The 144179-nt window shown below is 26.2% G+C and overlaps 10 protein-coding genes and 1 pseudogene across 15 annotated transcripts in view; 5 read left to right on the top strand and 6 right to left on the bottom strand.

The window, feature by feature from the left end:
* The window catches only part of LOC112680345 (ABC transporter G family member 23), a 21076-nt gene extending 7996 nt beyond the window's left edge, over positions 1 to 13080 (bottom strand). Inside the window, exon 1 of the mRNA XM_025550408.1 lies at positions 12329 to 13080. Within this exon, the coding sequence (XP_025406193.1) occupies position 12329 (1 nt within the window). The 5' untranslated portion in view covers positions 12330 to 13080. The remainder of the gene's footprint in view (positions 1 to 12328) is intronic.
* A 3198-nt stretch (positions 13081 to 16278) lies between these two features.
* Positions 16279 to 38038, top strand: LOC112680372 (methionine import ATP-binding protein MetN-like). Its single transcript, XM_025550455.1, has 12 exons — positions 16279 to 16325; positions 18142 to 18218; positions 23165 to 23298; positions 28494 to 28680; positions 28789 to 28943; positions 29249 to 29356; positions 29571 to 29759; positions 31246 to 31345; positions 31403 to 31534; positions 31599 to 31682; positions 32171 to 32253; positions 37931 to 38038. The coding sequence occupies exons 3-12, from the start codon at positions 23192 to 23194 to the stop codon at positions 37959 to 37961; spliced, it is 1176 nt and encodes a 391-aa protein (XP_025406240.1). The 5' UTR covers positions 16279 to 16325; positions 18142 to 18218; positions 23165 to 23191; the 3' UTR covers positions 37962 to 38038.
* LOC112680373 lies at positions 18455 to 19056 on the bottom strand (annotated as a pseudogene).
* A 3475-nt stretch (positions 38039 to 41513) lies between the features above and the next one.
* On the bottom strand, positions 41514 to 43835 carry LOC112680416 (zinc finger MYM-type protein 1-like). The gene is made up of 3 exons (XM_025550501.1): positions 42412 to 43835; positions 42060 to 42216; positions 41514 to 41906 (listed from the first exon to the last, which is right to left on the bottom strand). The coding sequence occupies exons 1-3, from the start codon at positions 43833 to 43835 to the stop codon at positions 41514 to 41516; spliced, it is 1974 nt and encodes a 657-aa protein (XP_025406286.1).
* A 1434-nt stretch (positions 43836 to 45269) lies between these two features.
* LOC112680353 lies at positions 45270 to 47340 on the top strand. The gene is made up of 4 exons (XM_025550421.1): positions 45270 to 45476; positions 45787 to 45957; positions 46064 to 46159; positions 46359 to 47340. The coding sequence occupies exons 2-4, from the start codon at positions 45801 to 45803 to the stop codon at positions 47318 to 47320; spliced, it is 1215 nt and encodes a 404-aa protein (XP_025406206.1). The 5' UTR covers positions 45270 to 45476; positions 45787 to 45800; the 3' UTR covers positions 47321 to 47340.
* A 9528-nt stretch (positions 47341 to 56868) lies between these two features.
* LOC112680302 (26S proteasome non-ATPase regulatory subunit 2) lies at positions 56869 to 62685 on the bottom strand. Its single transcript, XM_025550357.1, has 16 exons — positions 62505 to 62685; positions 62301 to 62357; positions 61770 to 62062; positions 61468 to 61668; positions 60946 to 61104; positions 60258 to 60402; positions 59961 to 60180; positions 59776 to 59882; positions 59589 to 59715; positions 59264 to 59518; positions 58915 to 59084; positions 58617 to 58838; positions 58374 to 58558; positions 57416 to 57621; positions 57206 to 57324; positions 56869 to 57110 (listed from the first exon to the last, which is right to left on the bottom strand). The coding sequence occupies exons 1-16, from the start codon at positions 62535 to 62537 to the stop codon at positions 56931 to 56933; spliced, it is 2679 nt and encodes an 892-aa protein (XP_025406142.1). The 5' UTR covers positions 62538 to 62685; the 3' UTR covers positions 56869 to 56930.
* Positions 62686 to 71249: 8564 nt separating this feature from the next.
* LOC112680335 lies at positions 71250 to 81657 on the top strand. Of its 2 annotated transcripts, none has more exons than XM_025550392.1 (9): positions 71250 to 71533; positions 75991 to 76305; positions 77398 to 77951; positions 79037 to 79256; positions 79327 to 79439; positions 79643 to 79923; positions 80095 to 81091; positions 81167 to 81357; positions 81430 to 81657. In XM_025550392.1, exons 1-9 carry the CDS (start codon positions 71521 to 71523, stop codon positions 81599 to 81601), a joined length of 2856 nt encoding a protein of 951 aa, XP_025406177.1. In that variant the 5' UTR covers positions 71250 to 71520; the 3' UTR covers positions 81602 to 81657. The 2 variants fall into 2 exon arrangements, with proteins under 2 accessions (XP_025406177.1, XP_025406178.1); XM_025550393.1 differs by lacking the exon at positions 71250 to 71533 and adding an exon at positions 71552 to 71866.
* Positions 81658 to 82243: 586 nt separating this feature from the next.
* Positions 82244 to 85887, bottom strand: LOC112680287 (epsilon-sarcoglycan). The gene is made up of 7 exons (XM_025550327.1): positions 85329 to 85887; positions 85055 to 85242; positions 84834 to 84979; positions 84089 to 84171; positions 83808 to 84005; positions 83459 to 83633; positions 82244 to 82511 (listed from the first exon to the last, which is right to left on the bottom strand). Exons 2-7 carry the CDS (start codon positions 85215 to 85217, stop codon positions 82275 to 82277), a joined length of 1002 nt encoding a protein of 333 aa, XP_025406112.1. The 5' UTR covers positions 85218 to 85242; positions 85329 to 85887; the 3' UTR covers positions 82244 to 82274.
* A 91-nt stretch (positions 85888 to 85978) lies between these two features.
* LOC112680285 (type I inositol 1,4,5-trisphosphate 5-phosphatase) lies at positions 85979 to 107166 on the top strand. Its single transcript, XM_025550326.1, has 14 exons — positions 85979 to 86442; positions 96199 to 96240; positions 96337 to 96437; positions 98942 to 99029; positions 99723 to 99786; positions 100579 to 100682; positions 100750 to 100866; positions 101117 to 101172; positions 101323 to 101407; positions 101491 to 101574; positions 101729 to 101806; positions 102768 to 102956; positions 105704 to 105778; positions 106195 to 107166. The coding sequence occupies exons 1-14, from the start codon at positions 86377 to 86379 to the stop codon at positions 106972 to 106974; spliced, it is 1929 nt and encodes a 642-aa protein (XP_025406111.1). The 5' UTR covers positions 85979 to 86376; the 3' UTR covers positions 106975 to 107166.
* Positions 107167 to 117378: 10212 nt separating this feature from the next.
* On the bottom strand, positions 117379 to 123687 carry LOC112680377 (N-acetyl-D-glucosamine kinase). The gene is made up of 8 exons (XM_025550461.1): positions 123095 to 123687; positions 122921 to 123005; positions 121396 to 121494; positions 121195 to 121336; positions 120961 to 121071; positions 120624 to 120753; positions 118858 to 119035; positions 117379 to 118232 (listed from the first exon to the last, which is right to left on the bottom strand). The coding sequence occupies exons 1-8, from the start codon at positions 123124 to 123126 to the stop codon at positions 117963 to 117965; spliced, it is 1047 nt and encodes a 348-aa protein (XP_025406246.1). The 5' UTR covers positions 123127 to 123687; the 3' UTR covers positions 117379 to 117962.
* Positions 123688 to 137310: 13623 nt separating this feature from the next.
* The window catches only part of LOC112680283 (probable serine/threonine-protein kinase DDB_G0277165), an 11435-nt gene continuing 4566 nt past the window's right edge, over positions 137311 to 144179 (top strand). For 2 of the 5 annotated variants that reach the window (XM_025550322.1, XM_025550323.1), the window contains exons 1-9: positions 137311 to 137921; positions 138270 to 138390; positions 140030 to 140150; positions 140230 to 140308; positions 140820 to 140940; positions 142655 to 142806; positions 142876 to 142941; positions 143159 to 143289; positions 143376 to 143497. In XM_025550322.1, the coding sequence (XP_025406107.1) occupies positions 140044 to 140150; positions 140230 to 140308; positions 140820 to 140940; positions 142655 to 142806; positions 142876 to 142941; positions 143159 to 143289; positions 143376 to 143497 (778 nt within the window). In that variant the 5' untranslated portion in view covers positions 137311 to 137921; positions 138270 to 138390; positions 140030 to 140043. Of the gene's footprint in view, positions 137922 to 137996; positions 138391 to 140029; positions 140151 to 140229; positions 140309 to 140819; positions 140941 to 142654; positions 142807 to 142875; positions 142942 to 143158; positions 143290 to 143375; positions 143498 to 144179 lie in introns of those variants that run through there. The other 3 variants (XR_003148291.1, XM_025550320.1, XM_025550321.1) reach the window with 2 other exon arrangements.

Genomic DNA, 144179 nt, shown 5'->3' with positions numbered 1-144179 from the left:
AAATAATTGTGTATTTACTCATCGCGCTGCGATTCAAACATTACCTATGGGATACCTCACCTTGTCGATATCAGCCTTGCAAAAATTATCAGGTCCGGTAACGACCGTTTTCAATCACATCACTTACTGTATTATAATACTACTATTTTAGTAATATATCTTAATGTATAATGAGATATAATGTAATATAATACTCTAATACAGAATGATCAAAATCAATTAATGGATAAAAACATGTACATACAATTATTATATGTATAATTATTATCCAACGCACATATAATTTATAAATGTTTATTAAATAGATGAAAACACCAATAATATAAGTTAAATAAAAAATTGCTAAAATTAAAATAATAAAATAATAATATTAAAATATTTTTATCGAAAAAAAAAAATTTAAATATCTTTGTTGTTTTACCATATTGTTTTTGAAATCAAGAAAGCGATTTGAAGTTATGAAGATTCATACATTTTTATCAGTGTAGAATTTCATTGTATACGTATTTATGAATTGAAATGTAAAGTATTAGCTTAATTAATAATTTTAGTATAGTATAAGATGCACAATTAAAGTTCACATAAATTAAATTTAGTTAAAAATGATAGTAAGACTAATACACAATGCAGGTTATTTAATAGGTTACTATTACCTACAATAATGACTATGTTCAGATGGTATATTGGGAGATATATTGTTATAATATGCTGCATCTAAAATGTACCAGTCATCCTTGAAAACACATACCCATTAGCACGTGTAAAAAAATCAACGTACAATGGGCAATCGCTATAACGTAGGTGAAGATACTAGTAATACAGTATGTAGGATAGTTACCTACTATTATTACTAGGTAATAACTTATATCACTTATATATTTGGGTTAAAAGAAAAAACCGAATTCCAACTTTGTGGTTTGTGCGTACACTCTAATAATAATTTTGAATTCACTTAAGACTAATTTGTTTGATAATTATCGAGCGTAAAAATCTAAAAATACTATATATATTTAAATATAGTAAAAACATATGATAAATAATGAAATACAAATAATGTTTTTAGACTTTCGAAACACACTAATGTCAGAATATTTAACTTTTTTAATAAACAAAGGAAAAATAAATGTAAAAAAAAAACAATATAAATAAAATTGCTGAAAAATAATGATATAACACCGAATAAGCTAATTAACTTATTTTAATTCGTTTATAGCTAATAATATTTTAGTTTTATTTATTCCTTGGTCTGCCTCTTGGATTTTGTAATATACGTTCTGATCTAGATGAATTTTAAAATCAAGGTTTCAATATATAAGATAAACTGACACTAGGTAATAAACATTTTACATTTTTTTTCTTTTTTTTTTTTGGGGTCAAGTTTATTTGCATACTTATTTGTTAGTTTGATAAAAACATAATTTCAGAAAATGTTATCTAATAGAGTAAAAATAAAAATAGTTTTATGTTTTTGTTAATGCTTTGTACATTAAAAATAAGATCAGTTCATATATATATAAATTAATTTCTTATTTCTTATTCCCATTATAATATTATACGATACACAATGAACTAGTAAATATATCATTTGAATTCATGAAATACTTTTAATAATTATTATAACTTTAAAAATGTCCTTCGATGCTAATATAAATCCGGGAAAATACAACAGTTAGTTGGTAAAATTACTATTATAGTACCAGCAATCGCTTATACAACTTATACAACGCTTATACTCGAATACATAGTGTATATTAAAAGTCCAAGGAAAAATATATAAAGTATAAATAAGCAATCTTAAACATTAAACATATGAGTAATATGTTTAATATTATAAATTAATTATATACAATTACATATGTTCAGATTAAGAGGGTCCAGCGGGGTCACATGGATCCTGAGCTCTCAAGGTTGAAAAATGTATTTAATATTATTATCACTTGAATATTTATTTAACTCAACTATGAATTGCTGAAAACAAAATGCAATACCCACATTATTTATTTATACTGCATATTAGCAGTAAAATAACTTGATCATAAATTGTTTTATTCTCAATTAAGACAATTTTTTGTCCACAAAATATTTATAAGATTTATATAGCGTTGTAGTTTTTTTTTAGTACTTTTCTGTAGTTTTTTATTGTTTTAAAATCCGTACTCTACTTATTACTAATTAAGAGATAAGCTTTTGATTTTGCTAGATTTATATATACCTCACAATTGTTTTACATTACTACTAAATGTATCAATGATTTAAATTGTATGCAAATATCAAGAGTGCAATATATTTATCAGACACAATTAAAGGGTATATGAGTTCTTAGAGTCTATGCTTATTAAGAAATATTTTATACATTCCTGTATCTTCACCACTAGTGATTAATATTCTATTCAACAAAAAAGTCGTCTACTTCGTTTTCTTTTCTATTTTCATAGACAGTTTTATATGCTTGTATTATAATCGCAAATTTTAAAATACAGGTTTTATTAAACTTATTTTTTTTTTTACAAATACTTTAAAAAAAATCATAACTACCAAGACAATTATTAGCTCTATCATATTTCAAACTTTGATATAAAACGACTTTAAAAAAAAAATTTCAAATTATCCTAACGATTTTTTTTTTTTTTAATTAACTTGCTCTTTATTAGAAATAATTATAGCAAAGCGATTACAATATGTTGATATGTTTAAAAAATGAAAAAATTAATAAAATATATAAAAAAACTATAAACTACATATTGACTTTAAATAAGAAAGCTAGCGGTATGAATGAATTGGATAAGAGAATGAATGATTGGAATGAGTCGAGAGTTGAGAAGGTTAGAATCGAGAAAGATATAGCCAAAAGAAGAAAGAAAAGAAAAAAGGAGTTGTCTACTAGTGATGAGAGAAGGGCAATTGAATAAGATATGATCAAAATCGCATATCGATTCATCGAGATGTCGTGTACAGAGAGGGGAAGATTTTAGATTAAGTTTAGAAGAATGGTGAGGAAGTAAACTATGACCAATTTGAAACCGAGTGTAAAATACAATTAGGTGCCTAGAAATCTCGAGGTCCTTAAACCATGGATGTTAAAATCCATAACGAATGCTACACAGTTTCAGTGGTTTTAAACACTTGGACCCTTAATGATTTATTTAACGAATTATATTTTTTCATAGGTTAAGACTTACGAGTAAAGTAGACTTTATCTAAACATTTTTAACGTCAAAGTGCTCACGTTATGTAGATTTTTAATACACCATGGTATTATAAATAATTTACAGTCTACAATGACAAGATGTTTTGTGTTATGCAAATCATGATTGTCGAGTAGGCAATTTTTCAAATGTAATTCAATATAGCTTATAATATTTATTGTTTGTCTATTCATTAGTAAATTTTAGTCAATGTTATGATTTATGGAAAGTAAATGTTTTATTCTTTTTTTTTAATACTGCAACGTGTAATATGAATATATGTTGAAAATTTAAGTATGTATCTATTTTGTTAAATTATAAAATTGATCATGTATTCGTACTGTACAGGTTTAACACTTCGATGACCGATGATTTACTTAAACATAATTGGTTTGTTTGGATGTTTATCGACCAGTATCATAGAAACTTTATTTAAAATTATAAATAATAACTATATACCTGTATATTTATATAGTAACAAAGTAGTCAGGGTCGGACTGGGTCAGAAATAAAAAAAAATAATCCACTTAGAAACACCAAAGGTATAAAAACAACCCTAAAAAAAACGTATATTTTCATATAAAATGATTGTATATTATTTTGAGAATTCGAACACATAATATTATTATTAAAAATAAAAATACCGTTTATTTAATTTTAGACAGTTTCTAAAGCAATCGCATTGGAAAATGCGTCTATGTCTGTCAGCATCATGAGCTAAACCTATAAACCTAAAAAAAAACTTCCTAACGAGCATAAGCGGCCCATCGGGAAACTCCCGGTATCCCGCCTACCTAGTCTGGCCCTGAAATTAGTTGGTGAGAACAATATTTAAATATAGCCGTTAACCTTGCAACGTTTTGTTTTTCCAAGATATCAAAATAATGTATTTACGTTCCATAGTTTATGCGTTATGCCTAGGTGTCCGATAATATTATAAACAAAAATAAAGAAGAAAAACAATAATATGAGATTTCGCAATGCTTCATTTTTGTGAAGTATGTAGTGTGTGTCTGTATTTTGTGTTGTGTATTGTTGCATAATGTGGATCATATTGTATTGTGTAGTAATCACGGCGGTCCTTATAAGAAAAGAAACTAAAATAATTAATTTGTCCATACCTGAACTGAGAGTAAAAGTGACACGATACATGCTTCAAAATAAAATGAAATAAATCAAATTATACGTCATATTCTATTTATAAAGCCAACCGATTACCAATTCTGAGAGCATTAAAAATATTATGGTAATCATGCTTTTATGAGAAAAATATACATGTACTTATACTAAATGATGAATCTTTATTTCTAAAATGCACACAGTATATATTAACTAATCATAAACGAAGAATTATATACCTACATATATGACCCCGTGTGGTTCTAAAAATGCCATGGCCATTGTAACCAATGATTTAGTTGACCGCAATAAAAATGAGAAAAAGTTAAAAACTTTTAATACACTGTAGAATAATGGAACTTTTAATCATTCTTTTCTTAATCAAGTCATCATAATTATATGAGTATCTGTATATCGGGAAGTATACCATTCTCGTGTGTGGTTATATATTGATATAGAATATGAATATTGCTTAATTACTTAGTAAATATTATATTTTTTATTTCCCATTTAATCCTCCATACAAAGCCACTCTACGTAATGTTTCATATTTAATTTGTACACCCATTAGAGAGTTATACAGTATATTTACGTTAATTATTTATACACGTTTGAACAATTTCTCAACAATATAAAAGTCACAGTCTGTTTGATGTTATACAATGCGTTAACAGTCGCTACTGTGTTCATTGATATAAAATTATTAAAATATTCAACATACGGAAAAACGTATGACTTTATTGTTTCCTATAGTTTAACTTTGAACAAGGAAATTAATTTAATTTAAATAATCTGAAGTAAATTGATTTTATTATAGTTTTGATGAGTCTCTTTCGGACTTTTAGTAATCTAATAAATTTCATGAAGATTATTTTTTTATTGTAATTATATTACATTATTTAAAGATAAAACATTTATTCGGGCATATGACTGGAATTTAAAATAGTATTTACAATTATTGATGTGATAATAAACTTTTGCGAAGTTCTAGGCAAAAAGAGTATAATTTTCTTATATCTAAATATATCGAACTATTCTAACTTAACCAATTGTAGGCCTCCGAATTTATTTTAAGTGCGAGTCCCTAGGGAATTGCCTAAGTTGCCGACCAACTAACGATGGCATTGCTTGAAAAAATATGAATTATTATTCACAAATTGACTTCCAGATTAAAATTATTTTTAAATTAATTCACTCGAACAACTCTTTTGATGACCATTAATCTACTTTTCTAACATATAAATCGTCAGTGAGCTTAAAGGGTTTATTCTTATATCTTTATTAATATTAGTAGAAAATCGATTTTAAGAACTCTATTTTTGCATCCAAATAAAAATAATGATCGTCCATAATGTACTTAAATTTTTAAAAGATGCCAAATTACGAATTAAAAAATCTGGTACTCTTCCTAAATATTTACATATTGTTTTTTTTTTTTTTTTGGTACTATGTTCTTAATATACAATATTGTAAAATAATCTCTCAAATATATTAACAGAAATTCATGTAGCCAATGGCCCGATAATCAAAATGACGATTTGACAAAAAGTACTATTATTCATTACTAAAGACTACGTGTGAGTGTAATTTTTTCATGATTAGAAAAGGTCATTGTAAGATTATATGGCAAACACGATGTATACTTTCATAGAACGCGAGTATGTTCTTTTTGAATGAAGAGGCCAGCCTGAAATTAGGTCAAGATCGGGAAGGATATAGACAGTAAACTCATGGAGCAATAAAAGTAAATTGATTTGAGTTCAAATACGGGTATAGTAAAAAAAAGTTGATAGTTTAGTGTTTTTCGTTAAATTACAAATATATACGCCACATATATATGAAAACATTTTGTTATTATTAATTTAATGTAATTATGAACCATCATATGGACTTTTAATATTACCTAATTAAATATTTTCATAATCATTTATCATTGTATGACGAAATTCGTCAATTCGTAGGAATTATGGCAACGGAGAAAAATGTCTCTCAATCTCAATACGAATCACCAATCAAGGACATAATAACCACGCGTCCAAATTACAAATAAATAATTCAGTTAGCTATAAATATTTTAAAATATTTTATTGTTAATTCAACTATAAATATTTTTATTTTATGATAATAAACTTCCATGGATATTTATATAAGATATATTATACTTCTTGTATCTATTGCGATATATTCCATGAGCTATCGTCACACATGACTTAACAAATTTACTTTTAATTGTCCTTAGTATAAATTAAATTCTTTCACTTATACTTCAAAATACTCACCCACGTGTGAATATTTATGTTATTTACACAAATGGTTTTAATATACTTTAATTTTCTTCCATAATATTATGGTCTTTCACTTTCACAACGATAATCCAGTATTAGGTACGATATTTAATAGAATTATTACTACGGTTTTTGACTCGGTGGGATGCGACCACGACGACCACGTTCGAAACCCGAACACATCGCATACGTGTTATGGTGTCTGTGTATATAATATTATGTAACAATAAAAAATAGTAAATACCATTATTGGTGTAACCACGAAAAAACTTAAATTTCTGGTCAAGGTTATTCGATTGAGATTGGTAACTAACAACTCATGTTATAATATTGTGCATTACCCGCAAGAAATACTTTTGGTACCTGTATAATGTGTATATTTGTGTCAGTGAGTCAGTGAAGTGTTATAATATAACATATCATATTATATTATATAAAATAAAATTATAACGAATTATAAAAAATCAATAAGATACCTGTAAGTGAAAAATCATTTTGTAGCAAGAAAAATTAGTTACTAACAATAAATGTTTGTTTAGAATGTATAAATGTTTATATAAAAAGAAGAGTTGAATATAATTGAATGATTAAATAACGGATTATGTTCAGTGACTCTAAAATTATTCAGATGATTATAGATTAATGCGGAAGAGTAATATATTTCATAATCACATTAAAACCCTAATGAATAAAAACGCGAAAAAATGATTCTTAGAATTTAGTCAGATGGGAAATCCACTCTTTTGCTCTGAGAATTTAAATTATATAATTTAAATTTTTTTTTAGTTAAGCTATTATATGAAATCATGGACCATTATTATCTGAAATACATTTATTATTAAATAAATTTAAATCATGTTATTCCGACGAGAGAAATACATATATCTATTTTTTAATTAGCACGTAAGGAAACGACTTTTCGTACAACTATGATTCAAATAAAACATAGACCCAAATTATATAGATAATACAACTCACTCTGCAGTAGTTTTTAAACTGTTGCGACGTGTTGTAAACATTTGTTAAATTATTGTAAAATCGTTTTCCCATTGACCTCATTACTTTATTCCAGAACTAATGCCTGAATGAATTATATTATGTTCTACTAGTTTTGTATTTTAAATTTACACTGTTAGAAGTGTCTAACGAATAAAATATTAAGGCTATATGTTTATGCGAAACGTATAGTATAATATACTGTGTACGGTTTGTGCGGTGTACATAATGAATTCGCAACGGCCAAAGCAATGGTGACTACAATGCATGTACGTATGATTTGGCGCATTTGCGACAAAAATGGTTTTATTTAAGATTAATTAATGATTGAACGTTTAAGTGTGTATAGTTGAAGATTTAAATAAAAGTTTTAAGTAATCCAGAATGAATTATTGTGTTCATACAGTATTACTTTTTTCATATCATTCACGAAACTTTTAACATAATAAATACAACGATGCTTTGAAGGAATGAGATGTATATATAATTCAATTTTTCATTTATGTGTTGTTGATTAAAAATATTTAAACAATGAAAATGGAAACTTTCACTTAATTTATTTTCTGATTTGTATAATAAAATATCAACTTTTTCTGGTAATATATTTTATTAAATAACACTAACCTATACAGACTACAGTTATTTTTTCACTTTAAAAATATTACACGAAAACAAATTGAAATTTGATTGAAAAATAATAATTAAGAACAATATATAATTGGTATAATAAGAAAAATGTAGATATGTAATTAACAATTTAAATCAGATAGCCAGAACAGAAGGAATTCCATTAAAAATGTATTTATTTTTTGTTGCCCGTATATATTTGCAAACAAGACAGTATAATATAATAACAATATTTTTGGTATTTATAACTAAGGAACTATTTTAAACTGCAGGCGATTGTTTACCTGAATTATTGTTTTGAAGTGAACAAAACAACAACAAATTAGAGCTTGATTTATTATTAACGTATTAAATTATTGTTGTTCAATTTTTGTACAATTTCACAACCATTAAATTTAAAATTAATATTAATATTTATATATTAAAATCATATATTATATGGCAACAAGAGTATATATACTATATACAAATATAGTAGTAATTAGTATATATACTATATAAAAATATAGTAGTAATTAGTATATATATACTAAGGTTGATTTTAAATTAAATAACGTTATGAATTGTTATACATTTATAAATTGAAATTGATAATATATATAATATTTATATTCGTGTTTTAATAACTATTTCAAAAAATACGCATGCAAATTATTACAGGAATGTAATATCTACAAAATACACACACACCTAACATCAATTTAAGAATAAATTATTTTTTTAAATATAATTGAATAACGACGATAAAAGCATGGTAAGTGTAATGATATTTTATCCCCGTATGCCTTGGTACAAATAATTATGATTCATTCTTAGATTTAATAAATCCAATGTTCTAAATACGTAAAATAAATAAATTGTTCTGATGCAAACGCTACCGCACAATGAGTTAAAAAAAAATAGTTAATATAACAATAATTATTGTCTAATAAAAAATTAAATAAAAATTAAAAATTAATAAATGATTTATATTTATAAATTAATATATAAATAAATAGTTTATTTTTAGAAATAAATAAATAAAAACTTAGCTTATATTATTTTTATAAAGTACGACAGGTTTCGAATAAAAATTCATCATAAGGTACCTCTATACACATTTAATAAAATTGTGACTGAATATGAAAAAATAAAATTTCAACTTTTTATTTTTTCATATTCAATCATAATTTTATAAATTTTGTATATACCTTATAGTGAATTTTTAATTTGAAACCGGCTGTACTTTACAAATATAATAATACTCCAAGCTAAGTTCTTATTTATTTATTTATTATTATATTTTTGTTTATTAGCTAATTAATTATTGTCTGTCATTAAAATATAATAATTTTATCTTTGTTAAAAAGTTATTGGAATATGAAAACCTTTATTTAATATATTTATATATATATTGAATTCATTTCACTAGAAATTTATCCATTATTAGTACATTAAAAAGGTATTCGTAACAACCAGCATGTTAAGAAATTGTTTTATGCATCAAGCTTAAATGGAGTCAACAGATTGTAGTCATTCTATAAAAATACGAAATTACATACACTACACGGGAAAACCGGTCTTGATCACCCGCACCCGCACAAAATTCAAGTAACTACTAGCTTAAAATGTTTACGAAATTAGTCATTGTTACTCGACATGGAACCATTAATTATTATTGTACATTTTATTTTGAGTAAACTTTTATAATGCTAAATCCTTGTTTTTTTGTAAAACACTTAAACGTTACAAAATCATATCTGTAGACTCCAAGAGCTATAGGCAAGAGTAACATTTACACCTGAAACTTAAAGTAACAATAAAAAATACTTATTTACATACAAATATTTTAATAAAATTATATTGTTTTATCTATAGTAATAAATTAATTTGTTCGCATTTAGCTTAATTTACATTTGTAGCTACTTTCGAGTATATCTAACTACCTAAATACAAACTGTATTATAGTTGTGTTACTTATTTTTTAATTTTTGGAAAAATGTTGACTAACTGAAAAAACGGGACAAAGCCTATCAGATGTTGATAAAATCTATCTTATAAACTGAGTTTGATTTTTTATTGTTTTATGAATAAAATGTTTTCTGTAATCAAATTTTAAGTTATGACACATATATTATTTTATATACGGGTTTGAAGATTTATAGTTGTAAATCACATACAATGCCTAAAAAAATATTTTATTAATTAAAATGGAGTTTTTAATTGTTTTATGTTAAAAAATTGCACCTTGCAAATGAGAATACCAATACAAGATTGACGATTATTAAAATAGTATATATTCTATGCATTGTTAAATAACATTCATTAGAATATCGTTTAAATAATAATCCCATTTATTTTATAATATTCTAAAATGTTAATAAAAGTATCATTGATCGTACACAGGAAAACTCATTTAGATTTTTTAAATTATAATAACTCTGAAGAACAATGATTATATTGTTTAATACAAGTTTACGAATTTACTTTGACTTTTCTGAGGTGTTTTTTAATATTACACTAAAATTGGCCAAAAAATGTACTTAGGATAACCTAATTTAAATACCTTACTCGTCAATATACCTACGCATGACATATAGATTGAATAAACATCAATATACGTTCAAAAATTAATCACGTGTAAATAATAAAGCAATGCAATAACCAAACGCAAAATACTTTTAACAATTTCTGTGTATTATAGTTTCTTAAATATTATATAACGTTATTCAACTCGAAGATGCTGTAATAGTATAATAGACACTAGGAGACTAGATAATGCAACCATAACAGTTGATGTAAACTTAGAGATTAACTTAATGATCTTAATATAGGTACTATGAAATTAACGAACAAGAACAACAATTAAATATCATGTTTAGTTTAAATAAATTTTGAATTTTATAAAATAAGGATTTAGGTCACTCATTTTATTTTTCCTCTTAATATGAATCTATTGGAAACCGGATTTTAAAATAACGTCATTAATTATGACATACATTTTTTAATATTGAATAATATACTTATTCAACATTTTTGAATCATTGTTTGGAGTAAAAAAATATTCCTATTATATCATAAATATGTGTACGTTATCCTTTAAACTTTCACCGAAATTAATCGATATTCGATTGATCTTGATAACAATTTAATCAGAATCATAATAATGATGTTGTTAGGTATCATTAAAAGGTTAACGATATTTCACTTCTGAATACAACATGCAATTCACTTATATCTACCTCATTTGTATCAACCCATCTTCCAAGTTTATAATATCCACAGAAAAGCTAGTGTTTATCGATATTTTAGTCGATAAATATATATAAAAGTATTTTTGAACAAATGTCGAACAGTACTCAAGATTCAGGAAACCGGTTTAAATTCTTTTAGCCATATTAAAGTAAGAAAAACGTGAAGGTGAATCATGTATCAGAACAAAATCGCTAGGTATCCATTGCAAATTGCAACTAGGTCTAGGTAAATATGTATGAAACTGAAGACACCATCATGATTGCAAGATTAATTATAAATTCTGATGGAACTACCAGTACTTTTAAAACTTATTTTATAAATCTGCATAACGACCAATAATCAAAATGCTACAAATAGTCTCAATACCAAGAACGGCACCTAAAAGTATATAATTAAAGAACTATTTACTATGAGATAAAAAATAATATAACCGTAGTACCTATTTGGTATCTTTTTTTCTTGTACAAACTAATAGATAAGATTTGTTGGATTATTTACATAAAAAAAATTATGTCTGTAGTTAATAATTTATTTGAAATGTTCGCATTGCAAAACGGATAGTACCAAAACAAAATTATTGAAGTACTCATGGAGAATGAAAAAGGTTTTGTAACTATCATTGAAGTAAATAAAATTTACACTATACTATTTACAGTTCATAAGTATAATACTTTCTATGAATTGTGGCTACTTTTTAAAAATGTAGTAAACCTTTTTGAAATACACCAAGCAACCTGTGAAAATTGTAAAAGCAATACGAATAACTGCGAAAAACTTTACGTACATAAAGCGCTAAAACAAAGTTCATAGACCGTCACAATATTGATCACTTTGGAAACTCAACAGGATAATGGATATAAAATATAAATTTCAAATACTTACTGAACTTTTATTTTACGAATTCTCCAAACAGTGTTGCTGTAGCGTTGTGTGGCACGTTGTAGGCTTGTTAGTCGTGTGAAAAAAATACATAAACAGGAGAAACGAAAAATGAGGAAAAATGCACGCCAGATCTCCGTGCAATTCAAGTCATTAAAAAAAAAACTGCGAAGTCGAATAAATAAAACCGTAAGGAACTCCTAAGTGTCAACCGACCGGTCGGAGTCGAAAAATGACGCGCCAACGACGCATTCAGCGATGTATGATAAAAATAGATACCGGTCGTTTTGTCGTACACAAATCAGTCGGTGTTCATTCCGGGTCGACGTAACACAATGATACGTATTTAACAACACGGCGATATTATAATTATTGTCATTAGTGCGCGCGGTTAGTCGGACGTGTAAAGTAGCAACGCGAGTGACGGAAACGCGTGTGATACTGATCGATGTGTATCGCGTGTCCACGGATCGACGAAAACGTAATGGCTAATATTTTTCGACGGTGGTACAAATGACGAATAACATAGGTAACGTAATACGGCGTGTCCCTCGGGAAGTGGCGTGCGCGCTGTGTGTGCTACAGGCGCACTGTCGTGTGGCGCAAGTATTCCGCCTGCCAGAGAAGGTACATACGGAGTCGCAATAATAATAATAATAATAATATGAGAGGCGATTAAATGAACGGAAGTCTACGGAACTTCGCGGGTTGTTGCGGTTGTTCGTTGTCGATTCCACCGCGACCGCTGTAGTAGTACAATGCAGGTGTATACGCACGACGGTCACCACCACCGTTACCACTTCTTCTCGTAACGTGTACAATGTTATACCATGTTATTAGTTATTACACCATCATCATTCTATGATCACTCTGCATTTTCTCGTAGTGCCCGTGACGCAGGACTTACAGGTTAACCAGAAAGAGGTGTACTTGTATATATATATATGTATGTACGTGTGTTGGACAAACCCGGTACACCTATACTGCCAATGACGTATAATTGGGTAAAAAACACGGACGTCATAAGAGAAAATAATACACTGGTGATTCAAGTTCATAAAATACCATTATTACCTCCTCCTACCACTCTCATAAACGTCAAATATTGCTTTTAATTTTACGAAAAAAAAGAATCAAAATTAATTTTTAAGTAAGCTTATACTGTTTTCCTTTAAAAATCACGTCCTTTATATTTGCCATTTCTTTAATTTAAATGTATATACAATATACTACTTACAATAAAATAAGTATAATTGATAATCAGTGTTTATCCAGTTCCTTATAAAAAGAAATTCGTTCCGTTCCTTGTTATTTTTTTAAAAAAAGGAATTTGTTCTTTTTCTTGTTCCTTAAAAAAAAGGAATTTGTTCCATTGTCGTTCATTTGAAAAATGAACAAGTCTCTTTTTAGTTCCACGTAAAATAAAATTTTTCATTTAATCATCAATGTTTTTTATTCATATATTATACTTAACTTTTTAATCATACATTTACGTACAAGTATTTATTTTAAATAGTTAGATATTAGTTATGTACTACCAAGTCCCAACCCGCATCATAAATGATTTTATTGTTCAGTGTTCGCTGTATATGCTATTTTCAGACGTGATGATAACGAATTATATTTCTTTATATATAATATATTAAAATATATTTATATTTGTTCTAAGATTTATATATTTATTTCTACAATATATATTGCCTATATTATAACTTAGAAGAAAAAATATTAAGCAAGTGACTAATGAATAATATATGTAATAACTTTATTGAAATGATAAGCGAATAACATTAAAGTTGATAGCCCACAACGATTACCTAATTGATAATACACACACTAAGAAAATATATATTTAAATTTTAATTAGGTATCTGTATAAATTGAAACTTGAAAGGAACGAAAAATGTCATTCTTTTTTCTTCGAAAAAAAAGAATCCGTTCATGTCTTCGTTTTTTTTCTATAAAAAGGAATTCGTTCAATATGCCGTTTTTTAAAAAAATAATTCATTCTAGGAATCTGTTCCTTTTGGAACTCGTTCCTTCCAAACACTGTTGATAATATACGAAGGAAAATAAGGTAGAAATTTCGGTTAGTATGTAGAAGGCTTTCGGTGAAAGGGCAGCAAAATATTTAAAATAAAAAATTGAAATATTATATTTATACTATTTATAGTAGTTTTAATTATTTAAATGTTTGAAGAGGGCAATATGAAAATCGTAAAAAAATTATAGGGGGTATCAATTTATTTTTATTATTTATGGTAACACTATCTTAACGGGTATATTTACCAAGATAGAATAATAAAATAAAATAATAATTAATGCAATGTAATATTATACATATTATAAATATTTTATGATGCGCAAAAGTCGAATTTAATATTTTAAAGTGGTGAGGCTAATTCAATGGTAAAGTAACTGGATGGCTAAGGTCTCTCTAATATATATATACACAATTATATAATTAATTATTATTTCATAACGGAATTCTAAATTTATCTATTGATTTACTAGATGTGTGTAGGTACTTTTATATACTTGAAATAATATTTCAAATATAAATTTTTATTTTAAATGTAAAAAAATATTAAAAAAAGAGTAATATTATAGACAATGGTTAAATAAATACAATAGCTAAAGTTATATTAGTCTTTGAGGAGTATCTAGGTTTGACCCTGTCCTTCGCACTATCGAGCAATGTCAATGTCCATCTCTATACAATGATTTTAAAGTAATGAGCATTATAGTCTAATAGATTATCTTACGAAATAATATATAAAATCATTAGGTCCATGTAGAATATATAAGTGCTATTCTAATGCTTTCTAAAGTGTCCATAACGACCATAACACTGGTGTATAATACGAATTTATCATATCTCATCTATATATCTTATATAACCTCATACGTTCAAATCATTATTATCCCTATATTAATATTTTGATTGTCTATATTATAAAAATAATAATACTTGCAGTTTTATAACACGGATGTATGAGATTTTTAATTTTTTGTGACTATCTACACAACGTCGTGGAGTTGGTATGGTATGGTATAGTATAAACAGTGCTCTTATACATACTATTGTTGTTTTTTTTTTATAAGATCAACTGTACACGAAGATTTTTCCCTTAATGGCGAATATTAAGTCGTAGTCCTTGAATCATTTTATAAATCGTTTCACCATTGACGTCATTCATCCAAAATAAAATAATTATACAATATTATGATTCTAGAACATGCCAACAAGTATGTACAGTACACACAGTAGGTATAAACAGTGTTTAATTATGTATGTAGTATATGCATTATCATTTTTTACACTATTTCTCACTAAACGGTTAACATTAATTTTTGAACTCTACGTACGTTATACAGATTGATGTATCGTTTTTATGGAAAGATAGAATACTCAAAAAGACCGAAAAAACCGAAATTAATTTATAAATGAATAAGTATCTATGTTTTAAGCTTTATTAATAATATTTTACCAACTTATAAATAATAGTTTCCGAGGTTGTGACGTAAAAATGAAAAAAAAAAATATTGGAATATACACTATAAAGAATATGTAATAAAAAAAATGTGTCCTTAAAAAAAATGCATAGTTAATTCTAAATATAATACATCGTGCTTAAATTTTCAACCAATTGTTCTTTCCTATTTTTTTTTTTTATACATTTGAACCTTTGACTAACCTTGACTAACCTTTGACTTAAATATTCAACTGTAACCTTAACATTAATGAATTAGTAGTTTTTTATTTATATTGGCTAGTTGTATTATAATTAAATAAACAATTATTTAAAAATTGTTAGTAAGACGTTTTTATACACAGTGTAAATAACGACAATTATATTTCATTATTAGTTACAAAAACTATAAAAACCTATATATAATTATAAATAATTAAATAATAAATTATTTATACATTATTGAATCATATCGCATCGCATCGAATTTATACACTACAAAACAGGCAAAAGAAACATAGACAAAGGTAAGGAAAATTCGTTGTAAAATTAAATATTACATTCACATCGCAATATTTTCCGATCTAATTGAAATTATTCGTAAAATATAAATAAATGATACTTTTGGATATAATATTCTGCTTTGAATACGAAGGCCATTATCATTAGACTTGTATTTTCCATTTTATACAATATTTGTATATTACATTTACATTTTTGGGAAGGAAAATGTAGTCGACATTGCAATTGTTGACAGTAAATGGTGTAGTATTTTAATTCATTTGAAAAATTATTTAATTCTATTACGTTACTTTTTTTGTTTGTATTTGGGCCAAGAATTTTTTTTTTTTTTTTTTTATTATAGCTTCAAGTTACGAGTAGAAATTAATCGTAAAGTACGAGTACAAATTAAAGATAAAAAATTACAAAATTACGACCTTTAAAACATAGATTTTATATAATAAAGTCAGCATCCAAAATAAACTTGATAATACACAGGGCCAAGAATTAATTTAATAAGATTGCTTCATGTTAAGTTCTTCTCTTTGTTTTTCATACTTTTTACATTCCTTGAAGCTATGTTTGATTGCAAGCATAGTCCCACATGAATGGTATATTTATTTTTACTATAAAATATTCATGTTCCAGTTTGTATGACTAAATAGTAGTAACTAACTAGTATACTAATATTTGGATTTCGTTTCTATATTTTTGATCTTTGTTTAATTTGTTTTAATTTGTTTGTTTAGGTGTCCTATTTATTTTTCCAGGGGGAGGTGGTGTTTTATTTAATCTGATTTCTTTATCTATTTTTTGTGAGTCCGATGAGCGAATTGTTAGCTTGGCTTGTTTATCTGCCTACTCGTTGCCAATTATTTTAAGATGTCCAGATTTAAATTATATTATTATTAATTTTACAGAGTTCTTTTATTATTATTTTTTTTTTTTTTACGTACCCCAACTCTATTTTTTCACTAGAATGGAGCTATGTTCACCCTAACAAATGTCCAAAATAATTGTTATTAAAATATGGATTTCAATTTACGTAAATTTTATAACGTATATTACGATTTATAATATAAAAACGTTGAGCTCCGCTAGTATTATCACTTATCAGTGCCCAGCCTATGTTAGCCGAAATTACGTTCGGTCGACTAGTGACTACGCAGCACGGTTATAGTTAAAACCGAGCGTGCAGACACGCAGTACGCGTCGAATTAGCGACTAGCGCGTAGCAATATACAAAATATATAATTGGTCGAAAATTAATTCGAATTATATTTACGCTTAGTACCTATGTAGGTACATGAGAAAATACATTTTCATAATAAAAGATTATAATATAACCATATTATGGTGATTATGATAAGCAACGGTTTCGTCATTTCAGGAAAAATATAAATAGTAATGTCTGGTATATACAGATATGATTTGGTATATACTTTATTCATTGTATGGTTTGTCATTAATATTATCAATATCAATATTTGGAATTTAAATATTTGTGTAACTGAAAATGGTATTCAAAATATATGTAAGTTTGAAGAAAGGGGTGTGGGGGTATAGCCCCTACGGGTCTGTGTTAAATAATTGCGCCCATGGAACGCAGTGTTTAAATCGCTGGACTGAGCTTCTCTACTTAATTTTTCCTAATTTGAGCACTGCTTACCTACTTATTCACTAATTCACTAATCATAGCTCATTTGGCTTTATATTTTTATTGCAAAATACTTAAATTCATTTTCTATAACTAGTAACTTTACTAGTAACTAAATAGTATACTTTAAAATTAAATAATATACTTACTAATTATTTTTATTAATTCAAATTTCGAATTTTAAGGTTCTTTGTAAGCTGTGGTCCTCAACAGATTTCTAATTTTTTTGGGAGATGATAAGTTCCCACACGAAGCATAGCAGGTAAATTTTTACATGCGTAAGTTCCGAGACGAAAAAATATACTGGTGCGTAAATTACTACACGAACAAAAATATACCGGAACGTAAGTTCTTACACAAATAAAAGTACAGCAATAAGCAACAGTAGCGTATCCAGGATTTTTTTTTTTTTGGGAGGGGGGCTGATCAATTACAAAAAAAACTATATTTAATATTTTAAAACAAAAAATTATTATTTTCATATTTTTTTTATTTTCATCATATTGTTAATTTTAGTCGTCTAGCTTTTCCACTGTTCAAAAACTTATCTAGTGTCATATCATCAATAATATCTACATCTCTGTGAATAGTTAATAGAGCTAGTACTACAAGTCCTGACTCAGATGTTGTATTTCGAAAATAATTTTTCAATCTCCTTAGTGTTGAAAAATTTTTCTCTGCAGTGGCTATTGAAACTGAAAGTATTGATATTATCTTCTAAGAAGTTCATACATATTTGAGTACATAGATGGATCACGTTACTATAGTGCTTCGATAGCCGCCAATGACCGAGATTCAACCAAGTTCAATTTTGACTGTCATAATTGATATTCCGCTTCTATAATGTCATCATACCCTTTTAAATCATCCTGATAAAATTTAACTGCTGTTTTAAGATTTGAATATGGTTTATCAACAATCATATTCGGTAAATCGTATAACAGAGAATTTATTATTTCATGATGTGATAAAAAACGTTCATTCAATGATAAAAGTATATCATCTAAGTAAGGTATAAAAACTGTTCTCCTATAAAATTCTTAAGTAGTTTGAAATGGAACATTTTGGCGATTTCTTTGAGTAATACAAATTCGTGGCATATTTTCTTCCACATTTAATACACTTCCTAAGCTATTGACTTCTTCATAAATATCATTAAATTTATCAGTTGTATTATCTCTTAAAATTTTTAGTTGAATTGTTACCTGATTTACTCTACCAATGGCATTAAACAAATTAATATTTTTACTTTGCAAGTATTCTGATAAATGATAAGTATAACTTAACAATTTAGATGATACGCAGATGGAAACTAAAAAGTTAAAATTATAGATGCTATTTAATAAACTAGTTGTTCTGTTTGAAGAATCACATTCTATTTGTTTAAGTGCAGCGACAATAGGTTCTAAAAATTCCTTAAACAGTATTACAGCTTCATGGCGTAAAATACACTGAGTTTCGCATAAAGACTTTAATTTAAACGATTTAGCGTCAGGTAGTATCTCTTTAATTTTATTTTGTAAAATTGTCGTTCTTTTTGTCGAAGAATGGAAAAAAGCACAAAAATCAGAAATGATACTTAACGAATTACGAATGGCTTGTGTTTTGACAGCATCAGATTAACAAAGATTCAGGGAATGAGAAACACAGTGAGTGTATAAAGCTTTCGGGTGACTCTTTTTCACTATTGCTTGAACACCACGAAAGTTACCAGATATAGTAGCAGCCCCGTCGTATCCTTGTCCATATAATTTATCCAAGTCCAAACCAAGTTCTATCAATGTATTTTGTAATACGGTTGCCAAACCAAGACCAGTTACATCATGAACTGGTACAAATGCAACAAAATCCTCTCGAATAACTATCAACTCCTCGTCTACATACTGTATACAAATTGAAAACTGTTCTATTTGTCTTTTCATCTGCAAGAACAGAAAAATACTTTGATTTTGAATTTTTTTTAATTATGTCTGATGGAATAAGTTCTCCAAAAAAGATAATAATTTTATTTTGAATAAGTGGACTTATGTACATGGCATTGGAAATACAAGTTTCTAAATATTTTTTTAGAGTATTATCTCCATGTTGTGCACAGTATCTCAAAAGACAACGAAAATTACCATCATTTTGAATTGGTTCTTTCATTAATATACGACCAGAATCTTCATGCCCCCTTAAAGCAAATTGTTGTCTACCGCACAATCATATAGTCTGAATAATAAGTTTAAGCATATTACGATTTTGTAAAATATCCTCTTTAAGTTGATTATTTAACTGAACCAAAACATTATCTTGTTTTTTGTTTAAAATTACAATAATATTATCGGCATTTAATACAGCAATACGGTGATAACTATAATTAGGGTAATATCTAAATGTTTCTAAAGCTTTTTTTAGATTTGTATAAGGTTTGGTAACTAATCCACCTAAAGATTCATGAGAACCTTTACCAACTTGATTTTGGTTGAGAAAAAGATCACATTACTTACAAAAGGCTCCTTCTTTACATTTAGAATATGCTAACCAGTTAAATATATTAAGCCATTTTATTTGAAATTGTCTTTTAAATTTAGCACAACTTTGAGTTGGAAAAATGAAATTAGGATCAGGTATCCATACATTATTTAAAATTGAAACTTTTTCTTCATTTGTTAGTGAACCAACATAATTTACATAAAAACCAATATCATATTTGGAATTTACTTGTATCTAATATAAAATATAAATAACATTACTCATTTTATGTTGAATTGTAATTATAAATTTAGTATATTTAAATAACTAATAAACTCAAATTACTTGGAGAATTTAGTACTAAAAAAATAGGTTCAACCACTTCAGATGAAGCTACATTATTACTTGCTTCACAATTGTGGTTAATCTAATCAAAATAAGCAAAATTCAAAAAAGTATAAAAAAAGAAAAATTAACTTTATTTTAACACAAAATATAAAAAATAACTGCATTTAGTAAAAAAAAAAATATTACATTAGCTTCAGTAATAAAAAAGTACTATGTTAAATTGTAGTTAATGCTAAAGCAATAGAGTAATAAGAAATAAAACAAATATTATAGGTATATTTAAAATACTTCTTATTTGAAAATTATAATTTGAATATTTTTTTCAGTATTTAAATTCATTTTACATAATATAAATAATTATTTCCAGTAAATAGATACTAGAATTATAGTAATTTAATTTCTTGAGATTTGTTAAAAATAAGATTAGCATTAAAATATTTAACAGTTCTACTGAATATTATATAACTTAATACATCATGTAGCTTAACAAAAGCAAAAGGCAAAAGCTATAGATTAGTTAAATGTATTAAGTATTATTTTTGTTTTTAATACTTACCCAGTAAAAATGATTAATTAGTTTTAATAATTTATAATTTAATTTTTATAATTTATATTGGTATATAAACAATTTAATTTACCTTTGTTAAATTAAAAATTTGTTAAACAACTGTTTATAGCAATTTTTATAAAATTGTGTTTTATTAAAAACATAATGCGAATGATATAATTTGAATTATTAGAGTACTAACAGATTTAGATTTTTTGCTGAAGAAGCTATACAAGTTACCTTGTGCATGTTTCTTATCACTCATTTTTAAAACTATAGGCAAACAATTAGTTAAAATAAGTTTGTTAAAAACAAAATGTTTAATAAATAAAAACGAGTGTTACACGTCTTACAACAATGACAGTAAATAGTTAATACCATTAATCAAATTTTATTATTGATTATAATTACGTAAATTATTATTTTTGAATAACTATGATAACAATGTGAATATGATTACATATATTTTATACGATAAAATAAGATCTATGGTCTATGGATAACATCGATACCGATAAGCATGACGTTGTACACGTTTTTTGTCTTTGTGATATTATAGTTTGTTCAGAGAAACAACGTATATCATACTGTCGTATGATGGTATGTAAATTATTTATTAATTTAATAATAATTTAAGATTTTCTGAAATTTCGGAGGGGCTGCAACATCCTCAGACCCCTCTCCCCCGGATACGCCACTGATAAGAAATATGTAGTAAGGGATACCGTTTCCATTTGGGTCATGCTTGGTACCGTAGAATTCAAAGCTTAGGTATAGCACAAAAGTTAAATGATGCAAATGACAACCTAGAAAATTGGTTGGTACATTTATTTGGTTTACCATTTATTTATCCAACAGAAGTTGGAGATTGTTTTATGTATAGTTTAAGGTCTGTAAAACCAGATAATATAAATATAATATAATAAAATAAATTAACTTTGTGATTATTTAGTGACAAATTACATAGAGAAAAATAGAACGTTTCCCCCTATTTGGGCAATTGCTAGTTCTTATAGAAGTCTTACAACAAATGCTAGTGAAAGTTTTCATTCAGAATTCAACTCAAATATTTATCATCATCATCCTAATATATAAAATATAATAGAATTTTTAAAAGTGCTTTAAAAATACAAATATCAAAACAAGAACATCAGATACCAATAGAGCTAAAAAAATAAACGAAATTATATGAATAACAGATTATTAGAATACAAATTAAAAAGTAAAACAGTATGATTATGTTAAAAAATTGAGTTTTCATGATAAGCCCTATAAAATTGTATTTTTATTATAATTATCATATTGAATATAGTATGTATAACATATGGACTACACATTATTATAAAAATATATGGACAAGATTCAATTAAAAATTGGATTAGATTTTTTTACAAAAAAATTTTAACTACATTGTCAGTCCTAAGTTTGAATAAAGTAGAAAAGAAATTTGTATTCGTTATACATTTATTTCGTGAAGAAACTTACGTATTGGTGTATTTTTCTCGTGTAAGAACTTACGAAGAAAAACACAAAGGTGATTTTTTAGAATGATTCGTCAATTGTTTAGCTACATGCTCAAGGGTAAATTTATATTTATACTGCTTATAGACCTGTAAAAAATCGTCGCCCTTAATGACTAAATTATAAATTTAATTTACTTCTTACCTAATGATCCATATTAAAGATATCAATCTTCCATCATCGATATCTTAAATCCTCTTCCAACTCAAAAGTTAAAACATTTTACGAATTTTAAATGTTAAATAAAACGAAAAAAGTATGGATATTAAATAATACTTGAATTATAGTAATTTTAGACTTTGATACTCAAAAATACTAAAGTATTTTGTGTTTTCTAGCTCATAGGTACTATTAAAATTGTATAGATGAAGAAAAAGAAGACTTATGCTATTATTGGAAAAAATATCGTATTCAAAACCACAAGTAAAATAATACTCAATGATTTAAATATCACTGTTGAAAATCAATCAATGTACGTATATAAAATAATTTATTATGTATTCAGTTTTAAATAAGATTACTAATAAATTTTTAGTATATATTTATAGCGTACTGGTGCCAAATGTGAGTTTTAAATATCCCAGGGATTTGATACAACTTATATCATATTTTTAAATGGATAATGAATGATGATTGTTGACCAAAAACTATTGAAATATTTATATACAGTATTAAGTTTTGTGTTTTCATAAGATATGAAGTATTAAAGTTGGTATATTTGACTGGTTATTGGATGTTTATTTATTAATTAAAATTAATTTTAATTAATAAATAAACATCCAATATCAAAATATCAATATTTTATGTTCAAGAATTATGTAGTTTTAGGCTTATACTGTTTGTCATTGAAACCTTAATAATAATAAAAATTATATAGGTTACTGTAAGTGTTAAAATACATTCATTTAATATCATTTTACTTTTTGTTTCATAAATATTATTGTAAGAAACTAAATTAAAAATGATTACTACATACATTTAATAAAATTTCGTTAAACGTTAACATTTTTACCTCAGCGGGCCACTTTGGTAAACAATTATTTTAGAGCAGGCCACCAAATATAAAAGTACGAATAATATCAATATTAATCTAATAATGTTATTTTGTTACACATAATAGGTTTACAATGTACATGTAGGTACATGTTGAATTTGTTTTCAAATATCTTATTGACTGAAAAGATTACAGATCGAGGTACACGCTGTAGTTACACATTAATTTGATCAGTACGCTATTTCAAGTACATGGGTTATTCGTGAAATTTATATTTGAAAATGCTCAAAAATAAAATTATTACGTTTTTGAAAAAAATGAATTTTATAATTTTTTTTTATATTGTATTTCATTTAAAAAAAAAATGTAATGGGCCACATTGATTACCTTCAAGGGCCACATGTGGCACGCGGGCCGTAGGTTGGGCACCACTGCGTTAAAGTCTATTTTATTTACTAACATTGATTTTTATACAATTGAGTTATTTCATTTTTATAACACATACTTTTTGATTCAACATTTTTAATATTTTAAAATCTCAAATATCGTTGTAATCTGGTTTACGTATGTTGTTTTGCTATTTAACAAATTTGATGGTATGTTTTAAGGTCAAATAATTTTCTTTTCATAATATTCGCTCAAGGTTTATAGTATAAATCATATTACGAAAATATAACTAAATGAATCGTTAAGTATATGTAATTTATTTATAAATATGTTCATTTCCTTCTTTCATATTTAGATGATTATTGAAGAAATAATATTTAATGTTTATAATATAGAAACAATATTTTGATTAGAGTGGTTGTAAATGGTATAGTTATTCATCAGTTTGTACAGTTTTATTAAATATAAATCATAATTATAGATATTATATTATTACATATTACATTTAATCTCATAGTACTCTACAATTATTAAAAAACTCTTTTAGATGGTATTCACTATAATATACTTTGACCTTATCATTGAAATTTAATGAACTATTTTTATAACCATGAAAAAATTTGCCTATGTATTACTTAAGTACATCATACATTCGAAACTCTTATTCATTTAAAGAATCTATCTAATATATTATTAAATTAATCAACAAAATAATAAAACAATTTAAAATTAAAAAATATAAAACATAGACGCTGGTGAACAATTAATTTCTGCTTAAAACAGCTGATATCTAGAGTTGAAAAATAGTATATTGATTTTATTGCTATGTAAAACAATATAATAAATATGTATGAATTATTATTAAATATAAATTCTATCTAAAATTAAGTTTAAATTGTTTATATAATTACTATATTTAATAATCTTTAGTAATCTTTAATAATATTTTGCACTCTTTCCTATGTTATTACATAATGTATGCAATAAAAGATAATTTTATAACTAAAGTTTTTTTATTATTATTTTATTCACTTTAAGAACTTAAACTTAGTGCCTATAATTTTATATACTTGAAATAAATTTTTTCATCTATTCCTTTCCTCCCCATTCTTCATTATTAGATCCGCGTCTGCCTTTACCGTGTGTAGTAGAGAAATCACATCGAATTACATTAAGTTATACTGTTTATTTTCGTATTTATATCTTTTGTTGCAAATAAATCAAGTATTCCTGACATGAAAAATACAGTTTCAGTTATATAAAATTTAATTATTATGCATATTTAATTGCTGAATTGATTATGTTTATGCTAAATATATATTATATGTTTCCGTTCTCCAAAAATATAACTTTTTATGAAGCTTGAAGTATTAGAAACTTAATAATTCTGTATTTAGTCACCTGTCCAAAACCTCGGTTATTATGTCAAATTTTACATTTTCAATACGTGATAACAACATGTATACGTGTGTAATTTTGAATCTATACTTAAGAAAATATGACATTTATTTATTAATATATTTTATCGAAAGTAATCGGCTATTCGTTGTTTTTCAAAAAAAAAAAAAAAAAAATCATATAAAAATAAAGATCAAGAATTCTCAACAATACTTTCAGAAATATTAACTATATATACTTGGGATGGGTAACTCAAAGTTACTAGAAAGCAGATTTTTAGAAAATTAAAATCTAGCGGGCTAGAGTATAGAAGAGAAAAAAAAAGGTCATTCAAAGTATGAATTTAAATAAGCATTTATATAAATGGAAATAATAAATTCAACACACACGACAGCACGATATGAATTATACGAAGAAACTGATATCAGTGACGGATTACGCATTTTTTCGCCATGGGGCAGTTTTTTTGGCCCCCCTCCCCCACTACTCCACTACACAACATAAAATATTTTAACTTTAACTCGACAGCTCGCCAAACTTTTGACTGCTGTTGTGACCTATATGAATACTTTTTCTTAAAAATGTTTTCAAAAAATTATTTTTAGTAACTTAAAATAAACGAAAATACAGTCAACCCATTGGTTTATAAGGCGCCCTTTTAGACCTGGCGCCCTGGGGCAGCTGCCCCGTGTTGCCCCGTGTGTAGATCCGCCACAGACTGATATAGTTTGGTACAAACATCTATGGTTGAAAGCTATACTTACACATAAATATGACATTTATAAATTTAATATTTAATACCAGATAACAATTATTATATTGATAAGTTATAGTATAAACTTTAAAATTGTATGATGTAATTTTAAAATATAGCACGGGCCAGATAAAAAAGGCTCACGGGCCACCATTTGCCCACCCCTGATATATACTATACAGTGACGCCGAACGCTTACTTTTATGGGACAGTTCACTCCATTTAACTATGGTGGTTGGTGTCTGTGGGGTAGATTGGATGGATAAATTTACACTCTAATTAGTAAATTTTAGGAATGTACCAATTAAGTGACAGTCGGTCTATAGATGGTAGGATACTATGATGCGATAAAGCAATTCGCCTATCAATACATGTCTTTATACCATATCAAGTATAAAGACGTACATTGATATTTAAATCTATTTCGCATACATAATGAACCTAAACGCCTCTTGATTGTCAGTGTTTAAAAGTGATTACACAGCATGCAAATACATCTTTTAAACATTTTAAGATAGTTACTTAAATTACCAATAACCCCGTGAAATATTTTTGAAACAACTTTTTTTTTAATTAAATGCAGTACCTCAGTTTTTTAAAAATAAAAAAATCAACTGTTTTTTGTTTTACATTTCTTTGATTTTAATAACGTATTTAATATTTAAATAATTTTAACTTATATTTATATACGTTTCAAATTGATATTAAGTGTTTTTTTCTAAAACCACTATGAAGTAGGTAAGCAATGAGTAAGGTAAATAGGTAATAATTAATATCTAATTTATAATTATCATTTTCAGTCTGTATGATTATTGATTTATGATAAAATATGAGGCATTGCAGTGGCGTAGCCAAGGGGGAGGGGCTAAAGGGGCTATAACCTCCCAATGGGCCGTGTTTATATGTATAGTATATCTTGAATATTTAATAAAATCAATGGATGCTCGTTTTAATCAAAGGCTTATTGATGTTACGCCAATTGAAGGACTTATTCCGGCCAATTTAAATATGTATGACGATGAAAATATTATAAAAGCTGCTAAAATATATGCCCAAGATCTCCATGTTGATACCTCATCTACAATCAGAGCTGACCTGTTCATATGGAGGCAATAATGGAGTCAAAATACTATTCCAAAACCGAATTCTGCTTTTGATTCACTCTTTCATTGCACCAATCTTCAACTTAACATTTAAATACTTTTACAATTATTCGCCACGTTACCAGTTACCTCTTCCACTCCGGAAAAAACGTTTTCTGCACTTAATCGCTGAAAAATTTTTTTAAGAAACGCCATGTTGGAATACAAACTGAATGGGTTAGCTATGGTTAATATAAATAAAAAATAGCAATTCGATGAAAGTGAAATAATAACTGAATTTGCCAGAAATTCGCCTAAGAGGATGCAGCTGTCAGAGTGGAGCAAGTGACTGAACACTGAAACCAAAATTATTATTATTATTATTATAAATTATATATTAATAAATATTTTTAAAACTATACTAAAATGCTTGAATTACATTTAAAAACTTGGTGGTAGGTGGTGCGTGGTGGGTTAAGGGTGAATTCTCATACCTCATACCTCTCTTATATTCTCTTACCTTACTTATCCAATTAAGTGATTAGCCCTTCCCATTTAAAAATCCTGGCTACGCCACTGAGGTATTATACTCGATTATAATTTATATTAATATTATTATGTGCTGTTTTAAGTGGCACATTTAACAATAAATACAATTGTATTCTGAAATAGACTTAATAGTGCGGGCTGTCGGTTATAACCCCTTACTCCCCTGGGTACGCTACTGCTGGATAGTACCTATCTAATAGAAGAAATTGGAATAATTAATTGCGAGCGAAGCGAGCAACTTTATGATGGTTAAATTTACAATATAATGATTCAATTATGTAACCCGTCATTATATTGCTCTAACTTTTTAGGTGATGGTATTAATAAATTGTTATATTTTGCCCCACCAAATAAAATACAAATCGGCGCCACTGATACTATATATAATATATTCATAACTGAAAATTAAATACTTAATATTTACAAATAATTTAAATATTATAAAATACTTGCTTACACATACAACAAATATACAAACATACTTAAAAATAATATGTTCATAGTTACGCGGTTTTGGGTGAAAATGATTCGGGCAAGTCTGTATTATTGAAGTGTCTAATAGGCATTTTAAAATTGGATGGCGGTGATGTAAGATTACCAAACGATGTCAGTAGCCATGACATAAGGAGCGTTGGTTGTAATAATGAGATAATGGCCGCAGGACGTCCCAACATCGGGTTTTCCTTACAGGTGTGTGTCACATGCAACAGTTATAGTTGTTAATGTTATTATAAACACTGGTTGAATCATTTTATTCCCTCCTCGTTCCTTCGCGACCATGCTGACCTATTACCGCAGGACTTCGACATTCCGGGACCAATGAAAATATACCAACTGTTGAACTACATCAGTGCCATCAATGGACTTCTCAAATACCAAACCATAGAACGATACCATACTATAGCAACGATGATTCAGATACCAATGTCCGACAACTTGGTCAGTCAACTGAGGTTAGTTCAATTCATAATCAGATATTTTAGATTATTTATAAATCCTCTTATTAATTATTAGTATGAATTAATTTTTTAATACCGTAATTCTGAAGACAATTTTTCAAATTTAAAAATCATAATTTCAAGACAAATTTAAAAATTATAGAATGTAAACATTTAAACATTTGAATAAATATATTATAAATTATAGTATATTTTTTTAATTATAATATACATTTTTGTTTAAATGTTTGTATGACCAAAATAATTATAATTAAAATTATGTGTTTTATGTTACATACAAAAATAATTATACCCTCAAGACCTTGGCAAAGGAAAGTTTTATCTCTGGTGTTAGCAATTATACACGAACCCAAGCTGATCATTTTCGACGACATCACTAGTGGCATGGATAATGAAACACTGAAAAAGTAGGCTAATTTTTAACAATATTCAATAATGTTTAATCGCAATAAGTCAACCGTCGAATAAAGTTGTTAATTAACTCGTCGCTTCGTTATCTACGTTATATTACCGCATATTCTTAAACTCTCATTTCGTCGTCGTCTTCGGGCGATGGCGGCAACCGGCCGCTTGTCCTCAACAAATCCACCGGAAAAATTAAAAAAAAACCAATGCCTCCAGATTACACAAAACCAATCAGGACTGGACCATAGCGCCCAACAACAAAGCATCTCAACGTAAAAAGGTATCAAATCCAACTAGTCCCACATCACCCACGCTACAGCAGATTTATAATAATCAGCCAGTTCTACATTTGTCCGGTCAAACATTCGATTACGATAATACGTTATTTCAGTCACCTAATAAGACGTAAGTAGACCCAACTCTACCAATTCTTGCATTGATTTATCTTTATCAACTCCAAACCTATTCTGGCTTTCATCCTGTCGTACTTTAGACGATCCTAACGATTGCAATAATGTACCAATTATCATATCAGTTAATTCTCGTATAAAACCTAATATCCCAACAAATAACAGACCAATTTCCATTCATTCCTCTAATTTTAAATTTAATCTCAACAAAACTGATTGGTCTCTTTTTTCTCAACTTATTAACTCCTCCATCCATTCTCTTAATTCTCAGGCATGTCCAATCGATGATTATGTATAGTTCAAATGATTTTAAATATCTCTGAAAAAGCAATTCCTATCATACACAATAATCACATAAATTTACTTCCCTCCCCCTCTATCGGGAAAATCTTCTTGAACCAAAGCCGTGTCCAATCGCAAATCCTTATATAAATCTTTACTCCGTTCAGGCTTCATTCAAGATGATCTTATCTACCGCAACGCCAGCGCTGCAACCATGCGTCTACTAGAAGAGTCTAAAAGACTGGTAAAGAAACAAGTTTATATGAATCTTAATCCTTTTTCATCTAGTGAATTTGGAAAAAATAAGCATTTTCTGCTGGCGTTTGGTGGGGATAAGGAAGTCAGATTAAATTAGGTTTATGAGTTAAATATTCAAATTACAAATTAACTTTTATTTTATATTGCAATACCACAAAAAGAAGTATTATACAGTCAACTATCGAAAAATCATAGTAGCACGGTTATTGATGTTTTAAAGTTGAACGAAACATTACAAGACGTTCCATATTGTCAGGTTATTATTGTTATCAATTATAATACAAATAATAGTTATATTTCATATCAATCAGCCGTTTTGCGTCTTCAAAATAAACCATTTTTTTTTTTACGTAGAATTTGTAAAAAGCTCAGAAAATTTTCGGGGGGGGGGGGGACAAACCTCAAACCTCACCCTTAGTTGCGCCACTGAAAGCAGTTATAAGGTCCAAACTTGACTATGGTTTATAATGTTGCTATACATGTGTGTTTGATTTCACCAAATGTATTCTCATACTATCAACCTGCAGAATATAATACATTAATATATAAATACACACATAAATTATCCGACACAGCAAAATAAATACCCAAATGTCGCGGCCCACCGAGTTTTGCTTGGTACCTCGCCTGGCCAATCCGGCCCTGTTACATTCACGTAGACACATGATTATATTTGTAAGATAGCCGGATATTGGTTAGGTTAGCATAGCATACAGTTAGTTATCCATAGTTATTCATATTTATTAATCCAAGATCATTAAAAAAACTGAATACATTAGATATTTTTATACATTTATAAATATTTTCATAATTATGAAAATAATAATTATTGATTGATTTAAAACTTAGAATCATTGGCCACTAGAGTATTGATTTCATAAATACATTAATGTATCTGTGTATCCATATATCGATATATTTTTATTTTACTCCTGTTTTAGTATATGGACACTTTTATCGTTCATAAATGAATCCAGAAAATGTACAATAATTGTGTCGGCTAACAATAATTTTGACTTTATGGAAACATCAGTTACTCATGTAATGATCAATGTTCATGTATTCTTATAACAATTTTATGATTACTATTAATATTAGATAGGAATATTGGTCAATGGTAAAATTGTAGAAGAAGACACGACATTAAATCTTTTAAATAAATATGAAGCGTCGAACATAAACTGTTTGCTAATAAAAATTATTCTCAACGAAGATGACCAAATCGCTATCGTATGTATCATGATCATAATTTAATATATAAATTGTAAATCAAAAGTATAACATTTGTTTAAAGTCGGAAAATACAAATAAGTCATTCAACATTGAAAGTCATATTATACTCAATGGTACGTCACCACTAAATTCCATGTTTATTACAGTAAGTATAAATTTTAATAAGAAAATAATATATGTTTATTATAGTGGCTATTACAGGATTAGCAATAATTACTAATCCTGAAATATTTTATGTAATCAATTTTTTATGATACGTAGATGACATGATACATGGATGACTTGTATTTATAATAAATCCAATTATTACTTTCGTCATTTATTTTTAGCTAATAAGTTTATTTGTGTGATAAATTAAATCCTTTTGTGTTTCGGATTCATAAATTAAAATTTCAGAGTATCTACTTATTATATATGAATTTTAAAAATTTGATAAAATAAATTTGTATTATAATTATTAATATAAATTATGTGCAAATATAATGTTTAAATAGGTAGGTACATAATACTATTGAAATTTACATTTTTACTATCATTATATGTGATATTATACTATAGAGTGTATTTTAAATAATTAAGTAATACAATAAAAATATTTTAGACATTCGTAACAAATTATTTTATTGATTTTAGGAAAATCATACATCTCAAAAACGAAAAAGCGTATTACAAACACTGATACTAAATCATTTTTGTCCTTTAGGTGAGATAAAATTGTAAGTAGTCTTTCAATAAATAGCATACTAGATTTTACATTGATAATTATTCAACTACAGCATATATTGTAATGCGTCAAAATGCAACGCTGACTTTTTACATATAATGAAATTTAAGTGATAAGGGTTAATGAAAATAAAAATCTTTTGTCTCTAAATAAAAGTTTTATTTTTTTAAATTAGAAATAGGAGTTTTATTAATAAAATATAACTATATAAGTTATAAATATATCTCGGATTTAAATGCCCTAAAAAAAGCTACAAATGTGTTTTAAATACTCCATGTTGTAACTTCGAATTTTTTTTGGTCATTTTTTGCTTTTTTAACGGATTTTATACTTTTTTGAGAATTTTTAAATTTTTTGAGACATTTGATTCCGAGCCCTACTTATAACTAATTATAAAATATCAGCGTTATCAGATTATATTTTAGCAAATTTTATTAAAAATGACAGCAGATATCCACTGCAAAGAGTAAGCTTTAATTTTCTAATGAAGTAAAAGAATTTTAATACGGTTTGATAGCCAAACTTAATAAAGCACAATATAAAGCGGCCCCCACCGTAAATTTTCAAAAAATGTCAAACCAAGACCTAGCCTTAGTATAGGGTTCGGCGCAACTGGTATCCAGGTATCTTGGATGCTGAGCGAATTACACTATATTCTCAGTTGTCAACAGAGTAGATAATGATTTTTGAGGACTTAATATTATGCTAACCACTTTTTGATAAATCAATATCATGTTGTAAATCATTTAAAATTTCTTATGTCTTATAATAAAATTGAGTTAAACTAGACGTTATAAGAAAGACTTCCTGAAGTACAGAATTATATTAAAATATAGGAATACTTTACCATAATAATAGTCATAATACAATTATTAAATAATGTATCAATAAAATAATACACAAAATTACTTAAATTATTTTACTAGTGTTTTTTGAAGATGTTATTTGCTGTATATATGCTCATATGTGTGATACTGTTAAATATTAATTAATTTTTAAGTACTTAAATTAATGTTTTACAAATCTTATAAAATAATGTTATCGTATTTTAACAGAATGTTCATTGCCGTAATGATGTGCATGATAGTGTTCCCTTTAACTGTACATTTTGCATTTTTTGCATTTATGTATCCAAATAATGAATACCCCCAACAGACAAATATCATAGCTGTATATAATGAAGAAGCGCGTGTGACATACACGACGAACGAATTGGGCGAATGCGATGCTTACCATCGAATAGAAACAATGAGTTGTATATTCACTGAACAGCATTTAACTAGATCATTTATATTAGTAAATATGATTTGTAAATAAAACAATTATTACATTTATACAAAGCGACTTTGGAACTTTGAAGAGTACCTATATTTGAAGTGTTTTAGTCTTGACACAATTTTACAATTTTAATTAAAAATAATTTATGTTTTTCTTAAAAAATTAATTTAACCTTATTTTTATAAAATATCAAGTATAAATATATGAAATCTATAGTCATTTTTTATCAAGCCATTTATACAATTTTCTTAAAAGTTACATTTGTAGTATCTTACACATATAAGCATTTAAGCATTGCTATTTATTTCTAATATTTATATCTATTATTTTTCTACAATGTAATTTTATTGATTGTTTTTAGCTATTCCAGAATACTTTTTTAATTAAAAAATATCTTACAACAAGACGTTTAGTATGACTATTGTTATTATTACAATTTATAAAGCATAAGATAATAGGTATGTAAATTTCGAATAATTGTGATGTAACATTACGAGGCCATATTAGGCTATATTTATTGTTGGTATTATCGTAACTCATGGCATTAAAAAAAACAATTAAATTTACTATTTTCAATTTGTTTATTTAAATTTAAAAATAAGTATAAGTGTACAAGTTTTATTAGTTACAATTTATAACTAATTTGAATAAAAATTACTATTAATAATAAATTACACATTCAATAATTATACTATTTACATTTATTTGAAAAATGTTACAAAATTTCAGAATTTTTGGAATTAAAACCAAATCGAGTTTATTATAATCAATATCTAATTCATTTGCTCTAAAAAATAACTCATTAGACTGAATTATATTGAATAAGAAAACTGTTTTGTATTTTAAACATTAAATTAAAATAATTGTTTATTCGTATATTATTAAAAACACAATAATTTAAGGATCAATGTAATTTTCAAGTTAGTCGTTTAGTTTGAAATAACATTAAACGTTGAAAAAATAATATAATGAAATTGTCTGTGACACAAAAATACCCTATTTCACTCTATATATTAAGAGGCTTCAATAAAATGTATGATAATATTTTTTTACGTGAAACTTTATCTATACTTAAATTAATTAGTCATAATTTAGTTCACCCATTATAATTAATTTGGCTATTGCAAGAAATCGGCTTGACAAAATACCCTGAAACTCTTAGTATATTTTTTTTAATTAGGATAGGTGACACAAATATAATCGTTAGTTAGTTAACTTTTTTCACCTTAGTTTGAAAAAGTTCATTCTTTAAATATATTAGATAGTTAAAAATTATATAACCTTGGCTATTCATATTTTTTTTACACATTATACTCATAATGTTTAAAAAATTAGTATTATGTTAAAAAAAACAACTCATTTATCTATGTATATATAATATACAACTAAAATATTTAATATTTACACTATTTTTACTTCGAAATAGGTATATGTAACCAAAGAAAACATCACCAATTACGGCGATGGTAATAGCAATTATTATTGTTTATTGCATTTTAATCGAAACTATTCGTCAACATTACGACTACGAATGGAAAGGAAAATAAGAAAAAATACAGATTTTGAAAACAGTAAATTAATAATTAAAATGAGTATAACCGGTAAATTAAAACTTGATTTTGAACAATTATTATAATCTCGATTAAACGTATAATAGGTAACAAAAATATAAAAATATTATGTGTATATATATATACATAATGTTATTATTATAGATATAATATTCAGAAATAATTCTAAACCCATGTCAACAGTATAATTATTTTACATTTATTTATATACGAAATTAAGTCATTAAGAGTAATATAACTAATCAACTAATAAAAACCTTTACATTTATATTATATATTAATATACAGCAGTCATATTGACAATAGAGTATAGAAAATTATAATTTATTTTTATTACATTTTTTTATTTAATAATATATTTCTATATCTATCTCGTTATTTTCAAATATTTTATAGTTAAAATGTGGAAGTTATCAATATATGATTAGAGTTATTGACTTTTATTGTATATCTTATTTTTTACTAAAATGTAATTAATATTCTAATACCTAAAATAAATACTAAGATGAAGTTTTTTATTTTAACTACGATATGATTTGGTTATCCCTTTCCGTTTTTTTCAAACAAAATGTTTCATAAATAGATTATTCTCGAAAGTAATAATGACAAAATATTTTATAAAAATTTACATTTTATAAGCTTTTATGGTTCATTTAATAAAATGTATATTTATAATTCTAGAAAAAATACCCAACCATATTATAATTTACATTCAGGAATCTTGTATTTTTTAACATATCTTTTAAAAAAAACCTTGGAATCTTAAAATATTATAACACAAACACCGATAAAACACTATAATCAAAATAATAGTAGTTTAGAATCATATTTGTGTCCAATGATTTTTTTTTTTTTGTTTTTAACTAAATATATCTTATACCAGTAGGGTAGTATATAAATATAATTACATGAATTGCAAATCGATAGACTATTCTGGTATTATACATATTGTGAATATAATGAACTTTTTTCTATATAATCGCTGCGGAATGACCAGTATGATACCTACTAAATATGATATTATTATATTCTGTCTATATAGAATAAAACAACAAAAACAAACACTCAAACTCTACATTTGTATCGAATTTTTAAAGCTAACATTTTTCTAGTTTTACATACATTTATTAATTATAATTATGATTATTTACATTTTTATTTATATTAATAAAATAATATAAAAATATAGTGCAGGTGCGACTCCACTCTCCAAAGAAAAGTGATTTTTAGTGATTTCGTATAAATTAAATAGTGACTGTATGGTGTATAGTGATATTATAGACGTAATTAAGAGGGTGCTCCCTCACCCTATCTATCTCCCTATAGATTCCCCCAGAAATTTATATTACTAATATTTTGCAATAATTTATATTTTATGCTTGTATAACAATTGCTTACATTGCTGTATTATATATAACATATTACACGTTCATGATATTGTGATTTTGTATTGCGTATTTTGTGAAATATCCATAGAAATTCTTCAGTTTGAACAGTACCTAGAACCTATTACCAACTGCAGTCATACATTTTGTCATTTTCTTCTTTTAATACATTATATACTTGTAAAACGAAAAATAAAAGAAAAAAGAAAATAGCGTTTTATTTTGCCAAAAAAATAAAATTAATCTGGCAATTAGATGTAAGATGTAGATGTAGATGTCTGGCAAGTAACAAAGTATACAAACACATATTAGGTCCAAATATCCTAAAGCACTGTATATTTATTGTCCAGCCCATTTCCATAATTAATACATAGTTTTAACTGCTAATAACATAAAATCGATTAGAAACTATTTAAAAATCAATGAAAAATTAAACATTTTTTTTTTTTAATACTCCTAAACGAAACACTTTTCTTCTATCAGCCATTGTTAGCAATTTATCCAAAAGTTAAAACTAAATTACTATGCGCAACGCATTGGGTACAAAAGTATGTGGCAGTTTATGATTTAACTAGCTTTTTAAGTTTGTAGTAGTTTTAGATTTCATATCAGAATGAAAAGATTTCTCAGTTACAGATACTTCATTACTTTTAAATGATTTGATTCAGAGTTTATTATTTCAATTCATAATGTTTAATTATTCAGGTAATGATTAATTTTATCAGTACCGTAAATTGGACTAAGTATTTACGGTTGGAGATAATTTGAAGGGCAAACAAACTTGCGGGGGCTTTGCCTATTATTTAAACATTACAATTATATTATGTTAATACTTTATTCTATATTTTATGTAAGTAAGTAAAATATAAATTTTAGTATAAGATATACAGAACACATTTCTGAAATTAAATTAAATAATACTAAACCTAATTAAAATTTCGCCAAATATGTTTTAAAAAATAACCATAATATATATTTTTATATCAATACAGATTTAGAAATATTAAACACTAAAAATAACGTTTACATGTTTTAAATTTCAAAAGAATTTTATAAATAATGAAATAAAGAAAATAATTTTAATAATATTTTAAATGTTCATACCGAATTTTAGTTTTATTTTATTATAAAATATAATTATGCTAGTGCTGCAGTACATCAACAAGAATTTAAACTTTGGTTCTTAAAATATAAATTAGTTTATTATGACATGATTGATAATGTGGTCTTTTAGTTTACAGTTTTCTATATTTCTATAGTTCTTCTTTGCTATCAATTTCACTAAAAATTTAAAATTTTATATGGTATCTAAATTCAATTGTATTGTGTTAAATTGTTGTAAAGGGCTTCACCCGTTAATATATATAAATAAATAAATAAAAGCTTTGAAATCATATACTGTTTAAATATAGAGATAAATTTTTTTTTTTTTTAGATTGGCAAGTCGCAGCTTACGTAAAAAATAAACTAATAGAACATTACAAAGACTTTTTGTCGGATTATACGCATAGACATAGTATGTTGACGGATATCAACTACGAATCTATTAAGGTGACATTAACCCACTGCAACAGTGATCTATGTGTATAAATTACTAATAATCAATTATTTTTACAGTACAACTACACGACAACATCCGACCACAACATAAATACTACTTGCAGTCGATTCGTGAATTCGGGGCTGATTGTCATGTAAACTATAAATATAAACTATTTACAGTGAAATCTTATTAAAGTTAAAAGTTAAAAAGTAGTCCTACTTGTGAAAATATGTATGGTCGGAGTAGTGGGAACGTAGGATGTGAATTAGCATTTGAATCCCATATCCATTTTTTATTCGACGCATTTCCCCCCCATACTTTCATCGAAATGTGTTCATCAAATAAATCAGAAAATAATTCTGCTTCACTGTACACAATTAAAAATAAGAATTGTCGTTCCGCAAATTATAAAACTAATGTAATTCAATTTATAAAAATATCGGGAATGTTTTTCAATTTCTTATACACATAGGCTATATATTTATGGCGTATAAATTTGTCATACTAAGTTCTAACTCAATATTTTATGCCAAAATCAGCAAATAATAAAATAGACTAATTCTGTTGGTCAGTGGTCGAAATGGCTCAAGATAAGTGGAGGGATGCCTTACAATTCAGATTTCCTGATATCCATAACATTCTTCACACCTTATGTACCTTAAATATTTTTTTTTTTTTTTTATAGTTCACATAAGGTATATTATCTTAGTCCGTGGCTCTAAACACAGGTATAATACGGATTGCGAAACGGCATATACTAAACAATACGATAAGCCGGGCGCACAGGCCTGAATGTTAAAAACAATTAATTTCACCGAAAAAAAATAATTTCTTATATATAAATATAAAAATGATAATATGCAGAGATTATTCTAAGGATTTTTATCAACTACGCATTTTGTTTAAATAAGCCTATCAAAATAGAACTATGATCTCAAAATATACTGTCAAATTATAGTTAAAAATGATAAAATGTGTAGCTTCTATGCGAAGTAATTTAAAATGTAATGTATTTAAAAGATATAAAACAATTTACATTCGTGTTCAAAGTATTTTTTAGTAAATTTCCTTTTTACTTTGTTTATAAATCATAATGTAATGTATAAAATAACACTAAACAACATCGAATTAAAAATCAATTACGCAAAATTTTACTATCAAGTGCACATATACTTTATCCAAATACGCAAAATAAGCCCAACTGCGCTTTAGAATAAGCCCTGATAAAAAGTATATAATTTTAAAATACAAGTCTTAGGAGAAATGCGTTATTCTAGACAAAACAAGTAGAGGAATGAAAACTGTAAATATAAAAAAGTTGAGGGAGACCATCCCTTTGTATCCTCCCCCACTTCGAGCACTGCTGTTGGTACCTATTTAACCACTTCGACCACTATGATTACGGTACAGAATATATATATGTATATTTATGGCTCTGTACTTAATGTATAATAAATCTGGCCTTTTTTATTAAATTTCGTGTACCTACCTACTTTCAAAATTACACTGTATAAAATTATATATTAACCTATATCTACCTAGTATTATTATAATTTTAATTAGAAAATCTCTTACATACCCCGTGCTTATTCTACACTAGTTTGGCGTTTACTTTTCACTCGCTGGTTGCCGTTCAGCTTCTGAGGATTACTAGCAATGATTATTGCACCAACGAATGGATACTATATCTATCACATCTTGCAATCCAATTACCAGCAGTCATTGTGTTCAACTTATTTACAGTAGCCTACATGCACGTACTGTACAACGTCAAAGCTTATCATGGCTACTTGTTTTTGTGTTTGTTATTCGAGAGCATCTGTGGAATAAACTTAGGTAAGAGCGATAAATTGTGAGGTCTAACCATCCGACAATAGGTTTATACTTAAAAAATTTACAAGCCGTATAAAAATTATGCCAACGAATCGTGGTTCAAAAAAATAATGATAAAGTCGTCAAAGCATTCGACGATATATTTACACAATATAGGTATCGAGAAAAATTAAAAAATGAAATACTTGGGTTACATAATTATATATTGTTATAAGTTTATCCAAAGTGTTTCATGGCGATATACCGTTGTGTTATCATTCGATTATACTTTAATTTAATCAAAAACTTTTATTTTCTTCACTGGTTAGTATAAATATGTGTACTAATCAGGGACTGAGACCTTAATGATTTAACGGTTCCGGTTAGGGTTCGAGTATTTAAAAAATTTTAAAAGGGTTTAGGTTAAATTTCGGGATTTCAAAAAGTTCAAAATTTAGGTTTCGGTTAGAACCGGCTTAATTTTAGATATTTATAGCTTAATTATAATCAATTGGTTAACAATTTTAGGAATTTGATAGACTTTGAGCAACAAGAACATTTATAATGTATTAATTATCTAAATTTTAATATTCAATTGATCAATTCCAATTTAAAAAATTAATTTTACTAGATAATTAAGGATAATGTTTCTCTCTCAAAATAAAATTATATCAAATAAGAATAGCTTATCTATATAATATGTAATATTTAATAGTCATTTTTTTATAGGTCATATCTTAAGTTTTTTATCAAAAAATTACCTCAATATTACTATAATGCAATATTTTCAACTTATAATATGCATCTACACCTCAGGTAAATTCAATACAACATCATCAATGGTAAATCATTATGTATTATTAATGTATTCTTTTACTAGGACTTTGGTGGCCAACAAGTGGATCATACAATTTGAAAAATATGATGATTAACTACTTACCGATTTCACTGGGCAATAATTTTATCAGGAATTTAACTGAAAATCAGTATTTTGATGTAAAATTATTATGTATCTTACTTTTTTGGGCAATTATACTTGTGATTATCACAATTATAAGAACCCATATTGGAAAAAAGCATATGAAGTTAACAAATCCAATATAAATATTATTTATTTCTCACTCCCTCATTTTATTCCTTATTATATAAAAGTATAGGGTGTCTCAAAAATAACGCAGAATTAAAATCTGCTAAAAATTAAATTTATTTCGTTTAAAAAAATATAACAAATATATCATTTTCTTTTGGAGAAGTTAAGGTTTAACAGTGAAAAACAATATCGGGCATATTACCATCCCTATAAGCCCTATAGGCAATTATTCTTTCCATAAATTTTATCTTCACTCAATCATACATTGCACATTAAATTCGTTGAGGACACGACGAATTTCTTGCTTAAGTTCCAAGACATTTCGAACCAGTGGCGTAACCAGAACTTTTAATGCCCGTGGCAAAATAATCCAATCGGGCCCTTAGTTTTATAAATTTGGAAAAAAGAGATATGAGGAATAGCCTACAAAAACTAACCACCTATAAAATTCTACCCTTTAAGGTTACAAACAATAAAAAGCATGTTTAGTGTAATATTATTTTTATAGTAAAATTGTAATAAACATTTTTTGGTTTAAAAAATATATACAAAGCAATACAAAAATTTAAATATTTAAAATTTCTTCTTTCTTGCTTTTGCTTCGGCAAACATATCGATTAAATTTTCAAAGTCAACTTCTCGGACTGTTTCTTGTTCGATTGAAATTAATGCCAGGCCACTTAAACGATCTTGCATCATTGTACTCCTTAAATATCCTTTAATAATTTTTAGTTTCGAAAATGACCGTTCCGCGCTTGCAGATGTAACAGGAATTGTCAAAAATAATAAAAGAGCAGTACATACTTCTGGGAAACTGGCTGTTAAAGAATGATTTTTCACCATTAAAAGTTGAGCAAGATCTCTAGTTGAATTAAGTTGACTTATTTGATTTTTAAGAGTTGATCTTACAGCTAAAATTTCACTTGTAAATGTTTTTGATATGTCTTTATCATATTTGTTTACCAACTTCGTAGCTTAATTTAAAAGCTCTAAATCTGTTGCTGATGTAAGAAAAGATGGTTGTAAACATGTGAAATTTAGCATTAATTCATGAAAACTTGAAAAACGTTTACTTATTTGATTTATTAATATATCCAACGTTCTATTAAAAATAGTTACACGAAATAAGCTTTCTGGACAAGTTAAACGCATATCAGTACATAGTTCATCGAAATATCTTTTTACAACTTTACGACGTTTGTTTTGAAACTCTGTAGAGATAGACCAACTTTTAGCAACTATATTTGCTTCTTCCAAGAGATCATTAAAATTACATCTATATTCTTTTAATTGTTCATAACAGTTTTTTAATAAATTGGATGCATTATCTAAATCAACTGACTTTGACTGGAGAATTTTAGAAGTTAGGTTTATAATTTGTAAAATTTTACATTGAAAAACTAAAGTGCAAATAAAATTATAATTTTCAATTTGTTTTTTAATCCCTTCAGCTTCATTTCGCTCATCTAACTTAGAGCTGCAAAGTATAACTTTTGTTAAAGCTTTTTGAATTTCAACAAATCTAATTTTAAGCGCAAAAACTGCTTCATAACGACCAGCCCATCTTGTGGGATTAAGTTTTTTTATTAATAATCCATTTTGACTGTTCGATTCCTTAATTAAATCTGATAATATACGCCATCTTACTATACTATGTCCAAAAAAAACAAAAACTCGTAGAACAACATCAAAAAAGATTTCCATTTCTGTTATTTCTTTCACAGCATCATTGACAACTAAATTTAAATTATGAGTAGAGCAATGGACATAAGCTGCGCTTGGCTCAATGTCTTTAATTCTTTTTTGTAGGCCATTATACATACCACTCATATTGGCAGCCCCGTCATAGCCCTGACCACGACACTTGGCGATAGACAATCCCTTTTTTTCAATATTCTGTAATATTAGTTCAGAAAGAGAAGAGGCAGATTGATCAACAACTTCATGAAATGCTAAAAAAGTTTCCTTAACACATACATATTTTGGGTTTCCGTATTCATCTTTTTCTATAACACAATAACGATAAATTTCACTTAACTGATCAACCTTTGAAATATCTTGCGTTGTATCAATTATAATGGAAAAAAAAGGAGCTTCTTTAATATTAAGTATTAACTCGTCTTCGACTTTATTTGAAATTAACTGTATTAGTTCATTTTGAATTTTAGGGCTACAGTAGTTTACTTTATTATTACCCTGATTAATAACTTTTTCTAGTACTGGGTCGTATTTTGCAAGTAACTCAATAAAACAAATAAAATTGCCGTTTTCTCCTTTTCCACTACCGAGCTTTTCTCTGTGGTCGCGAAAAGGTAAACTTCGCATAGCTAATGTAAGAGTAATATTTAAAATTCTCTCTAAAACCTGACGCCAAAATAATTTTTCTTTTTTTATATTCTGTTCTAGTTCTTCGTTTAATGTTTTATTTAAAAACCATTTTTCATATACTAAACAGGAAATGTAGTGAACGTGTGATTGCTCGTGTCTTTTAATACCATCTACTATGTGTTTCCAATCACAATATCCTGTAGTCCAAATTTCTTGAAAGCCAGTGGATGTGCGATCTCCAAATAGCCAGCATGACCTACAATACGCTTTTTGAAGTATAGTCGAATAACATAGCCACGAACGTTCGATTTTTAAACCAGATTTGGACACTGTAAAATAATACTTTTCAGAAAAAGATCTACCGTCTGAATTTTTAGCGAAAGGCCCTTTAGCTTTAGGTTTACTATGCCCATTTTCAATTATGAACCGTTTAGTTTGAGCATCTAAAACGATTTCTTTAAAATGTCCAATATCCGTCGGATCAGAAGAAGTTTCAATAATATTTTTAAAAACAATATCAAAAGATTCATTTTGATTCGTACCTTTATATGAACAGCATGACAACATTTCTGGGGCGGATTCTTCATTTTTTCACTATCTACAGAACTAAGTTCAACACTTTGTTCACTATTAACCTCGGTATTAACACTTAATTATTATTTCACTTTTATTTTCACGAGGAATGGTACTAGAAAAAAAACTACTAATTTTAGGCAATTTTAATAATTTTTCTTGTTCTTCCGTTTTTTTCTTACGCTTTTCATACCCACTAGGTATTTTTTTCGACATGATTGATCACAATACCTATACGAATACGAATCACTGATTCACAGCAGAAGGCGAAAACAAAATCGGTCTACGACACGTCATTGACTAACAAAATAAAATATAAATTAAAAGAACATAGTGTAACAACGACTAAACGACGGTCACTTTTTCCTTGAATAGTTCTAATCTAATCTAGTATCTAAATATAACATATAAATGTTACGTTCGGTTTCAAAGACAAGCGATTGCGATACGCTTCATTGTTATTTCCATTCTACAAATAACAATATCATTAAATGTATAATAATAATATTAATATCGACAATGTCGACGGACTGGTAAATAAAATAATCTATAAAAATAATCGTGATCAGTTATTAAATTTATTTTATTTTACAAGAATATACATATATTTTTAAACAGAATCGTATTTATAAATTTCACTAATGGTGATTTGTTTTTGAATGTACTATTTTTTTCTTGAAGGGCCCTCTAGAGTCGTGGGCCCGTGGCCCATTGCCCGTCATGCCACCCTATCGTTACGCCACTGTTTCGAACTTTGTTCTGGTAAACTCGTGACTTAGTGTACCCCTATAAGAAGAAATCACATGGCGTCAAGACGCAAGAACGTGATGGTTAGCTTTGAACACGCAACGAGATTAGTCTGTTCGAGAACTTCTCACGCAACAGAGTGATTGTTTTTCTTGAAGTGTGACAAGTTGAAACCAAACATTTTTATGTTCATTTGGTCCAAATAAAATTACTGGGCTCAGTAGGTATTCTCAGTGCCGTAGAAACCGCCGGTGCAGGCGATGCAATGCACCGGGGCACTTGATCTTAAAAGGGCCCTACGGCCCTACGCCCTTACCGATTATCTGATAATGTGACCTAAAATATACAACAAAGAAAAAAGAAAATTATCTTATAAAATTATATTAAATACTATTGTGAGATGATGAATAAAGGCCTTTTAATATATTATGTTGATAGACGCACAGACGGTAATAATTACATAATAATATGTAACTATATTACCTATAGTGTCGTTAGCATGAGACACGAGTTCGCTGAAACTTATGATATTTCTGGCTTGCGAGCGACTCTATCAGTTTCGGTTCACGTTATCGCGATTACCTATTTCAAAACGTGTATTTATAGATTGTTGTGTTGAACAGTGTATCTATAACCAATCAGATAAACATAACATTTGTGATTTGTCGACTACGCGTCGTTGTCATTCATTCCTTAATACGCATGGAATATACAGCCTAGCTCTAGTGTACGAGTATCACTTATTTTTATTCCAATTAAAAATGTCTACCAAAAAAACAATTAAGTGGATATGAAAAACGAAAAAAAAAATACAACAGGGAGAACATATTTCAAAGTTCCCTAAAATAAGTGGTTTTTTTACAAAAACAAGTGGATTGCCAACCAACGGTATGTATTAAATTATTATATTTTATAAATAAATATGAAAGATGCATAGGTACAATAAACAATAATACAATTTTTTTTAGTAAAACAATTCAGTAAATTATTATTACATATTTAGATACATTGTAAAATAATACTAAGTTATTTATAATAACAAAAATAATGTTCAGCCTTTTCTCAGTATTTATTTTTCAAGACTTTTTCACTATTATTTATTATTATTATTATTTTTACAAGTAATGTATTATAATATGAAGAATTTTTATAAATATTAATTATTATTTATTTTCAATATACGTATTTATTTATGTAGTTTTACCTGAACATATGGACAAATTTGTTCACTCTGACAAAAATTCGACCACAGAATTAATATCAAATGACACACACACAGAAAACAAGACAGGAGTGTTGCTCAGTTTTAATACTGAAACTTGTAAGTCAACTGATGAAGATGAAATTATTGAAAGTACTACTCTCCCGGGTAAGTTAACTTTCTAAATACTTGTACTAAAAGTATTTTGCACCTGGACTACTTCTCTGTTGGCGTGCCTGAGAACCATTTTTATTTATTTGTAAAATGTATGTAGTTTTTACTGAACATTTGAACAATTGTTTCGCCTCTGATGGAAAATCGACTAAAGAATCTGATACCACCGAATTTACTGAAAACGACGATGACTGTGGTGAGTGTTTAATGATTATTTTAGTAAATTAACATAAGATAATATTAATTTTTTTTATAACGAAGTTCAAATTTTTTTAATTTAATGCTCTTTCGACTTTTTCAATTGCTATTTTTCTTTGAATAAAATAACCAACAAAATTATCTAATTTATACTGACTATAAACCTTATACTATAATTTCAAAATATGAAATTACAGAACTCGATTTATCAGCAAGATTTCCAACTGACCGAGGAATGTTTAAAAATTGTATAAGCGATAAATTAAAACGTGAAATTCTGAAGTATGGGCCTTGTAAGCCAGAAATAGATTTTCCTCTTAATGACTCGAAAAGAAAATTTTCAAAAATATATTACTACGTGAAGTTAAAAAATGGTACACTTATTCCTAGACCGTGGCTTTGTTATTCTGTAATTTGGGATATGGTTTACTGTGAAACTTGCTGGATTTTTTCTGATAAAAATAATTGTAATCTTAAAAAAGAACGGGTAGAAGGAATAAATGACTGGCAACATCTCTCTCAGAAAATAAATATTCATGAATTTTCACTGTCACATTTGAATGCTATGAAAGTTAGATCAACGTGGACAAAAAATTTAACTATCGACAAAGAATTTGAAACACAAATATCAAAAGAAGCGAAATTTTGGAGAGATATTTTGACGCGCATAGTTAAAATAATATTGACTTTAACTTCAGGAAATACTGCTCTAAGAGGCAATGAAGGAAAACAATATTCTGAAGGAAATTTTCTTAGAACTGTAAAATTAGTAGCTGAATTTGATCCTATTTTAAAATCAGTATTTGACAATGAAAAAAAATTTAAAATTAAATATTTGAGCCCTACTATTCAAAACGAATTGATAGAAATTCTAGCTTCAAATGTAAGACAAATTATTTGCAACGAAATATCAACTTGCAGTTCTGGATTTTCAATAATTATGGATTCTACACAGGACATTACCAAAGTAGATCAAGTTAGCATCATAATTAGATATGTTATAATTGATCATGAAAAGCATGTTTTGCAGATTAAAGAATCATTCATAGGATTTTACAAAATAGACCAACATAGAGCACAAAATTACGAAAACCTAATTTATAAAGTTCTTTCCGATACCAATTTAGATATAAAAAAAATGCAAAGGGCAAGGGTATGATGGGGCCAGTGTCATGAAGGGTATGTATTCAGGAGTTCAGAAACGAATTATTGATAAAGCTCCAAACGCCACTTATGTTCATTGTTGTGCTCACAATTTGAATTTAGTAATATGTGATGCCGCTAAAAGTTCTTCAGACGCTCTACAATTTTTTGAAACAATACAATCTATATTTAATTTTTTCAGCTCAAGCGCACCTCGTTGGGCACTTTTAGCTTTTGGAAATGAAACCAATGATATTCGTAAAAAAACACTTAAAAAACTTTGTCCAACACGTTGGGAAGCTCGGCATAAATCGTTATTTGCTCTTAAAGAAAAATTTGTAGATGTTTTAAAATCACTTTCAATGATTTTGTTAACTAGTCATAAGTCAGATGAAAAAATTGTAAGTAAATCCTTAAAAAATTCAATGGAGTCTTTTGAATTTGTTCTTATGATATGTCTATGGGAAAATATTTTAAGGTCTACTCAATGTGTATCAAAAATGTTACAATCTAAAAAAATAAATATTCAAAGTGCTTGTACTTTTCTAGATCAAGCTTATCAGTCAATTTCGAATCTTAGAGATAATTTTAAAGATATTTTAAATACAGCAGAACTAATATGTTCAAAATGGAATATACCTACAGATTTTAAAACTAAGCGACAGGCATTTGCTAAACATTATTTCGATGAAGTAGATGGAGATAGACGTTTAAATACAACAAAAGATAATTTTAAAGTCAAGGTTTTTTTTCCAATTATTGACACCGTTTTGTTTCAAATACGTAGACGATTTGAAGGATTATATGAAGTTGCAAGTACGTTCAGTTTTTTAAATCCTTCTTCATTAAAAGAAAACAATGAAGCTGATATCATCAAAGCATCTTATGATTTTGCTGTAAAATACGACATAGACATTAGTTCTGATTTTACTTGACAAGTATTGTCTTTTAAATCAATTATTAATCAAATTGAAGAAAAATTTTAAAATCTAACACTAATATTCAAATTAGGTAGTTAATACAATTAGTATTAATAATACTAATTTCTGACTTATGAAAAATATAATTTCGATAATTTTTTTTTATTATTATTATTATTATTATTTACAAAGCTAAATTAAAATAAAAGCCATCAAACCTATAATTATTAATAATATGTAACTACATTTTTTTTTTTTTTGAAATTTGTACAAAATACAATTTAAATTATATGTACCTATACTAGTTTTTATAAGATAATAGTATGCATTTTGTTTTAATTTTCTATGTGAGTATAGTATACGAATGAAATATAATATAATCATTATCATAAGTAATCTAATAATTTTAAATATTCAATACCTAATATAATCTAGTTATTGTTATAATATACCTCTTAACGTTTTCGATGTTAACTTATTAAAATTCTTTGATATTACATTAAATTATATAAAACTTGTGTAAATTTGTTTGTCTTCATATATTTATTCTAATATATGGTACACTATAAATGGTGTACACTATTTATGGGGCACTTATACCATAATTTGCACCGGGGCACACAAGTATCTAGCTACGGCACTGGGTATTCTTGTATAGTTACAACAAGATTGCACAACTTGATACACTTCATTATACGGCACCGTGTAATTTCTTCTTATAGGGATACACTAAGCCACGAGTTTACCAGAACGAAGTTCGAAATGTCTTAGAACTTAAACAAGAAATTCGTAGTGTCCTCAACGAACTTGATGGCAATCTGTGATCGAGCGATGGTAAATTTTATGAAAATAATAATCACCCATAAGGTTAGTAGGGAGGGTAATATATCTGATATTGTTTTTCACTGTTAAAACTTAATTTCTCCTGAAGAGAATGATATATTTGTTAGGTTTTTATAAAAGAAATAAATTTAATTTATAGCAGATTTAAATCCTGTGTTCTTTTTGAAGTACCTTATAATTTGGATTTTTATAGGATTTAGGTTAAAAGATGATCAAAGTATTTTTGTAACTGATTATAGTGGTGGAATTAAGCATTTTTACGATAGAATTAAAGAACATGAAATGAGCAAAACCCATATAAAAAATTTAGAATTATTTTTCATATTTGACAGTAATAAAGACATCATAAGTTATTTCAGTAAAGCACGAGAAATAAAACTCAGAGAAGTACAAAATAATAGAAATATTTTGGAACGTATTATTAAGACAATCAAAATGATAGGCAAAAGGGATCTTAGTTACCGTGGTGCTAATGAAGCATCTTATACTTTAGATAATGATTCATTAGATCATGGAAATTTACTCGAAATATTAATGATAATTTCTAAATTTGATCCTGTACTAAACAACCACGTGCAAAATCGCATCGAAAAAAGAAAAAAATGGCTGGTACCGAATTGGTTCCCAAGCTCCAAACCCACACACCAAATTGGTTCCCGCCTGAAAAAGTTATTTTATTAGGTATAGCCGAATTGGTTCCTGTTTGAAAAAGGTATTATATTTGGTATAGCCAAATTGGTTCCCGTTTAATTACGCACATTTTCCTTCTTAATTTTATAGGCTTAGGACTGTCAACTTAAAAGTAGGTTTGATTGATAATGTGCGTTAATGTGTGTTAAAAAAAAATGATAAAATATATACAATTTTAAATCGTTGATTTGGAAGTCAACTAGTCATCACTTAGGTATACGAAGTACAAATAATAAAATATAATAAATACAATTTAAAACCACTGATTTGCAAATTTGAAGCTAACTTTCTTTAAATATTCAATTCTCGTAATTTTCTCATTAATGTAATCTGTCATACAATTTTCCAAGTATTTGTTATTTCTTTCCTATTTGCTTGTAATTTGCTAGTCTCTAGTAATCTATAGTCTTCTATATTTCTATACTCTATCTTATAGATATAATAATTGTGACTATTATTATGTCATAAATATAGTTTTTAAAATTTTGTTTTTTACTCTTTATGCACTGGTCCGCTAGATTTAAATTTTTAACATTGTAAGTAAATTATTTTAAAAATTAAAATTGTCCTTATTTTACCTGTACACAAACGGGAACCAATTCAGCTATACCTAATAAAATGCCTTTTTTAAACGGGAACCAATTCGGCTATACTTAATAAAATACCTTTTTCAAACGGGAACCAATTTGGTTACTCCCAAAAAAATACACGACAAACAAAGTAACAAAGGACGAGGCAATCTTGTTAGTTTTTTGTCGAAAACTACTGCCAATGTAATAATTGAAGGAATAACTAAATTAATAAAACAGAAAATATCTGAGAAAATTAAACAAGCCAATTTTTTTACCATACAAATTGATACCCCACAGGATATCAATGTAGTCAACCAGTGTTCCGTTGTAGTTAGATACGTAAATAACCAAGTTAATGAATGAGTTATAAGCATTGTTAATTGCAGTGCCTGAATTGATAAAATTAAAGAAGGGGGACTCTATTTGCTATAAGAAAAAGAGCGTCCCCAAAATTTGTTAAGCGTTATAATTATTACGTAATATTACGTTAAAATTTCTGAAAATTAGTTGGGGTACTCCGTCCCCTTGCGCCCCTCCTCTCAAGTCGAACACTAGTTAATTGTAAATTGGGTAAAGGTAAAGATATGCACGAACTTGTTTCAAACGAGTAAAAAAAATTAAATTTAGATATTACAAAATGTATTGGGAACTCAACTGATGGTGCAGCTAACATGCAAGGCCAATATAAAGGATTCACTAAGTGGTTAACTGATGATTCACCCAAATAACTTCATGTATGGTGCTATGCACACGTACTAAATTTGGTTATATCGGATGTAACTCAGAAAACTAATGAATCTATTTCACTTTTTAGTCTTTTGAACAAAGTTGCAGTATTCGTTCGTGAATCATATATACGAATGCATTTTTGGAAAAATACGACAGAAGGTAAAAATATTAGTTTCATAAGTACGTTAGATGAGACAAGATGGTTATCGAAAGAAAAATTGCTAAGAAAAATTTTTGGATCTTTAAATGACTCTCAAAATTCAATCTTTGTTCAAATATGTCAACCGTTGTTTAATATTTCGACATCAGAAAGTATGAACTCTGATACACAGTTTAATGCTAACGTGTACTTAAAAATGTTAATAAAATTTGACACAATTATAACGACACAATCATTTCTTCTTATTTTTAAAAGTACCACTCTATTATCAAACTATTTACAAACATCAGGAATGGATTTGCTACAATCATACAAAATGGTAGAAAACACAATAAAAACGTTAAAAGATGCAAGTAGAAAATGTATTGATGTGTTCGAAAAAGTTAAATATTTTTCGTCTGCTATGAACGTGATTTTTGAAAATGAAGATACAAAATTCAGAGTTGAAGAAGATTTTAAAAAAATTAGAATTAAAAGAAAACTAAAGTTTCACGACAAAATCATCCTTACGGTTGTTCTGGAAAAAAAATATGAAATTTATGTTTATAATATAACCTTGGATACTGTTATTGAGAGTTTAGAAAATAGATTTGCAAAGCATAAAGAAATACGTACATTTGTACGTAGACTTTGAATGGCTACATCCTATTAACTTTAAATTAATAAAAAATTTACCTGAAATGCGATGAATAAATTAGCTTAGCTTTTGACAGACTTTTCACCAAATATTGATAAAAAAATATTACAAGAACAATTAATAGATTTTGCCGGAAAATGGGATTCACTTTCAAAAACATTACTTGAAAAATATTACTTTATGACATTAGATCTAGAAAAGAACGATGAAGAAGAGGAATTTGAGTTAGCCATAGAACATCTTGTACATAAAAAGACATGTAAAAATTATATATTTTGCCGTTATCAAATTTTATGGAAGTATAATTTGTATGCTACAGCATATATAGAACTGTTTTTAGCATACAAGTTTTTGTTAACATTATATATAACTCAAGTTCAGTACGAAAGAACATTTTCGAAATTAAAGTATATTTTGAACAAATTAATAAGTAATTTAAGTCAAGAACGTGTGGAAGAATTTATTATAATGTCGTGTGTGAAAGATATACTATATTCTTTACAAAATGTAGGTATAATTGAATATGTTGTGCAAAGCAGTAACTTAATGAAAAAATTACTAATTGGATAGATAAATAATTGATTAATATATTTTATTACATAATTATATAACAATAATAATAATAATACATAATTAATATAGCCTATAGAGGTACTACGTAGGTAACTATGTTTTTTCTTTTATTTACAATTAGTAATTAGTAAGTACCTACAATAAATATTGCCATTATTATTATTATATTTAAAAATATTTTTTTAATCTAAAAATTGTATTTAAAAAAAAAAAAAAATAACTTAAAATAAGTACTATTATAATAATATATGATTTTTATTTAATAATTATTATAGAATTATATGTCTATATCTATGTATAATAATTAGTCGACATTTAATATTTTATTTTAAATAAAGGATTATTAATTTTTTATCGTTTAACTAAACTTTTAATTTTTAATTAATGTAATAAGTTCAATTTAGAAATAAAAATGGAGATTTGGTGTCTTCCAGACCATTTTCTCTATTGTAATACGAATATAAAATAATTTCACTTTGGTAGGGCTGGTAAAATTTTTTAGCCTGGGTCGGTTTAAAGACCCAATCCAATCCTGTTTGTACGTGATATAAATCTCTATAATTTTAATTACATAATTTTTACAATAAGTTCAATAGATAATAGATTATAATCAAAAAACGACACCAACATTATTTTGCAATTTTACAACCTTCTTGGGGCATGTGAAGAGAGTAAACATAACCAAATTTAACTCAAATTACTTTCTTATAATAATTTATCCCAACAAAAACACTTCGTCGAACTCCGTGTAAAAAATTGCTAAGAAAAAAAAACTAGTCATCTATAAGACTTCAGCATTATAAAGATGTGATATCATTCATAAATGCTAAGTTAACTTAAATTTAAAAAAACTAGTAATTTATATGACTTAAACATTATAAAGATGTGATATGAATAAATGCAAAGTAAATTAAATATACAAATAAATTTATTCTATCTCAATCATTTATTTACTTTACGAGAATTTATTTTCTTTATAAATTAATAGTTAAGACTTTTTTATAAAACAAATTTAGTAACATTTGTCATGGAAATTTGTTAAATAGTCCAGTCATAAACAGACATGTTTATTTGTCGAAATAAATAAATTCTCTCAAAGTAAATAAATGATTGAGAGCGGATATACACGTCTACAATAAACGTCGCTAGAAACATGAATGTTGATAACAGAAATGACGAATACGATAAGCGAAGAAAGAGATAACGGCGGGAACCGCAAATCGCAACCGCTGCCCAGTAACGAGCGCTTCCCCGCAGTAAGGCATTTGACTGGCTTATCATAGTTTTATAAATTTTTTACATTTGATGAATATAAATTATACTATCTCCTAATGTATATGGTAGGTTGGCAGTAGAGCAAATGAATAGTTGTAATGGAGACTGGAGTTATTAAATATAATTACTTTATTACATATTAATTACTAGAAAAATGTAGTTATTTTTTTACAAGAATGGAATTAAAGGTTTTAACTCTTAATATAGTATATAACATAATATAATTTATATTCATCAAATGTAAAGAATTTATAAAACTTTACATTATAATATACCTAATAGTATATTAATATATACCTTTTAAATTAAAAGAGATCTTCTAGCTCCTACATTTTACATTTTACATTTACATTTACATTTACATATACATTTACATTTTACAATTTGAAGTTATGATAACGTTCTTTTATGATAAACCAGCCAAATGCCTTACTGCGGGGAAGCGCTCGTACCCAGTAAACCACCGCAACGTAAACGTATACGGAATAAAGGGGATAATATGGTCTCGTGCACTGCTTGCGTGAAACGTTATAACTAAAAACGGTCGAGCACAATATCTTTTTGCTTCAAAAATACTTGACTTTTTTTGCTAATATATTCGGCATTATTCAACCAATTTTTTCAAAAATGACAAAGGTATAATCTACAAATCATGCCCGATCTATTGATACTACATACAGACCAATCCGTTTATTAATTAGGTCTGTAGCCCTGGCTAAAGAAAACGGGCAAATTTACACACATTCAATGGGCTCTTTGACACTTTTCACACATTCAACTCTGGCTCGTGTAATGTAATACGGTAGTAACCGCTTCGCTTTTTTTTTTTTTTTTACTCAGCTTTACGTCACTACCGTCGCGCTGAATTTATTTTACATTTAAATGTAAAATACGTAAAATACGCCTATTGACGAGACATTGCGAAGGCAGGTTAGTTTATAGAACACATCGCGTTGGGTGAAGTTACAGTTATTCGGTAGATCGAAACATGGTATGTCTAAATTACAGGAGTCATCAAAAATTGAGGATTTAGAGTATACTGAACTGAAATTGGTAGCAAATAAGTTGACAGACTTGCTCTGAGGAGCTGAGCACACCATTCAAGGATAGAGATTTGGGGACAGTATTATCTGAGCGATTTTTACGAATAAAATCACAAAATTTGTTCAGATCTTTAATTAGAAAGTTTTCTGTTCACTTTACAAAAGATCTATGACATTGTCTAGACAAATATTTACATTCAGCACGAATAAAAGAGAAAGCTTTGTAGTCAATAGGATCAAATGAAGATTTAAATATGATATGAAGTTTATTCTTATAGCGAATTAGATTAATTAATTATTTAGAGACCCAAAAAGGAAAATTAGATTTCCTGTAGTTAACTTTAGGAACAAATCTCAATATTGATGTATGCAGGGCATCTATAAATAAGTTAACTGATAAATTAAAATTACAAGGAAGAAAGATATCAGTGGGTAGTTAGCTTTATGGAAGTTGTGGTAAAATGGCTTCTATTGAACTGATTTGAGCATGAAATATTGCCAAAAGATAAACGCAGAGGAGGTATATTATATGGATCAGGAGTGACAAATGGGTCAGGTGAACAACTAATGCTAAGTTTATCAGTGTAGCTGAAAACAAGGTCCAATAATGAGTTGAACCTATGATAAAGTTTTTTTGGTAAAATCCATAATATGCGAACGTTTCAGGAACACATAGGACATGGATAGAGGAACGTGAGGAATAATGTAAGCCGTGTGCATCGTTAGCCCAGTTAATATCAGGCAAATTAAAGTCAACAAGAAAAATATAAGTGTGGTTAGAAAACTGGAGGATATTGATCTCAACTGAAGATATGTATTGCTCATATGTTAGAAGAGTGGAATTGGGATGAATATACACACTCCCAATTAAAATATTTAGAGAACTAATAGTGGCTTGTGCACCAACATGTTCGACATTAGAAATAGGTACACTTATTAACTTAGATGAGAAATCTTTTCTTATACCTATGAGGACACCACCACCCCTTAAACAATTACTAGTAATATTATTCCTATCATATCTATAAATATTATAATTAGGTAGACCCAGCTCAGAATCAGAGATTGAATCAATTAACCAGGTTTCTGTTAATATAATAAAAACATAGTTTACACTAGCAACATTACAATTAAAATTAAATAGTTTGGTCCGAAGACCATGGCAGTTTTGATAGAAACCTGATATTTCTTCAGCTTTGAGCACAGAGTTTAGGACTGGATATCTCGACGGCGATGCAAAAACATTCCGTTTTTTGACTTGACCACTTTAGGCAGACTATTTAAATATTTGATGGATAGATTATTTTCACCATCTTTATATCTCTGATCAAGTTCAAGGTGACATGACTTGAGCAGTGTACAGAGGGTTTCTGACAATTCGGAGGTCAGAAGAAAAAACCTTACTATCAGTTTTGGCATAGTAAAAATCCCGTAGCAATTTAGTTGCAGCTTCTTTAGTTTGAAATATTATTTTCAGTGGACGAGTATTGTTTGAGCTCTACCAAGACAAAATAATTTTAAATTAGAGAAGATTGTCCGTCCAAGAGGCTCAATAAGACTGGAAAAGGAGACTTTATCATCGGATATACATAGTTGTATAGTATATATAGTTGGGTAGAGGATGGAGACGACTCAGGTATGTTATAGGCAGGAAGATTGTAAGAACATCTCTCGCGTTCAAAAAGCTCTTGCATGACTTGGGTAACGATAGCCGAGGGCTGAGTATTCAACAACAAGGCTTCAAGGGTTGTTACTTTAGTGTTAAGTTGATCAACATTAAGAAGTAATTTAGCGTTTTCAGTTTTGAGACTGATTACGAATTCAGATAATTATATGTAGTCATTTATCAGTTTGTTAAGCTTAGAAGTTAAGGTGTTCGAGAGCGTACTGGTAGTAGATAAGGATTCATCATGAAAGTTATTAAGAGCTGCCATAAGATCACTGTTTGATGGTGTTACCACTGGATGAGTTTCCGGTGAAGTAATCTTGGTGTTAGCTCTATATAATAATGAAAAATATGAGACGGTGAGAAATCAAGTTAGTAAGTTAAAAAAAAGGGCCATCCTAATAAATATTAATATATTTTTATTTAATATTTACAAATAGTTTTAAGTTTTATTGACACACATATACTAAATTTTTGTAAAAAAAGAAAGAAATACATATAAATAATGTAAAAAAAAATTATTCATTTTCTTGCTTTTTACGCAATATAACAAATCCTTCCATAACTGGTGTAAGACATTTGTATTCATCCGTAGCGAGTTCTGCTCTTTCACCTACTGCTAAGAGAACAGGAGTCGTGTGTGTGTGTACTCCAGCTATAGTTTTTGGTGTACCAGCTTTTCCAATGACATCAACAGCCTAAAATACACAAAATTGTTTGTTATTTAATAGTTAGTCCAATAGTTATTATTACACCTTAAAAATAAATCAGATAAATAAAAATAAAAGCTTACTTGTCCAACTCGAACTGACACAGGGAGAGGCTCAAGGTCTTCATCCAAAGTCACCAGCCATCTAGGGTACATGGCAACCACCAATGTATAGAGTAAATAATGAGACTTTCCCAGGATAACTACAAAAAATTTATTTCATTTTTTACTGCACATTAAAGCATTAAGACATGAAAAGTCTTAAAAGATATAAAACTGAAAACATATACTTACTGTTACGAGTATCTAAGAAACTGAATAGAGTGATAAGAAGACCAGATACAGCCACAGGATTCATAACCTGTCGATCAGTATGGAAAGGTGACAGAGACAAAGTGCCTTTACCCATGTGTGTCAAACCTTGTGCAATGCGTACCATAAACAAATGACCAGTGTTTTTAGCATGATATTGAGCTAATTGACGTAACATGGTAGCTAACCTAAAAATAACAACTGGTTATTAATTATTATTATTTAAATTGGATAGAAATATAGAAATATAGATTTTTTTATGATATAAAATGAATAATGCCAAAAACTGAGTATCAGTAAATTTATTCACAAAAATCATAATACAACAAAGGATGATATATGAACTTCAATTAATATTTTTAAAAAAAAACTGTAGGCCCATGATTTTGAATATTCTTATATTTAAAATCTCTTAAGTAATTAACAAACACACTGTAAAAAGCATAATATTGAACTTATAAGGAATAAAATCATAACATAAAAATGTTCAACTAGTGTGAATATATTTTTATAGATTAGTCTAGATTAATGCAAGTATAAAATATAATTGACTACACCTCAGTATTAAATGTTAATATTTAAGAAAAAAACTAATAATAACATTAAACTAAAATCTAATTAAAAATTCAAATTTAAATAATTTGATTTATTATTATTTATCATAACAATTAATAATGAGTATAATACTGTGTTGCACTAACATAAAATGTATAAAAAAAGATCAAAAAACTTGATAATTTTTATAATTTCAAGTACCATAAATGATGAAAATATTAAATGTATCAAATTAATGATTTGTATTCATATATTAATATGCAATATTCAATAACACTCAATAAAAAACATTAAATCCATAAAACTTAACCAATTCAATACTTAATTTCTACATTATTTTATTCTTAAAATATAAAAATCATAATTTCTTTTTTTTAAAAATTACCTTGCATTATTAGTTCCAGCTCCAACTAAACCTAATGAAAATATAGCATTATGTGCTACTTCTTCATCTAAATCATGAGAATACTTATTTAGAACATCAATAATATTCATTTGAGGGTTTGATATAGATAACAATGCTATAGCTAATGGAACTGCTCTCCTGACAGGTGGTTCACCGTACCTTCCCTGAAAATAATAAATTAATTTTAAATATGAGTAATACATTTCAAGTTTTAAATCTTACTAATTGTCCAAAAATACGAGTACACATTTCAGAACCAGTATCTTCCCCCATAGCTACAACTGCTACAGCTAAAGCTGCAACAGCTTGCATTGATGAAAGATCTTTAGTGGCTGTTTCTTTATTTTTTTCCTTTTCTTTTTCTTTTTCAGCTGAATTAGTCGTTTCTTTCTTTTCACCATCTTTATCTTTTTTGTCACTTTGTTTCTTAGAAGTTTCTTCTTTCTACAAAATAATTACAGGTCAAACATTTTAATTTTAAAATCTTATTAATAAAAATAAAAGGAATAATATTAATTACAGGGGCTGGAGTATAATGTTCACTGCAAATATGTAATAACTTTTGAATAGTCATTACATCACCAGATCCAGCGCAAGCACACATTTTGACAGTCATTTTTGCCATGGATTTAAAAGGATCACCCAAAACATTTAAGTCAGCATCAAGTGCATCTGCTTTGTCCTTAAGACCTAAATATTACACTTATAGTTATTACACTATTACAGCAAAATTATTAAAATTAATAATCAAGAGAAAAAGGTGCCAATTAGTTCATAAGATATTTTTCTAGAAACAAAAGATCATTGTAAACTTTAAACTTATGCAGTATGATAAATAATTTAAATCAATATGATCAAATAAAAAATACCTAGATAACATAATCCTAAAGCAAGAGGTAAAAATCTTGAATAATGACCATCTTGTAGTTCTGAGATTGGTAAATCTATCAAAGTTTGAAGAATCGTAGATATAACTTCTTGATTTGCAGCTCCTACACTAATCATTCCACAAGAAAGAGCAGCCAAAGCAACAACTTCAGATGTAGATTTAATATTAGACATAACTGGCAACAGTAGTGTAATAACATCTTGTCGTCTAGTACCAGCATAGGCAAGTCCCAAACCTAATAAATATACATTACATATTTAAAATATTTTATGATTAATTTCATTTATATTTCAAAAATATGTTACCTAGAACAGCTCCAATTCGAAGTAAAACACTTTCATGTAAAACATAATCTGATAAAAGTGAATAAGCTGGATCACATTCATTACGGACTCCAACATTTACTATTCCCAAAGCAAGAAGAGCACCAGCCTAATTATATTAAAATTATTAATACGATTATTCAACAAAAAACAAAAATTCAATATTTACTTTAATATATTCTTCAGATGTATACAGATACTTGTCAATTGGAGTCAATCCTCCATGGACATCCCACAAATGAATAAGCCCAAGAGATGCGGCAGCACTTAACATGCCTATCATATACATTTGTTTTAATTAATATTATTATTTAATTTTTTTAATTATTTATTTAACTAGACAAAACTATCTACCATGCTGTTTATTTTTGTACATCCATTTATTTCCTTCTTCAACAGACACCAATTTGTCTCGTGAAAATCCGGCATTGACAAAAGCGTTAACAAAAGTTGATGCAAGATTGTGACGAGCTGAATCTACAGGTACATCTAAATTGTATGATGGACGTAATACTAGACCTTCCAACCAAGTTTTATAAACATCATCTGGTGTTTTGGGTTCCAATATATCCAACTTAAAAATTCATAAATATAATGAATAAACCCAAATCAAAATATAACTTATAGACATTTTTTTATAGTAAAACTTACTTCTCTTGCCAGGCTATTAAAATGTTCATTAATATGAGAATTGGACATAATATTTGTAAGATCTGCTTTATCTTTTGGTTCATCATTTAATTCCAAACCAACATATTGGCGTCCTAACATATATGCCAATTGTTTTCTGACAACTCTGTTAATAATTGAAATTTTTAAATTAATTAAAATAATTTTCTTTGTAAGTATAATTATTATTATTTATAGGAATTATGAATATTATGAAGTATGATTAATGTAAATATACAAATATAATATATTATTTTTATTACCAAAACCATATTAAGATATAATAATTAAATATACTTAGTCTTCATAAAACTGAAAACCTGAGTGAGTCATGCAGTTTTAAAGAAAATAGAATACTATGGTCTTCTATAAGACAACATAAAAATATTATATCTGAACAGATTTAGGGCTGCTTATTCCACACCATTCCTCTAAGCAAGCTCACCTCCAACTATAGACCTTTTAATCTATGAAACTATGAATCTTATTCAAAAACTATTCAAGTAATTCATAAGAGATCATAAATCAGCAAAGCCAAAACATTAGCTGGTCTATGAATTGTTAGAGGACTACCAACACCAAAACCTCATTCACTCAGAAATCCTAAGCAAACTCTTAAATATCAAATAATCTAAAGTTACAAATATTTATTATTGTTTAAAAAACTTACGGATCTTGACAGGCAACAAATATTTTTGACATTATATCAGTATCATTAACAGACATAGCCAAACACAATGCTCTTGGGTATTCTTCAAAATTCATATAATGTTTCATTACTTCATTATAGATATTAGTTCTCTCTGGTTCAACAGCATAAATGGAACAACTAAAAAATAAATGTTTATCACTGTTAACTTATTTGATATTTAATAAAAAATGTAATTAATATACATTAATAATTATACAAAGAAAAATAAGTAAATGATGATATAAAAAGATATTTCTAACACATTTTTATAAGTATTAATATGTATATAAATTATTTAAAATAAAAATTAGATGAAACTGATAAAAATAATGAGTATAAATGCTTAATTTTTGTCAAATATGGTAAAATATCTAAGAATATAACTACACATAAGAATTTAATTGACAACAGCTACTGAATATTTCGATAAAATTAACTTAAGACGGCTTGAAACAAACTTATTAGGGTTTTAAATAGTTATTATGATTTTAATATACTTACTTTATTAAATAAAGACACACTTTTAGATAGTTAGATTTATCTACTTGCAAAAGATCCAGTCTATTAATCTCCATCAATAAATCACAAGCTTGTATTTCAGCATTGTGCTTCATATCAAAAGCTACTATACTTTTAATCAATGAAAGTAATTTGTTGCCTTGATCATTAGTCCATTCTTCAGCTATCTCAGCTTCTAATTGTCTAATTTATAAGAAAAAAAAATTATAGTTAAAACATCATGTCAAAAAATTCAGAATTAATATAATAATATTTTTTAATATTGATAAAGTATTATTTATTACCTAACATATTCATGTCCCCAGTCTCCAACATCTACTTCTCCAGCTCTTAAGCAAAAACGTAGTGTATCTCTTAATTTCCTATCTTGCCCCATGGCTAATATAGATACAACTGAACAAAGTAAGGCTTTTGTTTTTTCATCAGTTTCAATGGTATCACATCTTTCTTTTAAACTTGAATAATAGGTGCGTAAAAACTTTAATGGTAATGGTACACTAGTCATAGATGTTGTTGATGTGCGAATTAATTTACGTAAAGTTTCTAATGCAGGACCATAAAGAGAAACATTTTTATCCTGAAATATTTAAAGTAACAATTGAAACACTTAGAATAATTGGTAAGATAATTGAAAATTATAAATTAAAAATCAAACAAAATCATTAAAAATTTCAAATAACAATAAAATAAATTTACAACCATAATTAAAAAAAGATTTTTTTATAAAATATTAATTTAACTACTACATTGAAGAATAAAACAAGAACACTTGTGAATAATAAATGTAAATAACAAAAAAAAAAAAAATAACTCACTAATATTCTTTCCACCAACATATGCAGTTCTTCTTCTAGTTTCTTGTCCTCCTCGGACTAAAATAAATGTAATAAAATATATTATTTTTTATCGTTTAAAAAAAAAACATAACTGCACGTATAATTTTGAATGTTTGAATACAAAACACATATTAGTACTTTTAACGAAACAAAACTCGTATTAATATAAAAGATAATTCTCACCATCTCCTCGGTCTTCTTCTCGGCCTTCTTCATTATTTTATGATTATTAAATCCAAATAAAATAAAAGTTAAACAGAAATGTAGTTACTAACACGAACTAAGATGACAAACAGTATTGTATTGATATTGTTAAAAAAACACCTATACAGTCAACGCAAAGAACGGATGACAAGCAAAATAACATTTAAGCAGGTATCTATCATCCCCACTATGGATGGTTTGACTAAAAAATGTTAGGTTATTCAATACCACGGTATTTAAACAGTAACATTTGATATTGGTTAAAATATAACCATCTAGAGAGCAGCACTACATTTAAAATTACATGTTAATTCTTCCTATTATTTATTTTTACTTTATTTATATTTACTTCTTTTGATTAATATTATTCTGGTTTTTCATTAAGTACTATAAAGTAATTTAGTTATGATATTTGCGCTATTACCGTAGATAAAATTATCCAATTACAAAATGGGTACAAGTTTAATACTAAACCTTAAGCCTTACGTTACACCTGTATATCAAAATATTGGTTTTCTAAATGAAACACGTAACAAACGATAAAAATAACACGAAACAATAGTTCTGAAGGTAAATCCTGCCACAGGACTCCTGCTTCATTGTGTTTTGACTTTTGGAGTTAATCGTATTTAGTTGAAGATATCTAAAAAGCTATAAATTATAAATCGATGCATTCGTATGAGAAACAAGTCTAAATTTGGAATGAATGCATTTTAGATGAAACATAATAATGTGTCCCACTCAGACGCGTCACTAGATAGTTTTAAAGGGAAATGAATCTATTTTAAATCAATAATTACTGATATAATACAAATAATAAAAAAGTAGGTACAATTAATTATATAATAAAATTGGTTTTTCGTTTATTTTTAGCAAATCGATCAATAACACTATCTAAATTTATATGTATGTTACTGTACACATGCATTAATACCATCCTATCAATCTATTTTACCCAATTTGGTTCCTGAACTAAATTTTTAATCTAAAAAACATAAAAAGCAAAAGTAAAAAGAAATAAAAAGCAAACAATTAGGTGAAAGTTAAACTAATATCTATCATTATTGAGCATTATCTAAATATAGCAAATATACTTTTGAAAACTTGAATAATCATGAAAAATAATACTCATATTTTCATATTTATTTAATCTCATATTCTTCATAATAATAAAAGAAATAATTATCTTAATATATTAATTCTAGGCCTGACGCTCGATAGACACTATACCTGGTCTCAACATCTTAAAAATAAAAGAAAAACAGTAAACTCCAAGCTACATTTACTCCACCCTTTCTTGAGATCCAAACTAATCACCAACAACAAACTTTTAATCTATAAAGCCATCATCAGACCAACGTGGTTTTATGGTATCCAATTACGGGGCTCTGTCAAACCTTCCAACTTAAGAACCATCGAAGCTTTCCAATCAATATGTCTCCACCAAATCGGCTCTGCCTCCTGATACATCAAAAATACTAACCTACACAACGACCTTAAAATTCTAACTTTATCTAAATTAACTAAATCACATTTCCATTAATTTTATAATAAACTAACTCAGCATACAAGCCCGCTAATAAATCGTCTTTCCTCCCTCGATAATCCTATCAACCCCCTGAGAAGGTTAAATCAGACCTGGCCAAGAGATCTATTAAAATAATCTGTCCGGTGGCATTACTAAGTGTGTTATAATGTATAATAAAAAAAAATTACTAAATGTACAAATTTGATATAGATTGTAATTATTCTTTTTATCATTAAAAAAAAAAATATATGTTGATACACATGAATTAATAATAATCATTCATCGTAAAGGATCCTTACCGAAAACAATCCTGTCCTTGTCACTTTATAACATTCAACAGCTTGCTCAAGACCATGACCCGTTTTTTTTTTTTTTTTTTGGAATTAAACAAATTTTAAAAGCACTGCTCAGTCTTTCGATTTATTATTAATCATTCATAAAATTAATATTTTTTCTACGTTATTTTTCACCCGATCAATTAATCTTTGGGTCTGAGTGGCCGTACATAATAATGTATTCAGTGATATTAGTACGAGTCAGGGTTAACAAATTATCATAAGTAATAAAATTGGTTTTTGTTCAGCTATCTACGATTATTACAATAATTTAAAAAAAAGAAAATTAAGATAGATAAATAAAGTAAAATACTGAAATATCTAAATTTACATTTTACTTCAAAAATCAAAAACTATACCTACCTTAAGTCCTTTAAAGGGGCTATCACATGAGGCGATTTTATTCGCTACAACCAATAGCAGCGACTTCTCGCCACATCAAGTCGCTGCGACTTAGTTGTCACACACAGGGCTGGACGAGACAGCGAGTAGCGAGTAGCAAAAATGTCGTCAATCGTATCACGTCGTACCATTTTAAGACGAATAATTCGCCTTAAGTGTGCAGAATTAGCAGAACAATTAATTTTTCTTAATCTTACTTGTTATTCATCATAAATAGAAAAATAAGTAGACGAAAAATTAACAAATATATAAAAGTTTATTCATAAAGTATATTGATTGATGAAATAAAGTTATAATATTAATATAATAACAATAATAAGATTGATAAAAAAATTAATATTGATATACAATAGGAATAACCTAGTTAATAGCGACCAGCAAGTGTCAATGTCATACGGGGGTCTACGATTTTTAGATGCGAGAGGATCACGTGACCAGCATAATTGCGCGTTTTTAGCGAGTAGAATTGAAAAGTCCGGCGCAATAATGAGATATCTTTATGAAACTGTTTGAAATTGTTTTTTTGAAATTGTTCAGGGGACATAAAAAGCAGCTTACTAACTCCCTTTTGATCAAATTACTTTTTAAAAACTGATTTTCATGCTTTAGATGTATACATAACAGTAGGTACACAAAATCTTATTGCTTTGGGATGAACTTAAATAATTTTAATTAATTATAATTAATTAAAATTAATTAAGTATAATTTAGTGGAGATGTATGGTTTTTTGCCCCAAAATTAAAAGCCATGTTTTTTTTTACATATTTCAATGATACTCGTAACATTTACACTAAATAATTTCAAAAAAAATCAACAATGTGTAATAATATCTATTATTATAACCATCCTACTAATCACAAACTTTCATGATAATTAACTTAAAAAAAGGAATTTTTTCCATCGTTAGTTGTGAAAATAAAAGCAACTAAAATAACCTTCATTATCATAAGTTCAGTTACAGAATACTTAAGTTATTTAAATTATTTTCAATGTTTCTGTAGTAAGCTTGGTGATGGAAAATGTTTGAAAAAGGTTTTAGTGCCACTAATTCCCTTATCATTATCGTTATTTATTTCATGTTTTCATCGACAAATTATTTTTGCACAGAATAAACTTGGGAATTTCAAAAGACTAATAATGTTATTCTAGTTTTATTGCAAATCAATACACCATGCGTCCAAAATATAGTTAAATGAAAAATTAATATTAAGTAGAACATTTTTATATTTTAAAAATATATAATATTGGCCTGCATTTATTTATATTTTTTCGCTGTTATAAAATTAACCCATCTTTATTTCAAAATCATGACTAAGAACCTAAAAATTAAAAAAAAAACCTACTAAGCAGTGATTCTTAACGTTGATGATACTACCTTTGATGATGTCCCTTTGGGACATATTTTATTTTCAGGAGGAGTTTTATTGAGGCGAGTCTCCTGTTACTCACGTTTTTATAAGGTATATGAATCATTTCGATTAAAATAAAAATGATGTACTCAAAATTTTTGGAAAAAGTAGAGTTATTAATTATAACTTTTCCATCGAAATAGACTTTAGTATGGTTCAACAACTTCTAAAAAAACCAGAAATCATTTGAAATATATAAAAAGAGATATTTAAGACTGTTTCTGAAATTAATTTAACATATGATTTCATAATCATTTTTAAGTAAGTATTTGGTATATAATTTTATTATATAATATATAAGTAATTATAATGATTTTACTAGAGTCAATTTGATAAATTTTTAGGAGATATTTACACATATAAATAAAAATTGTTTATGGGATAAAATTAATGTTTTTTTAAATTTAATTAGGTGACCGATTATAAAAATTAAACTATCATTTTTTTTAACGCTTTGGGTGTTTGTGTGTGTATGTGTAGGGGGTGCATAAGTGCAATTAGGGTAAAAAATCTTTGGGGGGCTACAGCCCTCTTACCAAAACTTAAAATAACCTGTGAATTACCCCACCTCTTATAAATCATGTTAATATATTTTAAATTCTGAGTTAAGTTGGATTTACTGCAATGTGTCTTTTTTTGTATGTGACACTTTTGTGAGTTAAGTATGCTATACGTCTTATTACATGTATGACATGGAATATTTATGGGGGGGGAGGTTAAATATTTGTCAGGAGGAGGGCTAACCCCCCAACCCCCTCTCCTTCCCAAGTTGCGCCTACGGTGGGGTGAGAAAGTTTTGAAAATCTAAAGGAGGCAATGATTAAAAAAAAAAATGGGAAACAATGCTATAAATTGTAGGTACTCAAATATCCTAGATTTTTTTTAAACTGAATATCTAATAAGTTTTTATTTTAAATTACAACTTCATAATAATTTTCCTAAAACTATTAACGTCTTATATTTTAGTATTTATTTCAGATATTTGGAGAATTTTTATTACATAACATATCTGATTCATTAGAGACGATTAACTTGAGATAAGTAGTAGTAGTATTTATTTTTGATCAAATTTGTCATTATTATTTGTTACCTACAGGGTTTAATTGAAATAAAGATAAATGTCCATATTGTATATTATAATTTGTGGTAAATTATATATATTTTTTGTTTAAATGTATTTGTTTCTCAAACTTATCTTATTTTATGTGTATCACTATAAATTCTTACTTATTAATATACGATAAACCTTATAACTATTGAATTGTTAGATATGACGAAAATTGCATAGATTCAAGTTCTATTAAATAAAAGAGAAAGTTTAGTAATATTATATATCAAAACATGATTGTACTATTAATTTTCATACCTCAACATGATAAATCAGTTATAATTTAATCGGTATCATGTTTTAAACAATTTTAAAATAACATTAATTTGATCGAATTATTATGTTATTATGTAGGTAGGTACATTATCTGTAGGATTTCTACATTTTCCCAAGATATAAGTATTACTAACTCTACAAACATTAAATTTAAACTTTTAACTACAATTCTCAACATTAAAAGGATTTTTTGAATATATTAAAACAATTGTAATTGCAATTAATACTTAATAACTCGTATATTAAGATATTACATATATATATACATGTATAAAGAATAATATTATAAAATATATTAAGAATATTAAGATACATTATATTTTCTATATATATTTTTAGTACTAACTTTTGAAATTTACTTATTTTCTTCTTATCCTTCGCCTTTCTCCCAACTATTTGGGGTCGGCTACCCTTACCCTAAACCTCCACTCATCTTGATTTTCTATATCCCCTACGCATACACCAACGGCTCTCATATCATTCACAATTATTTCAAACCATCTCCTTTTTGTTCTTCCTCTTCCTTTTTTTCCTTCAACGTTCATTTTTATAATAACTCTTACTGCATTCGTTTTCTCTCGTCTCATCACATGTCTAACCATATCAGTCTATTTTCTCTCATCTTGTCCACTATCTAACGCTACACCAATACTACCTCTCACATATGCGTTCCTTACCCTATCTTCTCTTGTCTCTCCACTCATCCATCAAAGCATTCTAATTTCTGCAACACTCATATTCTTTTCTATCCTCCTGTCTAACCTAACCTATTTTATTCAAAAATTGTGAGAAGAATATGAAATACCAAGTAATATATTTTTCATAATATAGCCAGTGGGGAGATTCCAATAATTGAATCAAAATGGAGCGAAATATATGAGTACAAAACTTAAGTTACTCAGGCTCAATAGTCGATGAATGCGGAATTAATCATGATTGGTAAATCGGTAAACATAACACATAAGATCACAACTCATATAATTACATATAAATAAAGAAAGTGCATCATTATATTGCAGCTATGATATTTTGAATATGATAACATAACTATTGGTACTTAATTTAAGTGTAAACTTGTTATACAATGATATATAAGACTCGTACTTTAGTTAATAATCTACCTAGATAAATAAAAAATAGTTGAATATATTGTGGGTTATCGAATTCATCAAAAAATAAAAAGCTTGACCATTATATATTTGGTAGTGCTTTTGGTTTGGTACGTGTATTGATATATACATATACACGCAGTCCATTAAATAAATAATACACCCGTATATAAGGTCTAGAAGTTTTTATAAAATTTATAATATCGTCGTGTAATTCTGACGTACCTACTAAATAATGCCAATTTTTTTTATTGAATTATTGTATATATTGTAATCGTCCAAAAATTAACATTTATTAATATAGATGAACTCTTTGTGGCATGGCAGTCAAAATCTTAAGTTTTTTCATAAAGTTTTAACTGACGATTCGTTGACCTTGAAGTAACTTTAACGAGTACTAAATCATAAATTTTAAATAGCGATGATAAACACATTATCGCAAATGCAACGATAACAAAAATTGGGAAGAATTATTTTGAGTGATTTATTTTAATTCGTATGTTGTACATTGTCATTTAAGTATACATTATTTTGTTATTTATATTTAGTGAAAAGTTAAGTTTGAAAATAATCAAAATGTATGTATAATTGTTTTAGATTTGTCATAATTTTATTGTTTTTTATATGACGGTTACATTTAATTTGTGAATATCAAAATGTTAACTATTTTAAGTATAATACAATTCTCATTATTACTTTTTATTAAATGTTAAATATATTATACGCCAATATTCGTATAAATAAAAAATAAAAATAAAATAAATAATAATATTATAGTATTATGTATTGGTTTTCTTTAAACAACATTAAAGATGCTATCATGCCCCTATGTCATCAGAACATGGACTTTAAATACACGTCTCATGGGTACCGGGTACATGGGCTCTAAATACACGTGTACACGTGTATTTTAATTAGATACACAAACTTTACCTCCGTTTCCATAAAAACACGTACATTCGTGTTCTTAGATACACGTGAAATAGAGAACCCTAATATTTTGTAATAGGTTTTAATAAATTTATAAATATCTTTTCAAAGAGATACTACTTAGGGTGATCCCTTTATAATATATTTTTAAATGATTAAACCCATAATTGAAATAATGCATATTTCTATTAAAATAATTTGTTTTTGATAGTTTGATGAAGTCATGTCAAAAATCAAATAGGAGTCAAATAATAATGAGAAAAACTGTAGATCAGCTGACCTCCCAAACCCCTCTAGGTTCGCGCCTACATAATGTTCAAAGTTAAAAACATGAAATAAATTTACTATATTAGCATGGCTTTTTGAATTTTCGTCTAACAAGGAACACGTGGCACAAATATCTCATATTTACTTTTAAATATAGCATCAATTTGAATCAATTTGATGGTAATTTTAAAGAATAACACATTTTGGAAAAATTTAAATTTTTCAATGCATTCATTACACTTAGGTACAACTATGGTATATTGGTATATAACGTTCATGTTTTATACTGCTTATTTTTAAATCAATCAATTCACTTCAGATAATTAATATTTTATTATTCTAAATATTACTCTTTCTTTTGAATAAGCATAAAGATGATAACATTCTTAAAGTATTTTTTTTTTTGTACGATACATAAATACTTGAAATTTTCATGTTTTCTTAGATTTATTTTGTAAAATATTTATAACATAATTTTAGTTCAACAAAAGATAGTAAAACAGTTCTATAGAAGAGATGGCCAACATGAATATATGTTCATTAGCCATATGGATAAATGCAATGATATCAAAAGCCAAAATGTTTATAAACACATTTTATAATTTTTATAAAAATATTTATATTATTATTAAATAATAAATGCAGCATTACATTCACTCAGAATGATTTTTCGAATGCAATGATAAATATGAATCATTTAAAGAATATAAATCCGTATCTTAATAGATATTTAATACCCATACTATATGGATTTCAGCAATCTTCTTATCAGAAATATTAATGGAACATGAAATAAAAATGAAATCGAAGGCGATCTTATAGTTTGTAATTATCATGAATGATTAAGGATAGCAATTTTTTTTTTTTGGTATTTAGCGATGAATATTTAATTTTCCAATCTTTGTGACGAAAATTCAAAAACAAAATAATGAGACATCGTGAACTTCATGATGTTATAGGGGTAAGAGTAAAGGTTGACATTTAGCGATCTCGTTCGATTTAAAAATTAAATAACATGAAAACATTTCGATAAAACGTACAACTGATGGTATTTCTTTTCGTCACAATATCATAATATACGTTAATCGCGTGAGTAATAACTTTTATGAAGTCAAGTCATAGTGTACAATTAATAAACGAATTGTATGTGGATAACGTTCTATCTGTATAATTTGCGCGCTCATGTCGTTATTAACATTATCAAGACGATTATGACGCACCTTCGCTAAACATAGACGATAAACTGTCCGGGAAATCCCTCGCGTACCCAGTGCGGTCGTCGTTGGATGCGTTTCCATTGGACCCCTTCCCCCGTGCCGGTACCAATAGCTTGTCACGACGCCGCGACAACCGCAGCTTTGGCCTTTTGGACCGTCGAGTTCCTTTGAAAACGCCGTCACGAATTGCCGAGTACCAACTGCTGTCGTCTCATCGTCACCGCAACAGTCAACGATAGATTTGACGCTGGGGCCGCCGCTGCCGCCGCCTCCGACAATTCTCCGTTCGCGAGTTTGTTTAATATAATATTGTTATTATATTACATAACGTGAACACAAACTGTATTTATTTATAACGCTCCGTGTCATTCGAGAGCGCACAATTTTATCTCGGTACCTAAAGCCGGCACATCATGGGCAATTCCCGTAAGTATCCATTTTGACTTACACCGTGGTACCGTTTACTACCTGCACTCGCCATCGTCTCTGTATTGTGTCACATTCGCTTCTCGTTTGTACAGTTTCCGCGCCCATCCGTCAGCATCACCTCGAAGGGGACGAATTCGTTTTTCTTTCCGAATCGCGTTTTCACGCGAAATCTGCTCACGAGTAGTAGTTTCGAGTAAATTTTTTTTCTGTTGTCTCGTCAAAATTTATTTCTTCTTCACTTCGCTGTCGAATTCTAATTTTTTCTCTTACACGCTCGCGTTTAAAAATCATTTGCACCGGACGGCCGCAGCGAAAAGATATCTTCTGACGGTGAGTATTTCTACACACGCACAAACATGTATCTAATATTCACATCCGCACATTCGCCCCATTGACTTATTACTATTCCTCATCGCCCCGCTGCTATTTTGGTGAAATGCGTCAAGATTTCGACCAGCCGTTCGCGATCGCATCTTTCCGTTTTAGTCTATCCCCACCCCTCCATCATAGTTCACCCCACTGATTTTCGTCGATGAAAATCTGCTCAATAATAATTATAATAGGAAAAACTGATTTGCATTAAATTAACATCAGGTGTAGAGCTGTCTTCTTTTACTTTTCCGTTCCAATTAAATTATATTATAATCGAAACACTTAAAATTTTCTCGGCTCAATGTTTCCTAAACAGGTATTCCCATATCTATTATTAGTATAAATTCTTAATTAACCTCATTTTTAGGATTTAATTTAAACTGGAGATGAAAGTCTTTGGTTTTCAAGCTTTGCATTTTATTTAAATTGTTGTCAACTTTAATTTTTTACATATTCTTTTGACGTTATGACGAATTTAATTTTGATTAATATTATTAGATTCTAAATTAGAGTAATCGCGTTTGGTGTGTTGGATGAATTGTACGACATATTTTGGGTTAAAGTATTTTTAATATTTATTTGGTAAATTATTAACGATCTTAGATTTTATCATATTTCTTTATGAATGTATCTATATTTATTTTTTTTTTGAGGAAAACTATATTTATTCTTTTAATTTATATTCAATATGCATTTTATCATTACTATAGTTAACATAATTAATATCTGGATTAATAAAATAACGATTGGTTTTAAGGATAGAACATGATTGCCTAAGACATGTATGTAACATTGTCAAATTTATTAATTTTATAATCGTCAGTTTTTAATTTGGTAAAATAATTTTTAACTTATACAACTTATACAAAGTAATACAATTATTAATAATTAAATGAAATCGTGAATAAATATATTTGAATTCCCTGACGTTTATAACCTATTACTTTTAAATATTGAATAACAATTTTATGAATTTTATACTCATCATAAGCTTTTATAGTATTTTGAATTCTATTTAAGTCTTTTTTTTTGGGCGTATCCGAATTGGGTCCTAAATAATATTTATGATAAAGATAAAGAACTAATTGGATCCTATTATAAAAATGATAATGTACGAATTTGATTAGACTATTAAAAACCATAACATACTATTTCGGTCAAACAACTACGACAATAAAACCTGTAACTTACAATTGACACACTTGATAATGTTAAAAATATAACATTGAAAATTTAATAGGTTTGAGTTTGTCAAAGCACTTAATTTAAATGTTTACTAATTGTAAATTTTAAAATTTTTAATTCATTTTATTTATTAATTTACCATTTACCAGTATTCTAATTTTCAATTAATAACTCTATACCATGTATTAGAAAATTTAAAAAAAAAATCATACCTGTGTTATAAATTTATATATTTATATAATTTAATTATATAATAATTATATAATTATAATTATAATTTATAGATAACAGTCCTAAGTTTGTGAAAATGAGAAGGAAAATATAGTATAATCGATCTTGTCAGCATTTGAGTTACTTTAAATATGTGAATGACAACCAGTGGCACACACAGGATTTTTTTTTCGGGGGGTGTCAAGTTAAAAATATAACACATTTTACAATTGACAAAATTATGCAAATCCTTAATATATTTTGACTTAAATAATAGTATTGATAATAGAATAAGCTATTCTATAATCAATGATACTAGGTATTCAATACTAGCTTTTCATATTTCAAACTTGTAAAATTTGTAAATTTTAACCTAGATGTTGGATAACATTTTGGAGGGTTTACAACCCCTTCCCCCCTGTGTGCACTATTAATGACAACATGTGTTGGAGGAGGTGCACTATGAAATTATCTGTTATAAGTTATATGAAAACTTTTTGGTCTATTTGTGGTACTAAAAATGATAAAATAAACAGTCAATAATATAAAAAGTATATATTGTATATTGTATAAATTACTCACAAAGAATTCTGGAGGAAATAGATAATCCGGTTTTATATATGTTTTTATTACATTGTCTAAAAAAATGTGATAATAGTTTTTATTTGGACACGTTGCTATTAGTTCAAGAAAATCATCCTTAATTTCAGGAAATGGTAGATAAATATGTATATTGTACAAATGTTATTTACTGGCATGAAAATTAGCAAAAACACTTAATAATTCATACACAATTGCATTGTTAAAATCAGGTAACATTGTACACATTTGTGTAGTTTTAAAAGGTGTTATCGATTACAAATATATGCAATTGTGTTTTTCCTGATTTTTAAGCAATGCTTCTAAAACTGTGAGTCATGAAGCATTAGTGTATTTAATTTTTGTTTATAGTTAAGATCAAAACTTCTCCATTTTTTTTTTAATAATTTTGATGACAAAAATAAATATATATTTAGAGTCCATAACAATTTAACATTTTATTTAGGGACCCACATTTAAAAAAAAAAAATATATATATGTATTATGTAATATTGTAATATGTAGGGCGAAGGACTATTTGTAGTTCTTAAAAATCAAAAAACATGCAAGCACTTATGCATTTAAAAACACTTTAATAATATTATTGCATATTATGCTCTCAATATATGCACTTCAATTTTTTTTTTCTGTGATAGTATTTAAAATAAAATAACTAAACAATTACCTAATATTAATATATTTTAGGCTATTGTCAAGTAAATAAAATACATTTTTATTAATTATTTTAATTAAATATGCATTCAGCTCACTGGGGCGATGATGTGGTGTCAAAAACAATTATTTATTAATTAAATTAATTACAGCTAATTAATATTATTGTTTTATTAGTGATCCACAACTACTTCTAGGAAAAATGTGTACCTCAAACAATCATAAACCATATTATACGAGAAAAATTAAAAATAAATACAAATCTTTTTAGTCTATTGTTTGAAACAAAAATGATAGTAGGAAAAAAATTGATTTAAGTGAAATATGTCTCAAAAAGTAAAAATGTCGTATAAAAGTATTATGCCTTAAAAATATAAAATACACAAAATATGTATTTATATGCAAAATAAAATTTCAAAACTAGTTTTGTTAAAGTATGAAACATATTTGTTTCGTACTGTGCTATTTTTGTGACTGCAAAACAAATATGTAAATGCTACAAGTCCTCTGCCCTAGTAATACAATATAATAAATATTTTATGTAATAAATGTAAAGTTAAAGCTATTTTACAATATAATACATTTATTTGAATATCTGGCTTAAACATGATTTTCAAATATTTACATTACATACTTACAAATAAGGAAGATAGTATATATACATATTATTGTTTAATATGTTCATTAAAAAATAGTGAATATTTTAGTATAACTGCTGATTATAAAATAGAACATTCAGAAGAGAAAAGTTTATAATTTCTATAATTTATGGTATTACTATACTACAGTAGAAATTAAGTGAATTTTATCAATTAATTAAAAAAATAAATATATATTTTTTGTAACTATACAAAAGTTTTATTATTGGCTTACTTGAAAGCTTTTACTTAAAAAAAAAAAAAAACATTAAAGTAATGTTTATGGTATCTAGGATTGTTTGTAATAATGTTTGTAATAACTTTTTATATTGATTTATTATTTGTATTATATTACAACTAACATTTAACAAACTTTTCTATAATACTGGAGCTAGTTTAGTGGCATATAGATTTTTATGTGTGTTACATGCATTTTTTTAAATGGAAAACAACATTGCTTTTACTTTTTAAAACTTATCAATAATTTAATTCAAAGTTCTTTAAATTATTACCTTTTATGAAGAAAAATTATTAAAATATTACCTTATTTAAATGTAAATAATTATTTTATTACAAAATCAAAATATTTAGAAGTAGGGTACTAGTTAAAAAATAATATTTGTTTTATTCTTTATTTTTTTATATACACAATGTATTAAACTGTTCCATAAAAATTAGTTATAAAGATAATGAAAATTGTATGTAGTTGGTAAATTTTTTTAATTATTTTTCATGATATTCATGCTTATTTTCATAAAACTAAACTACAATTTTAAAGCTAGTTCTTAATTTTATTAGATTTACAACAGTTTCCTGACGAAAATTTGCAGTTAAGAAATCCACCCAGTCCAAAACTTGTAGTTTCCGGAACCATGAGTCAATCAAAGACTGGCTCTCCAAAGGGCTCCAAATCACCTGATGATAATTCAAAATCTGATGGTGTTTCTACTCCACCTAAGTCTGTACGTTCACCATCTTCAACTAAGTCAAGTCCATCAAGTAATAAGTCATTATCTCTTGCTGAAAGACTTGCTCAGTCAACTAGAGGTAAATCAAATCCAACATTGAAAAGCCCAGTGTCAAAATCATCGCCAGCAAGTCCTAATGCTTCAAGTTAGTAAAACATATTGTAATACTGTAAACTTTCATTTAACATTGCCTTGTTTAATGTTGTTACATTACTATAGTGTATTTTAAACCATCATAATTTATAATTTATTTTTTGATCCTATTCAGTAGTGTACCTAATAGAGCCCTGTACGGGCCATGCCTATCTTGGTGTCACCCGAACTGGGTTCGGTCTGGGCCTAGCATTTCACTTCAGTATTAGTTGTTCGGGCAAGGCCCCGAACCAATACATTTTTGTTTAAATGGGTAAAGCAGGGATTCTTTATGATATTAATTAATAAATTATTTCATTTAAATATATGTGTATTTTGTATTTTAATTAAAAAAGATGATTAATTTAGTATACTGACTAGTGACTGACTTGCCTACTTTTTTTTTTTTTTTGTACACTTTATTATTTACTTTACACAATGTAGGTTGTAAGTACTTGGTAATGGTGTACACTGTACAGCAGTGGTTTTTTAACCATTTGAATATTAGGTCAAGGTCAGATATTTTAGTAAAAATTCAGCCTGGGTCTGGCTATATAGTATATGTTTCAGTTATACGTATTGGACTTGGCTGAACTGTATATATAAGAGAAATGAAATCGGGCTGATCCGAGCCGGACTATAAGTGGGCGGACCAGGCCTAACTTAACCGAGCCGGGTATCATAATATAAAATTGTATTTTGGACGGGCTTGGACATCAAAAGTTAGGCCCGTGTAGGGCTCTAGTATCTACTAACATTTTGGAACTAACACTGGTTCTATTTTTAAAGATAACAGTCACTTATAAAAATATTGAGATATAGACTCAGGCTATTAAGATGTCTATTTTATCCAAAAACTAAAATAATTAAGAAAAGCTTAAATCAATTTAAAGTATATATGAGTATATAAAAATTACATTGTGGTTGCAGTTTTACTACAATATTATTGAACTATGTTTATTATTTAATTATTTAACTAATATCAAATGATAAATTATATTAGATTAATATTTGCTAATTCGTATGTTTATGAGAATTCTATTAAAATTAATTTTTATTCTGGTTATATTGTGTTAATGTAATTAAATTGATGTGTTATCTTTAGCTTCTAAAATTGCTATATCCAAAGAATCTCCAGATTGCTTAAAATCAGAGGATACCGAAAAAATCAATATGTACAATGGTTCTGTAGAGATGAAAATAGAAAATTCTCAATTTTCTGATGAACAAAGTATAACTATAGTAGAAAATAGAACAAATGAATTAAATGAAGGTAAACATGACATTGACAAAGAATCGAATGAAACCGAGACTAAAGAAAATGGTTTGAGTAATGTAAAGGAAAACATTGCACAAAATGATTTGAATGAATTTATAGTAAATGAAGACTTAGAAAGTTTAATTAAACCACAATGCATTGAAAACAGTGCTATTTTAGAACTTAAATCCAAGAAAGAAGTTCGTCAAAAAATTTGGGAATTTATGGAAGAAAACTCTCTAGTTGTTTTTCCAAAACCTTGCTATAATCGTATACCAAATTTTAAAGGATGTAACATAACATCACAATTATTAGAAAAATTGGAAGAATTTAAAAAAGCTAAAACTGTTCAAGTCACTCCTGATAAGGCTCAAGAAACAGCACGTTTTCTAACTCTTACTGTAAGTTAATTCTATTAATACCAGTACTGTTAAGTTAGGGTTTTGTGTTGTGAAGTTGTTAGTCTTAATTTATCCATTTCATTAAATTATTTATTATAATATATTAATATATAATATAATAATAATAATATTATATTATAATAATGTTTAGAATACATTTTATTCTCCTTCGCCTTTCTCCCAACTATTTGGGGTCAGCCACTTTAGTCCTAAACCTCCACTCATCTTGATTTTTTATATTCCCTATGCACACCAATGGCCCTCATTATTCACAATTGTATCAAACCATTTCCTCTTTGGTCTTCCTCTTCATTCTTTTCTTTAAATATATATTTTCCTAATAACTTACTGCATTCGTTTCCTCTCATCTCATCACATATCCAAACCATCTCAATCTATTTCTTCTCATCTTGTTCACTATCAATGCTATGCCAATACTACCTCTCACATATTCATTTCTTATCCTATCTTTTGTCATTCCACTCATCTATATAAGCATTCTTATTTCTATAGCACTCGTACTTTGTTTTATTCTCCTGTCAACAGTCCAACACTGAACCATACAGCATAATATTTAATTAATCATATATTAATATTTCTTCTTCAGCTTATCAGCCCATTAAGTGCCATCGCTGCCATCACAACACCTCTCCATTTCTCTCTATTGTGTGCGTCATCAAAAGATGACTCCTCTTTTATGTTTTTTTATATCTTGAGCGATACCGTCCATCCATCGGGTCCTTGGTCTTCCTAATGGACGTTTATTATTTATTTTGTTAACTAACACTTCTTTTATTACTTGTCCATTCGCTCTCCAAACATGGCCGAACCATTCTAATCGCTTGCTTTTTATATATGAAATAATATTTGACCTGTTAGTTGACTCCTGTAGTTCTTGATTTTTCCTTCTTTCGTATGTTTGTGATTCTGCATTGAATTTCGGGCAGTATATATTTCTCAGTACTTTTGTTTTGAAGGTCATTAATCATTTGCTGTCTCCTTTGGTCAGAGACCATGTTTCACTCGCGTATGTGATTATTGGTCGTAAATAGCTATGATAATATTTGTAAATTATATTTTTTCAGTGGGGAAAAAGGTTATTAGTCCCATTGCTTCGATTGAAAGAAGGACTTTTACAAAATGTGTCTCTGCCATTTGCTGAACCATCAGCTAAATTGTTAAGATCGGCTAGTACTCAGAAAGGACTTCGTAAATGGGGAAATAAATTAACAACTTTGGACAAAAATAATGATAGTCATCATATAGATATGATTATTTTAGGATCTGTTGCAGTTGATAGAAAAGGTAATATATTGTAAAATTAAAACTATTTTGATTCTTATATACCTAATGTAACTTAAATTATTTTTATTAGGTCATAGAATTGGTATTGGAAATGGATTTTGTGATTTAGAATTTGTCATTTTACGTTCAATAAACATGGTAACTGACAAAACTGTAATAGTAACTATTGTCCATGAAGTACAGGTAAATTTTATTGCAATTTATTTTGATTTAGTAAAATTGTAAATATTGAATCATATTTATTTATATAGTTTTAACTCTAAAATTGTCAATTTTATTATATCATAATTATCCTAATTTAAAAATTATAAAAAAAAATAATAATAATAAAGCTGAATTAAAATGTATTTTATATTACATTTAATATTTATTGCTTTTTATTATAGGTGTTTGATATTCTTCCGACTGAAATTTTCAAACCATATGATGTGCCAGTTGATATTATTATTACATCTAATGAAATTATAAGAGTTGAAAATCGTCTTGATCGTCCTAAAGATATATTTTGGAATTATATTTCTAAGCGTAGGTTGTTGGAAATGCCACCATTACAATTATTACGTGCTAAACAAGAAAAAGATAATGAATTTGATTGTACTCTCAAAGATGTAGATAGTGAACCTGAAGAAATACCGCCTTCTCCCAAAACCTACAAGAAAACCAAAAAGTAATATTTTAAATATTATTCATTAAGATAATACATTGTTCTTTGTTTACTGTGGGTGAGAGTAAATTTAATATATATATATATATATAATTCTTATATTGTCTTAACAGTATAATAATGTTAATTAATTATTTTTATTAATATATGGTGTATTTAAATTTTTTATTTTAGATATCGTCATAAGCGTTCATATTCTACTCGATCTGATACCAATGATTCAGTTTTTAAAGATTCAATTGTTTCAAAATATCATTCTTCTTCTAAGAACTCATCAGTACCTACTTCTAAAAATTCTGATTTACAAAGTAAACGTAATCGTGCTAAGTCAACTTCCAGCCAACAACAACGCAGTACCTCAAGTGATAAACACGCCAAACAAAATGATAAAAAAGAACATCGTTCTTCTTTTAAAAAACCTAATAAGCGTCGAACAAAATCAGAGTCTGCTAAAACTGCTGTATCACCAGTAGCTGAAACTGAATCTAAGAATTCTAATAACACTCAGGAAGATTCACCTTCTAGTGATACTCCTAAAAATAAACGACGATCTCGTCAAAAACACATTAGTTCTGATATCGAAAAAGAATCAATTCATCAATCTCGTTCTAAATCAAATGGTAGTACCAAACATATTTCTCGTAGTAATTCTCGTGCTACTAGGCGTGATTATATTGATCGTCCAGATTATGGTCGGGATATGTCTGTTGGGTGTAATACTCGTAAAGAGTATTACCCAAGTTCAAAAAATTATTATTTAAAAAATCATCATAGCAGCTATTCTCAAGATCGATCATCTCATTCTTATATAAGGTCTAGTAGCCGTAATCAACGATATGATTCTAATAGATCAACAGGTATGCAGTTAAATAGATATCCAAGTGCTGCTATTCCTGTTCGTCAGACTAGATATTTCAATGGATCAAAGGTACATCATAATAACTTTAATGGTCCAGTTTTACATCAAAATAATAGCAACAATCATCATGTTATTCGTCATAATAGTTATTCAAACGATTCAATGTCTCATCAAAATAACTATTATGGTGGAATAATTTCTCGTCGTAATAGCTATTCTAAAGGCTCAGCTATTCGCCAAGATAATTACACTAACTCTAGAGTTTTTCGTCCACCACACTATCGCAATGGAATTGAATCACAAACTGATGAGGTAAAATGTAGAAAATAATTTGTGTAATTAATTTAAAGTTTATTTAAGTGAATCATTTTAATTATATTTTTTTAGAGAGAGTATGTACGAGAATCAAGACCTCGATTCAATAACAATCGCCCTGGATACTTCAATTCAAATGAAAAACCAAGTTATTCTAGATCTATAAGTGATGATGAATTCATTCTTAAAGTTGGAAATATTGCAAATAATGTCAGAGTACGAGATTTAAAAGCGGCATTAATGGAACGAGGAGTTAAGCCACTGTATGTCTAATTAAGTTTAATTATTGATATTTATTTGCTGAAGAAATAATTTGAATTAAACATTTTCTTTAGACATATTACTTGGAGAGGTCCTAGAGGTTTTGCATATTTACGTTACAGTAATGCTGTTGATATGAATAAGGAAAATATCATGGGATCACTACAAAATGTGCGTATAAAACCAAATGGCATTGAAACTGCTCAAACTCAGACATTAATTGTAACTGAATGCCAATTTTCTTAATATTTGACTTTTCCTTAATAAATTTAATTTTTTTTAAAAAAAAAAAAAAAAAAAAATGCACTTATTTTAAAACTTTAAACAATTAAAAATATATATTTTAAATGGATAACGATAATTTTTAACCTCCATTTTATTTGTATCTTATTCTTTATTTTTCATTAGTGCTTTATAGTTAAATATTCTTAGTAGAAATTGTATTAAAGTTTTATCAAAACGTTTTTGATGTTAGCTTTTTTTTTGAAAAATGTAAGCACTCTTGTTTCAAATTTAATATTTATAGTTTGATTATTTTAGTTTTTGAGATAATATTATTCTTAACTTTACAAAAATATGTTATGTATTAAAAACAACTTATTGTTAATTTTTACCATAAAGTCTTAGGTATTAAAACAAAAAATTGTATCTAGTTTTATTATATCCCATTAATATATACATATAAGTTAAGTTCAATGAATTTGTAAGAATATTTAAAATATCCTAAATTTTAACACTTTATAATGTTTAATTTAGTTTAATGATTAGTGTTTGTCTTATAACATGTCATGCTCATATACACAATTTACATACAGATCTATCAAATATATGCTATCAAATTTATTGTTATATATATTTTTAAAAGTTATCTATTTAAAAATAAAACTATTTTAATGACTTGAATTTTTATTTTATATTTTCATAAAAAAAAAATAGTTTGTGTATAAAATCTAAAAACCATTATGCTTAGGACAATCCCAATAACAAAAACTATAATAATAATTATAGCAACATTAAATGTATTAGTAGCTGCATATTTGGACTGACTGTTGTATTGCAGAGATTCCATTAATTCCCATTTATTTTCATGATTTGTGCTTGATGTTTCATTTTTTTCATTCTTAGTATGGTTCTTGTTTAAGATTTTTAACTGCACCTAAAAAAAAAAAAAAATTAAACTATAAAATGTATATAGTTAAAATATTGATTTTTTTTATTTTATATTCACTAAGTGTGTGGTATGATACTAACTTATTCACATTAAGAAAAATCCCAGTTGGTAAATGAGGTATCAAGTAATAATTTTTAGGGTTCTAACTGATACCATAACAATTGATTACTATTAAAATAAGTTAAGTAATTAAATGGGTAATATGTACATTTCATTGCTCATTCTTTACATTGAATGAGATGCTAGGATAATGGACAGGTGTTGGACTAATAATTTTTACTCTTTAAAATCTGGTTTGAATAATTTTTATATATTTTTTATTTAAAAATAATCAAGTAATTTTGGTCATAACACCATTTGAGTCTACTGAACTTCACAGAACATTAAATTGCATATATATTAAAGTAGTATTTATATAATTTATAGTTTATTGGATCCTATTTTAATTTATTAATACATTTTAGTTTAGTATTCATAACTTATTTGACATATTTGACATTGATGAAACTTTATATAAGTAATTTAGGATCTTTTCCGTTAATTCACTACCGCTTGATAAATGTTCTATTGCTCTAAAAACTATTTTATCTAATCTAAATAATATGTGTATGTAGATTATTATTATTATTTTACCTTTATACAAATATTTTCTACCTTTCATATCTAAAACAGTGGGGTACCTACCGAAAAATACTAAACAGAATTACTTGGTAGTAGAGTACATGTAGCATAAATATTATGGTCCTTAGAATTGAAACAATGTTACAACACAGCACACTTCATACCCCCAGAATCTAAATAATATGTGTATGGGTTATTATTATTATTTTATCCTCTTAAAAATATTTTCCACCTTTCATACCTAAAACTAAATAAAGTTTTCTAATAGTGAATTAACAGAAAAGGTTTGTAATTTATAATATAGTACATACTAGTTTGAAGCTGCACCAATCCAAATTAAAGCCATTAGCACGGAAAAATCTTTCAACACTTGTTCTTTTAAAATCTTTAGGACATTTATTCATTTTTTGTAATGGACTAATTTCTTTTTCCAAATCATATAATATGGTTGAAAAATTGGAATGACTTCCTAAATTGACAACAACACTAAAGGATGACATATATTATCAAAATTATTTATGATATTTTAATAAAAACTAAATAAAATAATTTTAATTTTGAGAAAACCATTAGTAATCCTTGTTACAGTTTATTAACATAAAATTCAATTTTACTTTGAATTTGATGAAAAACAATATTAATAATTTAAATTATATTTACCCTTCTGTATCGTTTGGATCTAGAGGTAATCGTTGTCCTAAGTCGCTAGCAGATGCTAGAAATGTAACGTACAAATTTTGTTTACTATCCACCCACAAATATTGTCTGAATATATTTAATAAATTTGGTATGTGTTCTTCTTGAAACATATCTTCCACATTCAAATTATTAATTTTAAATCGAATTTCATTTGTTGCAGATTCAGTATTACATAAAATAATAAATTATTAAAATTTATGTAAATAAAAACAAATTTATTTTTAAATATATCTAGCAATATTTACCAGTTTTTTTCTAAAATGTTAAGTTGGATAACTTGTCTGGCAGTTTGGTATGTTTTTTTGTTCAATCCAATGATATCCAACTAAAAAAAAAATATATATTTATTTATTTTTTTAGAAACCTATAATTGAAAATATGATAAAAATATGTTTTAAATATTATACAATAAGTCAATAAATATTTAAATGAAATAAAAATTACTGATCTGTGTTGCAATTAAATTTAATATTGAGTATTTTAACAATTTAAATTCAAATAGTAAATTTGAATTTCACAAGTATTTGAAATAATTATACATAGATTAGTTGAAAAAAGGAAATGAAATATATGAAAGCCTTCTGTGTGCAATACCATAGCTATTTTTCTATAAATATATATATACCATTATATATTTTTATTTATGTACATCTATAGTCAAATATTTTAAAACAAATGTATTTCAGAGTTTAGACTTAGAATTTACTTAGATATATAACAGTTTCAATTCTTTGGTGGCGAACTCTTATAGTCATTATTTTTCTTTGGAAGAAATTGTATTTTCTTGTGTGCTATAGATCACTAATTTGAACCAAGATCGGATAATTTTTTTTTTTTATGGAATTTTTTGCTCTAGTCCATTTTTAATTATTGTTTGTATTGCAATGAAATTTTTATTTTCTCATTGTCTTTCAAGAATTGTTAGCAAATAAATAGTAAAAATATGATTATATGCATCCAGTTTATAAAATGTACAAAAACGATTACTTGAATCAGCCGTTCTGACGAGTCTGCAGGCGGAGTTCCATACAAATATCCATGTCTATTTTTAGTATTGAATTTGTAATGGATCCAATGCAGTAAATCGGGGTAATTCTGTAAGGACGGCGTGTAAACGAAATTGGTCTCGACATCTAGACAAAATTGACTTAAGGATAAAACAATTGGAACGATACGAAAAGCGGATTAACATGCAAATATCGAAATACCGTTCGTCCAGTTGAATTGCTCCGGTCGTATTTCGTAATAGAACATTTCGGTTTCATTGACATTTTTATTGACGGTGGTCGACTCGACATCACGGATCAGAGCTGTGAGAATGCATACGACGAACACGGACGGGAGAACAACGGCGGTAGAGCAACGGCCCATTGGGATGGGGATCAGACTGCGACGACTGAAAACAAAACGAATAAAATGTCAGACACACTATTTTAATTTTATGCTCTTATAGTATATTTTTACGATTTTACTATTTAATACCAATTACGCCGTGCCTGAAAGTTGGTTCGTGCGTTTCGGTGCCAACGTGTACGATTAGTTACATACCTCGAACGGCGCGCATTTATTTCGCTAGCTATTTATTACGCGTCCTGTAATAACGGGCTTGGGGCCCGTTCAATATAAATTTATTTATTTTTATTTTTTCCATTTAAATTATCATCGGCGATAAAAAATGAAAAAACTAAATAAATAAAACGGGAGTTTTAAAACGATCGTCGGTGGAAAACGCATGTAGCGCACATGTGTATTATAATAATTGTACTATCGTCTGGTCTGCGGTTGCTGTTTGATCAGCAGGTCGATGCGGTGCCTGCCGAGTGGGGGACGCGCTCATGTTTCCGCCGAGTATTTGTTTTGTCCGTGGCCGTGTTCCAAACCGGTGTCGGTGCCGTGACATGTGTGAGGAATACCGTCAACGTTTTTTTTTTTTTTTTGTGTTTCACGTGCACACACCGAACGCTACAATAATATTCGACGGCACGAGCAGTGGTGATGGAGCGCGGGCATAACGTTACTGTATATATAGCATGGCGTGTTCGGGTATTCGTGTATTGCTGAGACGAGACACATTGACGTCAGCACGTGTGGGCGTGTCGTCTTAATCACCTTATCAATAATGAAATAATCATAATATTGTATAGGTACGAGCGGCGGCGGCGACGGTTCAGCTTTTCAACCGTGCCGTGTGCGTGTGTGCGTGTAACACAACTAACGAGTACAACGGGTTGTGTTAGTAGTACGTACAACTGCGCGCGAGTATGTATGTCGGCGGACGCGCACCATTGTCGTTACGATCGAACGCCGTTAGCGGTCCTATGTCGGCGGGAACGCCGTCTCGTATTCCGCTGTAGTACGTGATTAATCGCCGCCGCTGGTGCTCCGTGAACGCCGGACCCGTTCCCGTCGAACCATGGGAAATCGCGACTGAGTAACTGTTGTAGCTGCTGCCGCCGCCGCCGTCGCCGCACCACATACCACTGTATATCTGTTGCTGCAATCGATTACTCGCCAGTGTTTCGGAATCGACATGGCGTGCGAATCGTCCACTCGCGTCTTGTTGGTCACCGCCAACATTGGTTCAATTTTTGAAAACGTGAGTCACGACTATAAAATATTATTACATTATGTGTAAACCGACAATCTGATAATGTTCGATCGAGCCTTACTATTCACCGGCAATCCGCTGTTCCGTGTACTGCTGCGAACTCGTGTGAAATGCTACACCGCCGTTTACCCGCAGAGTCGTTTAAACTGTGACTGTATCGTCGTATTATAAATTATATTATTCCGCTAGTTTTCAAATAAATCGTTAATATTGAAAAAGAGTAAAAAATATAATTTATTTATTAGTTAATAAACTAATAGTAGAATTGTTCAGTTTTCATTGCTGATCAATCAAAACTTCTCAATTGTTGGTATTGAATAATTTTTAAATTCAACTCTTATTCATTTCTAACTTAACAAATAGTTGAAGGAAGAAATCTTTTTTTTTATTTATGAAATAATTATACATATATAAAAAAAATATTTTGATATTATTTAATAGTAAATTAACATTACATATACTATACCTGTTTATCATTTATAACTCCTCAAATTTTAAAATATCTAAATTTAGAAACTCAAAATTGATAACACATTTTTAAAAATGATTGTTTTTTATTCTGTTAATTTTTGATCAATGGGTATTTTATTTTAGTTGCACTAATAAATACATTACCTAATGCAGAAGCATTCTGTGACTGAACATTGTTCTTACTCACTGTTTTTTTTTTTTAAATTTAATTTATGAAAAATTAGTTAAAATGTTTATGAGTAAAGTATGCTTAAATAGATTTGTATGTCTTGAGATAATATAAAAAACCTAAACTACTTTCAACTACTGAACCCGGGTTAAAATTTAATTTAATATTTAAATTGCTCCAAAAATTACTTCATGTCACCTATATCTTAAGGGCCTGATTATTTATATTATATACATTTTAAATTTATTATCTAGATATTATGAAATCTACTTTGATCAAAATTCTTCAGAGGAATAAAATGATTTTATCCATAACTTTTACTTTACATGTAACTAAAATTATCTTTATCATTTTGTTTTGTATCTGTACACTTAATATGTTGCTAATTTGCACAGAATAATTAATTTTTTTTTTTAATCAAATATCAATAGGTGAAGATTGGTTTTTGTATTATAATGCACATTTTATATATTGAGTAATTCATTTGTACCAAATATTTATTATACTTGGATGTCTACAATTAAATATGAATTTTTTTACAAGTTTTTCTACTGTTGTAAATTTTTCTAGTTTACCTTTAATAGTTTGATAATTTAAATTAATAAAAAATAAATTACTTTAGAATATTATTTTATTTATTTATTAGATAGAATAATATGTACATGTGTAAAAATAAAATAAACGGATAATTTTTCTATTGGCAATTTAAATTGAAAATATTTAATAATGAAAATGAATTAATAAGTAAATTAATTTTTTATGTTTGTTATACTTTTTATTTTGACCTGTGACATGTAACATGTTACATGTACTATTAAATTAAAAAATAATTAATTTACAATGAAGGTCAGGGGTGGATTTAAGGCACTGCGCCCTATGCGGCCGCATAGGGCACAAAATTATGTTGAGTATTTATTTTGTTTTTGTAAAATCAGGTACATAATTTTTAAAATTTTATCTATCACTCCGAAAATCTTTAAATTGTGGATTTTGTATTCGTTTATTTTTAGCAAACTAATATTTATATTTTCCTAGGAACTTGTCTACGACAACGACGATTGTATTTTATTATAGCTTATCTTAAGATACAGCTATATATGACATTACTGCGCCCATTTATAAATTACGGTGCGGAAACATGGCCACTACGGAAAGAAGATGAAAGAAAGCTGATAGTATGAGAAAGAAAAGTTCTAAGGAATATTTATGGAACGATGAAAGATAATAATAGCACTGAGTAGGGGAATAAGAACGAATAATGAACTAGGATTACTTTTCCAGAAGCCAAATATATTAGAGACAATAAGGAGTAGAAGACTATAGTTTGCTGGACATGCTTGGCGTAGTTAGAATCCCTTGCTACGTATAGTGTTAGAGAAAGATCCAGCTGGGAAACGACCTTTGAGAAGACCTTGTATGAGGTGGGAAGATCTGGTTAAAAAATATGTAAGTGCCTTAGGTGGAGGATCAGATTGGAAAGAACGAGCATCCGACAGAGATGGCTGGAGGAAAAGATGTTTGACGGGATGGTCCTAGCGGCCGTTTTACCCGAAGAAGAAGAAGATAGATAAGAAGATCTTATTGTTTATGAAATGTCTCGTAATACTATAATAAAAATCTATTAAAAGAAAAAAAACAATCGCCATGGCGAAACTCGAGATGGACTAGTAGAAATATCAGCGAAAGTTAATTTTAGAATTAATACATTCTATATTATACTTGATAGATTAGCTAGGTACTGAATTGAGTAATAGACGAAAAGCATATGAAATATTCTGCAAACCGTTTGATTTCTTTACTAAACTTTATACATTGGAAAACTCTGAAGTAAGGGTTAAAGCAAATAAGTTATGTTGCATATACAAATCAGACTTAGAAAAAAATGAATTTATTAATGAACTACTACATTTTCGTTCTCATCAAATTACAAGATTTAATGAAAAGAAAATGACACCATTATTACTATTGCTTGCAGTGGCGGAGCTACATATAGATAAAGGTGTAATTTCACATGGGCCTCAGCATAAGAGTGGCCTCAACGATTTAACTTAGAAAATTATAAACATTAAAATATAAAAAATTAACTAATAAGCTAATAAAAGTTTATTTTTAGTTTTTAGCTTTCCATTTATTTTTGTAAGTAAACTATTGCATAATTAGTTATGGAGGTTCAGAATAATAGTAATTTAGCATGATCAAATAGTTACTAAATCTTAATATAATATGAAGATAGGTAGATATTTATGCATTTATTTGTTTTAAATAAAATATCCTAGAAAAAAAAGGAGTTATAACTATACTAATGCAGAATAATTATTTTATCACATAAATAAATTATCGGTTGTAACTTGTATCCTACTGACATTTAATTCGGCAGAATTAACCAATCAAATCGAATCTTTTAGAACATTATTTGCTTTTGAGCTCGAAACATTATTCAATCTTTTTGATATATATTGAAAATAATAATCTAATGACAAACTTCTCGAAATTACTAAAGGCATTTTATTAATTTCTCATTTTACCAGTAACTGTAGTCAGTGCTGAGAGGTCGTTTTCAAAGCTGAAGTCAATAAAAGGCTACCTCAGAAACACTATGTCTCAAACACGTCTAAGTGGTTTGGCCATGATATCTATTGAAAACGAACGTGCAAAAAAATCAAAAATGTCGCCATTGATCAATACTTTTGCATAAAACCAAATCCGAAAATAAATATTCACAACTTAATTTCAATATTTACCTATTTATAAATATATTATTAATAATAATATATAATATACAGGTAATATAATATATATATGTATTAAAGAATAAAGATGTTACGAACAAAATTCTTAGTTTTTTTTTTAAATTCTGGCTTAGAAATTCGCCATGAAAATTTTTTACACGTGCCTCCAAGAATCTAGTTCCGCCACTGATTGCTTGTAATTTATGAACGTAATATGAAGGATCTATATCCAAATATTGAAATTGCCCTTCGAATATTTGTATCAACACCAGCTACTAATTGTACTGCCGAACAAGGGCATACCCAAGGGGGGATATTTCGGATCTGGACCTTCCCCCCATTGAAATTTCTACATACTCAATGATTTAATAGTAAATAGTATAATAATAGTATATAGTATATTTTAATTTCCCATTATCAGATAAAATAAAAATTTTGGACCCCCTCCAAAAAAAAAAAAAATCCTGGGTACGCTCTTGCAGCCGAACGTTCGTTTTCGGTGTTAAAAAGAATGAAAAATAATTTACGATCAACATCTCGCAAGAAAGATTAAATTCCTTGGCCATATTAACTATAGAAAGTGATTTAACGTCATCATTAGCGTATGAAGACATTATTGATGACTTCTCAATAATTAAATCTAGAAAAAAACCTATGTAAACTGCAAAAATTAACTATGAATTAAAAATGTAAACATTAAAATTAAATTAAATGTATTAAATTAATTAATATAATTAATTTTTTTTATTATAATAATTAAATTATGTTTTTCTTTTAAATATTGTTACTTTAAAAAAATAAATAGAAGATGTTATTTTTGAATCAGAATTTTTTTAGTTTACTTAAATGAAAAAATAATTTCATATTAGGTGTTGAAAACATTTATTTATTTGAGGATATTTTATTAAATAGGAGTTTAAAAGTTTTTTTTTTGATGGGGGTGACAAATTTAATTTGGCATAGGGGCGAAAAATTGTTAAATCCGCCCCTGATGAAGGTTTTGATTTTCACTTATATCTATATACATATTTTTTTTCTTTATTGAATATTTTAAATTTTAATATTCTGATTAATGTTTTAGCGTGTAATTTAATTTTTAGCCATTATTATCTGGGACAAGTTCATAGATTTTTCTCTTATTAGTTTTTGAATTAATCTTATACATTTAATTAGTTATACACACAGTTGTAGGTCAGTAGGTCTTATGACAAAAGATTTACAGTATAATAAAACCTAAAATAAAATACTAATCATAATTGAAATATTTTATACATTTTACGACCAGATAATTGTCTAAAATATGTGACAAAAGATATAAGAGAACTAAAAATAAATCTTTAAATTTTATTCCAGGATTCTTATTGAGTCATTTTATCAAATTATTTTAGTATTATTTTATTATTCAGAATTATAGATGGTTTGACTTTAATTTTATTATTTGGTCTTGCAAATAAAAAACAACTAATTTAAAAATAAAAAATAGTTAATTTCGTGAAAAATTTTATGTCTTCAAAATGTACATAGTCAGTGCTTATAAAAAAAAAGACGCGTATCGAATTCTGAGTTTTTTTAAAATTAGAATTAGAATACAATTTGAATAAACTTGGGTTAATTTTAAGGAAAAATTTAAAGAAAATATGTAATGTCGTTTAAGAAAATAATAACCGCCAAAAGGGCCACACTTCTACAATTATTTCACTCAAAATTGAATAAAAATAGGCAAAATGTAATTTGTCGGCTTTTTTTTTTTATCGCTCTGAGAAGTTTGATTTTTAGTAGTAGCTTACTGAAATAAAAATTAAAAGACATTAGCATTTGATAAAGTTTTAAAATTTTGATGGCATGAAAGATATAATAAATTATAAGAAATATATTTCTTCGTTCAACATTTAATACATAGGTATTATTATGTATAGAAATTGGATATTTATTAAAAAAATGCTGTTTGGGATATTTATTTAATTTCTTCATGATTCTATAAATACGCCACTTATATAGGGCATCTATAGACTATAGTTTATAAGAAATGAAAATTATCAGAAATAACGTAATGTGTTAAAAATGTTAGGTTATAATTACTTTACTGTATGAAATGAAAAATTGTTAATAGTTAAAATAATACATAATTAAAAAGAAAACCATCATTTAGAGTACATTTACTTAATTTATTATTTTCGTTAGAGGTTATTATATTCTATTCAAAAATGAAAGTTTTTTCATTGAATATATTAATTTTTCTATCTATGAATTCTTATGAACTCATTCCTAAAGGAATTTTTAATCAATTACTACTTTTAATACTTTTTCGCTTAGAAGTAATCAAGCTAAAATAATAATGCTTGATATTTTTTAAGATAAATCAATCCTTCTGCAAATTAGATATTCAAATATAATAATACTAATATGATATGACTAATAATTAGTCTAAACAAAAATTAATGTATCTTAATTTAAATGATGTAGTCTGAGGTCATAATGATTATTTATATTAATATGTTGAATAATTTATATTATCTACTCTTGGTTCTCATGTACATTAATTTGATTATTATATGTATGTTATGAATATTTTTTAGAAAAAAAAGTATAATGCATAAATCGAAATGATTGTCATTGTTATTAATAAATATTGTTTGAGCATGCCACAAAAAATGTATTTTAGTAGTTTACACCTGTTATGGTTTGTTTTGCGTATTCAGTTTTATAAAATAATAATTTATTTTTCCGAGTGTCTGTTACATGTTACAATGAACGATGATTTACAATTAATGAATGTCGTTTATGCTTCTGGAAAACTATATTTTTATGCATTTTATATAGTTAGCAAATTTCAAAAAAATATAAAACTTTTAAATTATTTTTCGATTATATTCACTATTGAAGTTTAATATCGATTTACCGATAAGCAGTTATTTCCAGTTAAATTATTAAATTCTATACATAATGATACCGATATTATAATAGGATCTTCCATACAATTTTCTATCATACTAGTATACGAGTGTTAAATTTAATTCCTGTAACTGTATTTTTTTTGTTCTCTTTATGTTATAATTAGCAAATATTTTTAATTTTAGCATTATTGACATCATTATGTATTGACGTATTATATAATCATAGAATGACGTGTGTAAATCGTGTAGATACGTCATACATTAGGTTTAGTTAAAGTTGTAATACATTTTTAATAAATTTGAAGTCTTTAACAAATATTACTAAATAATGTTTTTAATTAATTATTTATAATTATTACTAAAATTTGTTGGGCTCAAAGGTGTTATTATTTATTATAATAAAATTAATTCGGCAATTGGATACACCGAACACAATTTATATTAATTCATCTTACCAATTATCTGAGGCAACTTGAGTAAATTATATATTTTAGAAAATAATTCTAATACATTTTTTTTTTAAAAAACATTGGTTGGTCATTTTTGTATGATTATCTTATTAAAAAATAGATGATTTGAAATATTTGAATAATTCGGAAATATATAAATTATAAGTATTAAAACCAGTATGTATTTATTACATCTTACGTTTATTGGTACATAATAAGTTTCAAAATGATGGCCGTTAAGTTCAAAAAATTGTTCCGAGTAAAGTTATTTTTACAGTTTTCTAAAACAATGGGTATTGTCTCTTGATGTCGCAAATACTTATTTGAAGTATAATCAATATTCAATTTTCAATTTAATGTATACGTCACATAGTTTTACATTTATTTACTTACCACTTTATTAACTGATAAAAAAAAAACAGAAAATTCATAATTTTTCTTGTTTAGTACAGAACCTAAAATCTAAAATGTTTTCTAAATGCTTATCTGAAATACTAACCTTTACAAAGGCTGCATGTCTACTGATCAAAGATCGTTAAGTGACTTGTTTTGACCCGTATTAGACGTAGGAACCTATTCATATAACCTGTTTATGATTTTTATTAATAAATGATTTCCTGTATTTTACTATTTTTTTCTGATGTATATTATTTATAATATAACTGTTAATTTTTTTTTAGCTATACTTTACATTTTAGACATTAGGTAAACGCATTTACATAGTATTGACATGATTAAACTTAACATTGTTATTCTAGTTTTTTGTTTTATGCATACGTATTGTGGACTTAAAAAGTTTACCCTAAATAATAATAATATTTTTAGATAAATGTTTATTTTTGAATTAAAAATTTCTATTGTGAGCATAGTGTATTGTTATTTCTAAAAAAATAATTACTGATAACTGATATTAGGACGTAACATAATATATTAGGTATTGTATACTTATTCCTTATTAAGTTAAGTTTTATTTTTAAGGCTTCGTTTGTTGGGATTATATAAGAAACATAATTTGAAATAATAGATCTTTTTAATATTCAAATTTAAAATAAAAAGTAAAAATGGTAAATCCGAGAGTGAATTTAGTACAATTCGTGACTTTATTCTTTAATGTTAAATATTTTAATATATATTATATTATAAGATTATTTACATGTTATAAATATAAACTGTATGTTGGACTCTGTATTTTATTATTATTATACTGACAAAAATAATTAGGAATGTGAATATGGTAGCCTGAGCCATCATAAGGATTTTTAGGGCTCAGGGTAAATGAATTCAGAGGCTCCTGAATCATCACATAATATATGAGTATAATAAAAATTACACACCAAGTTTGCAAAATGTTGGTAAATATAGTTTTTATTTAAATTGTTATTTAAATACATAGATACAATTAATTATATTTTAATAACTTCTCAACAATATGCTCTAAGTTACTACGCATAATAAAATTTTTATTTATTTCTAAATAATTTATATAATAAACAGCCATAGAAAATAAAGATTTGGATGTTGTCACGTTATTACTTACGTTAACGAATTTCTACGTAAATTTGAATAACATTATGTCATTCTTCACACTCTGGCAATAACCATAATAAATTGGAATTATAATTATTTGAAAACTAAAATAATTGAAAATCTAATCTATATACTAGCGCTTAAATATAAATTTAAGTTTTAATTTAATTTAATTTGAGTATTTTTAATCAATTTGGACTTTAAGGGGACTCCCTTTACACTTTTCTAGACTAGGCCTGGAGCAAAATTATTTTGTTTCCCACCTTGGCGACTGTCCTGATGGTACTTACCAAAATATTTATATTTATATTTATTTATGAACGGGCGGGGCCCTATACAACAGTTTCACAGTATACAATTTACAAGTTAAATAATCAATACAAATAACACACATTGATTTAGACAACATAGTAATACAATAATTGTTAAAGTATAATAGTAAGTATTTAGATTATTAAAGTAATACACCTCATTTTACTAGTCTTGATAAATGGTGCTCTCATTGACCAACCTTATCATGCGGTGTAAAGGATTATTTCTCCCATAACTTGTAGTTTGTATAGGAACTAAAAAAGGAACGTATTGTGTAGTAATGTGAGAAGGAACTTTGAAATTAATCGACGAAAGGAGTGATGGAAAATATAGTTTTATTATTTCTCTTTTATTTCGAAAATGGCCAGAGCATTTAAATAATTACAATTTTGTTATTCCAGATTCTCAAATACTAAAACACTTTTGAATGTTTCGTAAAAATAAAAGGATATTACATATTATGACGTTGTTTATCATAATAGTTTGACTTCAATATGAGATTATTATTTTGATTTTTATTGTTTGAAATCCCATTTAATTTAATGCACCAATACTATAGGCAAGTATACACACAAGTTGTTAGTAATTATGATTTGGTTATAAACTTGAATGTTGAAAATTAATATAATATATTTAATATTTTATTATTTTTATTATAATAATAAATATTTTCAGTTAGCTATATAATTAGAAAGATAAAGCTTTTTTCAGTGTGTTATATACACCATTGCATTTAATTGTGTTGCCAATCGTACCCGTACTCAAGTATAAGTCATTATGGTGTGTACAAATGTTCAAGAGTATACAATATTTTATTAAATAAATTAACAATTTTAGTTTTTTATCCACACATTTCAATAATTTAAATCGATTTGTAACTAGCAAATAATATTATTATAAAAGTTAAGAATGAATAAAAATGTTGTGATAAATATGGATATATAGGTCATTTTGGTGATCGTTCATAGTTAAAATATTGTTAATTAAATAACATCATAAATAATTTTATCTATTCTTGTGCATCGAACTAAAAATAAATAATAATAAAAAATGAGTATTTTATATTGATAATATTAATATTTCTTTTTTATTATTTTTGCACAGTAGGTCTATTATTGACTATCATTGATGATCATTGACTAAAAACTTTTCACAATAATTTGTATCCTTATTTAGTATTTCTTGTTTTTCAGCCAAGTGTAATGTTAAAAATATGGACTGATGAATTTTTAAACGTAAGTTTGAGCATTGTTGTATTTCATTGTGTTATACTTGTTAGTATAACCAAAATAGTTTAGATATAATTTAATTTTCTATAATTTTAATTATAGACTGTAAGCAGATTGGACCCATATTTTATTGCTTTGCATTGTCAAGAAGTTGGTGGAAAAAATTACGAAGAAAGCATGAAACATGTCGATTTTTTCGTTAGGTAAATATATTATTTTTTAAATTTTTTATTGATAACATGTAATTATTTACATTCATTAACCAGGGTAGTCATATACTCATTTTTTCATAGTTTTAAGGATGCCACTTGTATGTATTAGAAAACTTCTTCAACAACTTAAGTAGCTCTACATCTCATATTTGTTAATGAATATTCACGTAGTCTGGGTTTAATAATTTTTAGGCTGGTCAAAATTTAAAACGAAGTGTTAGTACTTCAGATTATTTTTAAAGAATCAAAAGGTGTATGACTGACATAGTTAACAGTAAATATTTATTGCGTTGTAAATTAATTTTACTACATATGCATATGGAATAACATATTTATGCTCATTATTATTTTTTTTAAACCACTTTTGTAACTTATACGTGATAAATATGGGAATATTTGGTTAGTTTTCATACACTAGTATTTCTTGTTGTGTTACTATGCAACAACGCATTTTCGTATAACTGCCTAACCTGACAGCATGTACTCGTTGACAACAATTATGTTCATTTTTTCAATTCAAATTAATAAACTTGATTCACACCATATTTATTTAATGTGTCTACGTTAGTAATGCTTGTCTTGGTGAACCAATCTACAAAATTAAGATACAACTAAAAAAAATAAAGGTCTGGCAACTGATATAATTGTTTTAACATATTTTTCATAAATTTAAGAACGTTCTAAATTATTTACAATTAGATGTTTGAAAGGACTCCCGTAAGATACTTTAAACTTAATTTTATTATTTCTATAGGTTTTGTGTACTTACAAGTTACAGTTATTTCAGTTATTACTTACAAATATTGCGTACGATTGTCAACTGTAATGTCAATTTAAAATTAGTATACTTGAATTTTTAAATTACGTTATTGTAAATTTATTGAGCTTTTTTAAGTATATAAATGTAAAACATATTTTCTTTAAACATAGAAATATTAATTAATAATTATAAATATTCTCAATATTTTCTGAATTAATTTGCTCTAATTTTTAAGTAAAATAATTAATAATTTTGATAATTAAAAAAGGAAATATATGTAAATTGTTCTCTATTAGTAATTACCTAATAACATTTTAGTGTAATGACAAATGTTTAAACCTAGAATTTATTATGATAAAATCAACAAAATATTTATGAGCGTCAGTTAAAGAAAGCAACAAAATGTATTATACAAATTATAAATCAACTATTTTTAACAATTTGAAAACAAATCTGAATTTAATAAAAAAATTACTTGTAGGTACTAAATTATTTTATTGTTAAAAATACTTTTGTATCAACAACCATAGATCCACGGTTTTAACATACAGTATTATAGTATAAAACTAAAAATTATTAGTTTTCACTATAATTTACCCACCAAAATATATCGCATAATTATCCAATTTTAGTTATTAATTAATATAACTTAAAGTTAACTTTTATTCATTTGAATGGTCAATTATAATAATTTGTTCAAGGCTAATATATGTAAATATTTAACTGTTATTAGATATTATTGCTATAAACATTTAATTTATAAAAGTAATAAATAATAATTTATGTAAAATACATTTTTAGGATACTATTTTTAGAATATTAAGACCTGTAATGTTTTTCCAATTATTTTCAGGCTTTATACTGCAAATAAATGAATTATCGAAGGGTGGATAATTTTCTGCATTGCCTATTTAATATGATATTGACGAGCACAGAAATTGATTGTTGGGTTTCGGATTCAATCTTCAAATAATTATTAACTACTAATTATTATTTTATCTGCTGAAAACATAGTTCTATATTTTCCACTGTTTTCCGAGCATTTCGTCCTATACAATTTGTCTTATACTTTTCAACAACATTGCTCTAGTTTATACACCGCTGGTATGACATATAAAATATAATTAAGTGTTAAAGTATATAATATATACGTTTTAAAATATTTCTGTAGATTTTCTTTGAAAATGTATATTATACATGGTGTGAGTTTACAACTTATGTTTAATGTTGCTTTGGAATAACTCTATATTATTTTTGGCTTTATTGTTCTACATAACCATAATTGAAATTTACATGGCTTGATATTAATCTATGTGATGATGCTAAATGTTCGTGTGTGAAAAAAGGGTGTACGACTATTAGACCATGTTAAATTTTTAAGAAATTCCTACCAGACCAAAGTCCAATAATAATTCTTATTAATTTAATTTATATTATATAATTAATAATATATTAATGGATTTAAACTTTTAACTTTAAACTAAGAATTTATTTATTTTAAAGAGTAAAAAATGTATTTAAAATTTCGTTCGAATCTACTGGATAAAAGGAAAATCAATTTCAAACATTTTAATTGAGACATTTTTAATTAAAAATTTCAAAGGGAAAATAGTTTCTGATTCCCAAAATTTAAAATTTGAATTTAATAAAATTTACTATGATCATAATTAGTACATAAAGTTAATAATTTTTATAAAAATATTTTAATAATTAATCAAAATTAATTTGATTATAGTTTATTGATGTCAAGCAAAGAATTACGGATCTTCAACAGAGCTCAAATATTTCTTGATGAAGAATTTACTTCAGCAGAAAATTTTACAGTAACTAGCCAAATATAATTGTTACGGTATATTTTTATTTTCGATTTTCAAATGCAACTCACTATTTATGACAAATTTTTAGTTCAATTGAAATAATTTCTTTAAAAGATTTTTAAGTGCTTGTATAATGTATATACTATATTCATGCATTTTAATTAAAAATTTTTTTTTTCTGATACATATTATAAATTATATATTCAAATTTATTGAAAATTATCTTGTTTAATAACAAAGCACAACATAGAATAACGAAAAATTATTTTATAAAACAAAAATTTTAACAAAATTCACTGAATGTATTATTGATATTATGAATGAAGGTTTCTTTCATTAATTTTTGTTTATAATTAACAGCTTGGAGTAGAATATATTTTTATTTTTTTTTCGTGTTATTAAACGAAACATTTAAATTAAAATTTTTAATATAAAAAACCTTATGATGAAAAATTTTAAATAAAGAAATAAAAATAGTGTGCTGTTTTTGTAAAAAAAAAAATTAAACGCTTTTATTTTTTGTTCATTAATATAATTGTTCAAGAATTAGTGGCGTCATTTTTTTTGAAAGAATTCTGTTTTCTGATGTTAGGTGTTAAGAGCAGCTACTCAGTTCCTTCTAAATGACGCTACTTCTAAGAAATTTGGTTATGCGGGCTATTAATTTACCTATATAATATTGTTTTTATTATTTTACAGGCTTTGGGGAATTTTTATTTTATACATGAAGCTATAAAAGAAGTATCTTTATGGGATTTTAATGGTAATTAAATTAATTTATGACATGATTAAATAAAAATATTGAAATAATTTATTTAATGATTACAATTTTGGTTATCATAAATTATAAAAAAAAATATATTAATTATTAAAACAATGTTTTAAACCCAAATGACTTTGACTAAGTTAAAATAAAACAGGTATACTTATAAATAATCTCATCCAAAGATCAAAGTTACAAAAACTTAAATCAAGACTCAGTATCTTATTTTTTTTAATTGTTGGTACCGTATCAAAGTTTTATTTGTATGTTAAATTTTTCAATTACCCACATTTAAAATAAAGCAACTAGGTTTTATTTGTTGAGGTCTATAAAAATGAAGTTTGTATGGTCTAGCATAGTAAGGTCACATCCTGTGTTCATACTGCACTTGTATGTCCAATTTTTTGATGACTTATTATCTAGAAAAATAATCTTTAAACTAATATTTTTGTCATTAATTATTTAATATTTGTAGTATGTAACAGCAGTTCTCAATCTTTTTGATTCCATGACCCCCTATTTGTTACCAAGATTTATTATAATAAAATTAAAAACTAGTGATAAATTAATATGATTTATGTATAATGTTTTTATTGAAAATCCTAAACTTTTATCAATTGTAATTCTCAACATTCATTATCATGATGATATTTACAAAAATACCTTACTAGTTATTTTATATATTGGCGACCCTATGAAGATTGCTGGTGACCCCTAAGCAAGTTGTGACCTCTAAGCGAGATGCGACCCACTGTTTTAGAATCGCTGGTATATAATACTTTGTTTGTTTAGATAAAGAGTTTTTATCTGTCACTGAAAAATCTAAATATTCTGGAAATATTGAACATGTTACCACAAAAGAAAAGTCCAAATTTCCCCAAGAATTTTTCCCAGAGGTAGATATTATTTTTTTACATTATTCACATAACTATTTTTAAATTATTGTTATTTATTGATTTGTAGTGCAAATGGTCCCGAAAAGGATTTTTGAGAACTAGATGGAAGCTAAATGGTACAATATTTGATCTTGTAAATATTCATTTGTTTCATGATGCATCAAATTTTACTGCAATGGAATCTGTAAGTAACTTTTAGATTATTAGTAATTCAAATTCATTAATTACAAAACATTATTTCTTGTAAAATATTCTAACTTATAAAATAAGTACTTAATAGACGTACTATAAAGTTGTGAGAAAGAAATGTCATCGCTTTTGATAGTTGTATTAGGTTCCACTAAAGTTTAAGATTAGATTATTTATAATGATCATATTTTACACATAAATATGTCCTTTATAACAAGTATTAATATTTTAATTTTTATTTTTAGCATTCCTCAGTTTATTCCATTATGAGACAAAAAGCACTTGAATATACTTTAGAACGGTAAGAAAATAATCTTAATAAATACCTAATGGTATTTCAGTAGAATAATTTTGATGTAATTTATAAGTTATAAATAATAAAAAAATAAATATTTTTGAGCATTATATACAGCTACTTTTATTTTATCATTAATAGATAGTATGGTTTTAGGTTTCGTAATTATGAATGTGGATTTGCTCCATTTTTTTTATTTGGAGATTTTAATTTTCGAACTGATACTAAGGCTGTTATAAAAGTAAAAATATATATTTATATTTTTTTTTACATGGTTATTTACTTGTTTTAATTATTTAACTCTTATTATATTTTATTGTATAGAAACTAGTGGAGGGGTTGGATATGGTTAAAGATGACGTAGATAAAGATAATTTAGTTTTTCAATACACTGATAGTTCCAAGGAAGTAAGTATTCATAAAAATGATTACTAAATTGAATAACATTTTGAACAATTTGGTTGTTAATATGTTCATATTAAGTTTGATTTTAGTATTATTTATATATTTATAAAGTATACATTATGTTTTTGACATTAATAGTATTTTATTTATTTTTTAGGTTATTTTTACTTTAAGAAAAAAAGAATTTTGTCATCTAGATCATCAAAATACATTTGTTTCAAAATCTGGATCATGGGTAATATATTTTACTCATAACCATAGGTTTTATTCTTAGTATTTTTTATTAATAAAAATAACTTAAGATTAAAAATCCTATTCGAATGAAAGTATTGTAATATATTATTTATATAAAAAAAATTTAATATATAGATACTATATATTTAATACTATTCAATAGATTACAAAATCTCAAATTATGTTCATCAATGATTATAAATTATAATAAAAACAAGATGAACTATTGGATTTTAATTCTATATTAGATGCTATATAATTAAAAAAAAAAAACATTTTTAACTTAGTAAATAATACAATTTTATTATATTATATATTTATTTATTATGTATATTTATATATAATGAACAATAACAATTTTAGTTTGGATTAATTTCCAGTTTTGAGGAAAATAAAAATATAGATTTAATGTGACAGAATTAATTGTACATGATTTAGTTGTTGTATGTTTAAATTAAAAATTATATATTATTTTATTTTTTAATAAAATTGTGCATAAATATAACTATATTATTAAAATATATTTAAACAATATAATATGTTTAAAGTATTTTGTATACATATTGTATAGAATATTGGTCAGATAAAAATCAGTGATATCTATCACCATATGTCCTCTGTTATAAATATCAATTATATATTGATGTATAATAAATAATACTATGGTAAAACGAGAAAAAATCAAATAACAAATACTTAAATACATTTTTGAAACCTTTCTCTAATTATAAATTGACAAAAATTATGATATTATAGATCACATAATATAACATTCTTGTATAGCTTCCAAATAGAGCATCAAAATTTACAAACTGATGCTATTTTATATTATTTATATAAATTGAATTTAAAATAAACTGAAATGTTTAGTTTTGATAAATGAATATTAATGATTTTGATAATTTAATACTGTTAGTACTATTTCATATATAAATTTGAAGTAGATATTTTTTTATTTTCAGTTAAAAGATTTTGATTATGAATTAAAATCCTTTAAGGATCAATTATTTGAATTTCCTATACATTTTCAACCAAGTTATCCATTTGAAGAAAATGAACATGAAGGGATGAACTATATGAAAACCAGGTGTCCAGCGTGGTGTGATAGGATTGTTTTGAGTACTGGAGCTAAAGTTTTAATAAATGAAAAGGTAATTTTTTTTTTAACTAAAAAACTTATTCAAGAATATTTAAGTTAACTATTGATTTTATACTAATCTATATGGTATATAGTATAGAAATTTAAAAACATATGAGTCATGACTCATATGCATTTAAAATTTTATAAAATATCCTTCTATAGTTATCATAAACCTTTAATAACTTAAATTATTATTCAAATCCAACTATTTATTTTTACAGTAAATTTTAAAATAATAATTTAATATCAAACTTAATGAGTCGCTAAACTGTTAAGTACTTTCTTAAAATTAAATTTTTATTGGTATTTTTTGTACAATATTATTTAAGATTTACTATAAAGGATGAAAATATGCAGATGCTCAACCACCATTTAATATTAGACTGTATAATCAAATCGACCTACATTTTTTGTTATACTTTTTTATTTGTGTATTAGCATTGATTAAACATACATATGATTGTTTAATAAATGGTATTAGTTACTTATAAAGGATTTATTTTAAACAGTTTTTGTTAGTTATCCTAAAATAGCTAAAATCAATGAAATAAAAAAAAATCAATAAATATATCAGTTTCATAAGCAATACTTATGAGGAATTAAGATTTCAATATAAGTTTTAGTCCTTTTCAATATTGTGAACTTTTACGTTAACTTTTACTATTTTATCCTTAACAATTGTGTATCTATTCATATTCATAAATAATCATAAAATTCACACTTATAAGCCATACATATATTATGCAATTCTATCCGTTTTTATATGAAAATAAGTACGTACAACTTTATACAGTAACATACGATTTGATGAAAACTACAGGAAATGGGATATATTTGCAGTGTATTAAAAATACAAACGGCGATCCGTATAGGCAATTCTGGTACATTCGTGTAGACTAATGGTTTTACGCCCTGTGTATTATAAAATAATTTTTTAATTTAATAAAATTATAAATTACCTTTAAAATAAAATTAGTAAATTGTTAATACTACTCGTTAATAAATATATAAATAAATAGTTTATATGTAGAAATAAATAAATAAAATGCATAGTCTGAAGTATTAAGATGTATACCGTGTGTTCACCAATTTAAGGAATACTGAATTTCTCAACCGGATTATGCTGGAATAAATCAATTTTTTTTTTACAAACTAGTGGTATATAAATACACATTTTCAGATAAATTTAAAATTTTGAACCCTCTCGGTACGCGCATACGCAATGCAACTTATTTTTTTTTAATAGCAACCGGTATCTTTGATACCAAATTCGAATAGACTGCATTTTTTTTTTTAAGTCATTTTGACCAATTAGCCATGGTTCTAAAGTCAAAATTGACTGGATGAGAGCCATTTAAATTTTAACAAATAATACATTTTTTAATTCATTATAAAATGCAGAAAATCATGTAATCAATTTTAATTAAATAATTGTATATCCATATTATGTTAATCTTGTTTATAAAACTTATAAAAAAAAAAAAAAAAAAAATACGTAAAAATATTCAAAAAGTAACCAATAATAAATAATTATAAATGGTCTTATGCATTTTATAATGAATTGTAAAAATGTGTTATTTTTTAAAATTTAAATGGCTCTCATTCAGTTAATTTTGGTTTTAGAGTCATGGTTAATTGGTCCAAATGACTTGAAAAAAATCAGTCTATCCGAATTTGGTATCAAAAATACCAGTTGGTATTCAAAAAAAAATTCGATTTATTCCAACATTCAGTGTTCCCTAAATTGTTGAACACACGGTCTATAAAGATTGGTTTTAAATTAAAAATTCATCATCATGTAAATCACAAAGTCAAAAAATGATGACTGAGTATGAAAAAATAAACAAAGGAATAAATTGAAAAGATTTTGTTCGGACTATATGGGGATAATTTATTTTAATAAGAGAGATTGTTTAAAATTATTTTATTAATTTATTTATCATTAAACTTATAAATTTAATTGTAAATTAAATGTAAATGATTGTTTTAGAAGAGAGAGTTACACATAATTCCCAAGATCTTGATATCTTTCTCCAAAATCATAATTTGTTAATTATTTTATTTTAAAAAAAAAATATATATATATATATATATCAGTAAGACTTTATTTTATAAAATAAAATTTGAGATACAAGGTGTTAATCGCTTATCAATGAATATATTCCTTTATTTATTTTTTTATATTCAATCTTGATTTGTCAACTTTGTGATTTACATGACGATGAATTTTTAATTTAAAACCGGTCATAAAAAATTCACATCTTTTCACTTCACGCTTCATATTTTATTTATGAATTATATTATCTTAATGTTTCATATTTTCTAGTGGTGATGATTCAATTCACTATTCTTAAAAATATGGTTATCTATGTCCGCAAATAGAGCTGTCTAGTTGAGTTTTAGAATGTAATTACTTAATATATCTATGCACAATAGATACTATACTAGATATTTTTGAATTCCTTGTTTGAAATTTGATGATTAACTCTGGTGTAGGAGACTATCGGTCAAAATTTGCTTGGAATACAGAAGAAAATAATCTTGTTCTAAATTTTATACTTACTTTCCCCTTAGACTTACCTATTTAAAATCATAACTGTTTCCGTGGGTCCTTAATATATAATCATTTTATTTTAAGACATTGATTCGAACTTAATAAACATTTAATTAAGAAATATGTTAACATTCCAAACATAATATGCTATGATATATTTATTCACATTTGAAATATAACTCAATAGTTAATCTTAATTTTAGGCATTTGAAGAAGATAATAATTCAGAAGTGGAATATGATCTAATTGGAAAGAAAACCGGTATGGGAGATCATAAGGTATTTAAAAATATATATATAACTGTAGTAAATACTTTTATTACAGTTATCTATCATAAATATATTGGAAATTTGATCTTATATTGATTAAAAAATAAAATGTTGAACTTCATGTGGTCTTTAACTTTTTTATAAATTTTTAAGATTTCTAAAAAATGATCTTATAAATATTTTATAACAATTTGTTATATAGAGAATTTATAATAAGCGTTGTAAAAAGAAAAAAAAAAGAAATTTATGTATACTTGCTTCTTGGCTATAGTACTTACTAATGATCTCGATACTTAACTGTTATTGATAATACTAATTTTCATGTTCACATTAACTAGTTAATAATATACTCAATACTTTTTTTTATAGTTATAGTACATTTTTCTTGTGTAATGTTAATAAAAATACCATTTTGTTTTTTACAGCCTGTGTACTTGAAATGTGACATTAAGAACAATGCAGGTATAGTGGACAGAGTGGATTGTGATTGTAAGCTTATATGTGTGCCTCCCAAAACCCAAAATCCACTGCATGCTTTGTTGGGTGCTCGTTTATGCGTAGATTCAAATGAGTGTATTCCAATAGTAGATACAATTATCCCGGAAAACACTTTAGTAGGAGAAATTAAAATTACTCCAGAACCAACTACGTCAACATCATTACACAGTTGTGAATTTAAAATTGTACCAATAACAGAAATTTGTGTAGAAAGTCGCACGAAAATAAATAAGCATAATTTTATACATAAGAAAATTTCTGATAAACACAGAACAAATAAAAGTATATTTCCTATGTCTGATTGCATTTGCTATACACACAAATGGAAATTTCCAATGATAATGCAAAAAGCATGGAATCATAATAAACGTGTCAGACTCAAGTCAAATCCTAGTTTCAATAATATGCCTTTACAGAGGTATCAGAGTCATCATAGCTCATCAGACGAAGATTGGTTTGAAGAAGTGGCAGATGATGAAACTATTCATTATAACGATAAGAAAAATAAATGTACTAGTAATGAAGAGATAACCTTTACAAATGCTAAAGGATTTCCTGTTAATTTTGATAGCAAATCTGATCATGTAGCTTCAAACAGATTTAAATGGTGTTCTTCATTTGCTTTTAGGAAATTATGTGATAAACGACCATTAACAGAAACAAAGATAGGACGTAGAGACCCGACAAATTTTTGTAAAATAACATAATCAAATTATTTTTCCATACTAATAATTTGTTACATAATTTAACATACCTATAGGATTAAAATAATTATAATTTAAATATTTTTACATAAAAACCACTTATTTATAATTTTGTAATTGTTTGACTTGTGAAAAATTAGATCACTTAATTACCATTTATTAATCTCACGCTTACAATATAAATATAATATAATATATAAATTGTCATTTATCATATTTCAAGTTATATATTTATTTATTACCATGGATCAAAAACAATATTATTTAAAATTTAAAATAGATTTAAAATATAGTAATAATAATCATTTAATTATATGTGGCAAAATAATCACATATATACATGCCTTTAGTCTTAAACTCAAAATACTTACAAGCCATGATTTTTTGCTCAAAATATTGAGACTTAAAAATAACCAATGAATATTGTATTATATATATGTACTTATTTATTTATTATAAACTTCTTTATTTTTTTTTTATTTTTTTAATATAACTATTTAAATTCAATTAATGTTAAAAATTGTTATTAATTACATTTATAACTTGATAAATTTAATCTTTTTTTTATACTTTTAAAACATGCATGAACGTTTTTCGAAGTTCAATGTAGTTTTTACTGTACATTTTATTTCTCATATAATTAGAGATCTCATACCTTTAATTTCATAAAAAAAGAGAAATTAATTACTATGTATGAACTAGTATACTATGTTATAATGTTCTACAAATTTATTTGATAATTTCTCTGACTAATGCTATCCTATTTTGTTTTTAAATTATAGATTTTGATGCTATATTTTTATAATTGCATTTTTGAAGTTTTGTTTTTATTTTCTTAACATATTGTGTAAGTTTCATTAAATATTAGAAAATAATCAAATTTTCCAAATTATTTATATCTAAAGTTAGCAAGGATTTTTATTGATAATTAATTATTTAATTAATAAAGTAATCAAAAATAAATGTATAATGTTAAAAATGATAGATGATATATTATTCCAAATTTTTTACCTAATATGTTCTTATGTATTATTATTTTGATTTATTTAAAAATGTATAATTGCGTGGCAATTTTATGAATGTATATTTAGATTTAAAACTAAAACCTTTGATATCTTTAGATGTAGATAGGTTAGGACTAGAAGCATCTTATTGTAAAAAATAAAAAATTAGGGTTAAGGCAGTTAAAAGTTTTTTCAACTTTTTGTTCTACCCAAAAATCTAAACATAAGTTACCCTTTTCTCACCATAAAAAAGGTTAGAATTTATTACATAATTTTAATTTGGCATTCTATATAAGTTTTAATGTATTATATTTTCTACAAAATAAAATCTAAACTGATAAATGTTTATTACAAATTTGTTTTGTTCAAATTATTAGGTTTATATGGTCCTTATTAGAAGTATGGGAATTCTAATCTTGATTCAAATTTTCAGTCTAGATAAAATTCCGTAGCACTTATCATTTAAGTATTTGAAAATGCTTATAAAATTAATAAAATATAGAAAAAATAGAACAATATTTTATTTATACAAAAAAAATTAATATATTAAAACTTAATATGTAAGTTGTTTTATATAAATAAACTATATCCAATACTAAGAAAACAATCATTAATATATATATATATAATTAACTAGCCATCTTGTATTATACATATTGGTCAATATATTTTGCATGAGTCATTCTAAAATTGGTTATTCACCTCGAAGAAAATATTCACAAAAGTATGAAGTGTATATTTCTGTTTATCAGAATGATTTTTATTACATTTAAATTTTAGACATAATTGTTTATCAAAGCGAAATACAATAGTACAAAAATGCCTTAGTCCACTTATTTAGATCTAAATTGTTATTTTATCACTTTCAATTTAATTAATTCTGTGCACTTTATGTGTTAAAAGTAGTGTTATACATGGTAATGCAAGTAGCTTATATTATTAGAAATAAATGTTAACTACTTGTCCTTACTTAAATATTATCACTTGTGTTGAAAAAAAAATTATATCTCATCTTAGTAACATAACCATGACAATATACTTAAACTTTTTTACATAAATAATATGATATGGGTGATTTAAATTAAATACAAATAGTATCTTGAATTACGTTTTACAAAGATTAAATATTTATTCTTCAATGCTATTATATTTTTTTTAGAAATATATTTAGTCAGATAAAATCAACAATGTAAACCTTATCATCTCTTTCTTTTAGTTCTTTTATATTTTAAGAGTATTAATAATTATTTAATTTCATATATTTGCCAAAATACTATAAACTATTTTTTAAAAAAAGGTTCTTAAAATTTTTATGTAGTTAGAAAAATCTATTAATTAAAGTAATTTTGTTTATGTACCTAATTATTTTCATCTGAAACCTGAATTCTGAAATCTTAATTTATAATAGTTACTGCTTACAAATTGTACCTTTTATAACACATTTTACAGAATAATCTTATTTTTGTTAAGAAATAATTTTTCTTTTTAATATTTATTTATGTTAAAATTGTAAACTGTTCTTTTTTATAAATGTAAGTCACTCTTTATAGAATTTAAAATTGTATTTACTAGTTGTTTTATTAAATATTTTTCTCATCCTTTTTTTTTTTTTTACTCAAGTGAATAAAGTATTGCATTATTTGTTTGTTTTGCACTTAGATTAATTTTAGTTGATTTTTGATGTTTGTTATTTTTGGGATATTTGATATACCACAAAACACTCAGTAAATAGTGTATGCACCGAGCACAAATTAATTGATTTTGTTTTTCATAGTGTTAAACTATTTGATTTTTGTGATTTTAAAAGGTTTTACAGAAGTAAATGTATGGGAAAGAACATTGTTTGAGTCTAAACTTCCCGATGACAAGAAGTTTGTACACTTAAAGGAGACAACTGTTTAAATCAAGAAATAGGTAAACTCCAAAGATTTGTTATCTGATTAATCATATTAATATTATTAATATTTATCATTTCATTTTGAGATTTGTTGCTAAGTGTACGTGGTAAAATTATATGAAGAGATTACTATTCGATTTATATTCATCTAGATTTAGTTTCTTAATCATTAGGCTTAATATAGCTTAATTCATTAAGCATTATCAACATATATTCCCCGAATAATAATTTATCTAAGGTTTAATGTATACCTATCTTATCTAGGTTCGATAAAGAGACAGAAGTAGGTATTGGTTTCAATAATTTTAAAATTACTTATTAATATAAGTGAAAAAAAAATAAATATGTTGGTACTTAGGACCATTGCCAGGAGGGTAAAAGGTAACCTACGCCCCGGGCGCAATTCCTGAGAGGGCGCGAAAATAAAAAATATTCAATTTATGTAAAAATCAAAAACGGTCAATGTTGTAAATTTTATTTACAACAATTTCAACGTCCTTTATATTAATTTAAGCAATTGTTAAAAATAATATCTAATTATTATAATATTATTAATATTATTAAATTAAAAATACATTTTGAAGTTTCACTCCAATCACCATATTTGGTTGCTACAGTACTGTTGATACTAAACAATCCATACAAGTATTATAATATGTTATCTATTTAAATATCTAAAAAGTCAATGGATACAAACATAATTAAAAATGTTTAGTGATGTGTTCAGGGAGGAGGTCATATATACAATTTGTATAATATTTATTCTTGCATCATGAATTATAAAATATATACAATGTATATACTATATGTATATTATACATATAGTAGATTTCTTCTTAGATTATCTGTAAATAAATGTATCTCTAGTTTTTAAATTTATTGTTTGCCAAATCACAAACAATTTGTAGTAAAAGAAAATTATTAATAATTTCATTTTTATTAACATTTTATTTGTTTTAATGGTAACAGTTTACAGTATAAAAATATTTATTTAATTTTTTTAAATTATTATGTTTATTTTTGTATGAATCTATACTTTGCTGTTATTTGCTGACAGATAATAAATTTAATTTTTAATAACTACTAAACAATTTTGCAGTTATAATTACTTGCATAACTACCTATTATAATGAAACTTATTATTAATATACATGTATCTTATACATTAAACCTATTTTTTAACAAAACTCATTTAAGTATTTAATTTGATACCAATTATAAATAATTAGTAAATAATAATTATTGATACCAAAAATAGCTATATTATTCAGTACATAAATTCTAGAATACTACTAAAGTAATATTTATATGTTTGTATGAATTTATATTCTTTACATTTAATGATATGAAACAGCAGTTTTCATCATAAAAAAAATAAATAATATTAATTATAGAGCAATAGGTATACCTATCATATTAAAATTATGAATTTTGTTCAAGCATTTATATGGTCAAATATATAATTTAAAATCAACTTTTGTTTAAAATAAAAAACAAAAATTACAGAGTTTTAAAGTTATTTGATCTATTATAACTAATTATTATGCATCCCATAATTATTTAAGTTTATATAGTATTCATTTATCTGTTTTTCAAATAGTATAATTTTTTCTTTAAAATAAAACAGTTAAAAATATACCTTGGCATATATTTATAATAATGATTTTTTCATTAAGATTTTAATCTGAATAATATAATGTTATATATAATTGACATTTTGCATAATGCCTAGGTATTTTATAAAATACCTAGGTTATATGTAAAATAATATTGAAAATCATATGTTTTATTTACATTGCCAAAAATGGGTCGGCAATTTGCATAATGCCTAGGCATTTTGTAAAATACTTAAATTATCCATATTGCCGGTAACATATATAATACTATTTGATGTGTTTTGAATATATAAATTAACTGATTCTAAATATTTATCTTGGATTTTTAAAAAATATATAAATATTTATATAAAAATATTGTGACTTAATGTATTTATTTGATTATCAGGTATAATATTGTAAATGAAATATCAAACCTTAAACATGAAAAGGTTAGCTGTACACAAATCAACATTTAAAAAAAATAGACTATAGTGACTGTAATTTACAAATTCATAATTAGTTTACATTTTTATTATTGATTTGTTTAAATTATTAAATTAATTTATAGTTCCTTTATTTTACTTATATACCTAGTTTCTATCTTAATATTTTTTTTGTAATATTTGTTTATAATTGTAAATAATGTAGAAAAAAACTTCATTCAAAATTGGCAAATTTCAGATTTTTAAATACTTTAGTGATTTGAAAAATGGTTTTGTGAAAAGTTTTAGAATTTTAGCAAAACCATATAAATGTTGTAAATTTTATGTTGTATTTATGGATCGAAGTAATTTCCTTTGAAATATATAATATAAAAAACAATTATAAATGTGAAGTTAGGTAGTTGAATAGTTTTAAAGTTATTGCTTAGTGATGTAGAATACATAATATTGTAATAATATATTCTACTTAATTTAAAACATAAATTAAAAAACAAGTTGTATATGGCCATTGCCATAAAGAAACTAGGAACCAACGTACCAGGTATGAGTTGTTAAAATGTATATGGTTACAGTTGTTATGGATAATATTGTATATTTATTTATTTTATAGTGTGTGTAGTTTTCTATAATTTTAATTGTATTAATCATTGACACTACAGTGATGTTTTTATTTACAGACACGAATCTAAAAATCTAAAACTAATATTTTATGGTAGCAAGGGGAAGGATGCACATTAAATCAAAATATCTAGGTAGAAGAAAAAAATTTTGATTCAAATGATATTATTTTTTGAAGGTATTTACAAAATAGTGTTATAAAAAAATAATGCATCAGATAGACTAATTGATTCGATTTATTAATTTTAAATAATATTTAGTAATAACGAATATGTAAATTAATTGACTGCCTACCTAAACTATAAAATTATATATATATATATAATATTAAATTATATTATAATTGGTAATTAGTAGGGCTCGGATTTATATGTATTAAAAAAAAAAAAATCAAAATATGTAACTATATAGGTATGTAATAACAAATCGCCTTATATATGATGAAAAAATTAAAATATGTAATATAAAAAAAAATTAAGACACTTGAATAGAAATTATTATAAAAATAAACCATATTCATCTTGATCTTGATAGCAATGAGATACTATATACATGCTCAAATTTTCAAAGTTAACCCCTATTTGCATATTGTACCAAAAATGGCACATATTAGTTTTTACTGTTTATTTCAATAAGAAATTATCCAATTCCAATACATCTTACATGGCCGAATTCGGCACAAAAACTAAACAATTCTAAGATACTTCTATCTAGCAATAAAATGACGCACTATAATTTATAAAATCTTAATCAAATATTTTTTGCAGCATTATCAGATTTTGAGTTTGTTTATTTACTTATTAATAACAGGACTTTTTTGTCATCGTTAATCAATCGTTAATTAATCAAAAAAAATACTGGACTGTAAGTTTTTTATTGCAGATTCTAAAAAATGTAAGTATATATTTATAGCTATAATAGTAAGTTATATCCATAGGCGTGCGCACAGGGTGTGCCGTGGCACACCCTGTGGCCCGTGGGTTTTCTTACGGCTTTTATTCATTCGTGGACTTAGTTTAAATTTTAAGCTACAAATAGTAAAAATTAGATAAAATAAATTAGGATCTCCATTAAAAATGACAATATATTAAGCCAAATTTATGCTTCTTTTTAGAAGAGAGGGTTAGGTGAGATTTGGTAAGGCTTATATAAAGGAAAGTGGTTAAATTTTCTTCATGGCACACCCCATACAATATTCCTGTGCACGCCTATGGTTATATCCAACATAGACTATGTGCCATATATGTGCCACTACTCTCAATAAAGACTCAGATAATTTGGCCATATTTGGCACTTCATGTACATAATGTATGATAAATTAACTCAAAAATAAAAAAATATTTTAATTTTACTTTTTATTTCTACTTTCCACTTAATAATTATACCTAATAAAAAGCTATTTACTAGGGAACGCACTAGTTTATATACTTACTTTCTTGAGATTGCACCTATAATTATAATAGTAGTGCAATATTAGTTTTATAGAAATAGTTCTTGTTAAAAATTGGTACTTATAAGATGTGGCATTATGAGCAGTGGCGTAATTAGGAATTTGGTTTAGGGGGGGATTATTGGTTTTAGCAAAATCTGTACACCTCATACAGTAACCTTCCCACGCCCCCAGAACAAAATTTTTAATAATTTAAAAATTTAAATTTTAATAATAATAATAATAATAACAATAGTAATCGTAATAATAATAATAATGATAATAATCATATTATCACAATATAATAAATAAAAAAAAAGTTTTTGGGAGGGGGGATTCAACCCCCTAAACCCTCCCTAATTACACCACTGATTATGAGCTATATTAATATTAATTAGTATTAATTGCTATTTTAATACGAAAAATAAAAAAACTTGTAGCGTGTGGCGGCGTCAGATGTACCAATCCCTTTAATGTTCAAACTATAAATCTATACTTCGTTACTATTTGTTTTTGTACCTATCGTATATTGATGTTGTGTAGTTTGAAATACTACGATTAACAACACTCGTAATCACATCACTTTTTCCATTAAAATGTATTACGTATTAACGTTGAACGTGACGTTATGATTATAATAATATTGTTTACAAACTAGTTGTTTTTCATTGCGATAGTAGTGTCGTAAACATTGCAGTTTGCACTGCACTACCATTCTTGCAATTAATCCGTGCAATTTAACGGTTTAACCACAATCCAGATGCATATTGTCTATTGCAAATGCATAGACGTGTGTGGTGTGCATCGAGCTTAAACTCGAATCGTTTTGACTAAAATTGTGTTTGATCTGAAATCATTCGGCCGACGATCTTATTGTTTATCAAGTTATGGATCCTTTCCGTTAATTCATTAATACTACAATTTTCGGTTTCCGTTACTTCACTACCGCTCGATAAATTTTCTATTGCTCTAAAAACTGTATCTTATCTTGTCTAATCTAAATAAAATTAAACGCATACCTAGATTAATGGTTAATGACTGTTAACCCGAAGCAGAAGGTATCTGGTTTTGATTGTTTGCATTTTTTTTTTATCATTTTATTACGCATAATATTATTATCAACTAATAATTATTTTAGTTTTATATTTATCATTTATAATGCTACATATTTTTACAAATGTTATGAATCCCTTATTTTTCGTTAGTAGCAAGTCAATTTTAATTTCTTCCAATTCTGTTACTCTTCTGTTATATTTATACAGTTTATCTTACCCATATAAAATAATTTTTAATCCATCATCAAGATATAATGTAATTTTTTCTAGTTTAGTAATTGTTTCAGTGAGAAAAAACAATTACTTTTTAAATAAGCTACCTATATAATTTTTTAAATGTTTGTCTTCAAACAATTATAATTAGTTTTATAATATTGTTACAAAATTAAAATAATAATTATTTAACAATATTATAAAAACTTAAAAATTTATTTTTAAAAATGTATAAGATTTTCAAAAATCTATTAATATGTAATTATATTCAAAATATGCAAAAAAAAAAATGGTTTTATTTAATCGAGGATAAGTCAAATTGTGGACATGTTTGACAACCTATTTGTATTTAAGGTAAAAAAACATGCAAGTGCATATAAATCCTAGCCCTGGTTATCTATATTATACTACTATCCCCACGTAAATAAATATGCATTGTTAATCCACAGGTGTATACAATTAAAATGTACCTATGTAATATTATTTAACTATAAAAGTATTTTGTAATTGTTGAAATGATTTAATCAAATTATACAAGTTGACAATCAAATATTAATTAAAACGTTAAATGTCGGTACAATATTGTTATAAAAATCATTATTCATTATTATTCAAATCATTATAAAAATCAAATTATTCCTGCATATTTAGATGAAGTATAATAGTAATATAATTAATATAATTATTTTGATTTTAGTACCTTTGACTCTTCGTCATAATTCATGATATACTTATTTATGTACTCCTTATTATTAATTATAATTAGTGTTAGTTTTAAGTTTATTTTACCACACATTAATACCAAATTGTATCAATGTATATCAAATTAATAAACTTTTGATGAAAACTACTTGTTTTATCTCAAATCCATTTACTGATCAGTGATAAAAAAATATGGACCTGTTACAATCATAAACTTTTATAAAATTCAATAAGAATGCAGAAGAAGAATCCAAATAATTATTAGAAAGCTCAGCATCCTGTATAATTACAAAATTAGTGTTTACACAAATTTTTTTTTATCAATTGTAATCGGTCAATGGTTAATTTAAGGTTTTTATAAAATCATTTTAAATGACAACCACCTATTTTAACCACTAATTATTTTTGGCCTATTTTTTAATGAATTTTTGGTAGTTAAACCAACTTATTTAATTTTAAATTGAATTTAAATGTTTAATTTTATAGTGCCCAATAAAATACAATAATTACTAGATTACGTTACTAATCCAATTTAAAATATCATAAATAATTAATTTGGACAACATTTAAACTAATTTTAATTAATTAATAACTAAATTTATTTATAATTTGAATAGGAATTAAATTTACTGTTAATTATTGATAAATGCCAATAGATCCATTAAATGTCACAAGATAAACAACATGCTTGCTTATTTACGCTTATTCTGCTATAAGTTATAATTCATACTCAAATTAAAGAGAAAATTATTCAGTAGATAAAATTATAATAACATGTAAACATCATTTTAATAAATAAAAGTGAAAATATGAAGCCTTAACAATCCTAAAATAATTATATTCAGTTACAGACAAAAAAATTGAAAATCACTCACATTTTGTAGTTTTTAAGTTAAATTGCTGTAACTTGGTCAATTTCGGACTTATAAAGTTGGTTACCTACCAAAAAATAGGCAAAAAATAATTAGTAGTTAAAATAGGTGTTTGCCATTAAAAAAAAAAATTGTACTGCGCATGTGTGTATATATTTAAATTAAACAAATTAAAAACTCATAAAAATACACATTTTTATGTCATAAAAACCAACAAAAAATCAGAATTTAAATTACAGCGCTCTACGCAAAGATATTGAGTGTTCTCAGTTAGCGTTTACACACTGTATATTCAAAATAGTATTGAGGTAACTATAATCTTTAAGTAATATTAACACTATATTTATATATAAATATCTCTTAATTTTATTATTTTTGTGATTATTGTACTACTAAAAGTATTAACTATTATAATTATCAAAAATATACATACTTTTAATTACTAATATTTCTTGTAACTTAAAGTATAATTATCATTAATAAGTAGAAAAGTTTAAAGAATTAATAAAAGTATAATTTTTATATAAACAAATAATAACAATGATATGAATAAAATAAATAAGATTATTTGGCCCCTTTCTTGGTGATTTTTAACAAAATAAAATAAATTGATATTTTAGTTATTATGGAATATCAAAACAAGGATACAAACAATGGGTAATTGACAGGGTATTTGTTCCTAAAGCTTTTGTTACTCCAATAATAACTATATTTGGCATATAATGCCATATTCTAAATCTATCTAATAATAAAATAAAAAAAAATTTAAATTAAAATAATTCATAGTGCTAAAATAACAAGTAAACAAAAATGGGCAGAGGTCACAAATTTAAAAGTAAGACTTGAGTTTGTAAATTCGCATGTAATAAATTAATAAGTTCTGTATTGTGATGGACTGGTGAGCTACTCAATACACTGTATCTAAAAGTTTTTTTTTATTTGTACAATAAACTAGGCCATATTCAAAATACTTGATTTAATAAGAATATATAATATGCATGTACACTAGTTACACAATTACATGTGAACATACAAAGTTCAGTCTTACTCTAAGGCACAACCATACATAATAATAACAATACAATAATAACATACATAATCAATTAAATATTAGATATAAAACGTAATGGTCACTAAATGGTAAGTTTCTTATTATAAAATTATTGATTATATACATAATGGAAAAGTTCCCTATAATTATGAACATAATCAAATGGATAGTTATAGTTTAATTTTTTTGTAATAAGATAAACACCACCTAAAGCAACAGTCTTTTCGAGCACTAATAAAGTAAATTCTTCTATTATGGTTGTTTGTTGTGAATTGTAATTGTTAAGTTGATTTATAAATCCTTTTTTGAGCAAATCCCAGCTTTTCCAAACAGATCCAATACATACCACGTGCAATCCACCATTTTCTTTATGTAAAACCTATTAAGAAACAAACAAATATAATTTAAATTTAACTTCATTTTCTAATTTATAAATTGTAACATACAATTTTTTTAATTCCTTTTAATGCCTATTCATTATAGTGTATTGTGGTTTAAAAGTAACGTGCTATTTTAGTTGAAAACCAGCAATTTGATAAGTTGTTAAAATAATACATTTTTAAGAAATTCTATTTTTTAACCATACAATTTAAAATTCTCTTTGACAATACCCTACTTTTTTTAAATGTAGAAAGAATAAATTTTACTAATTTATAATTAAAACAATTAATAAATTTGCTAACAATGCCTTATTTAATACCCAAATAAAGAAATATAAATTAAAATAGAAAATATGAATAGACAAAAATAAGTGAATTAAATACAATTTATAAAAGTCGGAACTTGATTTATTTTATACATACCCATGAACTACTACTTTCCCATTTCTCATACAAAATTAAGATAATCATGTTCTAAATTATAATTATCCACCCAAAATAATATCTTGTGTTACCTTTTATTTATAATGCACTATATACTAGAGCTTGTGACTTAATGAATGTAGATTATTTAAGTTTGTAAAATATATCTAGTTGAAAAATAATTTTAAAACAGAATCTTACTTTGTCAGCACCAGGATATAGTGATTGTATAAATTTTGCTAATTCTTTACCAGCTTCATCAAATATCCAACAACTTAGTTCGTCTCCATTTTCAGCCAATTCTGATATTGTTTTACATAAACTTGCTATTTCAGATTTTTCTTTTTTTTCGCCATAAAATACGTTCAATAAATCTAAACTAAAGTAAAATTGATATTTGATTATTGAGTTCTAGATTTTGGTATTAAATAAATCTATATATAATCTTAATAATATGTACGATCGGAATAGAAATAACTTATTCAAACTAATTAGATTCTATGCTTATATAGTTTAAGTTAGAGAGCCTTGATATTAAAAAGAATGGCCAACTGGTGTGATAGCAGCCATTAATCGTCTAAACATTTCCCGCCTTTTTTAAAATTTAACCGCTTCAGTTAGGGGCATTATACACTCACTTTTTAGTTAATAACCTTATTATAGCTAATGTTGTAAAGTATTTGAGTATTGGTACTCAAATACTTTTACAAGTATTGAATAAGTACATATTTTAAATACTGTTTATTAATAATTATTAAAGTGCATTTCAAAAACTATTTTATTCTATTGAATACTTTTTTTCCAATTAAAATCAGTATCGAACAAAATTATTTGAAATATATTAACATAAAATTTATAAATAATTAAGATAAAATAATGTTTTTTGATAAACATTAAATTTACATAATTGATGAAAGTATATATGTTTATGATTTGGTAATGTATTTACCAATAAAAAGTCTTGTTCTGCATTGCTATTATGAATTTGAATATAATAGGTATTCATAACATTGGTTATAGGTTTGAATAAATTTTTATTGAAAGAATACAACTCTAATTGGATAAGCTTTTTTGACTATTAGTTTTCCAATAAACTGATATACAACCATTTATATATATATTTGTCCCAAAAATTATACTTCAGAAAAGTTAAGAACAGTAATAAACACTAAAAAATCGTCATGAATTATTAAAATGAATTAATATTGAATAATTTCAACGAATAAACTAATGCATAAAATATAAATATTTGGAAGATTAATGACGTCCATAATCAATGATAACAGTCAGCCAATAGAAAACGTTCATCGAGTTGGCCACTCTTTTATACATCAAGGCTCTCTAATTTAAGTGATTCATAATTAATAATGCATGTTGTTATGTATATTAGGTTGGAATCAGACAGTCACATAAAGATAGAAATTTAATCAATTTTAAATTTAAAATATAATTAAATGGTTTAGTTTTTAATGTATTCTCTACAGTTATTATACTTATTTATTATAATAAATCTAATTAATTAAAACTACTAAGATCAGAATACTATAAATTGAAGGATAACTTTGAGCAAAGTTCATATCACTGGCCAACTTAGTAAAATTGATGTAATAATTATTATAATATAGAAAATTTGAATTGAAAGATAGTATTTTAATGTATATATTTCATAACATATATCATAATTATTTGATGAAAAAAAAATATTAATAAATTATAAAATTAAATCATAATTTTAATATTTATAAACAATTCAAGAATTACATTATAAAAAAAAAAAATTAAAATGCTTTCTTTCCAACAAAAATAAAATTATTTTGATTATGTTCTATATACACTACACAATTTATAACATGATTAGTCATGAAATTATAAAATCATAATTTAAAATAAATTTTGATGCATTATTTAAATATAGTTTACATGGATATTTCAAGTATTTTAGAAATGCAATCATAATATATACTTACACTTTATCAATATTAAAATGTTCCTTTATTGCTTCCCATACTTTATCAATTGAGTAACCATTAGGAACATAATTAAAATCTTCTAAATGATCAAGGCAAATTTTTATGCTTTTGAAAGCTATCCAAAAAGCTAAAACATGAGAAAATGAGTTATGAAAAATGTTAATAATTATAAAAATACTTAATTATAACATATGTATCATGAAAAAAATTAGTTTTTAGTATAAAAATATCTTTTAGGTAATATTTATATGACAATATTTATAAAAAAAAGTATAACTATAATTATAATAATTTAAGATTTTTATCAAATCTACGAAGAAATTGTATTTCTTACCACTGCCTTCATCACCAAGTAAATGACCATAACCACCACATCTTTTTATAGACAAATCTGGATTTATAAGTAAACTGTTTGAACCCGTACCAGAAATAATAACAGCTCCACCTTACATCCAATAAATATTGAATTAATTTTAATCATAATAAATATACAATCATTTCACTGTATAAGAATAAATGTATAGTATTTAATTTTTGTAATATAAAAAATAAAAAGTTTTGTATATACCTGATTCACAAGCTAATGCGATTGGTGCTAATGTATCACTAACAACAATTACTTCATGAGTAAGATCTGGATAAGATTCTTTTAGTTTATCTTCAAATTTTTTACAGAATGCAACACTTTCACATCCACTTAAACTTAATCCCTGTAAAAAATTATAATTTAAAATAGAACTAAAAATATAACTATTAAATGTATACGAACCAATCCATTCAGTTTGATATTGTTGTTAAGATTAGCTTTTTCAAGAGCTTCTTTAATTAAGTCATTAACTCGAGACAAACAAGGATCAATCCCAAGAATCTAAACCATAAAAAAAACTATCAAATTTTTTATATAAACAAACATTTTTCAATAAGTAATACATTTATGTATTATTATTGGCATTTTAATTTCATAACTCAGATAACCTCTTGAAATATTCAATTTGACGTAATTTATCTTATCATAGGTAAAAAAAAAAACCAAGATTAAATTATTGAACATATTAATTCATTATACAGATCATAATATCTGTAGTAAAATGTTAATATCACTATGTGTTTAAGTTTTATAAAGTTTTATAGGTCAACAGCTACATAAATAAATATACATAAATGTTATAAGTATAGATATTTGTATGATATGATAAATTTATTTATTAATTTCAAATAGTATCTAAAGAGCAATAAATGTTTAAAAAAAAAATGCTAAATTAATGAATTAAAAATTTTGTACATGTATGAATAACTAAAGTATTTATAACATGCATTAAATTTAAGATAAAACAAAGTGTACCATGAATTATAAATTACTTAAAAATGCCTGAATTATGTTTATTTTTTCAACTAAATTATTTGTTTATACATATATAAATTATAGGATTTTGTTAAAAATATATAAAATTAATTGAACATCTCTGTATTTATCTAAGTATTATTTATTTAGAAATATAAATTATGCTAAGTATAAATTGTTACATATTTTTTGAAGGCTAGTAAAATAAAAAATATAATTCTTGGAAAAAATGAATTACAAAATAATACTAATTTTGAAAATTTTTCAACAAATTAACATAACATTTTAAATAAACCTTAGAAAATAAGTACTTATTTACTTTTCCCAAATTTTTTATAGTTTTATCTATTAATTGTTACATTTATTATCAATTATTTTTTAATACAAAAACATATATTAATGATAATAAATAATGATAGATTAGAATAATTATTAGTATACAAACATTTTAATAAATAAATAATTATTGATCATTTTCATAATAAAAAGCATTTTTATAGGCAAATATTAACACTGAATGTCCTTTTTTTTTTTTTTTTTTTAATGGTAATTCTATTTACAGTAGTATAAAGTGTATAATGAATAATTGTAAGGAACTCAAATAAAATATTCATTATAAATATAAATTGTGATTATAATATATATGACATACACAAAAAAAAATAATGATCTCAAATAACATTATCTTTATAATAAGAATGATCATAATAATAATGAGATTAATAAATAGTTAACAAATAATGATACTTGTTAACTGTTAAGAAAACTCATTTAATCCTTGTGATAAGATTATTTTCGAAAATAATGAAAATGATTAGACGTTTTTTAAAATTAAATAAATAATTTATTATATCATAGATTACTGAGATGAATAATAATTATTCGAAAAGAAGCAATGAACAAAAGTGCGTGCGTGTGAAAACATGGTTTAGTAGTCGAATAATTAACTTACCCACGGGTTCGTGCCTTGTCCTTTGATCTCAGCCAATATGTCTCCATTCCCGTTGGTTATGACGACTGTGGAAACCGAAGCGCCCCTATTTCATAATTATAGTATATTCTTAAATATTAGTATTTAAATGGACAGTTCAAGTAGGTACTAAAAAATCGTTTAGTTTCAACTTACCCTTCAATGCCGCCGAAAAACGCGTCAGTCATGTTGTTAACGGGATTAGGTAGTACAATAAAATAAGACCGTTCGAGTCAAAGAGATGTTAAAAAATAAAAAAAACAAAACGGGTAGAACAAGTTGCGCGCAATTGAAATAAATATGCGGAAAGATACTATTGTGCGTACACGCACGCCACACGCAGAATATAATAATAATAAATATATATAGTATTTATCAGTATTAATTGAGCGTAAATCGTTAAAAAATCGAAAGCAAATGTTCGCATATATATTGTATATATTCTGAAATTTTATGTTGTACAATAATAATATCGTATACTTCACACCGTTACATTAAGTACAATAGTAATATTATTACTGAAATAAGGTGAAATGGTTTCAAGAATTTCTAATACCGCAGGCTATACAGCGAAGTCGGACAGTACAAACTATTGGCAATTTAATGCTACGCAGCACCAGTGAACATCACACGAGGACACGCGAACGAATGTGTGTTGTATGCGAGTACTATACCTATTAGTATATAATAATAATAGTAATAATAATAATTTTATATTAAATTTTTATTGCGGAGCAACGTCGGCGGCGGCGGAGACTTTGATAACACGACCGGAACACGTTACTCGCGTGATATCAGTTGGTCGGCAGCGGTACGGTTAGTCGTACAACGGTGATAGTGGTGGTGGTGGTGAGAATTGTTTCGTAGTAGTCTGAAGTAGTTCAGTTTTGTATTGTATATTATGCGGCGATTGTAGCGGCTCTCCGGAAGTGATTACTGTGCAAGAAAGTTTGGTACTCGCGGCAGTCGTCCCGATACATTGAACATGTTCTCGATCTGTCACCGACCTGTATAATATATATATATATTACGGGTAAAGTTCGAAAATTAGTAGTTTACACGTTACTCGGGTAAAATACACCTTATTCATATGAATAGTATGATGTGCACATTATCCAGTGTGCTATGGATAAGGTATGAAGTAGAAAAAAAAACCAAATCATATTAATTCAAAAAAAAATTAAATAAGCAAATTATATATAATTTAGTTACTATTTTACATATAAAAAAAATTTTAAAAAATTAAATATAGTTATTTATTAGAACCGTTCAGATTCGGGTGGCATTTTGAATTGCAAAATATTTCTCCAAATTTACATTTACATGTACTTTTATTTTTACACAAACATTTTTTAAAATTTTGCCCACCGAATAGAGATTGTGTATTAGCTATTTTACTTAAAGATTTTTTTTGTAGCCGACACTTATAAAACGTTTATTAATGGTTCATTATGATTTTTTTGTTTTTGATCACGTTTCTCATTTCAGATAAAATGTATGTCATAATATTTTGATTTCGTAATAATTTAAAGAATTCTTATTCTTTTCATTAATTCATTTATTGAATAAAATTTCTCTTTTTAAGAAGACAAGTTTTTTTTTTTTTTAAATAACTAAATGATCAAACATTAATAAACCAAATAAGTGAAATCGAAAACAAATAGCACCGCACTGAAATTTAAAATATCAATTCACATGATTTATCATAATGTACAATTTATACTCACATTTGATCGTATTTTATTAATATCATCCACAATTTATATTTTTTTGTATTTTATTTTATGAAAACACTTGGTCTACTCAAAGATAGATAATAATACAACTTACCCGGTTAATGTACCTACAAAATAAACGTTCTACAGATATGTTTGCTTTTTTTCAATAAACATGAGTTGTGTTCACATTACCCAATTTTTGTATTCTACCCGTAACATATACATATTATCCTGATATATAGGACGACCAACGATTTATGTATAGTGTTTTTTATTTTAAAAATTTTTGTACATAATGTATTAATTAACTATATTAGTATTTTATCGTACCTATACGATTATACCTACACCGATACGTTTTAGACCAAATTTCAAAATAAATATTGAAATCAAAACAATAGCGAAAATACAAAACTAAATTATACGCATTATAAACATTTAATATTAACATACATTAGTATAGTATAGAAGTATAGAATACATATACTCAAGTTGTTTAAAATATTTAAATCATATACATTCGTTTAACGACTTGTTGTTGTAGGTATTATCTTATTGATGAATGTTGCTTTAGCGGTCCCCGTTTACGATTAGCGCCTTTCCCGATGACCGGTGTTTATTTCAGGTTAGGTTTTCCCCTTCTATCCTAGGGGGGCATGGGGGCAACTAGAGCCTAAATATTGGGGGTGCTCAAATTGCTGAAAATAAAATTGAATGGTATTCAATTGTAATTACTATAGATTATATAAATCTGAAAAAAAATAACTGGAGCACTAAATGTGAATTCAGGGCTGCTAAAAACCGTCTTGCGCCCCCCTAGTTGCAACTATGGGGTGTATCGTACATTTTCGGGGGTGAGGGGAAACAGTAGTAACGGTATGTCGTTGGAGTAAATAATTAATAAATAAATACATTTTTTCGAGGGTAATACTCTCGGTCATTCCTTGAAATAAACACTGTCGATGACCACCGAGAATATTCGTGGGTCCAGAAAATTGATACAATGACCATTATTCATTTTTCGCGTAGCAATGCAATGCTATGTTAATTTTCCTAATCGGACTAAAAATGATACATCATAACTAGATAACTATGCACATATTTACGTCCAGTGCCATATTTAGAAATTTCAGGACAGGGACATCACATATTTTGCCATCCCCTGCCCCAAAAAAATTTTTTATGATTATTATAATTTATTTTAACGATTTCTGTATAATATAAATCATAGTATATTATGTATATATACTTTATATGAAGTATATATTTCATACATTATATTACAATATATGAAATTTAAATTAACATACAGAAAAAAACCAATAAACTAAAAAATTTAAAACTTTTTTTTCTTGATTCAGAAGTATTAAAGTCATTGATAATTTTTAAAAGGCTAATGAAGTGATTATTTCAGCTTCAATTGATTATACTACTAAAGCTGTATAGTAATATTGTACCATTGTAAACAGTAAATAGTTTTTTATTTTTATTTTTTTAGTATTAAAAATAAACGTTCTGTACGGTTTTAAACGAATATTTGAAGTTTGTTTTTACGTATATCACGGATCGTTCGGGTTTATTGCGTCCTCAGTGTGTGTATCGTTTTGAAGCTCTATCGAACGAATCAATGAAAATTAATCGTCTGTTCGTACGCAGTATAATATGTTTTGTTTGTTTTGTTTTTCTTTCACGTAATTTATTCGTCCTAACGATTACCTATGTATTAAACCTATCTTTATAGGTACACATATAAACCCTCGAAACTATACGAATATTGCACATAACATTTATATTGTTCGTGTGGAATGAGTATAAATATATCTGATTGCAACTCATATGTTAAACATATTTAAATACGTATTGTTGTTTTAACTTATGGCTAATAAACTAATATATTACATCACATTGATGTGTTATCAGTTATCACGCAGTTTATTTGATACTTTAAACTGTAGACAAAGGCATAGAAAACGAGTTCAATGTTGCTCATTTGTCCAAGGCGAAGGTGCTCACAAATTGAGTATATACGCACACACATATATATGTATCTGATATAGCCTTTTTTTCCAAATTGTTATTATTTATTATTTACATCAAACTAGGAAAATACATATATGTGTATATATTTATGAAGTTTACCTCCCCCCTCTATAAAAGGTTTATTATAAAAAGTTTCAAATAGTTGAGATAAACAACAGTTCGTCAATATACATTATTAGATCATCATAGTTAATTGACTCTTGCCTTTATTAGTGTCAGAAAGAGAGGGAGTTTAGAAGTCATGGATAAGCGTTAATATTTTTTACATTAACGATAATAAAATAAAATTGAAGTTTCATTAAGTTAGATATTATTGAGAATAAGTCATTAATTTTATTAAATACGATGTTTTACAATTATTACAGCCTTCACCTGACCACAAAGAAGATTAACACTGAGTAATGTATTCCGTATACTTATTATTTAATATAAATAGATACTATTTTATATTTTATTACATGCCTTTTTTTATTAGAATAAGTATTATATCTCATTTTTATTTTTATAAATAATTAATTTTAGTTGGTTGATCATGTTATCATATATATATTAGTACTTATTTATATTATTCAGTTACGGTACATTAAAAAATAAAAAAACGAATAATGAGATGAATATCAGATATAATATAGTCGGGTAATACAAAGATCAAAATCAAAATATTAATAAATAGGTATGCTGTATATATTATTTATTTATTTACTTGCAATCTACATGACGGTTTGATTAACTAAGAATAGGGGTGCTATAATGTCAATATAATATTACAAGATAGAATTGTGCTCTAAGGATTTTCAGATCTCAATTGGTAACTCAACTAGCTTGATACTAACTAATGCTAACTTGAAATAAAATAAGAAAATATTATGCTATTATATTATAGTAATTGAATAATTAAGTATACATAGAATAAATATAACAGATAACGATCCAAAGTGTATAGATGGAGTTGATTTATTTTCTGAGCTGATTATTTTTGTTGCTAAAAATACAAATTCGCTCCAGACATTAATAAAGACAACTTACGGATTATTTCTTAATTTAATCATTGCTTTTAGAATGATGCCTATGACATCAGATAGTGCGAAAAGAAGCTTTTCAAAGTTAAAACTAATAAACATATATTTGCGCAATAGACTAGGGCAAGAAAAACTTTTTGAACCAGCATTAATATCGATTGAAGAAGAAGTATCCTCTACAATGGACTATAATCATCGATATTTTTGCTTCAAAAAAATCAAAAAATCAAATATTTTGATAAGTTTTAATCATTTATGTATTTCTATTTTTCTTTATTTTAATTTTAAATAATATTAAGTAAATATTCAAATGTAGGAAGCCATTAATAAAAATAACAGGAATAATTATTTTGTCCAGTGCCCCGTACAAACTAGGGTCAGTCATAAATAGACAAACATATGAAATAGAAGGGTGGTAGAGGAAGTGCCTTAAATGTTTTCATTGTTTACAGGTTGGATACTCAGCACTATTCATAGCACAAAAATACGTGTTACTTAAATTCGACGATAAGAATTTAAAATAAGATAAATTAAATATTTAACTCAGGAACTTAGAAAATTTAAGAATAATATTATAAATCTTACGCATGTATTGCAGTCTGCAAAAAACTTGGATTACCACTATTAAAATAAAATGTTTGATGCCTGGCCACATTTAGGAAGTTAATTAAAAAACATATATAACTTTAAAATTGCATTTGAAATCTTAAAAAAAGTTGCAATTTAGGTTACTAGTATTTTGAAGTTATTGAAATATTAATATTTTATATTTTTACTAAGTCCATTAACATTTTAATAAAATGGAATCGACATGGGACATATTTTAAACACGCAAGATATTCAACGTATTTAAGAAAATGTATTAGAGTACTAGATATCTAAATAGCATGTGCATACTCTACTGGTAAGTTGGTCAATGATTTTCAAGTACCTACACGAATATCAATAATATTGATATTGAAAACACTCTAAAAAATCATAAAATCTATGTTGTTAGTTAATGCTGAATACTACTAAATATTAAAGTGAAAACTTTTCATTAACTATTATTCACTTTTCCTTGAAAACAATAATTTTCCTATTATACTCATATCACAGATCTTAATGCAATTTTTAGGTATATTTTAGAAAATCTATAGTTATTATTTTCAAATTTAGTCTTAAAAAAAGACTATTTATTAAGAGATTTCTGCATTTGAAGCTTTTTTTTTAAGCTTTAATAATATATTAAAGGCGTATGAGTATGGTGTAGGAAATAGTAATACAAAATATAAGCACACTCATAGAGAAGGCCGAATAAAAAAAATAAAATAAAAATAAAAATGATGGAATTACCACCAAACGAGGAACAAAATATAGAAATTGAGAATATGTTTTCGAAAAAGTCAATCAGTTTTAATATCTAGGATCTTTAGCATTTGAAAATAAAATACCGAAAAGGATATGTGGCCCAGTTTTTGATAGTGAACCTAACAGATGGCGCAGAAGGAAAAATGCAGAACTAAGAGAAACCACTAAAGTATCATTACTAACAAGCTACATAAAAAGTCAAAGACTCCAATGGTTTGGACACGCGATGCGAAAAACTAAAAATGCAAATGTAAGATCAGTAATTGAATGACTACCGAGGGGAAAAAGACCCAGAGGAAGACCAAGAAAGAAATGGATAGATGGGGTAAGAAAGGATTTGGTAATACTGGATGTGACGAATTAAGAAGATACAATCCAGAATCGGGAAGAATTGAGAACAATGACGATGGCAGCAAAAATTATTAAAGAATTGTAAAGCCAAAGAAGAAAGAAGAAGCATGAGTATGGTGCAGCGAATCGCTAAGTACTTGGATCATCAACTAGGTATCTAAGTTATAATAACTGAATTACTGCAAGAATGGAAAATAAGTTATAATACACATTTAATCACAAGGTACTTTATCTTCATTTGGAATTCAGTGACTATCGTAAACTTACACTAACAGTTATATTCTAATGTGGTGATTAAGAGATCGATTATTCGAAATATTTTATTATACATCCCATGTTATTTATTTGATTATAACTATTTAGACGCATATCAGTTATTTTGTTTAAATTAAATAAAACTAATTAACTAAATCACTTGAATAAAATTGTATTGTCAATTGCTACTTGAGTTTAACTTTTTGTCATGGTAATTGGAATTTTATAAATGCATACATGTAAATATTAAATTAAATAAATATTGAAAGTAACATGTTTAATTTAATTCCATTTATACATTAAATTTACCGAATTAAAAATTATTAATTATTATGTACCTATTGATTATTTAATACCTATTCTACTTAAAAAATGACCTTCAGAATAGTCAATAGATGTAAGTGCACTCATTTAATTTAATATTATCTACCTATTACATAATGAGCGTGTTTTATTAAAAAAATGTTTGATTATTCAGAGTAAAAAAAAAAAAAAAATGAGAAAACTTGAAAAACATATTTTAGTCTGAAATTTGTATTAAAACTAGTGTCGAAAAACCGGGTGCACAATTTCACAATGAACACTGCACACAGGACTTGGGCCTAATTCTCTACTTATAATATACTCGTATATTATGAGGCCTCAGATGGTCCAAAGAAAACTATCTAGAATGAAAAAATTAATATATAATTTATTTGAAAGAAACCAATGTTATAAAAAAAAAAAACTTTACCAATATCCCTTGTAGTCCTAGGTCATTGCATCATCTTCTGATGTTTAAATCATATTATAAATATATTACATGTAAAATTAAAAAAGTATTTTTTTTTTATTAATTTAAATATTAAAGAATGTACAAACTGTATACATATACAGTAAGTAATTTTGTTGACAATTTTTTTTAACCTGACTGTATGGCGTGAGATTGTAAGATTTATTTTCATACTATTACTTGATAACCTGTTTGGTCTTTGCGATCATATTAGAAATACTAGAAAGATTAGAATACGATCAGGTCGTTTCAGGCTGGATTATTATTTTTGAAAACCAATTTATTGTCAACTGCAACTGCGATGTCAATCGCTAAAATCTAAATGCGATTTATGTGCCCTAGTATAATTAAAAAAAAAAAAAAAAAAAAATTAGTGTTAAATTAATTATATCAAACAAATATTCTAATTGCCGTAAGATTGGTTCAATAACAAAAACAATCACCGTTTTGGCCTGATCACCATTGAAAATACTTTGAATTTAATTATTTAGTAACATAATTAGTGTTTATTTATATCATTTAATTGATAAAATGATACAAAGTTTGTTTTAAAACTGTTAAATATACTCGGCTCAGATCTTTGAATTAAATCAGAAGATTAAGAATAATTGTTATTTGTTAAATAAGGCCGAAAAGAATTAATATAAGACGTATACTGTTGATATATATATACATAAATTAACAAATAGTTTATAAATATAAATAAATAAAAGCTTAGCCTGGAGTATTATTGTATTTGTAAAATACATAAACAAATATATTTGTATTAACCTAATGATGAATTTATAATTCGAAACCGGTCGATGATGTATAAACTTATTTATTATTTATTAATATATTAATTTACGAGTATTAACCAATTAATAATTTTTAATATTTATTTTATTTTTATTATTTTGTTAGGTATAATATTGATTACAAGTTTGATTTTCGATCAATGTTGAAAAATCCGTATTCTCAAAAAGTTAGTAATTCAATCGTAATATTCGACTTTTGTGTTTGATTGCTATTTACCAATCATATAATTTTTATCGATTGATAATTATTCAGCTGAATTCATAATAAACATAATTTTACAAAATTTATTATTTTAAATAAACTTTGTTAAATAGTCGGACTTAGTTAAATAGTCAAATTTACTACCGATAAAAAAATTTAAAAAATGACCGCAGAAACTTGAAATCTTCGACGAATGATACGACAGTTCGCACAATTTCTAAAAGAAATTCAATTAAACATTTTACATTTTTTTCACTATTTTTAAATATTTTTAATTTTCTAAAAAAAAAAATATATATTTGAAGAATATTGAGTTGCCTATATTTAGGGGGCATTCATAACCTAAACCAACATTCATAGGAAATCAAACCAAAAACCTATAGATAGCGCCATGCAATGAAGTTTAAAATTGTTCAAATATTATATTTTATTCACAGAATTTTTCACAGAAATATTTTATTCCATCTTCTATGATTGAAAGTAACCAATATATTTCAAAAATATGTATTTGAAGGTTTTTTTTATACTATTGTGGGATCAAAATTTGAAGAAAATTATTTGTGTGTTGGCGCGAATGGTTATTAATGTAATTTTGGAATTGAGAATATTGGCTGTTTAAATTAATTATCTAGTGATAAATCATACTTTGGTATTCCTGCTAAAATTTGAAAGTTAGTTGGAAAAGAATTTCCTTGACGAACAAGAAATGTACAGATTAGCAGGCAGGATTGGGTCAACAAGTAGAGTAAGCTGGTAGTAGAATTTTTAATTTAATTATCATGCCATTGACCCTTGAAATCAATAAATGCCATTGAAATTCTGCGATACATTAAAGAATATATCAGGACAATAGTTTTATATTTTTAAATTAAGTAGCAATTTTATCTACGATCTCGTGAATCTGATGTTTACAGAGTATTTTGCTTTGAAGCCAAATTGGATATTTTTTATAATACGAGAATGGGTCTAACTCATTTGACTGTTATTTTCAAAAAAAATGCCTAGTAATGGCAACAACGTGATGGATTTAAATAAGGAAATTCGATTTCTTCTTAGGTTTATGTATTTAGATAATCATAGATAGCTGAAATATTAAAGTAAATTAAAAACAATTTTAGCATTGAGTTATATATATGTGAGTAGCGTGATTGTTTTTTTTTTAATGCTTAGGGGCGGATTAATGGAGGAGATAATTTAATGATTACCAGGAGGGGGGGAGGCTTTTATTTTTATCTGATTTTTGAGGGTTCTAAATTTTCAATTCTCTTCTACATAAGTACCAACTTTTTAATTTTAATAAGTTGATTAAACTTAAGTTAAAATATAAAATTTGTTATGATTTTATTTATTGAAACTGTGAATATTGTTTAAAGGTAACATAATATAACATTATGCCTGTTTGTTAAAATTATTGTATATTCTATAAGATAAAAGAAACATATCGAGAGAGGCTTATAACTTGTTAATTCCCCTTGACTACGCCACTATTAAATACTATAAAGGTATATCTTTGTATTGATAGTGTTTCATGATAATAAATAATAGTATAATATAATATAATAATAGTAATAATATTTCAATTGCCTTCCCCTTTAAAAAAGCTTCAGATCCACCCCTATAAGTGCTTGACTATTTTTTATTGTTATTAAATCATTATAATAAAATATTTTAATGTAAATAATTGAACATATTTGTTAGAAAATGATCTGTTAGTTAATATAATAATTGAAAAATAGTTATATTGCAACTATTATATTTATTTATTAATAAAATTATTTTACTAATTATTAGTGATATATATATATGTATATTTATTCCAATTATTGGAATATGTATAATATAATATATAGATTTTTAGGATAGTATGTATCTCAGCTTGTGTTTTAAATCTTTACTGTAGTTTTCAATATTTTTACAATGAATATTTTACATGTTCAACCTACGAGAAGTGGGGATCCAAAAATTAATTTAAAAAATGTTCTGAATATTATTTACAAATTTGTTTAACAAGAACATGGAATTATAATTATTCTTAACAAAATATTTTATTTATATAATTAAAAAATAATACCCACTTAGTAAAAATATATTTTAATCTTCGAGTAGCTAACATGTTAATTGGATCACTCTTTATATTTGTATACTTTTAAATTAAATGTCGTTGTGTTTCCACTTTCGTAATAATGATAATAATATATATCGTATAAAAATGGATTAAGTGTTTTCGTAATAGTATTCATTATATCATGTTATATGAACTGTATATCTATTTTGAAAGAAAATAATACATACGCATTAACATGTGTAATGAACATAATATGCTAGTCATAATTTGGTGTTTACTTGTTATTTTACAATAGAAAATATAATGACATTTTTAATATCAACGTTATAGTATATTTTAATAAACTTCTACCTACTCATAGTAAATAACTGAATAAAATAACGATCAATTAAAAATCTTAACTATAACTATTATTTTTACTATTCAAATTTTTTCAGCGATATAGATATCTACTTGAAATTCATCCGTTACATAATAAAATGTAAAATCTTTAATTATATTCTCGTAAACCATATGATAACGTTCTATGATATGTAATATTTTTATCACTAAATTATGACGTCTGGGTAATGCCACGAGCAGCCTTCGCTAGCACGTCATAAACGCATACGCATTTCATATTTTTAGTCTAATGATGCACGAGTGAAGTATCTTCATCCTACAACAATAACATATGCTTTCTTGTAATATTATTATTTTGAATTTAGATCAATGTCGGTGTGGGAATGAACATTTAGTATGTTTTTATTCTTACGTGCTGATCAAAACGAATGATATTAACAATAATTCAAAAAAAAAAAAAAAAAAAATGGTTCTTAAAATAATTTATTGTATAATATAAAAATATATGAGTTGATATAGGCGGATTTGAAATTTTGTGTGTTTAATGTACTGAAGTTTAATGGTTTGTGATTAAACGGTTTTCATATTTCAAAATAATTGTTTTTCGTCTCAATTTAATCATAATATGGCATAAAATACCTTCCATTGGGGGATTTAATATTATAATACCTGTACAGGAAATAAAGGGCGGAACTCTTTTCGCCCAAAAATGACCTTCCTCTTTTTGCCCACGTCCTCTTTTAGACCAAAAATGAAAAAACAGTTTCCTCTTTTCGCCCAAAAATAATTGTATTCTTTTCGCCCATGGTTTCGCGTTTTACATTTTGGAAACCACTTTCTCAAAATTAATAATTTTTAAAAAATCATATTTGATATTCGATAAAATCACGTTTTTGATTGTTATTAATATAGTCAGTCGAGAAAAGTGTATAAAGGTGCCGACTCTTCTATCGAAATATATAGTTTAAAACACTTTAATAAACGTTATAAATACTTAAAAGTCATAATTAATATGAATATTTGTATTATTTTACAATAACAAAACAAACTATTTATTTAAGTAGTAACCTGATCAAATTACTTATTAGTTATTTTACATCGATAACACTATTTTAAATACTTATTTTTAACAGTTTTTAAATTATTATTAATTATTATTAATAATTATATATTTTTCTAGTTTTTTATTTGATTATTATATGATTTTTTAAAAATTATTAATTATGAGACAGTGGTTTCCAAGATGTAAAACGTGAAACCATGGGCAAAAAGAATACAATTATTTTTGGGCGAAAAGAGGAAACTGTTTTTTCATTTTTGGTCGAAAAGAGAATGTGGGCAAAAAGAGGAAGGTCATTTTTGGGCGAAAGGAGTACCGCCCGAAATAAAATGATTTAAATTATTTATTTAAAAAATATAAATATATATCACTCAAATATCCAGATATTTTAACAATAAGTTAGGTACTAAAATAATATGAAATTTGTATTGCAATATTTAAAATTGTAAATTATGCTTGATTGTATGTATGATAATAAAAATAAAACAAGCATAATATTAAATTTTATTACTAATGTAAATGTAATTAAAATATACTTTTTAGTTAATTGATTTATAACTATCGTTGTAATTAATAAAAATTATGGATCATTTACATGAAATGTAGAGATAAAAATATTAATTTTAAAGTTTTAAATAATAAAACCTTTCCATCCTTCACTAATAAAAATCAAAAGAACCTGTATATTAGACTCATTTTTTTGAATATATAAAAATTCTACAGTATTTAAAATATCTCGTTAAAAACTAATAAACAGATAGAGAAGGTGATCCAAACTCTTAGTACTTCAAATTTAAACACAAACCATTAAATTATCATGATAACATCAACCGTACATCTATTTACTTTTCGTGTTCAAAGATTCAGTTTTCGAAAAAAATAATAAAAAATAAATAAAAATTGGTGGTGATCAGAACTATCCTTCTGGTCGAATTCACAATAATGTATAATATAGTAGTCAATCACTGAGTTTTTGATAACAACTTAATATTTTTATAAAATATTAGTGTATTAAGATTATTTTAATAACGCTGATATACCGATGTATAAATATGTTTGATTTTTAAGTCGAATATATTTAGAATATTTTGACAATATTTTTAAATTATTAGTGAGTAAAAAAAAAAAATGTAAACTGTAAAGTTAGATTTATTTGGTGCATATATCGAAACATGGTGCCCAAAGGCTCAACCAAATAATATAACTCTTTTGTCGTGGTAATATAATCGTGTGCTACTCGACCCAAATCCCACGTCTTCTGATACGTGTTCCGACCTATTATGTGTATAAAAACAACTACATACTTTGTTGTGCACACGTTGTTATGAACGATATTGTTCGTCGTATACTTTCATATTACAATACGCTTATGGGCAATACAAAACAATACGCCCCCGTTCGGCGACGATTCGGATGTGTGGGTCTAGAGTGGCACGTTGAGCAAGTCACGTGGCGGCGTGGACAACTGTATGATTTTTATTGAAATCAGAACAAAATAAGTAATAATAATAATAATAATAATAATAATAATAACGATATAGAAATAATGGTCGTATCCCGTATTTTTGCACTGTACGTGAGGTCCAAAGATATGTGGTTATCATAAGCGTGCGCACGGAGGTGGCCGGGTGGGCTACGGCCCCCCCCTGCGGACTCTGGCTTTTTCTTTAATAAATGTATATCTAAACTATACAAGATAGCGAACATTTTTACATTTTACATGAATAAAGTAAAGTCTTATAGTATAGAATTGATATCTGTGAATAAATGTAATAAAGTTATTAGTTATTAATCAGTCTAATCAGAACTTGCATATAATATAAAAATTGAAGATGTAATTGATACATTCAAAAACCTTACCCCCCATGGACAGAAGGATGGAGTTGTAAATAATATAATAATATGTAAATAAAGATTTCTTAGATATAAATTGTGTAAGTTTAAATAGTATTTATTTTTATATTTGGATATTAAATTAAATAAATAATTTATAAAATTTAAAATATTTAATTACACTAGTAGACTATAGTACAAGAATCTTTGGTTCACTTTTTTTAAGGTGCCCTCCCCTGCGGACAAAGTTTGCGCACGCCTATGGTGATTATATAGTTCTTGTAACAGTCGGAGATATGTGTAGAGATTTGAGTTCGAAGCGAAAAAAAGGTAAATCAGTTAATTTTTTATTTAATCCGAAGATTTCATTCCGATTCAATATAAGATGTCCGATTTGTTGTCTTCAATAAAACGTACAAATCGTTGTATGTGAGCCCGCCTTGATAGGAAAAAAATGTGCATAGATGGCCGAAAATAAATAAAAAGTGGATTTTTGGTGGCGTTTCGCACACGGACCAGATGATTGGTCACCCGCCCCTGGGTGCTATCACGGTCGACGATAACAGCGCGATTTGTGATAGCTACTCGTCAACCGGCGACGGAACGTGATACAGTCGCGAAGGTACTAGGACAAAACGTGATTGGTTGGCACGGCCGCTGAAGTTGAACCAGCCGTAGTGAACACTGAACAGTGTTAATTAACGTATTACGCGATATAGATTAACAATAACACACCAATAATTATATGTCAACGAAACGGTATAAATAGCATCATAATACGTTATAGTGACGACAACAACGGTCGTCCGGTTAAGCGACGACTCACATTTTTATTCCACCATCGACCCGTTAAAATGCGCTCGTAAAACGACGTCGTACGAGTCGTAAAAAAGTTTAACCGCGTCCCTCTCTCTATCGTTTTGTGTTTTTTTTTCGCGTGATTCCCCGACGCTCGAGATTGTGCGCGCGTCTATAGCGTCAAGTTTCGGCCGTGCCGCATCTATGGGCAATGTCAGATGCCAGATCGCGTGCGACCGCCGCCGCAGGGACGTCCTCATCGTCGACGTCGAATTCCAGATTGCTACTGCAAAGAGGAAGAGGAAAACGAAATAATATTACAAATATATATAGTCGCAAGAGGAACGACTACGTCGCGGCTGCCAATCCCGACGGAGTGGGGTAATGTGTGCGAGAATGTATCTCGAAATGCTAAAAATAGCCTCCGTCCGCCCGCCGCCGCTAACGTCTCCGATTTTTTTCCTCATATTTTCCACACGCAGACTTATTTCGTTTGCTTTCGATTAAATGTCCCAACACACCGTTTTTTAGCTACTGTTGAACGCGTATTTTTTTTTTCATTTCGATTATCTGCTTATTTCTGCTACATGTTTACCTATTTTTTAAATTTTTTTCTCCCACTGTTTCTACCCTTGTATATCCCTTGCATATCAAAAGTTGCACCCGTGCATTTTATACTTGAGCACTCGACAAAAACAGTAATTTAATATTATTATTATCATTGTGTAGGATAGTTTTGTAATCGATCGTATCAGTGCAAATGGATTCATGAAGGTTCGCAAAAGGACAACCACTTGAAGTGAATACCGTCAAAGAAACACGATATTTTACTGTCAACACATTTCAACTAGTAAGATAATTAAAAATTATGTTTGTTTTATCTAGTATTAGATTATTGGGTATTCATAATCGGACCTAGATGCCTCTTTATTATTCAAAATTATAAATTACTATTTTTGCCAAAATTCAATAAATTATGGCACAGACACTTGTCTGTGTCAAGTAAATAATTTAAATAGTCATTAGCAAGTCATTTAACTAGTCACCTATAAAAAATGTATAAAATTGCCAACATTTTTTAACGTAGCCAAAATATTAGCTGATAATTTGTAAGTACTACTAAAATAAAAATAATGAAATTATAATATATTTTTCTTATTATTTAGTTAATTATTTCTCAATATTTATTAATTTTAAAATTTTTATTATATTTCATTCACTCTACTCATTAATTACTGTATATTTTATTAGGTTTAGTTTGTTACTAATATCTGAGTTAATATCCATTTAATAAATGTTGAAATTAATTTGTTTAAAAAATTTAAATAGATTGATAGACCCAAATTTCTTCATATCTATCAAATTAATCTATTTCTGTAAACAACCATAATTTATTGTTATAAAGTGCATACAATTACTATCTGTTCTGTAATATAAATATATCTTTTTTCATTGACTGTGTTTTTTAAATCATTTTTAGTTTTTTACAACTAAATGGTTTGTTTAAGTACATGACTTTTTGTTGGTTTTATATTTTAAAGTTTTGATAACCTTTTTCAATTTTGTTACATTTTTCAGAAAATTGAATTCTGTGATAGTGATCCTTTATATATTTGGTGTATAATTATTTAAAAAATAATTTTGTATACAACATTATGTTCAATATTGTTATAGTTTTAGAGATTAATGAAAACTTATAAGAAGTATACTTAATTAATATTAGATATTTATATATATATAATAGTGTGTTGACAATTGTGGCACCATTCTAAATTTAAAACTCATTTTACAACAAACCTGACTTCAAAACAAAATTGATATTTTTAGTTATCTTTGATGAAGTATTTGATTTTTAAAGACATTTTTTCAGTACTCAGGATGCGCTAAATCATAATATAGTAAATTGCATACATTTAATTTCTATGCATTATTTAACTTATATTATAAGATTATGTACTTTGTATACTTTCATGATTATTGAATAAGTTGAACTTTAATTAAATTGCTTTAAAACATGCTAAGAATATAAACATTTAACCATTTAGAGTTGTTAGGGAAACGCTCACTGTAGCAACACAAAATAATATTATAAATATGTAACTACAGTAAAATGATGGGTATACATTTATTGTAGTAAAAAATAATTTTGATATTAACATATTACCTAGGTCCATAACATTTTTTTTTATCTATAATTTTATTTTGGTGAGACACAACAAGATATTAAAGTTAACTGTACTGTTCAAATTGTATTGATATTTTTTACCTTTATTTTTCTAATTATTTTTATTTAAGTTATTATATTACTACTATAGACTACCAGATAATTTTTTAAAAACATAAATCTTAGAGTTAAAATAATTCATATATTACTATACATAGAATATTAGATTATTATAATACTATGTTTATCATTTGGTGCTTTTATTATTTTATATAGTAAAAATGAAAAAAAAAATATTTTAGTTGTAATGATGTATATTTTTTAGGTAATCATAATAAAATGGTTGTGCCAGAAAACGGAATTATGTGTGATAATATTATGCGAGGTATAGAAAAAAATGGTGGTGGTATTCATTTGCACAATCGCAAACAAAAACTAAAACAAAAGTAATGAATTAATAGTTTCATCTTTAAATTTTTATGTATGTATTTGTACTTTATTAAATAATACTTTTTTTTATAATAGATTTGATATATTGAAAAAGCTTGGAGAAGGATCTTGTGGAAAAGTTCAATTAGGTATTTGCAAAGAAACTGAACAGTTGGTAAGTAATAATAATAATAATAATAATATCATAATAATCAATGAATTAATTATTTAATTGAAATAGTTGAGTTAAAAACTGGAATACTATTAACAGTTAATAGACATTTTATTTTTTTATTTTATAATCATACAGTAATGTATTTATTTAGTTGATGATTAAATGTATAATTACATAATATAATTTAATTGTTATTCTATAACCTTAATTTTTTTATAAAATTATCTTTTATAAAATACCATTTAAATTTTAAATTATTTAAATTAATTTATCATTATTAGATATATTTATGTTCTTGAACAAATTTTTTTTAATTATAAAAAAAAAAAAAAATTTAGTTAATAACTTCATTTTATGTATATTCTATTTTATTATTATTTTAACATTTAAAATTATATTAGAAAAATGCTTGATGACATTTTTAGTTCATAAATACTAGTAATTAATTGATTTAATAAATAAGTGTTAATATTTAGTTGTTAAAAACTTTTGTATATATTTTGAACCTTAGGTTGCTATCAAAACAATAAGAAAACGAAAAATAGAGACTGAAGCAGATTTAATACGAATCAGACGAGAAATACAAATTATGTCTTCTGTAAGACATCCTAATATCATACACATATATGAAGGTAATATTTTTATAACTTTTTATAGGTATTACATTTTAGATAATAAAATAATATACATTACTAACTTTATTATAAAGTAATATTTAAACAAAGCTATTTTACAGTTTTTATTTTACAATTTTTTTTAAGCATTTACGTATAAGTATTTTTATCATTTTTAATCTTCTTTTGTTCTATAAATAATTATTGTTAAATTAAATTGTTTTATTTCATTTATATGAAAATAGACGATTATAAGATTATTTAAAATTTTTTAATAAATAAATTAATTAATAAAAGTAACCTAGAGTATTATTATATTTGTAAAGGATGATCGATAACAAATTAAAAATTCATCGTCAGGTATATATCAAATCAATAAATTAGAGACTTATTTTATTAACTTTGTATATATCTGACAATGAATGTTTTTAATTCAAAACCTATTGTACTTTACAAATATAATAATAGTCCGGGTTAAGCTTTAATTATTTATACATTAATTTACAAATATTAACGATTTAATAATTTTTAATTTTTATTTCATTATTTATTATTTAAAGTTTTTTAAGTTGATATTTTTATAAATTTAACCCCATAAATTTTTATACAACTAATTTAATGATATATATTAATGGAATTTAACTGATGATTTTTTTATTTTAATCTTATCATTTTATTGATAATGTTCTTTTTTTCTTTTTCTGGTTTAATCTACTCTTCAAGAGCTTACGCTGCTATCATAACTTCAAGTCACTTTTTTTAACCATCAATTATATTTCTTCAGTCATTCACTTCTATTATTTTTAAATCTTCCTCGATCATGTCTACACATTGCTTCCTTGGACGTCTTTGTAGTCTCCATTCTGTCGATTTCTAGGTTATTACTACTTGGATTATATAACGATAATTTCCACGAATTATGTGCCCACTGGATTCTTTGACCTCTTATGTAATATTTTATTGGAGCAATTTTTGTTTTCCCTATCAGTTCTTAAATGCACTTTTCCTTCACTTATTTTTCCTCCTATTTTGTTTTCAAAAGTGTTAAGTATTTGTTCTGTTATGCTCATAATCATCCATGCTTGGCATTCAAATGTTAATGCAGCTCTCACTATCGTCTTGTAAAGTCTAATTTTTGTTAGCTATGACAATATTTTTGATTTGAAACATTTTATTAATACAAAGGATACTTCTGCTTTTACTTTTCTTATTCCAATTTCTTGAGACCAGTCATTTTTGGTATTTAGGTATACATTGAGGCACAGTTTTCCAAACTGTGGTCCGCAGACCCCTTGGGGTCCGCGAAGGTAAATTAAAAATAAACGAAGTACCTATTTTAAAATACAAAAAAACTGATGTAATATTTATATTACATGAGAAATACATTAAAATATAGAATTATATAAAAAAATAAAGCAATTTAGATTAGAGACAGACTGATTGTGTTGGTTTATCATTATTTATCATACAAATATGTGTATTTAATTCAAAAAATAAAACAATCAATTAGGTATTAATATTTATTATTTTTTAAAATTTTTATTTTTATTAAGGGGTCTGTAGTCATTTTTATTATCTCTAAGGGGTTTGGTAGAGGAAAAGTTTGGAAAATGTTGCATTAAGGCATTAGAACTCAATAGTTTTATAATATATCCAATCAACAGGATCAGTTATGTGTGTTTCCATATCTAATAGCAAAGTAGAAAAATATTACAATTAATATTTATTTCAGTATTTGAAAATCGGGAAAAAATAGTATTAGTAATGGAATATGCAGCAGGAGGAGAACTTTATGACTATCTCAGTGAAAAAAAAGTTCTTACTGAAGAGGAGGCTAGAAGAATATTTAGACAAGTGGCTATAGCAATTTTTTACTGTCATAAAGTAAGTATTTTAATTTTAAAGATAATATTAATTTTTGTTTTTTATTTACTGAACATTTTTATATTTCAGCATAATATTTGTCATCGTGATCTCAAGTTGGAAAATATTTTATTGGATGACCAAGGAAATGCTAAAGTATTAATGAGAAATAAATTTATTTAATTGGTTGGGTTATAAATTGTTTAAAGCAGTAAAGCTGGGTTTTATTTATATGCACATCTAAACTTATATTCATCAATTTTTATACCAGTTAATATTTATTCCTCTGTTTTATATTTTTTTAAAATGGATTTTACTATTTAAAATTATGTTTGTTTGTATAATACTATGGATTGTATTTTTTAAATTTTAGATTGCTGATTTTGGTTTGTCAAATGTTTTTAATCATAAAGCTCTTTTGTCAACTTATTGTGGTAGTCCATTATATGCTTCTCCAGAAATAGTTACTGGTACTCCTTATCATGGCCCTGAAGTGGATTGCTGGTAAATTGTGGACTTGAAAATTAAATTTAAAATGATTAAACAATAATTAAATTTTATACATAACTATATGTAACACATTTATTTAGGTCTTTAGGCGTTTTATTATACACTTTGGTATATGGAACAATGCCATTTGATGGATCAAATTTTAAACGTTTAGTTAGACAAATTTCTCAGGGTGAATATTATGAACCAAAAAAACCTTCAAGTAACTAAATATATTTATATTTATGTAATATAAGTTTAATTATGTATGAAGGCTTGAGAACTTGTGTAAAGAGTTTGTGTGGAGTAACAGAAGATTTAACATAGGAGTTGGTGTGCATCAGGGATCGGCTTTAAGCCCTTATTTTTCCCTGTGGTAATGGATGAAGTTAAAAAAAACATACAGTATGAGATACCATGGTATATGTTTGTTGATGATATAGTTTTGGTTTTGGCATTGATGTAAAACATAGGATTAAGTATGGATGGATGAAGTGGAGAGAAATGTTTGAAATTTTTATGTAATAAAAGAATTCTAATGAGACTAAAAGGCTAAATTTTACACGAGCGTAGAGATACCTACTATGCTATATGATTTGGAGTATTGGACGATTGACAGGAGAATAGAACAGTTTGAGTGTAGCAGAAATGAGAATGTTTAAATGGATGAGTGGAGTGACAAGAGGAGATAGAATAAGAAACAAATATTAGTAGTTGTAGCGTTACTGGCGGACAAGAGAGAGAAAATAGACTGAGATGATTTAGGCATGTGATGAGGCGAAAGGAAAAAAAGTAGTAAGAGTGGTTATGAAAATAGACATTGAAAGGGAAAGAGGAAGAGGAAGACCAAAAATGATAAGATTAGATACAATTGAGAATAATAAGAGGGCCATTGGTGTGCGTGT

This window comes from Sipha flava, unplaced genomic scaffold (genome assembly GCF_003268045.1).
Source record: "Sipha flava isolate LNK unplaced genomic scaffold, YSA_version1 176_pilon_pilon, whole genome shotgun sequence".
NCBI classification, from domain to species: domain Eukaryota; kingdom Metazoa; phylum Arthropoda; class Insecta; order Hemiptera; family Aphididae; genus Sipha; species Sipha flava.
This window is presented reverse-complemented; position numbering and strand designations above follow the sequence as displayed.

Excerpts from the sequence above, each read along its gene's own strand:
- LOC112680372 (XM_025550455.1), top strand. The coding sequence starts at position 23,192 with ATGAAGAAAAAGAAGACTTATGCTATTATTGGAAAAAATATCGTATTC. Across the intron at positions 31,346-31,402 it reads TGGAAACATCAGTTACTCAT|ATAGGAATATTGGTCAATGG; the intron begins GTAATGATCAAT and ends TATTAATATTAG. Across the intron at positions 32,254-37,930 it reads CCTTTAGGTGAGATAAAATT|ATTGGCAAGTCGCAGCTTAC; the intron begins GTAAGTAGTCTT and ends TTTTTTTTTTAG.
- LOC112680416 (XM_025550501.1), bottom strand. The coding sequence starts at position 43,835 with ATGTTGTCATGCTGTTCATATAAAGGTACGAATCAAAATGAATCTTTT. Across the intron at positions 42,217-42,411 it reads GTTATACTTTGCAGCTCTAA|ATGTAATTTTAATGATCTCT; the intron begins GTTAGATGAGCG and ends AAAAGAATATAG. Across the intron at positions 41,907-42,059 it reads GTCCAGAAAGCTTATTTCGT|TTGGTAAACAAATATGATAA; the intron begins GTAACTATTTTT and ends TAAGCTACGAAG.
- LOC112680353 (XM_025550421.1), top strand. The coding sequence starts at position 45,801 with ATGGACAAATTTGTTCACTCTGACAAAAATTCGACCACAGAATTAATA. Across the intron at positions 45,958-46,063 it reads TGAAAGTACTACTCTCCCGG|TTTTTACTGAACATTTGAAC; the intron begins GTAAGTTAACTT and ends AAATGTATGTAG. Across the intron at positions 46,160-46,358 it reads TGAAAACGACGATGACTGTG|AACTCGATTTATCAGCAAGA; the intron begins GTGAGTGTTTAA and ends ATGAAATTACAG.
- LOC112680302 (XM_025550357.1), bottom strand. The coding sequence starts at position 62,537 with ATGAAGAAGGCCGAGAAGAAGACCGAGGAGATG. Across the intron at positions 59,716-59,775 it reads CATCTGAAGAATATATTAAA|GCTGGTGCTCTTCTTGCTTT; the intron begins GTAAATATTGAA and ends TAATATAATTAG. Across the intron at positions 59,085-59,263 it reads TTTAGGATTATGTTATCTAG|GTCTTAAGGACAAAGCAGAT; the intron begins GTATTTTTTATT and ends TGTAATATTTAG.
- LOC112680335 (XM_025550392.1), top strand. Across the intron at positions 77,952-79,036 it reads CACGTTTTCTAACTCTTACT|TGGGGAAAAAGGTTATTAGT; the intron begins GTAAGTTAATTC and ends ATATTTTTTCAG. Across the intron at positions 81,092-81,166 it reads TTGAATCACAAACTGATGAG|AGAGAGTATGTACGAGAATC; the intron begins GTAAAATGTAGA and ends ATATTTTTTTAG.
- LOC112680287 (XM_025550327.1), bottom strand. The coding sequence starts at position 85,217 with ATGGGCCGTTGCTCTACCGCCGTTGTTCTCCCGTCCGTGTTCGTCGTA. Across the intron at positions 84,006-84,088 it reads ATTTTAGAAAAAAACTGGTA|TGCAACAAATGAAATTCGAT; the intron begins AATATTGCTAGA and ends TAATACTGAATC. Across the intron at positions 83,634-83,807 it reads GATCCAAACGATACAGAAGG|TGTTGTTGTCAATTTAGGAA; the intron begins GTAAATATAATT and ends GTCATCCTTTAG.
- LOC112680285 (XM_025550326.1), top strand. The coding sequence starts at position 86,377 with ATGGCGTGCGAATCGTCCACTCGCGTCTTGTTGGTCACCGCCAACATT. Across the intron at positions 96,438-98,941 it reads CATGTCGATTTTTTCGTTAG|TTTATTGATGTCAAGCAAAG; the intron begins GTAAATATATTA and ends ATTTGATTATAG. Across the intron at positions 101,173-101,322 it reads CTTGAATATACTTTAGAACG|GTTTCGTAATTATGAATGTG; the intron begins GTAAGAAAATAA and ends GTATGGTTTTAG.
- LOC112680377 (XM_025550461.1), bottom strand. The coding sequence starts at position 123,126 with ATGACTGACGCGTTTTTCGGCGGCATTGAAGG. Across the intron at positions 121,495-122,920 it reads GACAAGGCACGAACCCGTGG|ATTCTTGGGATTGATCCTTG; the intron begins GTAAGTTAATTA and ends TTTATGGTTTAG. Across the intron at positions 118,233-118,857 it reads TATATCCTGGTGCTGACAAA|GTTTTACATAAAGAAAATGG; the intron begins GTAAGATTCTGT and ends GTTTCTTAATAG.